The sequence below is a fragment of the Trachemys scripta genome, chromosome 6 (assembly GCF_013100865.1).
Source record: "Trachemys scripta elegans isolate TJP31775 chromosome 6, CAS_Tse_1.0, whole genome shotgun sequence".
NCBI classification, from domain to species: Eukaryota; Metazoa; Chordata; order Testudines; family Emydidae; genus Trachemys; species Trachemys scripta.
The window spans coordinates 114721809-114847791 of NC_048303.1; the positions used below are offsets into that span (position 1 = coordinate 114721809).

The 125983-nt window shown below is 45.5% G+C and overlaps 3 protein-coding genes and 1 long non-coding RNA gene across 5 annotated transcripts in view; 3 read left to right on the top strand and 1 right to left on the bottom strand.

Annotated features, from left to right (window-relative positions):
- Positions 1-15366, top strand: part of LOC117879560 — a 20505-nt gene extending 5139 nt beyond the window's left edge. The window contains exons 2-3 of the long non-coding RNA XR_004646306.1: positions 2326-2462; positions 15315-15366. This is a non-coding gene — a long non-coding RNA (uncharacterized LOC117879560). The remainder of the gene's footprint in view (positions 1-2325; positions 2463-15314) is intronic.
- Positions 15367-41077: 25711 nt separating this feature from the next.
- Positions 41078-52558, top strand: LOC117879527 (thioredoxin-like). Its single transcript, XM_034774777.1, has 4 exons — positions 41078-41535; positions 47065-47124; positions 48962-49027; positions 52448-52558. Exons 1-4 carry the CDS (start codon positions 41389-41391, stop codon positions 52508-52510), a joined length of 336 nt encoding a protein of 111 aa, XP_034630668.1. The 5' UTR covers positions 41078-41388; the 3' UTR covers positions 52511-52558.
- A 19435-nt stretch (positions 52559-71993) lies between these two features.
- Positions 71994-82417, top strand: LOC117879383 (thioredoxin-like). The gene is made up of 5 exons (XM_034774530.1): positions 71994-72149; positions 76218-76322; positions 77922-77981; positions 80390-80455; positions 82204-82417. Exons 1-5 carry the CDS (start codon positions 72126-72128, stop codon positions 82264-82266), a joined length of 318 nt encoding a protein of 105 aa, XP_034630421.1. The 5' UTR covers positions 71994-72125; the 3' UTR covers positions 82267-82417.
- Positions 82418-85478: 3061 nt separating this feature from the next.
- Positions 85479-115528, bottom strand: PTGR1 (prostaglandin reductase 1). 2 transcript variants are annotated; one of them, XM_034773946.1, is made up of 10 exons: positions 115399-115528; positions 101495-101610; positions 96504-96549; positions 95488-95547; positions 93501-93665; positions 92519-92636; positions 90790-90945; positions 88410-88515; positions 87048-87166; positions 85479-86013 (listed from the first exon to the last, which is right to left on the bottom strand). In XM_034773946.1, the coding sequence occupies exons 2-10, from the start codon at positions 101598-101600 to the stop codon at positions 85903-85905; spliced, it is 987 nt and encodes a 328-aa protein (XP_034629837.1). In that variant the 5' UTR covers positions 101601-101610; positions 115399-115528; the 3' UTR covers positions 85479-85902. The 2 variants fall into 2 exon arrangements, with proteins under 2 accessions (XP_034629837.1, XP_034629836.1); XM_034773945.1 differs by lacking the exon at positions 115399-115528 and adding an exon at positions 102529-102753.
- Between the last annotated feature and the right edge of the window lie 10455 nt (positions 115529-125983).

Below are 125983 nucleotides of genomic sequence, written 5' to 3' on the forward strand. Positions count from 1 at the left end.
GCTGGAGAAACCAGTCTTTAAAGTCAGCTGTCTTTCTAGGTTTGTTTTGATAGGTTCTGTGTTGTCTGGAATGACCTATGTCAGAGGTCTTGTGCACTCCTTTTCAGAGAAGATATTCTTGTCAAACTAAACCCACTTCCTCCCACCTAGCCACATGAAGACTCAGATAGTGACAACATTCATTCACAACCACCCTGTGCCAGAAGTCAAAGCAGTGACTGGAGGTGAAAGGCCCTTTTTTCCTCTTACTAATCCCCTGAGACACAGAACACACATTAAGTATCCGAAATACAGGTGACATGGGGCAAAATTTGTACACATGGTTCCCTAAAGCTCAGCACCTCTGACCATTGTCATTTATTTAGGTGTCCAAAATATGGAGTGAGCTGCCTAACTTTAGGCACCCACGTTAGAAGAAGCTGGTCGCATTCTCCCTCCCCCGGCCTCAAGCTTCATTAGATGCCCCCTGGTTTTCCCCACTTAGCAAATGTCCTGCTAAAATGTGCACCAGGTTGTAAGTGGCCAGTGCACAAACACGGAAGGACACCAGGAGTTTTCTTGTGCATCCCCAAGGATGCCAGTCACATCTATAGTCCTCACATTCACCCAAGTGCAAGGAAACTATGAGACCATCGCCCTACCCTGTCTGCACAAGTCTATGGAGCTGGCCATCCAAAGAGCATGCGCCAAGTACTCTGCTACCCCACGCACCGGGGAGTTCAGGGAGAAATAGTGCCTCTGTAGCATGATGACTTTTGGAGCCGTCACTGGGGCAGTCCTGCTCTGCATCCCCTGGGGCACAACCCCTAGTCACACAACACACCTATAATTGCTAGCTAATTACACTGGGCACTGTAGGCTTTCTCTAATATATGGCTGGTGGAAATCTCCCGAGAACAGCTGATCCTGCAGGATTCCCACCATTTGGGGATGAAATCTCCGGAGACAAACTTATGAGATTTCGGAGCCCTGGAATCTGGACCCTAACCCTGACCCCAAACCTAATCCTACTCGGGATCCCAATCCAAACCTGTCTTTCTCCACTCATCTCTAGCTATAATGCTACAGTCCCATGTGACAGCAGGGGGGAGACCACAAGGTGCACAGCATGAGTTGTGCCATTAAACTGGCTGCTGATCCACTGGCTTCCAACAAATATGGGCCCAAATGTGAGCTCATTGAAGTCAGTTTATAGATCAGGACTGACCCCGCTGACGTCAATAGCGTGATTCTGGTGCAAGGTTACATTCAAGCTCTCACGGTGGGTGCAGCTCATTTGTCCTGGTGCAGGGCTGATGGAGCCAATACACCAACCGTGCAGCGGCATGTCCCCCAAATCAGTAGCGTAGTGGGGAGCGGGGGAGCGGCCACTTCCCCACTGAGCACAAGTGGCACCTTTTTAATTTTACTCACCCGGGAGCGGGGGAAAAAAAAGGCGCCACCCACTTCGGCGGCACTTCGGCGGCTGGACCTTCACTCGCTTCAGGTGTCTTCGGTGGCACGGAAGCTTCATCGCTGAAAAGCCGCCGAAGACCTGCAGAGTGAGTGAAGGTCCCGCCGCCGAGGTGCCACCGAAGACCCGGAGTGCTGCCCCGTCAGTAAAAGCACCGCAGCGGGTGGTGCCCTTTTTGCCCTTTTTTTTTTTTTTTTTTTTTTGCTCCCCCTCTTCCCTCCACCTGGCTACGCCCCTGCCCCGAATCCATAGGGCACCAACCTACCCAGGACAGGCTGAAGGGCTGCTGTGAAGTGGAATGCTCATGTGCCTCTCCCACGTGCTTTGGAAGACGAGCTGCTCCACGGTGGCTGAGCTGATACTCAATTGAGCCCCCAAAGAGAATCTAGCTAGTTTCCCATTTATCACCGCCCTGGCGGGGACACATCATATACTTCCTGTTATGGCCCATCTGCCTGCCATTAGACTGGCCTTCCCCATCTAGCATGGAGGACAGCTTGGAGCAAGGAGAGAAGATTGTTCGCTGAATCCCGGGGGGCCTTGCAGCCAGGGCCCTGTCGGATGGCTTTGCATGTGGCCTCATCTCTGGCTGAACCAGCTCTGTGCTTGTGCAGAGGTGGGGACTTGGCTTTGTGCCACAGGCTGGCGGCTTGGTGCTACAGAGGTTCACGTTAGCTGGACACAGGGCTTCGGGGGCTGGCACAGGGAGGACCCCTGCTGGGATCCTTGTTCTCATTTTACAGTGACACTGTATTATTATTATTTGGTTGTTGCTATTTTAACCAAGTCTCCTCTGAGATGCTCAGGTGGAGTTACAGTCTCTTGCATCAACCCCTAGGTCTAAGTCAGTCACCTTCTGTTTAATTCCTCAGCACCTGGGAATCCTGAATCTCCATGGCAGCTGTCTCAAATACCCAGCTCCCCCGGGATGCCTGCGGAGACAGACAAAACACACAGGAGCCTGCCAAGCCGGTCCACCATCGAGCTTTGCTCTCTCTGCAGCAAAGAGGTGAGATTTCAAATTGCCTTCTCACTGTCCTGTGCCAAACGTTCCTTAGAGGCCCTGCTCCTGCACCTTTTGAAGTCAGTGGGAGTTTTGCCTCTGACTTCAGTGGGAGCGGGATCCAGGCCCAAAAGCCCATTGCCCAATTCCTTTCTCCCCCAGGACCTTACCTGCAAAACTTCCATTGTGAGGAAGGAGCGAAAGTCCTTTTGCTTTTTGCAGCAAAACAGTGGGGTTCATATACTGTGATAAAACAAGGGAATTCTGGAACAGCTGGCCTCCTAGCTGGACAAACTAGAATTTAGACAGTAATCCACATACCAGCAACGAGCCGGTCCTGTGACCCAGCCAGCGCTACAACTTTGTAGTAGAGCTGTTCAGGTAGACATCCCAGACTGCATTGCTTTATGTGCTCTGAGCGTTGCCCCATGTGCATGTCTTCTGGACACACTGTCTCCTGCCAAGGCCCTATGGAATAGCTGCCACCACTTCCCAGAATTCATTGCCTACCCACGTCAGTATGGCGTCAGTGTGACAGTGTGAGCACAGACACACCATTCTATTAACAGGAAGGGAAACTAGTGACCACAGCAATTCCTCAACTCCCAAGAACACCTTCCCTCAGAGGGTCTCAGCGTCCCTGAGTTTAGCCCCACAACCAGAGGGACGGGGAAATATTAGTGTGACATTGCACTCAAAATATGTTTATAAGTGTGGATGTGATGTAACTGGAATATGCTTTATGCAAAAGGTCTCTTGTAAGGTATTATTACAAAGCTTATAATCTACTGAGTGTGGTCATCCTATTTGTATGAATGTATCATTCTTGTATCTGAAACTAGGAATATGAAGCATGACTCTGAGGTCCTATTGTAATTATGCAAAGTGTGGCCATTTATGATGCTTTGGAATCTTGATGGCTCCCGTTAACCAGGACAATTGGTTGTAAATAGCTCTGTTTACTTGTAAGACTTCCTGTATACGTGTGTGCCAGCGAGTGGGTAATGAAGTCTCACAGGACATGTGATCATGTCACCTGAACTGGAATCCATCTTTAACCTGGTGCTTTTCCATTTAGAAAGAAGGGGGGAACCCAGAGTGAGACAAAGGATTCCCGCCTTGTGCCAAATCTATAAAAGGGGGTGGAACAGAACAAAGGGGCAGCAGTCATGAGAATCCCCTTTGTTACCACCTGAGCTGGAACAAAGACTGTACCAGGGGAAAGGATTGGGCCCAGACTAAGAAGGAGTCTAGTCTGTGAAAGAAGCTTATTGGAATATCTCTGAGGGTGAGATTTACCTGTATTCAGTTTCTTAATGTTTTAGGCTTAGACTTGCGTGTTTTTGCTTTATTTTACTTGGTGACTTACTTTGTTCTGTCTATTATTACTTGAAACCACTTAAATCTTATGTTTTATACTTAATAAAATCACTTTTGTTTATTATTAAACCCAGAGTAAGTGATTAATACCTGGGGGAGCAAACAGCTGTGCATCTCTCTCTCTCTCAGTGTTATAGCGGGTGAACAATTTATGAGTTTACCCTGTATAAGCTTTATACAGAGTAAAATGGATTTATTTGGGGTTTGGATCCCATTGGGAGCTGGGTATCTGGGTGCTGGAGACGAGTACCTGCTGAGTGGTTTTCAGTTAAAGCCTGCAGCTTTGGGGACGCAGTTCAGGCCCTAGGTCTGTGTTCAGGCTACCACAGAGTAGTATGTTTGGCTCAATAAGGAAGAGTTCTGGAGTCCCAAGCTGGCAGGGAAAACAGGCTCAGAGGTCGTTTCAGCACATCAGGCGACAGTCTCAAGGGGGTCTCTGTGACCGAATCCATCACACCTATGTCATGCAGCAGGTCAGACTAGATGATTTTGGGCTGCAAATCTTTTAATCTATGGACCTGCTCATGGAAAGGAAATGTTAAACTCGTACACATGAGATAATACATTTTACATGGACTGAGATGCATTGTATTATTAGAGAGAGACACCTGGTGAACAAACCCTCTAAGCAGAGCCCTGGCACAGGGACAATTCAGTGAAACAGGCCAGGAACTGATCATGCCTTTCACAGCCAGGTCTGCACATGCTCATGCAATTGCTGCATCAGTGGGTGTGGTGACAGGAATTAAATTACAGAGCAGGAAATACAATTGATGTATATAGGATGAGACACCGCTTATTAACAGAGATGGAGGGCAGGGCCCCTGAAGCCTCACCACTACAACCCTGACCCAAAAGGGAAGAGATTTATCCCCCAAGTTGGGCCCCCGCAAGGCTGCTCCATTGATCTGCAGAAATGGAAGAATGGGACAGGATCCGAAGAAGTCATCATCCAGGTCAGCAGATGGAGAGTTAATCTGTGGGCGCTTCCCACCTCTGTCAGTAGCCAGTCTCCTCACGTCTGAGCACCCTCAGGAATAAGTTGGGCTGGCATGGAATCCCACCCAAAGGAGCAAATGGCAAACGTCTTGCTTGCTTCTGCATTCAAGAAGGAAACGATTGGCCCTGTGGTAAGATGATGTCCCTGGCATTTCTAAAGCAGCGCGTAAAATCATATGACACTTGTACAAATACTCTTTTAATGACCTAACTGCTTTTATCACGGCTTCAGCAATTACATTCATTACATTAAAAAGGTCTGCTGCATTGTACGTACTTGACTGAAATATTTATAACTGCACCCGGGGTTATAGCAGGTGAACAATTTATGAATTTACCCTGCATAAGCTTTATACAGAGTAAACCAGATTTATTTGAGGTTTGGATACCATTGGGAGCTGGGTGTCTGGGTACTGGAGACAGGAGCACTTCTTAAGCTGTTTTCAGTTAAATCTGCAGCTTTAGGGGCGTGGACCAGACCTGGGTCTGTGTTTGTAGCAGGCTAACGTGTCTGGCTCAACAAGACAGGGTTCTGGAGTCCTAAGCTGGCAGGGAAAACGTGCTCAAAGGTAATCTCAGCACATCAGGCAACAGTCCCAAGGGGGTCTCTGTGACCGAACCCATCACAATTAGTATCCCATTTTACAGACGAAGCAGCAAAATGAGCCTGAAGTCTCAGGGCATCTGTGGCAGAGGTAGGTGATACAACTAGCTTGCCTGGGTCCCAGGGCTTTAGCCAACCAACGTCCTTCCTCATCAGACTGTCTAGTGACTTTTGACTCTTCCGAGAACCATGCTCAATCGTTCCCCTATAGCTTAAACGTGCTAAGTCTGACAGCACTGATCAGAGCTCCTGGCTCACCACAGCCTAATTGTTATTACTGCACAAAGCACAGGTGGTTTTTCCTGGGAAAATAGGCGGGGCGGGCGGGTTGAGACAGTGTATGCTCCTCTGCTGGTTTTTGCTGCTGGGTACAAGTAGCATTTTCATTGTGGTTCTATGCGCTGCCTTCTCCCTCCCCTCCAGGCAGTGACACCCATTGATTTGCCTGCCTTTAAAACGCTCCCCCATTGTCTCTCTCCTAGCTTTTTTCTAACTAAGCTTTGTCACCATCACATTCTCACACATCTCTTTAGAAGTCTCATGCAATATTTTCCCTTCTCCTTAGTCTATTTCAATTTTTTTCCCTCTTCCTCCCTACATCCTAGGACAATGCCAGAGAGGGGAGCGGACATTCTCAGACCTGACCTTTCTTTGTTTTGACTTGTTTTGCCCGAGAAAATAAAGAGCAATTTACATCAATAGGCAACAAACTGCTCCCACGCTGTCTGTTGAGGCCATATTAATAGAAGCCCATCTGTTTCTGGAACAGCTCACAAACGGGCAGATGAGAGAAATGTTCAGAGATAAATGGGCACCGGTCTGCGGAATTTTTTACATGGATGAGCATAGACTCTGATGAGCCCTGTTCATCTGTGGCAGTGCTCTCTCTGAGCGGGGGAAGACCAGCATGTTCCATTCGCTGGGGTCATCTCCAAGGCCAGTAGGAAAAGCAGGTCCCCAGACAGCTCCCCTGGTGGCAGTCTCTGCCAAAGAGAGAGGGCCCCAGACTCCCCCATCTCCCCAGGCTGCTCCACTATATTGTTCACCAGCAGTTTTATTTTATTGATGCGCTACTGTTGCCTGAGCCTTGATCACCAGGGGTGGCAAGTAAGATGATGACAGAGGGTCCAATCCTCCTATTGGAATCAATGGGGGGAGGGAAGATTGCAAGTGATTTCAGTGGGCGCACAATTGGATCCAGCTCTGGGGGGAGGGGGCATTTATTTATTTACTTGTTTGCATTAAAAAGCAAGAAACTTTATTTTAAAAGGGTTTTTTCCCCTATCAATACAGTTTCTTAATTGCTCATTAGTCATCTAATGAGTCTTCTGTGTGTTTCTCAGACATACGAGTTCCCATTGAAATGCCAGTGGATGAATTTAGTGCTGTCTATAGCAATAGCTCAAGTGACATCCTGACAATTCAGGGAAACTATTTCTTTTGAATGACTCACACCAAAAGTGGATCTCTCCTTGGCATACAGCTGACCCCTAAATAAAATGGGAAGGACAAAAGAGAACATGCACCAGGCCTGAGGCATTCTATAGCTAATCACTCCCAAAACATGCTGCCTTCTCTTTCTTACGCCTTAAATATACACTGTGGTTGCACAGGGCTCAAGAAAGGCTTGTGAAATGTGTTTGTATAATGGGGCAGTTTCATAGAACCATAGAAATGTCGGGCTGGAAGGGACATCAAAGGACATCTGGTCCAGCTGCCTACACTGAGGCAGCTACATCTAGACCATCCCTAACAGATGTTGTCTAACCTGTTCTTAAAAACCTCTGATGGCGGGGATTACACAACCTGCCTCGGTAACCTATCCAGTGCTTTACTATCCATATAGTTGGAAAGTTTTTCCTAATAACCAGCATAAATCTCCCTTGCTGCAAACTAACCCAGTTACATCTTGTCCTACTGTCGATGGTCATATAGAACAATTGGTCTCCGTCTTTATAATGCCTTTTACATATTTGAAGATGTTGTCATCTCGTCTGTAGACTAAACATGCTCAATTCTTTCAGCCTTTCCTCATAGGTCAGGTTTTCTAAGCCTTTTATCATTTTTGTTGCTCTCATCTGGACTCTCTCCAATTCGTCCACATCTTTCCTAAATTGTGGACACAGTTCTCCAGCTGAGGTCTCACCAGTGCCGAGTAGAGTGGGACAATTTCCTCCTGTCTCTGACATATAATGCTCATGTTAATGCACCCCAGGATCATATTAGCTTTTTTCACATCTACATCACTATGTTGACTTATATTAAATTTGTGATCTGCTATAACCCCCAGACCCTTTTCAGCAGTACTACCAACTAGCCAGTTATTCCCCATTTTATAGTTATGCATTTGATTTTTCCTTCCTAAATGAAGCACTTGCCCTTTTTAAAATTTCATCTTGTTGATTTCAGACCACTTCTCCAGTTTGTCAAGGGCATTTTGAATTCTAATCCCATCCTCCAAAATGCTTGCTGCCTCTCCCAGCATGGTATCATCCATACATTTTATAAGCGTACTTTCCACTGCCTTATCCAAGTCATTAATGAAAATATTGACTAGTAGACTGACCCCTGTGGGACCCCAGTCGCTACACCCTTCCTAGTTTGACAGTGAACCATTGATGGATACTCTTTGAGTACAACCTTTCAACCAGTTTGCACCCACCTTATAGTAATTTAATCTAGACCACACTTCTCTAATTTGGTAATGAGAATGTCATGTGGAAGTATGTCAAAAGCCTTATTAAAATCAAGATATATCCCATCTACTGCTTCTTCTCCCCCTCCCCCATCCATTAGGCCAGTAACCCTGTCAAAGAAGGAAATTAGGTTGGTTTGGCATGATTTGTTTTTGACAACTCCATGCTGGCTATTCGCTTATAACACTATTATCCTATAGATGCTCACAAATTGATTGTTTAATCATTTGTTCCAGTATCTCTCCAGGTATCAAAGTTAAGCTGATTGGTCTATACTTCCCTGGGTCCTCCTTGTTCCCCTTTTTAAAGACAGGCACTATATTTGCCCTTCTCCAGTCTTCTGGAACCTCTCCTGTCCTCCACGAGTTCTGAAAGATAATCACTAATCGGTCTGAAATTGCTTTAGCTAGGTCCTTAAATACTCTAGGATGAATTTCATCAGGCCCTGCCAACTTGAATACATCTAACTTATCTAAATTCTTTAACCTGTTCCTTCCCTCTTGTTGTTAATATTGTGGTGAGTATCTGGTCATCATTGTTAACCTTTTTAGCGAAGACGGTAGCAAAATAGGCATTAAACATCTCACACTTTCTTGAGTTCATCAGACACCAGCTCTCCTTTCCCCCTTGGTAGAGGACCTATGCTTTCCTTAGGCTTTCTCTTGCTGCTAATGTATTTAGAGAACCGCTTCTGATTGCCTTTTATGACTCCTGCCTCTAGCCAGGAATCCCGGCTGGGGAGCTGGGAAACCTCCAGAAGTTAGGCTGAAGGTGGGGGAAATACCAGCAGAGAGTGAGAGCTGGTGAGAACTGATGTGACTACCTATGCACAGCCACTGAGTACTCCTATAAGGAGGGAGCAGAGGTAGAGAGGAACACAGGAGTTCATGGGCATTGTGGGTAGAAAGACAAAAGGGGAGGAAGAGAAAGGAATCAGGAGTAAGAAGGGGATCTGGACCCCAAGTTGCAGGGAATGGGAGGAATATTCCAGACTGTGGGTGTAGCAACACTAATATGTGATTGCTCAGAATAGCTATGGAATGGCTGATAGGATGTTGTGTTCTCTTCCATCTTACCTTTCTCAGCAGTGGAGACAATTCATCCATGATCGCACTGCGCCAGACCCATTGCATTCTCCCTTTTCGCATTGCTCTTTTCCAAGCAATAGTCAATAACTTATTTCCAAGCTACAATCATGTTTCATCCTCAGCTTTGTGACCTGCATTGTCCCAGAGAAGCAGACTGTCAGTGGTCCATAGATTGACTCGCCATCTTTCATGTAGATCCATGAAATTGCTTTGAAGATTAACACTAAGGCCTTAAACTGGTAGCGGAAGCTGACTGGGAGCCAGTGGAGATGTGGGGGCACAAGCTTGATGTGTTCACAGAGACCTGAGCCCTGGTGGGGGTGGAGGGACTACACCAGAGCCTGTGCAGTGTTTGCATTCAGTTTCAGAGACAGAGAACTACGCTCACCCAGCTGGAAGGCAACAAGTGTGTGACTCACTGTGCCCAGCTCCTCGGGGTAAGTGGGGATTGTCTATCCCTGTCTGACAAGGATGCTGTCTGATTTAATTTGTGAATGCCTGTGAAGCACTTCTTGATCCTCGTGTGGAAGAAATCAAAGCCCAAGGACTGCATCAGTGACAATGGGAGGAAATTTGCCCCTGCAGGAGAGACAAAGAAGTGTGCTGAGATTTTCAAAGCCGGCTAGGAGCATTAGATACCAAAACCCAATCATTTAAATGGGAATTGTTAGTCTAAATCCTCTAGGTGAACTGAAAATCTCAGCCCTGTTCTCTTAATATACAAGGAAAAGAGAAAGTTCAATGTTGGGGCCAAACATAAACTGACTAGGGAGAAACCTACCAGCAACAATCATGTTTGAATATAGTTGTTGCTATGACAGTTTCTGGTGCAGCTGAGTGAGTAATTTCTAACAAATCATTTTTTTCAATGAATTTAGCTTCTCTTTCTGCGCTCAGAATATCCAGGAGCAGACTGGGGTTTCCTGAGATTTACTTGTTGGTCAACATTATTCTGTGAATTTTGGGGTGGCCCTGCAGATTGATTATCTGCAAGTATCCACCAGACAAGCTGTGTTGTTTACTTGTGATGGGTCACACAGAGCACATGGCATTTGTTTATATGCTCTGACTGGATGGGAGAGCAAGCAATGCTGGCACAATATGCATTTCCAATTTGATTTCCTCTGGCTACTCATTCACAGGACTCCAAGGTTCACTTTCTGCAAACCTTCATGGCAATAAAACTGGATTGCTCAGAAGTGACCATAAAAGGAGGCATGTGCCTGCCTCAAACCAAATTCGTTAAAAAAAATCAGAAATTCACAGAATGCTTTTGCAGAATTCACCCAACTCTAGTTTCAACCGTATCACTGACAGATTTGTTCTGGGTTTGTGCAGCACCTGGCACCATGGGGCCATAGTCCACAATTGGGGCTCCCAGGCACTACAGTCATACAAATGGTGAGTAATAATAAGAGAGGATGCTTCACCTTTCTGAGCCTGTTTAAATGGAGACAATGTGAAGCAGTTTGAGATCCAGGGATGAAAGGTGCTATTAGATATGCACCAAGTACTTTTCTTAAGTATAAAAATGTGCATAAGTCTAAATAACTGCCAAAGGGAACTAGGAAGAGGAAACACATGATATAGGTTCAACCAGGGGCCTCGTTCTCCACTTGGGTAGCTTGTGTGTTAAATGTGCTAAGTCTGATAGGACTGATCAGAGCTCCTGGATCACCACAGCCTAATTGTTATTACAGCACAAAGCACAGGCGGTTTTTCCTGGGAAAATAGGCGGGGGACGGGGGGCAGATTGAGACATATGCAATCCAATGCAATTTTAGCACAGTCTTGGAAAAATTGTCATGAAAATTTACCCCAGAAATAACTCGCCTGCCCTTCACCACGTTGCTGATGATAATTCCAGACTAATGAGGTTTTATTCACCTGTCAAAATAATTACTTGCCCCTGAGACTTGAAGCTTTATGTGGAACAATTTATGACGCCACCTACTTCCTTAGTGCCCAGAACTGATTGAAGTCCAAAATTCCATTCACCTTCCCACCCTGCCAAATTATACTTAAAATCAACCATTATATTGCCATTCATAAAACAGTGTTAGTCCTTGCAGCCTGCCAGCATAAGCTACAGCTTCCCTAGGGAGGATGTTGCATTAGCCATGTGCATCAGCCTTCTCAGGAGGGCTTTATGCTGGGAATATACAGATTGTATCGGACAGGGTGTCAAACTCATTCTGTGGAAGGGGCTAAATTCTGCTCAACTGTGAACTGTGGGTTGAACTGTACATAGTCCTCTCAGCCCAGAGCAGATCTCCAGTGGGAGATTTGCACAAATTTGTGTAATAATTTAACTTGGAAGGGTCTGATTTTGTGATGCTGAGGACCACAGCTCCAGCCAAAGTCCTCAGGAGCTGCAGGTGCTCAGCTTCTACAAATCCATTTAGGCCCAACGCTGTTATTTGCCGTTGTCTCACCCACTGTCAGTCCGTGGGAAAGCCCTCTCCCCTTGAGGCCCATCACTGCCCTTTCCTTTTCTTCCTTTATTATCCTGCTTTCTCTGTTTCTTCCTCCCTGTCTTTGTGATTTTCCTCCTTTTCTCCCCTCTATATTTCCATTCCTGTAGCAACTCTCAGTTCCCTCCTGTGGCTTTCACTCCCATCCCCTTCGACATCTCACGCTGCTAACATGATCAGCGGTGAAATAAAGTTGCCTTTTAAAACATCTTCATTAGGCTTTAGAATTACAACCAGCAGGGCAGGTCTCTCAGTTATTTTGTTTGCAGACTCGGGGGGACATCACTGCATCGGTTCACATTAGGCCACAACCATGAGGTTTGGAAATGTCGTTTGGCTTTTAAATTAAAGCCTAGATTCTGCAGTTGTGCAATGAGGGTTGAGGGTAGGGCAGGGCCAGCCACAATGTAGCCAGGGGGTGACGACTGTCATTGAGAATACAGACCTATTACAGTGCCTTCATCTGCTCTAGCGATGGGCATGACAGCAATGAGCTCGCTATTGTCAGCTGGAAAAGTCCCAGTTTCCAAGCAGTGTATTTTTGTTCCCTTCGACACCTCTGTGAAACATAGCCTTGCCTTTTACACCATCAGTGGGTGCAGTTATAAATATTTCAGTCAAGTACGTACAATGCAGCAGACCTTTTTAATGTAATGAATGTAATTGCTGAAGCCGTGATAAAAGCAGTTAGGTCATTAAAAGAGTATTTGTACAACTGTCATATGATTTTACGCGCTGCTTTAGAAACGCCAGGGACATCATCTTACCACAGGGCCAATCGTTTCCTTCTTGAATGCAGAAGCAAGCAAGACGTTTGCCATTTGCTCCTTTGGGGGGGGATTCCATGCCAGCCCAACTTAATCCTGAGGGTGCTCAGACGTGAGGAGACTGGCTACTGACAGAGGTGGGAAGCGCCCACAGATTAACTCTCCATCTGCTGACCTGGATGATGACTTCTTCGGATCCTGTCCCATTCTTCCATTTCTGCAGATCAATGGAGCAGCCTTGCGGGGGCCCAACTTGGGGGATAAATCTCTTCCCTTTTGGGTCAGGGTTGTAGTGGTGAGGCTTCAGGGGCCCTGCCCTCCATCTCTGTTAATAAGCGGTGTCTCATCCTATATACATCAATTGTATTTCCTGCTCTGTAATTTAATTCCTGTCACCACACCCACTGATGCAGCAATTGCATGAGCATGTGCAGACCTGGCTGTGAAAGGCATGATCAGTTCCTGGCCTGTTTCTCTGAATTGTCCCTGTGCCAGGGCTCTGCTTAGAGGGTTTGTTCACCAGGTGTCTCTCTCTAATAATACAATGCATTTCAGCCCATGTAAAATGTACTATCTCATGTGTACGAGTTTAACATTTCCTTTCCATGAGCAGGTCCATAGATTAAAAGATTTGCAGCCCAGAATCATCTAGTCTGACCTGCTGCATGAAATAGGTGTGATGGATTCGATCACAGAGACCCCCTTGAGACTGTCGCCTGATGTGCTGAAACGACCTCTGAGCCTGTTTTCCCTGCCAGCTTGGGACTCCAGAACCCTTCCTTATTGAGCCAAACACGCTATTCCGTGGTAGCCTGAACACAGACCCAGGGCCTGAACCGAGTCCCCAAAGCTGCAGGCTTTAACTGAAAACCACTCAGCAGGTACTCCTGTCTCCAGCACCCAGATACCCAGCTCCCAATGGGATCCAAACCCCCAAATAAATCCATTTTACTCTGTATAAAGCTTATACAGGATAAACTCAAAAATTGTTCACCCGCTATAACACTGATAGAGAGATATGCACAGCTGTTTGCTCCCCCAAGTATTAATCACTTACTCTGGGTTTAATAATAAACAAAAGTGATTTTATTAAGTATAAAATATAAGATTTAAGTGGTTTCAAGTAATAACAGACAGAACAAAGTAAGTCACCAAGTAAAATAAAGCAAAAACACGCAAGTCTAAGCCTAATACATTAAGAAACTAAATACAGGTAAATCTCACCCTCAGAGATGTTCCAATAAGCTTCTTTCACAGACTAGACTCCTTCTTAGTCTGGGCCCAATCCTTTCCCCTGGTACAGTCCTTGTTAGTTCCAGCTCAGGTGGTAACAAGGGGGATTTCTCATGACTGCCACCCCTTTGTTCTGTTCCAGCCCCTTTTATAGCTTTGGCACAAGGCGGGAATCCTTTGTCTCCCTCTGGGTTCCCCCCTTCCTTCTAAATGGAAAAGCACCAGGCTAAAGATAGTTTCCAGTTCAGGTGACATGGTCACATGTCACTGTAAGACCTCATTTTTCATTACCCACAGGCTGGCCCCCATGTCCACAAGAAGGCTTGCAGGTAAATAAACCATATACAGCCAATTATCCTAGTTAAAGGGTGCCATGAAGATTCTAAACCACCATTAATGGCCCACACTTTGCATAATTACAATAGGACCTCAGAGTTAACTTCATATTTCTAGTTTTAGATACAAGAATGATACATACATACAAATAGGATGAACAAACGCAGTAGATTATAAGATTTGTATGCATAAAGCATATTCCAGTTACATTATATTCACATTCCAAGCATATTTTCATAAAGCATATGGAGTGCAATGTCATAATAGGTCCCAGAACATCACTCACTAATTTCCAGTAACTTCTATGTGAGCTACAGCAGATCTTTCAGAAGATATCCAGTCTTCATTTAAAGACTCCAAGTGATAGAGAATTTAGCATGTCTCTAGGTTAGTCGTTCCAATGGTTAACTACCCTCATTGTTAAAAAATTGCACCTTATTTGTAGTCTGAATTTGTCTAGCTTCAGTTTCCAACCATTGGATTTCATTGTGTCTTTTTCTGCTATCTAGATTAAAAATCTCTTCCCCATGTAGGTACTTGTAGAACATGATCTAGTCTCCTCTTAACCTACTCTTGGATAAACTAAATGGACTGAGTTTTTAAGTCTCTCACTTTTTCATGTTTTCCAAACCTCAAATCATCCTTCGTAAGTCAGTCATGTTTTCCAGACCTCAAGTCATTCTTGTAGCTCTTTTATGAACCCTTTCCAATGTTTCAACATCGCTTCTGATGTGTGGACATCAAAATTTGACTCAGCATTCCAGTAACGGGCTTAGTGATTGTGATGCTGTGTACCTCTGGGCAACACGCATCACCCTCATGTTCATCCTTGTAAAATGATTGTGTGGTATCCATTGCAAAGTTTGTCATGTTGGGTGTCTTCGGAAGACTCATGATGCATAAGCATTGTTGTTACAGTAAGGTTATAGGTTATAATTTCATGTATACATTTATGAGGCTGAAAATGTATCCTCATGGCTTAAAATAAGCCCAGGCAAAAACTCTCCAAGAGCTGAGAGGCAGTTCACACCTCATCAGGGCATGTATGGGACAAACCCAGCCCAGCCTCACAGGAACAAAGGACACTGGCCTAGACAGCAACAAAAGAATCTGTTGGACTCTCAAGGGAGTCACCCCCTTCCTTTGGTCAATTTGGAACTGCGATGAGGTAATGCTCACCTGACTCTGAAAGTGGGACGGGGAGGGGGGGCAAAGCCAAGAGGGAAGAAAGGACATGATAAAAAGGAGAGACATTTACCATGCTCTTCCTCTCTCTTCCAGCTACATCTACAGACACCACCACCAAGCGACTGAAGCACTGATCAAAGCGGAGAGCCTGGCTGAAGAGCAACCAGCCAGCCTGTGGTGAGAAGCATCTAAGTTTGTAAGGGCATTGAAAGTGTTAAGATCAGCTTAGAATGTGTTTTGCTTTTATTTCATTAGACCAAATCTGACTTGTTATGCTTTGACTTATAATCTCTTAAAATCTAGTTAATAAATCTATTCTACTTGAAGCAGTGCATTTGGTTTGAAGCGTGTCAGAGACTCCCCTGGGGATAACCAGTCTGGTCCATATCAATTTCTTTGTTAAATTGACAAACTCATATAAGCTTGCAGCATCCAGCGAGCATAACTGGACACTGCAAGACAGAGGTTCCTAGGGTTGTATCTGGGACCAGAGATATTGGCTAGTGTCATTCGCTTGCAAGTAGCTGGGAGCAGCTTACATGCCAGAGGCTGTGTGTGAACAGCCCAGGTGTGGGGGTTCTCACAGCAGAGCGGCGTAAGGCTGGCTCCCAGAGTCAAGGATTGGAGTGACCTAACAGATCACCAGTCCAGACAACTCCAGAAGGAAATGTCACACTGATGCTGTAGACAGAGGTAATACCACCTCCGTCTTCTGACTTGATATATCCCTGCTTAACTTCTGTAGTTGCTGTTTAACATCTTCCCATGTTACTGCTGGAATAGAAAATATTTCCTTATCTCTCTAAGATATGAATTACATCATCCAGCTTCTTTCTAAATAGAGAACAGAAGTATGTAGTGAATACTTCGGTCATTTCTAAATCACAATTGGCAATTTTACCATCCTTATCTAGAATCAGACCCATACCATTGTTAGGAATTAATTTGTTCCTGGCATATTTAAATAATTCTTTCTTATTGTCCTTATGCCTACTAGCTATAGATTTTTTTATTAATGTATTTAGCTTCCCTTATCAGTTGTCTGCACTTCCTATCAATGTCCCCATGTTTCCATTTCTTATATATTGTTTTTAATTGCTACTTTCACTTCCCCTCTTAACCAGGATGGCTTTTTAAAATAAAGATCCCTTCTTACATGATTGTGAGTTTGGGGGCAGGAGAGGTGGAATCTAATAAAGCATTTTGAACAATTCCCAATTAGCATCGACTTTTTATGTCTACATATTTCCATTCACTCAGTTTTGTTCATGACTTCTTTTCAGCATGAGGAAACTGGCCTGTTTAAAGTACCAAATATTTATGTTACTGGTCAGGCTGATAAACTGTTTGCACATAACAAATGAAATCAGGTTATGATCACTTGCACCTGGGTAATCATCATATTTTAGGTCAATGATCAATTCATCCTTGTCCATCAAAAGGAAGTTTATTATAGAATTACCCTGAGTTCATTGCAATTTTTCTGTTAGGATGTTATCATCTCTACGTTTTAGAAATTCCACCAGTGGCAGCATGACACCTCCAGCATACATCCCCAGATTAAAATGCCCAGGGTAATGCAATTTCACTTTTTACCCATTAAAGCTAGATGCATAAGGAGCTGCTCATCCTGGTCTTTTGTCTGATTTGGTGGTCTATAGCTGAGTCCCAGCAGTACCCCATCCTGTGATTTATCAGTTAGCACATTAATCCGTAAGCCGTCCAGGTCTTGTCCTTCTGAAGTGTCAGCAATTCTAAGACAGGTAATGGTACCTTAGATGTACAGTGCTACCCTCTCCCCTTCTGCACACTCTGTCTTTCCTAAATAGGGCATATTCTGTGATTTTAACGTTCCAGTCATGTGAAGCATCCTAGAAGATTTTCAGTAATACCAGTTTTATCAAACTTATTTTCATAAATGCATTTCTAATTCCTTTTGTTTACTTCCCAGGCTTCTAGAATTGGTATAAAGGCAATTGAAGAATTTCTTCTCCTTACATACCTTGCCTTGATTCTTTATATTCAAGCTACCTTCTGTCTGAGTTTTATGTTTGAGTATATGTATGCATTTGCCCCCTTAGCAATCTCTCCTTTAGATGCTAGTTTAAAAGTTTAAAGCCCTCCTGACTTCTCTAGCAAGTCTATCACTCAGAAAATTGGTTCCTCTACTACTGAGATGGATGGGGTTGAATTCATAAACCCTCCTTTCCCTATATAAGGTGGCCCAGTGTTCACTGACACCAAAACACTCTACATCACTCTCTGGTTTACCTCCAGTATCTTCTCTATCTTCTGTGACTCATAGGACAGGAAAGATCTTTGAGAAGGTCACCTCAACTTTCCTCTCCTTCAGCTCCTTTCCAAGATCCCTGAAGTCATGGATGAGTTGTGCAATCTCTTCAGAGGCAGTGACATTTGTGCCAATATTTATTGCTAGCAATGGACCCCTCCCTGCAGTCTTTGGAATTCCATCCAGTCTTTCAGTGATGTGTGTTGTCTTCACTCCTGGAGGACAGCACACTGTGTTGCTATCCTTTTGTCCATTGCAGAATGGTTTTGTCCATTCTTCTTAATATCAAGTACCTGATGAAGATTCTCTGTCTTCTCTGGCTGGTCTGTTGCCTCCTTTTAGACATGGTTGACATTTTTCAGGTATGGGCTGATCATCCATCCCCAGGTATGTCTTGTGGAGATCACTATTCCTTCCTTCCAGTTGAATCTCCCAAGACTTCCTCTGCAGGTACTGCACTGAGTCCCTGAAAGCAATTAGGTACTTCTGCATGCATTGCATTTCTCCTGGTCCCCCTTCCTCTGGTCATCACAGACTGTCCCACGTCCTCTGCTTCTGGTGTGTTGAATGTCTCCTGCTTCTCTTTCTTTGCTCTGTCACAGACTGCCAATCCTTCTCTGATTTCTATTCTCTTTTGTTCCCTTGAAATCAATTCCTTCTCTGCCTGGATCTGTGGTGGTGCTGCCCAAATCTGGCTGTCCAAGTACTCTTCAGTCTCTCTGATGCTATGCGGGATCGATAGCTGCCCTGCAAGATCTAAAACCTTTTCTCCAACACAGCTGTCAATTTGCACCTCATTCACGGGAAGTCTATATCTTTGGGCAGGAAATAGATCATGACACATCCCTTGTAGGTTGCAATAACTGGTCTATCACTGCCCATCACAGCTGGGTAAGTAGATCTGTATCTAGGGACTAGCTCCTTCACCTCCTCAGAAACTCCTGTTGGCCTCTTCTGTTTGTGTGAGTAGAACTCTGTTGCCTCAATATTTAGAGAAATTAAATACAAACGGGGCATGAAACCAATTCATTTTAAATTCAAATGAATATTTGTGGAAACTTTGAGGTGGGGGGGCAGCATAGACCCAGCTCTAATATATTATTCTTATATTCATGATCGTATGTATAATTAGATTAAATCTGAACTGAACCTGCAGATCTGAACAGCTCCAAGCTTTGAGAAAGCTCATTTCCACATTTTTCACTAGGCTTATCTCTGGTATATTTCACTGTGTGAATTAATAAATGTGACCAAGAAAGACTGTTACCAAAACCCTGGTAGGCCTGGGCTGTCCCTGCTGGCAGAAATGAAAGTTCCAGGAATTCTACATGGATCCATCTGAGACAGTTTAATTAGTTGGTGATTAAGTTGGCTAGATCCCGAATACATCTGGTACTAATCAAAGCTTCCTGCAGAGAGAGACTGTGTCTTTCCGTTTCAGATTAGCTGAAGTTAGAGAAGTGGTTATTTGGTTTATTGTGGATGTGAGTCAGGGGTGAGGAACCTTTGTGGAGCAAGCTGAATTGCCCAGTGTAAATTCTAAGGGTCAAATTCTTCCCATGGCTGTTTGTGGGTAGCTATCATTGAATTTGTTGGGAACGCATGAAGAGAAGAATTAGCCCAAGAGTTTTCTATGTAAGAGTCCCTCACTCTACTCTCTTTACATTCACCATAGCCCTGAGAATCCAAGAAGTTCTAGCTTTGAAAACAAACACATGGCATTCTCTCTCATTATCTATGTACATGGAGTTGACTTTGCTCTCAGTAAGTCAGGAGTGACTCCACTGAGGTCCGAGGAGTTCCAACCACGTAAAACTGATGTGAGTGAGGGCAAGATCTGGCTTCACATCTCTGCAGTTCAGCTCTGTCCCTGTGACTAATACAGGCTCATTTTTATCATCTAGCATCATTTTTCATCTATTGATACTGATCTATTGTTTGGGTGGAGCGTAAGAAAAGATTTAAATGAAACTAAAGTTTGTCCAGTCAGGGAAAAGGAGATGCCTGGAAGCAAGCAATGCATAGGCTGTTATCCAGATAGCTGATCTTTTAGAAGATTGTATCACTACTGATTAGAAATGATCTCTGGCACTGGCTCAGGTCCCTTTCTGGTTCCATTGAAATGCTTAGTAAAAGGCACCTGTAGCATCAAAACCAAGCTCAGGGCCTGGTATTGCCTCACACATGTAATTAGCACACAAGGCAATAGGAGTTTTATGCACCCCAAGAGCCTGATCTAAATTCCAGTAAAGTAAATGGAAGTTTTTCCATTGACTCAGTGGCCTTTGGAGCAGGTCCAGGGATGCCACGTTTGAGCCATGATTATACTATGCTCAGTAGAGGCCACCCACAAGACTTGTTCTCTCTCCCTGTCCCCCATCCCCATGTGAGTCTAATGTTTTCTTTTTGTCTTGTTACTTATCAAATATTTGTGCTCAGTGGCGTAGCCAGCTTCTCAGTGCAGTGGGAGCAACCATAAAAAAGGCGCCCCCCCCTTGGCTCCTCCTCTGGCCACGCCCCTCCTTGGCTCTTCCTCTGGCCGCTCCGCACCCCCCCCCCCAGCTTTTCCGGCCACGCAGAGGCCATGCTGCGGCCCCCCTCGGAGGGGCTCGGTGGGGGGGGGGGCGGGCGCGGGGGAAGGGGTGGCGGGTGGGCACTGCTCGCTTCTCCCAGGGGCTGGAGGGAGCGGAGCAGTGAGGCAGGCAGCAGCTGGCGGCAGATCCCCTCTCCCCGGCAGCTTCCTGGTTCCCTCGCCCAGGCAGCCCAGCAATTTTTTCAAAAGCTCTAGCTTCACTCCAGCACATGTGAGATCAGAATCAAACCCTATAAGAAAGACATGTTCTCTGCTCCACAGGCCTTCTAGTGTAGACAAGACAAAGATGTGGGTCAACAGGAAAGCAGAGTGAGGAGAATAAGGAAAGAATGAAGGGTTCCTGGCAGAAGAATGCTTTAAAGAGAATCTGAAGGAAACAGAGGAACGGGCCTTGGGGAAGTGGAAAGCTGTTCCCAACACAACAATCAACATGGCAGAAGGCAAACAACGCTCCCTGATGAAACAAGTAATATAAGATCCCTGCTCCTCCCCCTGGGGAAATGAAATAATAAGTTAATAAAAATTGTTCCTAGCTCAGATGACTCATTTCACTATGTCACAAAGCCTCCCTAGCATCATGGCCAGAGCTGCCCAACCTTGTGTGGGGCAGGGAAGGGAGAAGATGCTAGCAGGAACCTGAAGCGTGTTTTCTGTGGTGGTTCCCAGGCACTTCCATGCGTTATGCTGCAGACTATACAAAATAAGGCAAGTACCTAAGGGCTTAAAGAGGAAGGCAAAGTGCTGTAGAAAGCACTTCTTTTTAAAACACTTTGGGCCGGATCCTCAGCTGATGTGAATCAGTGTTGCTCCATTTGCTTCTATGAAGCTATGCCAGTTTCCACCAGCAGTTGGCCTGGCCATTTATTTTTCCCTGGAATAGCACTATCTTGGGTGGGTTAAGTTCAGTTTCTAGTGGACAAGTGTCCACCCCACACAAACCACCACTGGGTGGATAATCTCAAGAAAGGAGAAGAGTAGAAATAACCCTTCAGTCCTGGGAGGAAGGACTCCACCTCTGGGTCAAGGCACATAGCTGAAGTAGCATAAAGGACAAGTACTGCCTGTTCTCTGAAAGCACGGTTATTCTATTCCATTCTATATAGGTTCTTATACCATGCTCTGTAATAACTGAGTGCCTCCCAGTCAGGCATCAAGCATTGTGACTAACAACTCTCACATGTGGTCTGTTGTCTCATCCTCTCCCCAGGGGGAGAATTGTGTGTGCAGTAGAGTGTTTTGTTTTCGTAGGGTTTTTTGGTTTTCTGGTTAATATACATGTTGCTATGAGTTCATGTTAGAGAGGGCAAGTCGAAGAAGTGCTCCTTGCACTTGGAGCGGAAGGTGGTGAGGTTTGTGATGGCCCGTAGTTCCTAGGGGAGTTCGCTCCACAGTCTAGGACCAGCCCCTAAGAAAGCTCAAACTCCTGCATGGATGAACTTTACTCTTATTGTTGTGAGTTCCATTGGGCCAGAGGAACGACTACGGTCTTCACCCTGGAGCTTTAGTTAATCTTTTAGATACACTGGGCCCCAGCCATTGCGTGCCTTGAAGATAAGGACCAAGAACTTGAACTTGATTCTATCTTCTATGGGGAGCCGGTGTAGCAAGCAGAAGACAGGTTTGATGTATATGCATGGTGGTCTGTGTTGCTGAGGAGAAGCATTGTAGTTCTGAACTAGTCGGCATTTCCTAAGCTACTGAAGGCTTCATGCCCAGGTGTATTGCACTGCTATAGTCCTGCTGAAAGGTGACAAAGGCATGGATAACTGAGGTCAGCTCATCATGTGCCATGATGTTACGGAGTCTCCTAGCCAAATGGGGGCAGTAGAAGGCATTACTAGTGGATGCTACTATGTTAGAGCTTAGCATCAGCGTGGAATCCAGCAGTGCCCCTAAACTCAGACTGACTTGACCAATTTTCAGTGTATGCCTTCAACCAGAGGAGACTGAATTGCAGCTGTGAACTCTTCAAAATGCTTTCCCCTGCCCACCAGTGTCTTGCTCAGGTTCAGCTTCAACCCACTGTTCTTCATGCATGGGCTGATCTACTCCAAGCACTGGGCCATCTTGGTGGTAGTGGCATGACCATATGTGGTGAAGAATAAGTAGAGCTGTATGTCCTCTGCACATTGCTGGCACTTGAGTCTATGTCATCTGACCAGTTCATCTAGGGCAGGGCTGGGCAAACTTTTTGGCCCAAGGGCCACATCTGGGAATAGAAATTGTATGGCGGGCCATGAATGCTCACAAAATTGGGGTTGGGGTGCAGGAGGGGGTGAGGGCTCTGGTTGGGGGTGCGGGCTCTGAGGTGGAGCCAGAAATGAAGAGTTCAGGGTGCGTGGGGGGCTCTGGGCTGGGCAGGAGGTTGGGGTGCAGGAAGGTGTGCAGGCTCCAGCTGGAGGTGTGGACTCTGGGGTTGGCTGGGGATGAGGGGTTTGGGGTGCAGGAGGGTGCTCCGGGCTGGGATCGAGGGGTTTGGACGGTGGGAGGGGGATCAGGGGTGGGGCAGGGGTCTGGGACATGGGGAGAGGCTCAGGGGTGCAGGCTCCGAGTGGTGCTTACCTCAAGCGGCTCCCAGAAGCAGCGGCATGTCCCTTCTCCAGCGCCTACGCAGAGGCGCGGCCAGGCGGCTCTGCACGGTGCCCCATCCACAGGCACTGCCCCTGCAGCTCCCATTGGAGCACTGGAGGGGTCCATTGGAGCACGTAGGAACCGGAGCAGGGCCATGCCATGGCTTCTGGGAGCTGCGTGGTGCGGCCCCCGACCCTGCGCCCTGGCTGGAGCACCAGAGCTGGGCTAGCTCCAGACCCCGCTCCCCAGTGGGAGCTCACTGGCTGGCTTAAAACGGCTTGCGGGGTGGATCCGGCCCACGGGCTGTAGTTTGCCCATCCCGATCTAGGGGCTGTGTCTAAATGTTGAATAGGAGTAGAGAGAATTGATCCATGTGGGACAAGTGAGGGGGGGGGTCTAGTGGTGGTCTCAAGGTCAAAATTCTCCAGAGCTTTCATTAGCACTAAAAAAACCCATAACAAATAAAGAAATATCACTACTCAGCCATGGCTTTCAGCAGGCAAAACCTTTCTCCTCAGTGCAACAGGTCAGCCTGATTTTCTGGTCATAGTGTTGGGTGATTATACTGCAAATCTCTGGACTGGTGGGAGAGCATTGCGGGAATTACGGGAAGATACCACTCACAAAACCCATTTCTTTTCTGATCCGTTCTCAGTTTGATCTCCACACCAATGATGTCCCCAATCAATTTGTGTTTGAATTGCTAGGCTGTTGTTTCATCTCTGTTTGTAGCAAATTGGGTACATGAGACATATTCTGCTTTGTTGCACTGATGTAAATCCAGAATAACTCCAATAGGGTTATACTTGTGTAAATCCAGAGTAAATGAGAGCATAATTTGGCCCTATGTCTTTGTCAAACATCATGTACCTTTACACAGCTCCATAATAACATATAATATCTACAGCTAATCTGATAGGTTGCTTATTCCACATCTAACCTGTATGGCTGCAGCTGGTTCATGGAGAGGAGTAGAAGTCCTCCTGAAAAAGAGGAGGACTGAGAAAATAAATATAACAAAAGCCCCCATGCATGTTCATATGGCATCCTTCTAACAAAGCATTGTATAATTCTGCTCCCACTTAGCCCATGGGAGATTTTTAGCCAGTTTCAATGGGAGCTGAAGCGAGCCCTTAAATAAGAAGCAGTGTCTTAATGACTTGAGCCAACTCCCATTTAAGGCACTGGAAAGACTCCCATTCATTTTAATGGTAGCTGGATCAAGCCATTAGTTGCCTATAGGGTCCTTTGTGAGCTCATAGAGGATTAACCAATGGCTTGCAAGTTTATTAGTACATTCCAAAGAGGTGAAATGGAAAGAAACAGCTTAACACCACGTGTTTTTTCTAAACAAAGTTAAATGGACTTCCAATAGAGGTCACAATTTCTTTCAGCCCAAGCAGAATTACAGATCCTTCTTCGAGTGATTGCTCATATCGATTCCAATTAGTTGTGCACGCACCACGTGCAGAGTCGTTGGAAAGTTTTTCCCCTAGCAGAACCCATTGGGTTGGCTGTGGAGCCCCCTGGAGTGGCGCCTTCATGGCACTCAATATATGACCCTGCTGACCCAGCGCCTCCTCAGTTCTTTCTTACCACCAGTGACAGTTGTTGGAACTGTGGCATCTTGCTCTGCAAGTTTTACCACATTTCTCTAGTTTGGTTTGTTTGCATTCTCTGTAGTTAGCAGTTGGGCTGGGGGGGTTATCCTCCATCCCGACCACTTTTTCTTGGGGGGCTCTCATGCCCAAGTCCCAGGGGTTCAAGCCCAGCAAGTCCTGCAGCAAGCCTATGTCAAGACCCCCACGACGCTTGTTTGAAGTGTCTGGGGGAGGCTCACCAAGCCGACCGGTGCAGGATTTGTAAGGGATTTCACCCTAGAACCAAAAAGGAGCAAGACTTTTGCCTCAAGCAGCTCCTTATGGAGGCGGCACTTTAGACCTCAGCCTCCACCGGCATGGCAAGACCCGGCACCAAGTTCATTGGTGCGTAGCACCCCGGCGACAGTGGAGGAAGCAGCACCGACGCTCACCGGCGCAAAAAATGACGCGATCGTCCTGGCACTGCTCCCACTCCCCAGCACAGAAGCAGCACTGGAAGCAAGAGAGGAGCAACTCTCCATCCCAGAGGCCCGCTCCTCTGGAGCCAGCCAATGGGGCGCGTCCTCGTGAGGAGCACCCAGCACCGAAGTCTGCGGAGACGGCACCGTCGACTTCAGCCCCGCAAAGCGGACCATTGAGTCTGGTGCCGTTGGACTCCCCGGCCCAGGTCATCGAGGAGGTGGACCTGCCATCCACCCCGGACACCTTTGAGGCCACGAGGAACCTCATCACCATGACAGTGCCGAGGTCACCCACCCTTCGTACCAAGCCTCTGGGACCACATCGTGTGTCACTGTCTCAAGGCAAACCAGCGATGCTCTGTCCCTCGGCACCGCTTGGAGTCCCGGCACCGCTCGCAATCGTGGCACCAGTCATACTCACAGCACGGCTCCAGGTCGCGCCAGTGCTCCCACTCACAACGCCGATCCGCGCATCGATCCCCGTCGCGCGACAGGTCCCGGTGCCTCTCAGCGAGCCCGCGCAGCTCCAAGTCATGGCACCACTCTCCAGCCTCGCGGCATCGCTTTCCAGTATCACGACAGCGCTCCCCAGCGCGGCAATGCTCGCAAGATCAGCTCCGCTCGGCACCGACCTGGCCTTCGCGGGTACCGATCCCGGTCTTCGGACTCAGAGGCGGGATCTAGATACTCAGAGCGGGGTTGGCACCAGTCAGGCCATGGACGCTCTAAGATGGGAGCAGGGCCGGGGCCTGCGCAGTCGCCATTTTGGACCCCGTGGGCGTACCACCAAGCACAGGGTGCTCAATCTAAAGGCTCCTGATTGGCCACCTCTGAACCCCAGGTGCCGGAGGCTTCTGCCAGTCGCACCAACCCCTCGGGGTGCCAAGGTGGTGCAGTGCCCGTGCCCCCCCACAGAACCAACTCCAACTCCAGTTCCTGAGCAGGACCCTGGTCCACCTGGTCCAGCCACCAAGACAGGACGGGAGGTCCCTGACAAGCAGGAGGGACAGGAGGACCCTGTTGCCCCATTAGCCTCCTCGCCCTCCTCTCCAGACAAGGCTGTTGTGGGCACTTCTGTCTCCGGACTGCCCCCCATAGACAGCCATGCCCACCAGGACCTCCTTCACAGGGTGGCGCGCAACATGAGTCTGCAGGCCAAGGAGGTGGTGGAGTCGGAGGACCCAATGGTCGACATCTTGGTCCCGGAAGGTCCTTTGAGGGTGGCTCTGCCTCTCATTAAGACCATACAGGCCAATGCCAAGACCATCTGGCAGACCCCAGCCTCCATCCCTCACACCGCCAAGGGTGTTGAGAAGAAATACTTCATCCCATCGAAGGGGTACGAATACCTCTTCATGCAGCCGCAGCCTTGTTCATTGGTGGTTGTGGCAGTGAACGAGAAGGAGAGGCAGGGACAGCAAGCCCCAGCGCCTAAGTCCAAGGACACCAAGCGCCTGGATTTGTTTGGGTGTAAGGTGTACTTGACGGTGGGGGGGCTACAACTCAGGAGTGCCAGTCAGCAGGCTACTCTGAGCCAGTATAGCTTCAACTCCTGGAACTCGATGCTCAGATTCAAGGAGCTGGTTCCAACAGAGTCCAGAGAGGAGTTGGAGCGATAGAGGACGAGGGCAAGGTGGTGGCAGAGACCTCTTTACAGGCCTCACTGGATGCTGCAGACTTGGTGGCGCGCACCTTGTCCTCTGGTATCGCCATGGGGCGTAGCTCATGGCTGCAGGCCTCAGGCCTTTCACCCGAGGTTCAACAGACGATGCAGGACCTGCCTTTTGATGGGGCGGGCCTGTTTGCGGAGCAGACTGACTCTTGGCTACATAGCCTAAAAGACTCAAGGGCTACTATGAAAACCTTGGGTATGCGCACCCCAGCAACCCAATGTAAGCATTTCAAGCTCCAACAACAGCAGCAGCACTCCTACCCTCCTCAGCCAAGGCAGGACTTCTACAGGAGAAGGGGCAGGAACGGCAGAAGGAAGCCTTCCAACCCCCCTTCTGGCCAGGGTCAGGGCCCAACTAAACCATCATCAGGTTCCAAGCAGGCCTTTTGAAGGGGCACCCGAGGACGGTGCACCAGCCTCGATTCTGGATCCTTCCTCTTTTTTTTTAATTGTCTGTCCCATTTCTACCGTGCTTGGTTCCAAATAACTTCGGACCACTGGGTCCTCCGCACGGTGGAGGTGGGATATTCTCTTGAGTTCTGCTCCTACCCTCCCACCCCCCTTCCCTCTTCAGGGACCCCTCTCATGAGCAACTCCTTATCCAGGAGGTGCAGGCGCTGCTCGCCATGGGAGCAGTGGACGAGGTTCCTCAGGAGCTAAGGGGCAAGGGATTCTACTCCCGATACTTCCTAATCCCCAAGGTCAAGAGAGGTCTCAGACTCTTTTAGATCTGCGCAGACTCAACAAATTCATGGTAAAGCTGAAGTTCCACATGGTCTCCTTGGTCACCATTATCCTCTCCCTGGATCCGGGAGACTGGTATGCTGCCCTCAACATGAAGGACGCGTACTTCCTTATATCGATTCATCCTGTACACTGGCGCTTCCTACGCTTCGTGGTCAACCACAAGCATTACCAATTCACTGCCCTACCATTCAGCCTCTCAACAGCCCCCCGAGTGTTCACCAAATGCATGTCAGTAGTGGCTCCTTTCCTCCATCGACAGCAGGTGCAAGTATACCCCTACCTCGACGACTGGCTGCTCAGGGGCCTCACCAGGGGGCAGGTGCAGTCCCAAATCTGTTTGGTCAGGTGCACATTCTGCACACCTGGGTCTCCTCCTCAACATGGGGAAGTCAGCCTTGGAACTGACGCAAAGAATAGAATTCATTGAGGCAGTGTTAGACTCGGTTCAGGCACAAGAGACCCGATTCCAAGCCATCACGGATGTAATTCAAAGCCTCCAGCAATTCCCAACCACATCAGAAAGGGGGTGCCTGAGTCCCCTCGGCCACATGGCTGCTTGCACTTACATGACCCAGGACGCCACGCTCCGGCTCAGACCTTTCCAAGCATGGGTCATCTCGGCCTACTGCCCAGGGTGTAACAGCTTGAATTCAGTGGTCACAGTGCCAAGGCAAGTTCTCACATCCCTCCACTGGTGCTCAACTCTCAAGAAGTGTGCGAAGGAGTCCCCTTCCATAACCCTCAACCTTCCTTGTCCCTGGTTACGGATGCATCGGCTCTGGGATGGGGTGCACATCTGGGGGACCTCCAGACACAGGGCCTGTGGTTGCAGGATGAGATCTCCCTACATATCAACATCAAGGAGCTGAAGGTGGTGTGCCTAGCCTGCCAGGCTTTCCAGGCCCAACGACAAGGCCAGTGTGTAGCAGTTCTAATGGACAACACCACCGCCATGTTTTACATCAAAAAGCAGGGTGGAGCCCATTCCTCTCCCCTATGTCGGGAAGCCCTCCGGCTGTGGGAGTTCTGCACAGCCCTCTCCATTTACCTGGAAGCATCCTATCTACCAGGAGTTGAGAACACGCTGGCGACCACCTCAGCAGGTCCTTCTGCACACACAAGTGATCCATTCGGCCGGATGTCATACATCTCGTTTTCCAAAGGTGGGGATTTCCCCAGGTCGACCTAGTTGCCACCCGACGCAACAGGAAGTGCCCAACATTCTGCTCCTTCCAGGGTCACAGTCCGGCTCGCTCACAGACACATTCCTGCTACTCTGGAGAGGTTGTCTGCTCTACGCCTTCCCCCTGTTCCCTCTCGTGCACAAGGTCCTGCTCAAGGTCCGCAGGGAGTGGGCAAAAGTAATTCTGATAGCTCCAGCGTGGCCTCAACAGCACTGGTGCACTACACTACTGGAGCTGTCGGTGGATGCACTGGTCATGTTACCTCTCCTCCCTGACTTACTCACTCAGGACCATGGTCGTCTCCATCACCCCGACCTGCGGTCCCTCCACCTCACAGCTTGGAAGCTTCATGGCTGAACCCCATGGAACTTCTGTGCTCGGAACATGTAAGGGAGGTCCTTCTCGGCCGCTGGAAGCCCTCTACTAGAGCCACGTATCTGGCAAAGTGGAAGAGATTCTCGAGCTGGTGTGACCAGCATCGTACACACCCCCTCCAGGCACCTATACCTCTCATCTTGGAGTACCTCCTACACCTGAAACAGCAAGGCCTGGTGGCGTCCTCTAGGGGGTTCAAACTTGTTGCTATCTTGGCCTTCCACCCAGGAGCATCTGGTTGATCCGTCTTCACCAACCCTATGGTTGGTCACTTCCTCAGAGGTCTGGACTGCCTGCATCCCCAGATCTGACAGCCTGTCCCTGAGTGGGACCTTAACCTGATCCTCTCCGGGCTCATGGGGTCCCCATTTGAACCACTGGCAACCTGTTCCCTCCTGTATCTGTCTTGGAAGGTAGCTTTCCTGGTCATTACTTCTGCAAGGAGGGTGTCTGAGCTAAAGGCCCTCACCTCTGACCCACCTTACACTGTTTTCCGCAAGGATAAGGTACAACTCAGGCTGCACCCAGCCTTTCTCCCCAAGGTGGTGTCACACTTCCACATCAGCCAGGACATTTTCCTGCCCGTCTTTTACCCTAAGTCTCATGCCAGTAACCGGGAGCAGAGGCTGCACTCCCTCCGTGTTCGGCGAGCACTAGCTTTCTACATTGAGCTCACTAAGCCGTTCAGAAAATCGAACCAGTTGTTCATAGCGGTGGCAGACCGGATAAAAGGCCTCCCGGTCTCATTTCAAAGAATATCCTCCTAGATCACTTCATGCGTCCACATATGCTATGAGCTGGCCAAAGTACCAGCCCCGGCTCTTACGGCACACTCCACGAGGGCCCAGGCCTCGTCAGCAGTGTTCTTGGCCCAGGACCCAATCCAAGAAATCTGCAGGGCAGCAACTTGGTCCTCGGTGCATACCTTCACCTCACACTACACTGTCGTCCAGCACTCCCGAGATGATGGGGCTTTCGGCAGAGCAGTGCTCCAATCAGCAATTCCATAACTCCAACCCCACCGCCTAGGTAAGGCTTGGGAGTCACCTAATTGGAATTTATATGAGCAATCACGCGAAGAAGAAGAAAAAACGGTTACTCACCTCTCATAACTGTTGTTCTTTGAGATGTTTTGCTCATGTCCATTCCAAACCCACCCGCCTTCCCCTCTGTCGGAGTAACTGGCAAGAAGGAACTGAGGCGGTGCTGGGCCGGCAGGGTCATATATTGAGCACCATGAAGGCGCCACTCCAGGGGGCTCCACAGCCAACCCGATGAGTGCTGCTAGGGGAAAAACTTTCCAACGACTGTGCCCGCGGCACGCACACACCTAATTGGAATGGACATGACCAACACATCTCAAAGAACAACAGCTCCGAGAGGTGAGTAACTGTTTTTAATTCAGTCCCCCAAAACAACCTTTACTTGCGTATTGCTGTTCAATACCATTTTGTTTGTCCATTTGTAGTCTGCATGGCAAATAACACCAACTTAAATGGGCGTATGACCCAGCCCTTTAATAAATGATCTTTTTGTGACCACTGGTAATTGGGAGGCAGTAAGGTCCAACAGCTTGAGGCCCGGGACAAGGCTCTTCTAGGTTCTCATCCTATTTCTGCCACTGATGTGTTGCATGAACTTCATCAAAGCACTTAAATGTTCTGTCCAAATTTCCAGGGAATAAAAATGCTTGATTCATCTTACTGTGCGAGTGTTGTGGGACTGAATCAGTTGATGTTCCTATAGTGCTTCGGAAATGCAAAATGTAATGCGTCGTTATTCATATTGATTTGGAGTCAAATTCTCTGCCAATGTAAATTGGCACAGCTGAGTTGGAATCTTTGGAAGTGCACCAGTTTGCCCTAGCAGAGAATATGGTTCTTTCCTTGGTTGAGGTTATGGAAACCTATAAAGCCTTTATTGCCATGACATTATGTATACAGGGAAGAACTGTGAATGAGTTACACAGATTTTCCCAGACATGTGGCAATGAAAGCTTGGCAATACCCCAGACTGTTGACCGAAACAGGAGACTAAAGTAAAAGTGGCCCAGATATTTCGGTCCTAGGTTCGTCCCCTACCAGTATCTATCACCGGAGGTTTGTATAAAAGACTTCACAAATCAAGGTACAACGAGGTTTTATTTAAGGGAAGAATATGGCAAGGACCACAAAGGTAAAATAAACATGGCAAAATAACCAACAAGACAGGCTGTAACAGTAGGGAACAGTACAAGTAGACTCACAAGATCACATTACCATCTCTAGCGGCCTTTTCCCTCTTAGTCTGGTGCAGCACAGCAGGTCACCGGATCCCCTGGATGGAAGTGGAGACCCGAAGCAGGGATGATCGAGCTTCTTCAGGTGAACTGATGAGTCCTACCCTCCCTCTACCCTTTACCTGCGTCGTCGTGGGTGTAGTATGTGAATCTCCTAGATGATGTAGTGAGTGTGTGCAAGTGAGAAATTCCCTAATCAGAATAACCCATGTGGGGTGAATGGCCTACCCTTGATTGTCTGCTCTGCACTTTGCCACTTAGACGGGCAGCCCCGATCTGATCAGAACGCCGCCTTATATAGACTTCCAGTCACTGGGCAGATTATATGATTGACAGCTCCCTTATTCCCGCCGAAACCAGGAAAGGGGCGCCAAACTAGGGTGGGGAAGGAGCAAGAAGGCTCACAAAGATGGACGCCTAATTGTCCTTAAGAGGATCCAAGATGGCCACCAGATTATTTTGCTTTTACAATCCCCTCCTTGGCGACGATGGGAAGTAACTATTTACACAACCTGAAGTTGCCTCACTCTTAAGGCATATTAGGATATTTAAACCGATACTCAACCCTTTTCAGCCTGGCCTTGGTCCAAATGCACAACCATACCAACGAGATAAACAGAGCTAACTGTACCAACAATAATTACAAAAAACGGATGTGCCAGGAAGTACCATTTCTCAGAGACACCAGTTGGATCTGAGAAAAAGGAACTCCACCAGTGAGTCATTCCTGCTGTTTTTAGCACTTTGTTTAAAACAGCACCAATTCCATCAGTGGAGTGATGGACTGCCAACATAGTGGCCCTGCCCTGCTTCCACATGTTTTCAATTTGTTGGGCCAAATCCGGGTGATTAGCCAGATTTTTCAAAAGAGAAGCATTGATGCCCAAACTTACAGGCTCCAAATGCTCATATAACCGGTATGCCATTCTGATAGTACGTGATGTTAACTTTTCTGATTTAAAACTAATATTACATCCTTCAATAGTTAGCACGAAACACAAACATAGATTAGGATGAACAGGGTTCGACACATTATAATGATAATTAACAGTAAAATATTTACAAGAACTTCTTATACAAACACAATGGTCATTAACAACTGCTAATTGAGAATACACCCTTGATTATGGACTCAACTCATAATGGCACTTTCCTTCCCTTTGACTTAAACAAATATGAGCCCCAGGTACTACCTCAACCGGGCAATTGTATCCAATAGATTGTCTCCATAGGCAAGAACTCACATCTAGGGCATGATATTCTTCACCCATGAGAGTTACCCATTTTGGAATGTCTGTAGGTAACATGACCGAGTTTGGAGCTACTATCCCCAAGGTTAGCAGGGGGTGTGCCCAAAGGACAGTGGCATTGGTAATTGTTAGGATTCTGGCAGTTATTTGTTGAGTGTCAGGGAGAAAGTAGAAATCAATAAGCTCCCACCAGGCCGAGTATTGTCTTTCAAAAGGGGAGACATTACCCATCACCTTATTTCTAATTTCTATAGGGAGGATCCCCTGAAATCCGGACCTTAACATATCACTTACAACTGATTGTAGCCACCATTGCGCCTGAAAACATGCGAGTGACCAAGCAGTGGAATTTCCCAAAATTTGAAAAGCCTCACCTACCCGGTGCCAGTCATCCAATTGCTTGGTGTACCATGCCTTGATTACGTCAGTGATATCATAAGACAAATCCACCACCTTATTGAGGGCAGACTTCAGTGGCTAGTTTAAAGCTGCTACCTCATGTCCTAACGTTCCCACTTTTGCTGACAGGGATCCTACTCCAAGGGCACTGACAACTCCCAAGCCTGCCCCTGCACCTCCCAGAATTTTAGCAGTTAAATCCTATTTTTCCCTGATAAATCGGGGTTTAATACTTCGGAGCCATGATTCCCAACCTAAAACAGATGGTACTACAAACGGGCTACAGTTGGACATAATACCAGAGATTAAGGCTTGTGCCTTTACTATTACCCTTTTTATAGAATACACTGGATTGGAAATGACCATACGTTTTAAATTTTGATTGATAACCAGAGGGCCAACGTAATTAATATACGGGGGTGGTACCACAATTACCTCTATGGACTGGAGTAACCCGAAAGGACCCGCTAGGTACCAGATTCCAGAGTCCTTGAATGTTATATTGGCCACAAGCTCACCAGTGCATTTAAGCATGTATATTACCCCTGGTTCTTCACTTGAACAAAAACTGTTTTTAACACTAGAGGGATTACAAACTTGGGAAGGGTTACTAACACAATCAACAATAATTCCATATGACTGTACAGCAGTATGTAACCTTATATACATAGATGACTGATGGAACTGAGCACGGATGGCAAACTTAAATCGGGAGACTCCCACTTCTATGGAAGGCTTAATATCAGAGGTTAGACACATACACCATTGGTAGTAACTTGATGTGACAGGACCCCCAAAACATTGCTGTGCTGATAAGGTTAGGTTCCAAGTACAGCTATTAAAAGGCAGTAGAATCTGTCCCAATGGGCCAGTCTCACTCGATTCCACATTACGGGAAATAGGATTTGTGCCATGTACTTTGCCTGCAATATTTTCAGTCTCCATAACCCACATTAAATCACACTGACAGTCATCCTGAATCGTATAAACCATTACAGGAACTATATTGTTAACATGACGTATACTGCGGACAGCTTCCAAAGCTGCAAGAAATTTGGGAGGAGTCCACCTGGTTTTTACATCTCATGATAGTTTTATATTACAAATGTAGTGCTCATTAGGCTGTACATACACATTACTATTTACATAGGTGACCATCCAGAATGTTCGACGAATGAGGTTTTCCTGCAGATGGATAGAAACAATATTTGTTATTGATTTGGGACACCTGTTCAGTCCCCTTCCATGGTTTTAATTGACTTGAGTGGAACCATTTTACATATTTTCTTTTCTTATCAGGAATTTCCACCTGGTACACATTGGGGCTGGCCTTATTGACAATCACAGCTGGGCCTACCCATCTAGGGCTTAGAGTGTGACCCTTGTCAGAATAGTACTTGTACACAATTTTATCTCCTTTGTTCCATTCTATAGTCTTTACATGCCCTAATTTTCTATCCATGACCTTAATTTTGGCTTTTAATTGAGCAGCTACTTGTCGCTGTATGTTACTGATGTCATATAATATACGACTCATGTAGGCATCTATTTTTAATCTAGGCTGATATTCATCTGGGAGCTGCCCTCCTACCCACCAATGCTCGGGAGCTCTCATGGGTCTTCCCATCATGGCCTCGAATGGAGTAAAGCCATGAGAAGCTATAGTTGATCTAATAGCCATTAGAACAAGGGGGAATTTTATATCCCAGTCCTTTCCTTGGAGGGAGATGACTTTCCTCAATGCAGTTTTTAGAGTTCTATTAGTTCTTTCAACTGAACCGGAGCTTTGGGGATGACCCACAATGTGTAATTGTTGCTTTACTCAAGGCTTGGCACAACACTTGAGTAATCTCACCAAAGAAGTGAGGACCTTGATCTGAGTCCATTTCCAAGGGCAACCCAAATCTGGAAAAGGTTTCTTCTAAAAGGACCTTAGCCGTTGTTTTGGAAGTACAATTCCTTGTTGGATAAGCCTCTACCCATTTGGTGAACACGTCAACTACTACTAAACAGTATTTATGGCCCCTGCCAGCGCAGGGAAGGGGACCAATATAGTTGATTTGGATCTTGCACCAAGGACTTTCTGCAAGATGGTGCTGCAAGGGTCCCTTAGCGATTCTCGATGTTGCGTTATTCTCTACACATCTTAGACTGGATTGGATGTGGGTATTAACATCCTTCCAGATTTCTGGCCACCAAGCTACAGACGTCAGTCGCGCCATGGTCTTCTCTGGACAAAAGTGGCCTTGTTGATGGGCTAGTATGACTAGTTCCTTTCTTAGGCTGCTGGGCATCACCAACACCGGGAATGCATTGTTGTCATTCCTTTTACAGGCTAAGATGAGTCCATGCTTGTCTGTGTAGATAGAGTACCCTTTGCTCTCTCCTTTTTCCAATAAACTTTTGAATTGTTGATCTCACTGTTGAAGCTGTTTGATGTCAAGCTGGCTATTTACATCAGGATCCAAAGCTTGAATCTTGGAGATGGGAGATGGTGTATGGCTCCAGAGATGGCTTTCGTCTAATAAAGCGGCCTCCTTGGCTAGACAATCCACTTGGTGGTTTAATTTAGATGCTTCCGTATGGTCCTTACAATGAGCCTTCACCTTACACATATAAGTACGTCCTTTCCTGTCAGATGCTAGATTCCAGGCGTGTTGAAGATGGTTGGAATACTTTATGGGTTTTCCGTCTGATGAGTGCATTTGGTTCTGGATCCATACTGGCATCCAATTGCTCAGAGCCCGAATCACCCAATCTGAGTCCGAACAAATACATACGTCTTCTTCCTGCTTTTCCTCATATAGGACTGCTACCACCACCACTATTTCAGCTGCTTGAGCCGAATACGGTCTCACCGTGCCTTGCAGTACCTTTCCTGAGTTTGGCTGTAAGGCCGTGTATCCGGTGTGTACCTGGCCGTCTTGATGGTAACAACTACCGTCCACCATCCATATGGTTAGTTTCATTTCCTTAATTCTCAGGAAGCTCTTTTCCACTCTAAAGGGAGACTTAATTATCGGAGTCGACGGTGGTAAAGGGCACTCATGGCCCTGTCCTTCTGACAGCAGCGCGTAAGGAAGGATACTAAATTGAAACGACTTGCATACCGTGAGGTCTCGGTTTACCAAGCTTAGAGTCCAATTAGCGAGTCGAGAGGAGGACACTCGTCCCTCGTTGATCTTCCTTGATACGACATATTTGATGGGCGTATGTGATGTTCTCAGGATAACAGGAGCCAATCCCATCAAATACTCCCAATGGCTGAGTGCTCACACCAGTGCGAAGACCTCCTTCTCACAGGGGCTGAATGTCCGTTCCACCTGAGTAAGAACTCTCGACCCGTAGGCAACCGGTCGTAGTCTGCTGCCTTGATCCTGCAACAACACTGCACTAATTCCATCCCCATCTGTGGCCAGCTGTAGATGAAAAGGATCTTCTGGCCTAGGAAAAGCTAGAGCTGGGGCCTTTGCTAGTGCTTGCTGCAGGGTTTGGAATGCGTCTTGGTGAGCGCTTCCCCACTCCCACTCTTGGCTCTTTTGAAGCAGTTTGTAGAGGGGTCTTGCGATGACAGCATAGCTCTCTATAAATTCCCTGGAGAACCCTGTGAGGCCTAGGAATGATCGCAGTGTTGTAATATCCCTGGGTGCCGGGAGCTTCCAGATAAGCTCAACTCTCTGTCTATCTGGCTGTTTCCCATTTGGGGACAGATGGATGCCTAGATAAGTGACCTCAGGCTGCACAAGCTGAGCTTTTGTTGGGTTAACTAGAAATCCGGTGGAATGGATTTTATCCAGGACCACTTCGAGAATTCGTAGATTCTTCTCCCGACTCTCCGTGGCAATCAGGATGTCATCCACGTAACTCAACACTTGGTCTTGGTCTGGCATCCCTCTTCACATCCCAGAGACGTAACGATGGCATATACTCGGGGCGTTGTGTAGGCCCTGTGGAACACAGGTGAAGGTCAGCTGGCGTCCCTCAAAGGTGAAAGCGAACTTGTACTGTGACTCTCGATGCAATGGAATGCTAAAGAAGGCATTGGATAGGTTGAGCACTGAGAAATATCTGGCACCTGCAGTAATGGCGGCCATGATGTCATTGAACTTCGCTACTACTGGGGCTAAGCGCGGGGTTACCCGGTTTAACTCGCTATAATCCACGGTGAGGCGCCATGTTTTCTTGTCCGCCTTCATTACTGGCCAAATGGGCGAGTTGCAAGGACTCTCTACTTTGACTAGCACCTTTTGTTGCATTAGTCATTCTTCCGCTCTACTAGTCATTCTTCTGCTCTACTCTGCTTTGGTTAGGCCTCAGCTGGAGTATTGTGTCCAGTTCTGGGCACTGCATTTTAAAAAAGATGTGGAGAAATTGGAAAGGGTCCAGAGAAGAGCAACAAGAATGATTAAAGGTCTTGAGAACATGACCTATGAAGGAAGGCTGAAAGAATTGGGTTTGTTTAGTTTGGAAAAGAGAAGACTGAGAGGGGACATGATAGCAGTTTTCAGGTATTTAAAAGGGTGTCATAAGGAGGAGGGAGAAAACTTGTTCACCTTAGCCTCTAAAGATAGAACAAGAAGCAATGGGTTTAAACGGCAGCAAGGGAGGTCTAGGTTGGACATTAGGAAAAAGTTCCTAAGTGTCAGGGTGGTTAAACACTGGAATAAATTGCCTAGGGAGGTTGTGGAATCTCCGTCTCTGGAAATATTTAAGAGTAGGTTAGATAAATGTCTATCAGGGATGGTCTAGACAGTATTTGGTCCTGCCATGTGGGCAGGGGACTGGACTCGATGACCTCTCGAGGTCCCTTCCAGTCCTAGAATCTATGAATCTAGTGCCTCAATCGTTGTCTTCAAGCTTTCTGCAGCTTCGGTCGGATATCGGTATTGTTTCAAAGGTCATAGATCAGGTCCATCTGCCCTTACTTCAGCTTGTATTTGTCCACACTGTAGCTTGTTGCTTGCAAAAGCTCCAAGGTGTCTGTGAACCAAATGATCAACGTCAGACTCCAGTTGAGGTATAGCAAGCTCTTCAGGGGCCTTTAATGCTGAAACTCTGTGGGAGTCTAGGATAATGCCATATTGATCATCTCTGTCTCCTATGATTAACTGTTTGTTAGGCAGGTCCACCACTATACTCAGTTTCTTTAGGAGATCCCTCCCTAAAATCCCTTGGCTGTCAGGCAATTTCTGGATACCAAAGGTGGCCTGCGTAGTTACTGCTGCAATTGTACATAGTATGGGTGCTGTAAATGGAACAAGGCACTTTCCTCCACTGTAACCCTCCAGCCTTTTGCTTAACGATATCGGGATGTGGTTGACCTTGGGGTCTCCACGGGAACTTAAAAGGGAAACTGAGGCGCCGGTGTCAACCAACATTTGTTGATGGAAATAACCAAACCTGCCCTTAAACGAAGCCATAGTAATGGGCCGTCCCCACTGATCTAAGTCAATTGGCGCCTTCACATGGGAGTAAGGGCGGGCTCGGCCCCTTCATAAGAGATTTGGAGATGCTGGAGACTGCTGACTCTCATGGGTCTTTCTATGTCCAATCAATCTTTCCAGCAGCTCATTAGTTGACAGTCCATCTATGTCTTCCTTACGTTCAAACTGGAGCAGTTGTTTCCAGATCATGGTCCGAAAGGACCTGGCATCTTCTCTAGAATGGCCTTCCCCGGGAGGTTTAGATGAGCCGTGTCTTTGGGCAGCAGGACTCCTGGGATACTGAAGATTTCCTGCTTTGGTCTTAGAGCTTCTCAGGAACTCCTTTCCCTTTTCGGTGACCACGGCAACCCGTTTTTTGAGAGCAGTGAGGAATGCTTCCCTCTGCAGCTCATACGCTGTTCTCACTCTCTCCTCAAGCTCCTTGAGGAAAAGGTTGGTCGGACTTATAGGTCCTAAAGCGATCCTCATAGTTGATGTTAAACCCTGAAATGCTGTCTCCACAAATTCTGGAGTGTCGCATGACTCTGCGCCTGCTAGCCAGTATAGTAGCTTCTTCCAGCTCAAGTACTTTTCAGGCCGTTCTCCAGCTCGCTGCCGCTCTGAATAGTATCGTCCTATAATACTTTGACCGGGGTGATAAAACTTCCAAATCCCCTCATATAGTTTCATGCAGGATGGGACATCAGCTACTTGTAAATACGTGGGCAGAGCCCCAAATTCTTCCCCAGCCATACACTCCCTAACTAATGCTGCTACCTCCTCCTGGATAATATTGGGGAGGGCACAGACTTTAGCTAGCCAGTCTAACGCTGTTTCTCTTGACAAGGGGCCTAGCGCTTTCCCCATAGCATGGGCCTGATCAGGGGTATATGGTTTTACCTCTTGTCTAGTTTCTATTGGGTGGTCAGTCTCAGGGCCGAAACTGATCACCGAGGTGGTCACAGGGGCTATAGGGAGGCCTTTCCCCTCCTCGCGTGGTTCCTGCGGCGGAGCAGTTGGCAGTGCTGCAGGTTTTCCCGCCTTAAGTGGAGCTCTGACGTACTCCTCCTCCGACATCGGGGAACTGCTATCGTGGCTGTTGTGGGAGGATTCCCCTCTACATATCAGGGTTTTACTAACGGCTCTTAAAAGACCCCGAGTTTTTCCAAGTTTTCTCTTCGGTTTTCTTAATTCATGCTGACATTCTAGGTGATCAGCATGTTTACTTTCTCTGGAGCCCAGCTCTTTGAGGAGCTCCCTAATAGTTGCCTGGGACTCTGTTTGCTGGGTATGAAGGGAGAGAGCTTCCTTCTCCCTCTTTGCCAGAGAGGTTGTTAAGTCCTGTACTTGGAGCTCTAAGCGTCCCTGTTGTGACAGATAGGTAGTGTTTTGTGCCTCTATCCCTTCTAATTTGTACCCCAGCTTTTCTATTTCCTGATCCCGTATTTGTAACTGGGATCTGAGGCTGCTGATTTCAGCATTTCTCCGTTCTTATGGAGCTCCAGGCCAGCCATATACAGCCCATATATCAGAGCCCTCTTCTTTACCTTATGAGAAGGCTTAGGCTTATCATTAGCCATGGCCTCCCATCTATGGGACAGCACATCAAATGCTTCCCGCCCTTTAAACAACCCTTCGGACCACGGGTTTTTACCTTTCCCAAAATAATGCACACCTGCACATAAAGAGTTTTTATTTTGTTCGGCTTCCCAGCCAGTTGCTCCTAAGGTCCGCATACTCATGGTTAACCCGAGTTTTTCCGGCTACCAGGACCTAAAAACCTATTTCGGCTTACTGCTGCCACCTCTGCTTGGTTCAGCAGCTCCGCACTTCAAACCCCTCCTTAAGTGCATCGGGGTATGTGAGCCCCTGGGACAGTGTCCGAAGCTGCCCTCTCCCTTCTCTCCTGGTATGAGACAACCAATGGGTTGTCACCCTTACAGCCGTGTCTAAACAATAACTAAAATAAAAGGGATTTATACAAACCAAATTGGGGTCCTGCCGCGGTCGCCAAAACTGTTGACCGAAACAGGAGACTAAAGTAAAAGTGGCCCAGATATTTCGGTCCTAGGTTCGTCCCCTACCCGTATCTATCACCGGAGGTTTGTATAAAAGACTTCACAAATCAAGGTACAATGAGGCTTTATTTAAGAGAAGAATATGGCAAGGACCCCAAAGATAAAATAAACAGGGCAAAATAACCAACAAGACAGGCTGTAACAATAGGGAACAGTACAAGTAGACTCACAAGATCACATTACCATCTCTAGCGGCCTTTTCCCTCTTAGTCTGGCGCAGCACAGCAGGTCACCGGATCCCCTGGATGGAAGTGGAGACCCGAAGCAGGGATGATAGGGATGGTCTAGGCAGTACTTGGTCCTGCCATGCGGGCAGGGGACTGGACTCGATGACCTCTCGAGGTCCCTTCCAGTCCTATAATCTATGAATCTATGAATCTATGATCGAGCTTCTTCAGGTGAACTGATGAGTCCTACCCTCCCTATACCCTTTACCTGCGTCGTTGTGGGTGTAGTATGCAAATCTGCTAGATGATGTAGTGAGTGTGTGCAAGTGAGAAATTCCCTAATCAGAATAACCCATGTGGGGTGAATGGCCTACCCTTGATTGTCTGCTCTGCACTTTGCCACTTAGACGGGCAGTCCCGATCTGATCAGAATGCCGCCTTATATAGACTTCCAGTCACTGGGCAGATTATATGATTGACAGCTCATATGATTGACAGCTCCCTTATTCCTGCCGAAACCAGGAAAAGGGCGCCAAACTAGGGTGGGGAAGGAGCAAGAAGGCTCACAAAGATGGACGCCTAGTTGTCCTTAAGAGGATCCAAGATGGCCACCAGATTATTTTGCCTTTACAAGACCATCATGTCTTTTTATTTTCATGCTGTATGTGCCTTATTTCATTCATCTTTTTCCTCTTTTGCAGTCTCCCTCTGCTTTTTCCTCTTTGGAGTGTACTAGTTACTATCGGAATGCTGATGTCATTGCTATGAGGGGGACTTTTTAACGTCCAATTTTTATAATGGTTTGCAATCGATATTAGCAGAGCTTGCATCATTGCACCATGGTCTGTGAAAACAAAGGAGTTTCTATGATGATTACCATGACCATCTTATGGAGTGTGTTGTTGTGATGCGTCCCGTATTTATATATTTGTGCTGTTTAATTTAACACAAATGAAAGTTAATCAGGGCTGAAGTGTAGTTCTCTCGTTAAACATTAGAAGAGTCCAGTAGAGCAAATAGTTTGTTTGTCGTGCATTTGCCAACAATCTTCAGGTTGTTAAAACTTTATCCACTGCCTATGCAGCAGCTCTTCCTTTTCACGCAAATGTGTTCATTTCAGAGTGAATTTGATGATTTTTTGAAGGCCGCAGGCTCCAAACTCGTCGTCGTTGACTTTTCGGCAAAATGGTGCGGACCTTGCAAAGCAACCGATCCTGTCATTCGTGTGAGTACAGTATTGCCATCCCATGCCACTCCCAGAATGGGGTGCGGGAATTGACATTGCATGGGAAAAAACCCACAAGCTCAGAGTCTGATGTAAATCCAGAACAACTCTATTGAGGTCAATGGAGTTACTCAAGATTTACACCTGTGTGGCTGAAACTCTAGTCCATAGAGTGTCCCTTTGCAGAAAGGGCCAGTGTTGAATTAGAAAGGAAGGCATTCACCACTCCATTGCATCCTGGATATATGATCTACATCCAGGGGAGGGGACACCTATATTGTCCTTTGGACATAAAACACATGCTCTGAGCCTTCAAGTAATTTTATAGGGAGAAAAGGCACCGCCTTGATTTCTGGAAGTAAAAAGATTGGAGCTCCTTCAAAATATGCCCCGTCACACTTGGGCAGTGTGGCTAGACCTGCTGCTATCCTCACCCTCTTCCCGGGTCCTCTCCATTTCTGAATTTGAACCAGCGTTACCTGTCTCCCACCTGAATTCATGGGGAGTTCTCTTCCTCTGAACACTTAGGGCTAGATTGTGCCTAGTTCTGCATAGATGACACGTGGGGAAAGAGTGCAGAATGAACCTGACTTCCCTTGTGCCCCTGCATGGGGGCAAAGCACAGTCTCAGGCCTTGTGTTCCTGCGGTGCAAGCAAGGACTAGGGGAGTCGAGGGCCTACAGCCATGCTAGAAATCCCGTAAGGGATCGTGGGACAAAGGTAGAACCTCCCACCTGCTGTCCGGACCAGCGGAGCTGGGATGGTGTGAGAAGGTAAAAGAGTGTAGAAGCAGCCGCCATTGCTGTGTGCACCCCCCGAGGAGAGGTACTACGCCTCCTGCAGACACAATGCCGTCAGGAGCGGTGCACCTTTGCACACACCCTTCTGCACGCTGTAGCTTATAGCACTGAATGAGAGAGCAAGAGAGAGAGAGAGAATGAGGCGCAGAGCTGGGAGGCAGGAAGTGGTGGACCTGATGCAGGGTGGAATTGTATGGCCTGTGCTGTGCAGGAGGTCAGACTAGATAATCATTATGGTGCCTTTTGGCCTTAAAATCTATGAACTCCTGAGTTCTACTTCCAGCTGAGACATGGACCCCCTCTCTCTGGCAAACAGGGACAATCATACTTACCTATCTCTCTGTGGTGCTGTGAGGATTCATTAACCAGAGCTTACCAAGAACGCAGAAAATGAAGTCTTAGCCAGTAATATTATTCTAGTGATATTTACATTTCAGTGCTATATAATTGTTCTGATCCTATGCCCTGATTCTGCAAAAGGATCCGCAGAGGCAGACCCGTGCCTGTGCAGAGTCCCACTGAAGTCAACAGACTGGTTCAGAGGTCCTCTCACACAGATTTGATTGCAAGAACTTGGCCCTCACTTGTATCGATCTCTTAGTTTTATCTGTGCAGCGCTCTTATCACTTAGAACAATTGGAAAGTGCATTAAGGACTCCAGGAACCCAAGGGGTCATAATAACCTACAGTGAAAATGTCTAATACCGGAAATCAGCAACAAAGTTAGATGGAGAATGTTTCCATCCATTAGAGACAACAGGCTTTTAGCAAAGCTCTTAAAGTGACACCCTGGCGTGGAAACATCTTAATGAATCAAAATCAGGCCCCATTGGTGGTTTTGCTGCAAGCTGTGGTAATGTTTAAAAAGCAATGATGTAAACAGTTATGAGACTGAGGACTGAGAAGCATAAACTCTTTGAAAAGAAAACCCTTCACTCTTTTGCACCTTGCCCTCCTGTGAGAGATGAAAACAAACAGAGGAATGCAGGTCACCAGTTCAAAACTCAGCCAAGGGATCAGTCACTGATATTTAGTCCCATGTGCTGGTGCCCTACATGAAAGGAGCTGAGAGTCTCAGTCCAGTTCCCAGTGAGCAGGCGGGCACCTTGCAAAACCCTCCCAGATGAGCATGCAGCTGTGATATTAGTTGGGGCTCAGCGGGCAGACAAAGGAGCCTCCAACCCTGCTGCATTTCTGCTGTGTGTCAGGAGTATCGCAACTGGGAAGCACAAAAACATCACTGTGCCAGTGCATGAAAGGGGGCTTGAGCTCTTGTGAATCTGCTTTTTCTGCACTTGGACCAACTTTTCCTTGCCAGCCTTCACAAAGACCATCACTGCATGGCACCGTTGTTGTCTCTCAGAAGACAGGCAACGGACTGATTCAGCACGAAGATGGAACTACACAGGGAATGGACGAGGGATATGTCTACACAGCAGTTGGGAGGTGTGGTTCCAAGCTCACGTAGACATACACATTCCCTCTCTACTCAAGCTAGTGTACTGGGGGTGGCTAGCGGGAGGGGCTAGCTGCCCCAGGTCTGAGCCTGGCGGAGACCCTAGGCAAGTACTCAGGCAGCTAGCCCAAGCTGCTGCTCATGCCGCCATGGCCACACTACTGTGTTTAGGGGCTAGCTTGACGAGAGCTGGTGTCTGCAGGAGTTGAGAATCACACCACTCGGCTGCTGTGTAGACATGCCCAAAGACTGATGGCGCGGGATTAGGGGAAAACTTATATTGAACAACCATGGGACAGTGAGGTCTTTCGAACTGTTGAATAGTCTCCACCAAGGGCAATTATAGAAGCCCCGTCACTTTGGTCTTTTAATACTCGTCTCAACAAAACACTGGGAAATGTACTAGAGTGAACAACTCTTCCTTTACTTCATTTTCTCCAATGATGGCCTCTAAACAATGCATGATGACCATAGTGCGCTGCAGGGCATTACTGTAGGATGTTGCAATACCTCCCTGTAAAGGAGTCCTGCACTGCCAGGGAAATGGACAGGATGATTTAACAGGGCTTCTCCCTCCTCTCTGTTTCTCTGCTCTGCCCTCCAACCCCAGAAGTGATCTCTCAGGCTCAGGGCTGAGGGCCATCGGTGAGTCAGAGTATAGAAGCTGCCACTGCCCGTGCTGTATTTGTTCTGTAGATAAAAGGGGGTGAGGAGAGTCTTTCCACTACTATCCCACTGTGCGCTAGTTACTGATTAGGTTGCCTGTCTGGTCTGTTTCCTGTACTCCACTGCACAGAGATCAGGAACAAAACACGTCTTTTTCAGGCTAAACGTCCATGCCGGGGCTGCTGCTGAGAGACTCGCTGGTGGGACTGTCAGCAATTGTCTAGTATAGCCAGGACTGAGGTCTGCCCAGGGGAGGCCAGGATATTTGTTTGGGGCTCCACTTTTTCAGTATGCACAAGCCTGAGGACAGGATTTGACTGTTCAGTGAATACTCAAGAAAATGGATTCACCCGCACTGCTAGCACAGGGATGATGAAAACAATGGTCTCTGGGGATTTCAACAGGGAATTCTTTGGAGAATGCTTTATCTCATGTCATCCCGTGGAAATTAAAATGCTGATGGATTCTGGTTTGCCAATGGGCCTATTCTGATCCTTATTCTCACTCTACAAATAGCCCCATTAGCTTCACAGGGCCTGCTTGTGATGGGAGGGGCTACTCAACATGACTTGGCGTATCAGAATCTGGCCCAAAATGAGTTGCAAACAGGTGGGAGCAGAATCACCCATCACTTCAGTGATGCAAAGAAGTATAAATCTAGTTTACACAGTCACTGACCCTTTATTAATCAAGATCCCTGACACCCGATCTCCCCTTTCCATGCAGGGTCAGGGATTTCCAGCTTCTCTAGCACTGACGAGGGTAGCTGCAGAATGTATTTTGAAACACTAGGGATTTTCTTGCCATCTTCTGCTTTCACACAGGGGGATGATGTTGCTCCTGATTTCCATACAAGGAAAAGCAAAAGAGACATCTTCACAGCATTATATACAACTGAGCGAGCAAGTGATGTAGGCTTATGTTAAAATCAGTGTCGGGACTTGTTCAGATGATTCAGTGTCTTTCCAGTGAAAAACATACGGACGCTGCCTTGAAAGCTGCTCTCTGTGACCTGTCAGGGAGGATCACTGCCCGTGGGAGGAGGATGAATCTGGTGATGCCTGCTAGGAAGACAGCAGGCTAATGTCACATGATGGAGAATTAAGTATTCCCCCCATACACATACATACACACACACACACAAAACTGTTGTTCTAATTGGCTCCCTGTGGATAGATGCTGTGTTGCAGCCATGCTCATTTGTTGCTCAGCAACTGTTTTAATCAGGCAGAGTCTAATGAGAGGCTTGACCCACCAGCTATTAGCATAGAATGAGTAGCTAATAACATGAGAGAGCCCCCGAAGAGACTCCCTTTCCCTCGAACCTTCTAGTATGTCCTGGGAAATGGAGGGCGTGATTCAGCACGGCCTTACTCCAGCTTTACCCTGGTGTCGCGCTGTTGCTGCCAATGGAGCGAAGCTAGAGCCTCTCACTCCTGTCAGGGGTCTAAAAAGACAGAAGAGGAGGGCGAGTCCGTTGATTGGATGGTGCTCAGGAGATGTAAAGCACCATGCGAATGCTAAGAGGCAAACACTGTCCTTCATCCCACTGTGCCTGGGCTTCATGCCACTGTTCTGGTTCCTCTGCACAGGGGAGAGGCAGGATCCCAGAAGTCTATGCAGCGGATTGCTCCACAGAGGATCCCTGTGTTCCCAGTGCAGGGGTTCGGTTTAGGGTGAGAGGGGGCTGAGCCAGGGAAGGGAGGGGGATGTGACCAATGGCTCTGTGACTTCCTGGTCATACTGGACAGCCCAACAGATGGAATTGGGATTAGAGGGGCACAGCGGAAGCGACTGCAACCCTAATAACGCACTAGTGGCTGAGGAGTGGCTCCAGCGCCAGGAGAAAAGTCCACAGTCCTCCACGGCGCACAGTGCTGGCTGTGTGCTGCTGAGCCAGGACTTCCCCCAATCCTGTCTCTGTGAATCTGCTGGGACAGTGTACATCTCATCTACAGATGGGCTCTTCCTGTGAGCCAGGCAGTGTTTTCCGAACACCAGCACATCTGGGGGTGTTTGGATCTGGCCGCTTGTATGAAATTAGTGGCCAAATGTGACATTTAGATCTGGGAGCAAATCCCTGAAGGCCGGAGGTTTGGTTCTGGTTCCCCTCGAATCTCTTCCAATATTTTCCCAGAATTTCTGGGTAAACAGTGCGCTGCTGACTTGCATCTAGTGCTTGTGAGAGAAGCCAGCACTGGACTCCTGAACTTTCCTACCCCTGTAACAAGTACAGCACCAGCAGCAGCCCAGGAAGCTTCCCAACACGGCCCTGCCAATTTGCTTCAGCAATGACCCGGAGGCATCACATCTGGAGGGAGCTAGGAGTGCAAGCAGAGTTCAGTTCCCAGCCCAAAGCAGAAAATAAAACCAATTAGGGGCACCCAGTGGGAAATCTCAGTGGAATGCTCATTCCATCAGAATGCACCATTTCTGGAGAGAATCCCACAGCCCTTCTCTGGCCGTTACTAGATCTGTGATTTAATACGAAACTCCAACTATTTTTAATAGTGTAGCTTCTGTACTGGAGATATAATGCTAACATATTGCTATGCTTATTAATGGTACTTCAGCAAACAAGTGTATGTATTCCATTTATTCCTAAAGGACCTGGCTGTTCGGTATGACAATGTGATGTTCTGTAGTGTGGATATCGATCTGGCAGAGGTAAGCTATTGAACCCAGGTTAGTTGAAATCATGCTATTGAAATCATGTTCATGGTATAATAATAGTTAATGAATACCTGGCTTTTATCATCAGTAGCTCTCAAAACTCTTCACTGTCTTTAATGTTAGACCTTGATCTGTGCATTCAATAAGTAGCCCCTACTCACCTAAGAAGTCAGTCCCACTGACTGCAAGAGATTGCAAGATCTTACCTTCCGTGTCCCTTTTTTCAAGAAAATCAGATATCAAAATACAACCCCATTTCCACAGAGGACATTAGTAGCTAGTGATTTAATATAGATTAGAAATGGGCCAAAACAGAACACCTGTGTGAAATGGCTGCCTACTCTCCAAATGTTGATCATTCAAATAAAATGGAACCAGATTCAAATCACCTTTGGTTTTGATCTTTGCCAAATCAAAAACCTGACTGATTGTGTTTTGCAAAGCCAGCGCCAAACACAGCTTTGTCAAACCTGGCAGTACAGATAGGTCCTGGTTTTGGAAGGACGTACCAGGCATTGACTTCAATGCAATTGCTCCTGATTTACACAGGTGTCATTTAGAGCAGATTCAGGGCCACGTCCCTGATACAGATACGGTGAGTCACCAATACAGATAGATAGTAACAGATAACAAACTGCCGGCTTTTTGAATTTTCACCAATCTTTGTCCTGAGATTTTTCATTCTCAGTTGTGCTTAAATTTAGAGCATCCCCCTTTATTTGCTCTGGAGGGTGCAGTGCCATATCTTCAACTGCTGTTGTTCAGCATGGTTCCACTGAATTTAACGGTGCCATGCCAGTTTACACCAGCAGCAGATCTGGCACTGAACAGCCGATAGGGTGACCAGACAGCAAGTGTGAAAAATCGGGTGGGGAGGTGGGCAAGGGGGGGAATTGGTGCCTATATAAGACAAAGCCCCAAATATCGGAGACTATCCCTATAAAATCGGGACTGCTGGTCACCCTAACAGCCAAAGCAAACAAAGTCTATAGCATTTTACTAAAAATAGCGAAGGATCTCCAGCTAATAGCAGAGATACCAAGTAGCCATAAAGGATTAGCTGGACATTCCATTGCCCCTTTTTAAAGAGCTGACATTTTATTTACCATGCTGTAGCACAGTGGTTCTCAAATGTTTGTACTGGTGACCCCTTTCACACAGCAAGCCTCTGAGTGCGACCCCCCCTTATAAATTAAAATCACTTTTTTATATATTTAACACCATTATAAATGCTGGCGGCAAAGCGGGGTTTGGGTTGGAGGCTGACAGCTCACGACCCCCATGTAATAACCTCGCGACCCCCTGAGGGGTCCCGACCCCCAGTTTGAGAACCCCTGCAAGCAATTTCTGCCTTCGTCTACAGCTGTGCAATATGGACGTTTTCACATCAGCGTATCAAAGAGCTAGAGAAATCTCAACAGCCCCTTCAAGCTGTTGTGCATATATCAAGTGGCAAGGTAAAACTATGAATAATGAAGTTCTTATAGGGGTTGTACAAGCAGCACAGTAGTGCAAAAGCTCTCACTGACTCAGTTGTCTTCAGCATGAATGACAAGCACCAAAGGCACCTTGCTGAATGCTTTGTAAGGCATTCTTGTGAGTAATCATTCTGTGTACTGTGTGTTATCTTGCCACATAATAGCTCAACGGTACTATGCAAACAGCTTTTCTGTTTTTTTTTTATCTTATAGGTGAATTTCCTGTATTTCTCTTGACTCATTCTTTATTATTATTATAGCTATTTGCCTGAAAGCATGCCCTTGGATTTTAATGAATGGTTCTAGAACTAGTATGACAGATGATTTTACAGGTGTTTTTCTTACTTTTCTAGGACGTGGCTAATTCTTGTAAAATTATCGCCATGCCGACATTCCAGATGTACAAGAAAACGGAAAAGGTATTGTATAGCGACATAAATTATAATTGTGGGTCTTCGTTTTATTAGTATGACAGCAAAGGCTAATAACTGGCTCTATCCCTTCCTAATGACGACTAGACCTGGTTCAGAAGGATTTCTCTGAAACTCCTGCCCACATTGCTGTGACGAAGTGGGAATGTTCTTAATGTTTTTTCTAAATACTGTATGGGTGCCTCGGTTTCCCCTATGCATTTTTTAAGTATATAGGTGGGGGGATAAGGGTGTGTGATTGTTGCATAGCCCTAGAGGACAGGTGTGATGCCGTCTGCACAGAGAATGGCCGACACCCTGTCTCCTGGCAACTGATGGCTTGGGCCCCTCCCCTGCAAGGTGCCAACTGAAGGTGTTGGAAAACAAAGAGATCAGGTAGCCTCCTGGTCTGGAAAATGACAAAAGGCCAGAGGAGGGGCTCGAGGGAGTGCCAGTTTGGAGCTGGCTGGGGAAACGGAGGGAGGCCCAGAACCTGGGTCTGGGCTCCCTACCCCCAAGATAGACCTGGCTGAAGGGTCCTGTTTTCTGTACCTACAGGTTCTGTTTTAGACTGTGTTCCTGTTGTCTAATAAACCTGTTTTACTGGCTGGCTGAGAGTCACGGTGAATCGCAGGAAGTGGGGGGTGCGGAGCCCTGACTCCCCCACACTCCGTGACAATTGCACTGAGTAAAAAGGCCTCTATTTTTTAAATATTTCAGGCTTTTGTGTGAAATGAGTGCCTAAGAAAATAAGTCCTTTTGCAAAAGAAAAAACTCAGCTGTGGGATTTGAGCCACATAGTTTGAGTCTTGATCTGAATTTTCCCCAAAATCTGGGGACCTTGAGTTCCAGAGTTTTGATTCAACCCATTCAAGAGTTTGGATCTAGAACCAAACATCTGCAGATTTCCGAAGCAGGTGGGGGGCGGGGTTTGGGGTCCATCTCTAGGTCAGACAAGTGGGTCATTGTCACAGGGTGACTGGTCCCTGTGAATGAAGCAGGTTCAGTTCCCCTGTGCCAGAATAGGTGCTCCCAGTTTGGCCACTTAATAGAACAGGGCAGCACCTGGGGTCTATAAAGAATCAGGGAGAGATCCAGTAGGAGGGAGTCAGAGGAGTTGGATTCAGTCAGGGGTAGGAAAAAGCTGCCAGATACCAGGAGCACTGGAGGAGGTCCCGGAAGGAAGCCAAAGGTACTTCCTGGGGGAAGGCTGAATGCAAAGAGAGCATCCCTGCACCAGGGCTGGAGAGCTAAGAAGGCAGGGGAGCAGCAGAGGCGCTTATCCTCCGAGATCTCCAGGGCTGGAGAACTGGACCCAGAGGAACCAGAAGAGGGTCAGGGGGAAGTGAAGATGTACCTCAAACAAGAATGCTCCCCAGCAGAGAGGCTGTAGGGGGTTCTTGCGGGGAAGAGCGGGATTTGAATCCACTGGGAAGGGCTGTGGTGGCTGTCCTCGGACAAGGACAGGAGAGGATGGACAGAGACTCCAGGTGTGGATCAGAGATGCCACGGTGTGCTATGTGGGACATCGAGGGATGAAATGCCTTAAGTTTTAATGACTACTTGCAGTGGGGTGAGAAATAGACCATGCCTGGGAACTTGTTTGGGACCATTTGCATAATGGGACTGGTATATTATAAAGCAATCAGGGTATAATTGTGTCACTTTGAGCCTAAAGTGAAGTGACGGGGACTCTGAAAGGATAACCTGAGACCGTGCACATGTCATTTAAGTATGTGCCTATTTCAGGGCCGGCTCTAGGCACCAGCAAAGCAAGCAGTTGCTTGGGGCGGCAGATTTGCAAAGGGCGCAAGAATCCAGCCTGGGAGCTGTAGTTCCTTGGTTAGCTCCCTGCCTATAGAGCCAGCTCTGGAGCATTTAAAGAACTACATTTTCCAGCATTCCCTTGGCCACTAGCAATAGGAAAGGGTGGGGGAAGGAGTATGGAACTGAAATCTGCAGCTTGCTGTGAATGGTAGGAACAGAGCCCGCTCTAGGTTTTTTGCTGCCCGCCCCCGCACCCCTGTATTGCCCCAGCCCTGGACTCTCCCCCCACCCGCACCTCCTGTCGCCCTGGGCTCTCTCCCCCCACCCGCACTTCCTGCCGCCCCAGCCCTGGGCTCTCCCCTGCCCACACCCCCTGCCACCCCAGCTCTGGCCCCCACCTGCACTCCCCTGCTCCCCCAGCCCTGGGCTCTCTCCCCCACCCGCACCTCCTGCTGCCCCAGTCCTGGGCTCTCCCCCAAAGAAGGAATTGGGGGGACTAAATGGATGGTGCACCTCTCTATCTGAAGCCTAGCAAGGGAGGTATGTGGATCCCACTAGAATTTAAAATGAAAAGTAAGGGAGGGGAGGCTCTGGACCTGGGCAGCTTTAGATACAGTACCAGGCACGTAGGAGGATTTCCACTTCTGAGCCATGGAAGCAGAAATTGACTTTTCCTTTCCAGATATAGCTAAGATTCAGAAAGGGAATCTAGCACCTGCCTTCCAGATTTGAACACCCTCAAAATTCAGGAGTGCTCAAGCTCAATTTGGGCAGCTGTTACTTCATTTCCCCCAAATCAAATATACTGATCCACTGTAACTTGCTGTAGAAAAAGTAGAATAAATTGAGCAAGAAATGCTTCCCAGTGGTTATTAGGACTGGAATTGCTATTTTCAACAGCCATTGCTTTTTTTTTTTTTTTTTTTTTTAAGTTTTAGTTTATTTGTTTAAAAGGAAGACCGTGATAGTGCATTCCCCATAGAAACAAAGAATGGAACAAAAGAATAATAAAGGCACCTCAACTTTTTCTCATTTATGTAGGACAGTCTTATAATATGCATCCAGATATCCTCCAGTCACACAAGCTGAAAATTGTTCCACTTTACTGCAGTTCTGTAACCATATGGGAACCAATCCTGTCTGTGTTCTGTGCACATCCAAAATTCCTGCTGAATGACCCCCGGGAGCGAGTTACCAGTGACCCAGGGCTGGGGCAGCAGGAGGATGCAGTTGGGGGGAGGGAGGGGGAGAGCCCAGGGTTGGGGTGGGGGGCAGCCAAAAATGTTTTTGCTTGGGGCAGCAAAAAACCTAGAGCCGGCCCTGGCCTATTTTCCCTCAAAGTAAATGGGACTTACGCATGTGTTTAAAGTTAAGCACATGTTTAAATGCTTTGCTGAATCAGAGCGTAAAAGGAGGAATCCAAAATCTCTGTCTCTGTGTTAGAACAATCCTTGAATATGAATCTCTCCATGTGTAAGGTTATGCAGGTGTGTGAGTGTTTGCAGAATCAGAGCTTTAGTGTGCAATTCTTATGAAATTTTATTGTTTATCCCAAACATTTTTTTAAAAAGGAACTTTCTAAATTGCAATTTACTGCTTTATCAGATCAGACATTTTTGCAAAGTAAACCTTCTTTTGTTTTGTCTGTTTGTTTGTAACTAGATTTGCGAAATTACTGGTACTGACACCGGGAAGTTGGAAGCAAAGATTGAAGAACTAATGTAGTTCCTGCAGAAAACAAAAGCATAAGTTCCATTAAAATCCACCTTCCGCAGTCTCGTATGTGTCTATTTACCTTCAATCCAGTTATTCAGAAATGATGCATCAAAATGTATGAAGATTTTCATCTGTACAGGAAGAAGAATCTTGTGGTTAAGGCACAGGAATGGGACTCAGGAGATCTGGGTTCATTCTTGGCTCTGCCTAGGGTTGTCCGGTGTCCGGTTTTCGACCAGAAGGCCTGGTCGAAAAGGGATCCTGGTGGCTCCAGTCAGCACCTCTGACCGGGCCATTAAAAGTCCGGTTGCAGTGTGGTGGCAAGCTCCCTACCCAACTCCACGCAGCTCCCGGAAATGGCCGGCATGTCCCTCTGGCTCCTAAGTGTAAGGGTGGTGAGGGAGCTCCGTGCACTGCCCCGAGGCCGGTTCCACAACTCCCATTGGCTGGGAACCTGCAGCCAATGGGAGCTGCTGGGACGGCATCTGCGGGCAGGAGCAGCACGTGGCGCAGAGCCCCCTGGCTGCATCTCCACCTAGGAGCCAGACGGACATACTGGCCACTTCCGGGAGCCGCCAGAGGTAAGCACCACCCAGAGCCTGCACCCCTCACCCACTCCTACACCCCAATCCCCTGCCTTATCCCTGAGCCCCCTCCCACACCAAAATTCCCTCCAGGAGCCTGCACCCCCTCCCATGCCCCAACCCCGTGCCTCAGCCCTGAGCCCCCTCCCGCACTCCAAACCTCTTGGCCCAGCCCTGAGCCCCCTCTTGCAGCCCAAACCCTTCATCCCTGGCCCCACCGCAGAGCCCACACCTCCAGCTGGAGCCCTCACCCCAACCCCTGCCTTAGCCCTGAGCTCCCTCTCGCACCCAAACTCCCTCCCAGAGCCTGCATCCTGAACTCCCTCCCGCATCCCAACTCCCTGCCCCAGCCCTGAGCCCCCTCCCGCACTCCGAACCCCGCAGCCCCAGCACAGAGCTCCCTCCTAACCGCAACCCCCTGTCCCAACCCAGAGCAACCGTAGCTCTGCAATAGACTTTTTGGGTGAAATCCTGGCTCCCATTGACTTCAGTGGGGTCAGAATCCACCCTGTATGTAACCTTGGGCATGTCACTTGGAGCCAGATTTTCTAAAAAGCTTGGGGGGCTAATGTTCAGGTGCTCAGCACTCAAAATTGGGGCCAGGTTTGCAAAAAAGCACATTCGGTGCTGGCCCCTTATTAACAGTCTGGCATAAATGGTGCCTAAATGGAAGCTGAGTTCTTTTGAAAACCTGGCCCCAGCTTTGGGTATGGAGCACTACTGTAAAAATCTGGCCCTTAATTCCCCAGTACTGTGAGGGGCCCAGATTTGACAGTGAGAAGCACAAGACAAAAGCCTATACATAAAGTTTATGAATCAGCATGTTTTCTAGATAGGCAGTGTTAGCAAGTCCCAAACAGACCTCCCCTCCCTCTTACTCCCAATTGCCCTGGCTCGTCTAGCAACAGATTCTTTTCAGTCCATTCTCAGCCTTACATCGACCTAACTGTGGAGGTGTACACACCGCCGTGCTCCTCCCGCCGATTTAACTCTCCTGCTTTGCCGACATTATAAAGCCAACCGGAAGAGAGGCACAGAGCTTTTTGTGACCTGGACCATGTCTACACTAGCGAGTTTACAGCAGCACAGCTGTATTGATGCAGCTGCGTTGCTATTAGATTGCTTGTATAGCCACTCTTTGTCGCTGGGAGAGAGCTCTCCCATCGACATAAGTAAACCATCTCCAACGAGCAGCAGTAGCTATGTCGGGGAGAGGCTGTTGAAAAGTGGTGTGAAACGTAGTCGGAAGCCCATGGAATGATGGGATAGAGAAAACTGCATCATGGGACGGTGAGCCCACCCAGAATACCCCATGGCAGAGGGCAAAGAGTTGCACAGTGGGATAGCTACCCACAGTGCACTGCTCTCTCTGTCGATGCAAGAGCACCAACTGTGGACGTGCTCCACCATCACAAGAAGGTATGTGTGGACGTGCAAAAACAGTTTCACTACAGTGGTGGATGATCGGTGACGTAACTTAAGTCGACTTAACTGCGGAGGGTAGACATAGTCAGTCTTGCCACTGCTGATGAGAGACTCCTGCCATCTGGGACAGCTTTTCCGATCTCTCTGCTTCATCAGCTCCCTCTGTTCAAATCTCACTTTAAACCTCACCTTTCCGCCCTTCCTGTGCCGCTCAGTAGTGTTCTCCCTTGGTTATTCTAAGGCTGCCTTATTTCTGTATGCTCTACCTAGGATTACCAACTTTCTAATCACCCAAACCCAAACAGCCTTGCCCCGCCCCTGCCCCAAGGCCCTGCCCCTTTTTGAGGCCCTGCCCCCACTCACTCCATCGCGCCCCTCCTTGTGTCATTTGCTCTCCCCCACCCTCACTCACTTTCACTGGGCTGGAGCAGGGGGTTGAGGTGTGGGAGGGGGTGCAGACTCTGGCTGGAGGTTCAGACTCTGGGGTGGGGCCAGAAATGAGGGTTCAGGATGTGGGAGGGGGCTTCAGGTTGGGGTGCATGAGGGGGTGAGGGTGCCGGCTGGGGGGTGCAGGCTCTGGGATGAGGGGTTTGGGGTGCAGGAGGGGGCTCTGGGCTGGGAGTTAGGGTGAGGGAGGGAATTTGGGGTGCAGGCTCCGGCTAGGTGATGCTTACCTCGGGCAGCTCCTGGAAGTGGCTGGCATGTCCGGCTCCTAGACTCAGGGGCGGCCAGGTGGCTCCGCACACTGCCCCTGCCTGCAGGCACCACTTCCACAGCTCCCACTGGCCGCAGTTCCTGCCCAATGGGAGCGATGGAGTCAGCGCTCTGGGCAGGGACAGTGCGTAGAGACCCCCTGGCTGCCCCGTGTCTAAAAGCCGGACATGCCAGCCGCTTCTGGGAATTGCGCGGAGTCAGGGCAGGTAGGGAGCCTGCCTTAGCCCCACTGCACCACCAACCAGACTTTTAGCGGCCTATTAAAATCTCCCAGCTTGTTTTCAGTAGTCACTGGGAGATTCATGCCGATTCCAGTAGACTCCTGGCCAATCCGCAGCTCCGTGGTAGGGATCCCTCATCAGGCAGGTCCTGCAGCCAGGGGGGTCCATGGCAAGAGGGCTCCCAATGGGGCCATACTGTCAAGAAGTAAAAGCTCAGCAGCAAGGACCAGAGACGCAGAGCACGTGAATGGACAGCCCCCGGCAGTAAGTCATGCTCACTTTCTTCCCAGGGAGTGAGGAGAGACCCTCCCTATCTTCCCCCAGTGGAAGGATGAAGAAGAAACTCCACCGTGAAAACCTTAGAGAGGGCCAGATCCGCAGCGGCTGGTGTACACTGATCAATAGGGTTTTACAAACTGACACCAACTCAGGAACTGACTCAGCGTTTCCTGCCACCTACGTGGATATTTCCACGCAGAGGTATGATTTGGCCCTACCACAACAACCACAACGAGTATCTCAAATATAAAATCATGGGGTCAGATTCTGACACCCTTACTTGTATCAAGTAGCACCTCCATGGTGGGCCTATTCCCAGAGAAAGGTGCTACTCAGCATGAGCAAGGTGAGACAACGTGGCCAACAGAGTATAAGTCATTATGGTCAGAGCTCATCCACTTTACCAAGGAGCTTTACAAATCCAACATAGGTTGGAATTTTTAGGCTGAGATTTTCAAAGCTGCCTAAAGGAATTTTCTTGTTTCCTGTTAAAATTAATGTCTCCATTCCCTAGGCAGCTTTGAAAATGTCAGAATGCCAACTCCCAATAGAGGGATAGAGAGAAGAACATCTTACATTTCTTTCTTTCTGACATATTGGTTGCTGTTGGGTTATTTTTCTTTTTATTGTTCTTATCTGTGTTTTCTCTCTGTTGTATCTCTAAATGTGAATGGTGACAAGAGATCTGATGGATTTACCTAGAGATTTCCGTTTCCAAATTATTTTCCTCCCATCAAATTTTAAATCTGGGATTATCCCAAATGACAGCTTTCTCCTGGCAAAGGGGAATGATATTTCTTTTCCCTCTAGAAGTCCCCTGGAAAGCTTCAAGTTTATAATCCAGCACACAGAGCCGGCACAGAAGTAAGCCAGCTCTTTGTACTTCTAAAACTGACTCCTCCAAACACCAGGTATCAGAAGTGGTTTTATGAAATCTTCCATTATCTCTTTGAGTCAACCACCCAGTGACTATTTTAAGAACAAATCATGGGACGGATGGATGGCAGCCCCAAACTGCCTTCCTCCTCATGCGTAACTTCCTGACACACAAAAAGAAAAGAAAGAAATTGTGTGATATGTGCACATGTGATCTTGATGCCACAGTTTTTTATTTGCAAATTCCCTTGGTTAAAGATGGTATCTTGAGCAGTGAATTGCAAAATGATAGTTTATCTTCTTTTATTTTCTAACTGTTAAAGATTCCAAATCAGAAAGGGAGGTTTTCCATTGACCTTAATGGGCTTTGGATTGGACTTTGAGCAATTTAGAATCTTTCATTCACCTGTCAAGAGGCAGATACGGTCAGGAATCGGATCTTGTGTTTCTCCTGCAATTGTTGTGGATATCACAAGCACCAAAATCAAAGCAGGTAACTAACTGCGCTGCTGACTTTGGATCGTCTCTTTTGGTTGATTTGTTTCACCCGCTTATATTATTTCCTGTATGTATTTATTAGGAATAATGAAAAGTAGAGCATGAATCTTCGCATTTCTATCAGTTCCTATATTTATTGGCCTTCATCTGCTAGGCAAACACCAGGACTGTAAGGAGAACATAGACCCTTTGCTATGTGCAGTTCAACAGTTATCCTTGCAACAGAGCTGCAACCACACCAGAGGAGTTCTGAGGGGTCTACCAGGAGTGAAAATATGTGTTCTGAAGCCATACTGAAAAGGACGTTAACGAGATACTAAAAAGTTGGAGTGGGCTGGCCATGTTCTAATACCTCCCATTGCTGCTGCTGTTGTGCTGATGCTTTGCAACCTAAAAGGTAGAGCAGGGCCTGACACTGAACTCCAGATCCGAGGTTATAGCTTGCTCCTGTCTTGAATGGGCTGAATCTGAGCAGTCTGAAATGTAGAAAGATTTGGATTCAGAGCTGGACTTTGACTCCCTCTTCTCTGATTTGGATTCAGATCTAGATGGCGAGTCCCTCGTCTGTTGTTCTGGTCTGATCATTAGCTTTTCTCCATATTTTGATACTTTCAGTGTCCATCATTGTAAAGATGACCTGAAGACCAAGCATTTCCTGGCAGTTAACAGCAGACTGAAAGGACTAAGGCACAAAGCCAAGGGCTCCCACCCCCATCAGCCAGCTATTTACTGGCTGGAGATGCCCTCCTCCTATGTCATTTATTGTATTAAAACCTGCCTAGGGGTAGAACTTGCAATGGCGAGTGTTTATATAAGAACTATACCATCTCTGACGTGGCAGAAGGTGCATGCAATATTCACTAAGTCAATCACACAACACTGTTACAATAGCAAGCAGTTTGCCTGTGAGCTGGGATGGTTCCAAATGAAGCTGACGATTCCAGCCTCCTGTTAATGAATAACTGCTAAGACACAGGCAATCTTCAGTGGCCATTCGGAAACGGTGGGTAAAATTGTGTAACCATAACTGACCATTTCAGTTAATATTAATTGGGTGCAAAGAATGTAAACATTAACTTTGCTTGTAAATGATTACCTTGTTCAGTCTGTCTCAGGTTTGCACCTTTTTTGAGTCCCTGTTTCTATAACCTGGCTGTCCAGAGAAATGATTTACAGTATTTATAAGGCATTATGACCTTGTGTGTGAGAGAAGTTTAAAGGTGTGACATGACTGTGCACACCACTGAGCCTAATTAGCCATTTGTGCAGACTGTCACCAGTTTGTGTTTACAGCTGCATAAACTGCATGTGCAAATTAGCCAGGGCATTTTGCATGCACATTTACCTGGCTAGCTTGTCTGAAAAGCTGACCTTTGATTGTGTTAAAAACAAGATTTTACAGAGCCTGAGAGCAATAGAAATACTTCAGTGATGGTTTTAGAGGAAAATGGAAACATGTTTTTTTAATAGAGAAACACCCCATGTGGCATTTTCCACCCTATCACTGCAGAACCGAGGGACAGATTTTTAAAGGTATTTATGCACCCAGAGATGCAGACACGTGCCAAGTGGGATTTTCAAAAGCACCTCGGTGGCTAACGCCATTGAAATCCCATTAAATGCTTGATATCACTTTAACAGTAGATTCGATGGACCTGGTGGTAAGGGGAAGATTATGTAAATATGCAAGAGGGTGGACGTGATTGGCACGACATCAGTCATGTAAAAACATACTTATGAGCTCTGCAAAACATAGGTTCTGTACAGCTTTATTTAGGAACGTGTTAAAGGGAAGATTGCGGATGCTGTTCAAAAGCTTTCTTTGTTTTTTTTTTCTTGAGTTTTAAACAACAAAATAAACAAGCAAGGCAGGGGAGAGGTCTAAAAATAATTATGTAGGATTGTGTTAAGTATGACAGGATGGAGAATTAAAAAGAGGGGAAGAGAATAAAGAAAATAGAAAAAAGTAAGAGGCGGCACATGCTACATGGGATTGGTACAGTGCTAGGTGCTATTTATATTTAGTATTCACCCCAGCTTTATTTGGTCAAGAGCTTCAGTCACTATTTAATTCCACAAACGGAGCCAATTTTCTTTTTTAAAACGAGTCTTGCGTTCCATGCACAAATATGTGCAGCTATTTGCATGCTTACATTTGCTTATGTAATTACCACGTTCTAGCATGCAAATTGGGTGACTATGCCTACGAATAGTTAGTTAGGCAGCCAACTAGCCCTGTGTGCGTGGAAGCTTCCATTTCCTGTCTCTTCTAGGATTTTGCATAGTGCTGATGAGGACTATAGTATATGAGGCCTAAATGTTTCAATATGGTTAGTGATCATCAGTTTTTGGGTGCTCAACATGAGACACTTGAAAGGGTTTCCAGGCAGCCGGTGCTCAGTACTTTCTAAAAATCAGGCCCCTTAAAGGCATCTCAACTTGAGCACCCAAAAATTCAGACATCTAATATCACCAGTCACTTTTGAAAATTTCGGCCTGAGCACTTTTGCAATGTATACGTACAGTCTCAATGACTGTGCGCTCAAATGCACGTCTGCAATAGCCTGCACCTTTTTGGGGCATGGATCGTGGGCATGGACCATTTCTGTGCGGCCTTTTGGGGCTGGACTACATATTTGCGACTTAGCCTTTTCCAAAGCATTTGACCGCATGAGCTGCATTTTTAAAACTTTTTAAATTAATTGAGGGTGAGATGCTCACCCCCACTCCTCTTTACACCATGTAAAAGGGCCGAAGCAGCATCAAAGGGCCCCAAAAGTCCTGATTCTGGACATGGTGGGGATGCTCGTGGCATAGGCACTGCAGAGACAGCCATGAGGCTGCCTTTTAAAGGTCTCTTACTAAGCCCTGGCTTGCTGGGGGCCAAGCCACAAGATACAATACTGTAGAGATTCCAGGCAGCAGCATGGCCCATAGGGCAGTGCCAGGAGGTTTTAAATAGGTCTGTCTAAGTTATATTGGAGGGCCCAGAAAAGCCCAGCTTCTGGGCAGCGCAAAGGAACTTAAATCCACTTTAGCCTTCCTTCTTCCTACAAATTCTGAGCCACACCTCTTGGAGGTGAGCACAGAATCCTACCGTGTGTCTTTTTACTATCTGCAAAGCTGCCACTTCATTTAGTGTGCACTTACCATAGTGCTAGCCCTCCACCTCCAGGAATGGCTGCAGCCTCCCAGCATGGCAGAATTCATCATTTTGCTACCACGATGGCACAAAAAATCCACAATTCCAGGAAGAACGGTGTATGAACTCAATCACCATTCTGATAAGATCCAGGGCTACCCGTTCCAGTCTCAAGGTAAGACTTAGGTTGAATATTAAAGTAACACTGCCAAATACGTCACTTCAGAAGGTCACAATCTCTGGACAATCCCATAACATTCAAAAGAGTCCCTGATGCACCAGAATCTGTATCCCTTATCCCCACCTTCATGCAGACAGGTGGGAGCCCACTTTGCAGGCAGGATCATGTGTTATGGTGTTAAGGAGAGGTGCTGAGCTAGAAATAAGTTTTACACATTTTGATCTACAGCGTTCCACGTATTTCCAAGCAAAACAGGGAAGGGAAGTAGAGTGGAAAGGGGGGAAAAAACAAGGAGAAACTGAGGGTGGAACAAAGAGAGAGGAAGAGAAAAAGTGCAAGAAGAGAGTGGCAAAGCCAAAACAGATAATTTTCTGGCATTCAGGGGCGGAACAGTTCATTTTTATGGGTCTATGCTCTGAATGTGATGTCGCACAGAAAGAACAATAGTTAGATCTTCCCTAGACGAGCCCTATCTTTTACAATGCTGCTTCTTAGAAACTCCACAAAGCACTCAATCCCTTGCTGTCAAAAGGGGAATGGCATTCAATTTGAGCAGCATGCCAAAAGGCATTACGCAAATAAGTGTTTGCCATGCAGATCAGATGTTATTAAGCTGTTTGAATGGCATTAGTCACAGAGCACTTTGAAACTGCATGTTGGGTGCTGTATTATTTATGGTATTGGTCAAAAATAATGTCAGCTGCCCAAAATTTTAGTCAGCAGTCAAAAGCAGTGCCACATTTTTGAATGGCAGTGCAGAAGACTTTTATTTGTGGTGTACCATCCTTTCCCCTATAATGACATATATAGTTACCTCTTTTTGTACTAGCGAAAGAACTGGGCCAGAACCCTGTAACAAAAGACCCCAGAACTTTGGAGACATTCCAGTCGGGATCTAGATCTAAATGAATGCAAGTCTCTGGCCCATCTCTAATATGTAAAGCATAATTAGCAGAATTCTGCTCTGTATGCTATTGAGCCCTCCGAGAAGAATGTTTTTATCTAATTGGTGCTTGAAGCTTCCTTATATTTGCTCATAAAGCTACGGGGCATGATTTTAATCTCACACCAGCTTTAATACTGATGTGTTACTCCTGCTTTACACCAAGCTAAGTGAGATTAAAATTCATAGCTCTCGTGCCTTATTATTGAAGGAAATGTAAACTGTCATAAACTTAATAGGGCAGATTCTGCCAGTCTTACTTATATCGAGTGGTACAGGCTCTGAGAATAGCCCTGTTGATTTCAGTGGGAGTCCTTGCTCAGTGTAAGTAAGGGTGGTTGAGTCTAGCCCTAAATATTTTTGTTACTTCCAGGTACTCACTTAGTTTTTGATGAGCGAGCTACATTTTCAATTCATTTACCCAGGGGTAACGCCGCTGAAGTCAGTGGAATTCTTCCAGGTTCACATTCATGGCAATGTGATCAGAATTTGACCCAAAAAGCCAGCTTCCTGCCTGGATGGGAGAACCCCAAGCTTCCAAGCACTGGGAGTGAATGTGTTTTGTATACTTCCTGGAAGAGCACAGTTGAGCATATCTAAAGAAAGCACGACCAAATACAACCTGCTCATATAGACTTAACTGAAGCTATGCTCAGACAGAAACGGTTATGTCTTTCTCCCTGAAAGAGGAGGCTTTTCAGAATGGCAGAACACTGGAGCACATCTTCTCTTAAAATATACAATGGCCTGATAGAACATTTCCTTCATTATCACGTTGCCTTTAGCATGCCTCAAGAAGGAAATCCTCAAGATCTCCTTCACAGAGGAGCAGTGCGCCAAAGCCCTGATGTACCTGCTCTCAGCAAACAAATGCAAACAGAGGCAATATTTAATATTAGTAATGTAATTTACATAGGTCACAAAGCACCCCATGACAATAAACTGTTACTGACTGAGCCTCTTGGCCTCTCTTTTCTGTAGGAAAAATTCTGGAAAAAAGAGATGGCTTTGCTAAGGAAAACATAGACCTAAGTACTAACCCTAATCTTGCCCATCCATCTTACGTTCTTACATGGTCTCCATTACCGTAATATGTTAGCACCTAATTTTTTTTAATGTATTTATCCTCACAACACCCTGAGAGGTAGGGCAGTGCTTTTATCCCCATTTTAACACAAGAGGAACTGAGGAACAGAGAGACTAAATGACTTGCCCAAGGTCACAGAGGAAGTCTGTGGCACAGCAGGGCATTGAACCTGGGTCTCATGTTAGCACCCTAATCATGGAATAACCGGGAATCCAAATCAAAGGCTAGGATACAAAAAACCCTGAAATCACTGGGAGTCTTTCTATGGGGACGAGGGAGTACTTAGGAGGCCCAAAAAACTAGATGCTGGGTGTGTGCCATCAAAGTCCATTCATTAGACAGATTGTGGGAGAAAGAGGAGGCTGGAGTATAATATTAGTAATACTGGACTCTTACATAGCACTTTTCTTCTACACTTTGCAAAGGTGGGTAAGTATCATTAGCCCTCTGTTTACTGATGAGAAAGTGTCAGCCACGATGTTTACATACCTTTGAATGCTCGGAACACTGTATAAAACCTTGTAAGGCAAGAAGAATATTACCTTTAAAAAAATAAGCTTGTTATTCCTGGAGGGCACTCAAGTCATCTAGGCACGTACCACCTGACAACCCGCTTGGCCCCAGTCTATTCCAAGGAGGCTGTCACTTTCCCAGGGCACTTATTTTACAAAATCAGAGCTGATCCACGAGGTATAGTGGAGTTGACTGGCACCTCCTTTTTTCTTGATCTTACGGTCAAGATGCTTGGATAACCAGCTCCCTGTAGGGGAGAGGAGACTATAATTGTAAGGTACCGTCGTCACCTCGTAAAAGAGGCTCTGGTTTATTGTCTATATTATGTGTTTATAGGTCATCATCTGTGGATCTGTCATTAGTCTGTTTCAAAACTGGAGGCCTGATCCTCCCATGCCCTGCAGCTTGTACAGTCATTTATACCTGTGCAAAGTGCTGCCAAATCAGAATTCTCCACACCCACTGGTACTAGATTTTACACCCATTTTGCACAGTGTAAATGAACACAAGAGGCAGCAGAGAATCAGGGCCTGTGTGTTTTGTAAGTGGTAGGGACTCAATTGCTCTTTCTTAACCTCCTCACCATTATTCCAAGTATTACTGCAGACGCCATCCTGGACCTTATGAGCAGTTCATGCTTAACTAGTGATCTATGGGAAGTCCTGTGAGAGAGCATCCCGTTTTCTTTGTGACACATGCTGGCATAACTTTAAGCACAGCTATAAAATTGTTAAATATTTATTGCGATTTTACATGTGCCTTATAAAAACAAAATGTTGAAGAAGAACAGAGAAAAAAGTATCAGAGGGGTAGCCGTGTTAGTCTGGAGCTGTAAAAAGCAACAGAGAGTCCTGTGGCACCTTTAAGACTAACAGATGTATTGGAGCATAAGCTTTTGTGGGTGAATGCCCACTTCGTCGGATGCAAAAGTGTGCAAAAAGAGAAAAAAGAGCAATCACGTAATGCCTTGTTCCAGTATAAAAGAGCTGAATCCAGAACACATCCATCAGGAACGTCCTTAATTACATTTCAGGCACAAGGAAGTACTCTGTCCTTCATTTTATCAGAGCTGGCATGTCTGTTGCTATAACCACAGCCTGTGGCAGTTCCATTGTGGCAAAAAGTGTCCGGGCTATTGCAGAATGCATGAGACACTCCAGCATCTACAATGCAAATGTCAATATTTTTTTCTATTTAGAATCCCATTCACTGCCCCACACATTTGAATATTCAGCTGACAAACTAGCTTTGGATGCACACCCCTGCCTGCTGGTTGTCTTTAATGTAATCATGAAACCAAAGGGGTTGCATTGGTGTAATTAAAGACAGAGGGTCTAGGTCTCCTCTCATTTAGCCTAGTTTGACACTGTTGTAACTCCACTGATTTCAAGAGAAAAAACAACGAGGAGTCCATGTGGCACCTTAGAGACTAACAAATTTATTTGGGCATAAGCTTTCGTGGGCTATAACCCACTTCATCAGATGCATGGAGTGGAAAATATAGTAGGCAGGTATAAATACACAGCACATGAAAAGATGGGAGTTGCCTTACCGAGTTGGGGGTCAGTGCTAACGAGGTCAATTCAATTAGGGTGGATCTGGCCCATTTCCAACAGTTGACAAGAAGGTGTGAGTATCAACAGAGGGAAAATTAATTCCAGTTCTGCAAATTTGACACCATCAAATTAGGCCTGAATAAAGACTGGGCGTGGCTGGGTTACTACAAAAAATAACTTCCCCTCTGTTGATACTCACACCTTGTCAACTGTTGGAAATGGGCCACATCCATCCTAATTGAATTGGCCTCGTTAGCAGGCCCTCCACTCAGTAAGGCAACTTCCATCTTTTCATGTGCTGTGTATTTATACCTGCCTACTGTATTTTCCATTCCATGCATCTGATGAAGTGGGGTTTAGCCCATGAAAGCTTATGCCCAAATAAATTTGTTAGTCTCTAAGATGACAAGGACTCCTCATTGTTTTTGCTGAGACAAACTAACACGGCTACTCCTCTGAAACCTGACTTCAAGAGAGTCAGTCCTGACTCACAACAGCAAAAGTGGGAAGAGAATCAGGCCCAGAATTTGGCCCAATAATAGTTCAGAAATGATAATGAAGATTTAGGGATTCACCCCTTCCCTCCTCCTGCTCCCCCATGTAGAAATTTAAATGTGTAACATAGTGTCACTAGGAGCAAAGCATATAACCCTCTGTTATAAGATCAGAACTATAGATTTTGAGGGTCTATTCTACCCTGGCTTAATAATCTTTAATAAAGAGTCTGTACTGGTGCAGAGATGACTCCTTGGCACTGATCCTGCAATCTCTGTTAGTACAGACCTTTCACCCATGTGGCATGCCATTGCGGGATTGGTGCCTTAGGCACATCAGTTGGTTCAATAAACTAAAAAGAACAGAAGGTTTAGAGAAAAAGCTACAGAAAGGAGGTTCATGAAGCTACAGACAGGAATGACTTCTCTAGAGAAAAAGCATACCGAGAAGGAAGGAAGCTAGATTTCACTGTGGCAAAGTGACTACTACACTGAATCAAGTCAGCATTACTAATACTTTGCACTTCTGTAATGCCTTCCACCCACCGCTCTCACTGCACATTACAAAAAAGAATTCACTTAGTTGCACCACAGGTTTGAACCGACTCCCACTGAAGTCAATGGCATACCTTCCACTGGGTTTAATGGTACAGGATTGAGTCCCAGATCCCTCTAGGTAAGTATCATTATCCCCATTTTATAGATGAGAGAACAAAAAGCGAAAGAGGTAAGAGCCAACATTTTCTAACTTGGATGTCTTAAAGTTAGGCACTGCAATATAGCTGCCCTGATTTTACTAAGTGATGACAACTCCCCAGTGAAGTCTCTGGAAGCTGTGGTTGCTCCTCTCCTGCGGAAATCAGACCCCTTTCAGTTAGGTGCATGAATATGGAATTAAGTGCCTCATTTTAGGCATCAATCTGATAAATGGGTATAATAACGTTTACCTACCTCTAAAGGATCTTGTGAGATTAGATAATAGTTACAAAAACAATTTGAAGATTAATTTCATTATGGGCTAAGCCCTGAGGTCCTCATTCCGTTTTTACTCTGCGCTTACTCTAGCAAAATACCCAGTGACTTGATACATGCTAGGTAACTATTATTATTGAGCAACACAGAGGCATCTTTAAAATTGTACCTTGGTTATCTTCAGTTTTAGAGCTTGCTCCACATCAGTCTCTGATTTGCTAGCAGTTTGGCCATGAGCCCCATTAGACACTCATGCTGCAGAGAGATCTGCTGGAGCAGCACGCATTTTTCATTTCAAACCTTCCCCTGATTGCTTCAATCTACTATTTCCAGCGGATGCTTTCTAATAGCTTAATTTCTGTAGCATTTTCAATAACTTGGGTAAAAACTGCACATTGATTTTTCTGCCTTCTAGAACCCGGGTGTCCTTACAAGAAAGCTGAGACCCAACACATTGCCTGCTCAACTGAGCACGTGCATATACACAGGATTGCTTCAGGATTGTTCTGATGAACAATGAATAGCTCCATAGTTTTAAAAAGAGATGTAAACAAGAAAAAAGCATTTTCTTCCAGCCAGAGGATCCATTTCTCCTCTATAGAACTATAGAATCATAGAAATGTAGGACTGGAAGGGACCTGGAAAAGTCATCAAGTCCACCCCCTGCACTGTGGCAGAACCAAGTAAACCTAAACCATCCCTGATAGGTCTTGTTTTTAAAAGCTTCCAATGCTGAGGACCCCAAACCTCCCTTGGAAATCTATTCCAGAGCTTAACTACCCTAATAATTACAAAAAGTTTTTCCTAATATCTAACTTAAATCTCTCTTGCTGCAGAGTAAGCCTATTACTTGTTCTCCTACCTTCGGTGAACAGGCAGAACAATTGATCACTGTCTTCTTTATAACAGTCCTTAACAAATTTGAAGACTATCCGGTTCCCCCGCAGTACTCTTTTTTCAAGACTAAACATGCCCAGCTTTTTTAACCTTTCCTTATAGGTCAGGTTTTCTCAACTTTTTATCATTTTTGTTGCTCTCCTCTGGATTCTTTCTAATTTGTCCACATCTTTCCTAAATCGTGGTGCCCAGAACCGGATACAGTACTCCAGCTGGGGCCTCACCAGTGCAGAGTAGAGCAGGACAATTATCTCCTGTGTCTTGCATACAACACTTCTCTTAATACACCCCAGAATCATATTAGCCATTTTTGCAGTTGCATCACGTTGACAACTCATATTCAGTTTTGGGTCCACTATAACCCCCAGATCCTGTTCAGCAGTGCTACCACCTAGACAGTCATTCCTCATTTTGTAGTTCTGCTGTTGATTTTTCCTTCCTAAGTGAAGTGCTTTGCCCTTGTCTTTATTGAATTTCATCTTGTTGAATTCAGACCAATTCTCCAATTTGCCAAGGTCACTTTGAACTTTAATACTGTCCTCCAAAGTGTTTGCAACCACTCCCAGCCTGGTATCATCTGCAAATTTTATAAACATACTCTCTACTCCATTATCCAAGTCATTAATGACTAGTACCAGACCCAGGATAGATGTCTGTGGGACCCCACTAGATAGGCCCTCCCAATTTAACAGCAAACTATTGATAACTAGTCTTTGAGTACGATCTTTCTACTGGTTGTGCTCCCACTTTATAATCATTTCATCAAGACCACATTCCCCTAGTTTGCTTATGAGAATCTCATGCAGAACTGTTTCAAAAGTCTTACTAAAATCAAGGTATATCACATATACTGCTTTCCCCCCGTCATTTTGGTCAGTAATACTATCAAAGAAGGAAATTAAGTTGGTTAGGCATGATTTGTTCTTGACAAATCCATGCTGACTATTCCTTTTAACCATATTATCTTCCAGATACTTACAAATTGATTGTTTAATAATTTGCTCCAGTATCTTTCCGGGTCTCAAAGTTAGGCTGATTGGTCTATAATTCCCTGGGTCCTCCTTGTTCCTCTTTTTAAAGATAGGTACTATGTTTGTCCTTCTCCAGTCTTCTGGGACTTCTCCTGTCCTCCAGGAGTTTTCAAAGGTAATTGATAATGGCTCCGAGATTGCGTCAGCTAGTTCCTTAAGTACCCTAGGATGAATTTCATCAGGCCTTGCTGACTTGAATATATATAATTTATCTAAATATTCATTAAATTGTTTTTTCTCTATTTTGGCTTGCATTCCTTTCGCCTGGTTGTTAATATTAATTCTGTTGAGTATCTGGTCATCATTAATCTTTTTAGTGAAGACTGAAGCAAAATAGACATTAAGCTCCTCAGCTTTCTTGATATCATCAGTTGTTAGTGCTCCTTCCCTGCTTAGTAGAGGGCCTACACTTTCCTTCATCTTTCTCTTGCTTCTAATGCATTTAAAGACCCTTTTCTTATTGCCTTTTATGTCCTCTGCCTGGTGTAACTCATTTTGCTCCTTAGCCTTTCTGATTTTGGTCCTACATACTTGTGCTGTTCTTTGTACTCCTCTTTATCAATTTCACTGTGTTTCCACTTTTTGTAAAATTCCTTTTTGATTTTCAGGTCATTAAAGAGCTCCTGGTGGAGCCATATTGGCCTCTTGGTCTTCTTCCTATCTTTCCTTTGCATCGGAATAGTTTGCAGTTGTGCCTTACTACTGTCTCCTTGAGAATCTGCCAGCTCTCCTGAATTCCTTTTTCCTTTAGATTTTCTTCCTATGGGACTGAAATCTACACAGCAGAGAGAGAGAGAGGCTTTATGCCACCTTTGTACTTCTTTGTATTCTGGTCCTCAAGGCTGCTCTAATTTACAGTCAACTGTCCATGGACACAAGGGTATATTCTGGCAGTTGAGAGTAGCAGAACACAGCAGTGCTTTCTTCCTGGCCAAGCCTCCAGCACAACCCTACCCCAGACATTAAGAAGGGACATGTAGCGCCATTATGCCAGTTATGCACCACCCAGAGAATCCCCTTACACAATTACCCACCCTCTGAAGCCTCTGGTTTTATGACCCTTTATGCTGCCAAAGTGGTATAAAGTGGCCCTAGGCGTATCGTTGGCATGTCTGAGAAAGATATTTATCCTCTTTACAAAAGGAGAGGAATAAGAAAAGGGCAATAAAAGCACACTGTAAGGACTGTGCAGCATCTCCCAGGCAGGATAAATCACCTGGGAACTTGGTACCTGGTGAAAATCCTTTAAAGACACAAGGACAGCCTACGGAAATGAAATAATAAACAGACATCTTTTGCCGGAAAAAGGTGTGTAACTAACCAGTACAATAACTGTGAACCCATCTGATAAAGAACCAGGGATTTCCCCTAAAGCCTGGTGAAAGGTGATACCTGCTTGTACAGGAACAAAAAGAAGAGGTCTATTAGAAGTTAGAAATATTTTATCTTTACAGTCAAACATTTATCTGTTTGCCAGTTAAAATTGTTCGCATTTTTCTCATTAACAATCAATTTAACATTTTGTATTCCTTTTGGCTTGGTCTCCACCAACCTCTAAACCATGTATATTTTATAGGGTACAAATATTTGTCATCTGAGTGCAAAGGACCTGGAAATCTATTCATCTTGATAATCTGTCTACAATTATAGGGACACCAATAACCATGGTATCTAGAGTCAAAAGATAATTTGCACAACTACTGAATCACATTTTACAATCACTCTACTTTATTCATTCTAGGATTTTAAAGCATGCAGCAAACACCGAAACACATGCAATGAGCCCCAGCATACACCCCCTTTAAAAAATAAAAAACCTCAGAATACACCAAAACCCAAATACACTATAAAAAGTTCTTTTAAAAGTTCCACACAGTTTGAAAGATTCGAATGGAATTGTCCATTTTAAATATGAGAAATATTTTTTAACCGGGTAGAATCTTTCAAACTGGTGGAACTTTTTTAAGGGTGTTCACTGTATAATTATTAAAAAGAACGAGCAGTACTTGTAACACCTTAGAGACTAACGAATTTATTTGAGTTTATGCTTAAATAAATTTGTTAGTCTCTAAGGTGCCACAAGTATTCCTTGTTCTTTTTGCTGATACAGACTAACACGGCTACCACTCTGAAACCTATATAATTATTATTATTTTAACTGTATAACCAAGGCTAGTTTAATCTAAGTAATACAAGTGACTACTTGAGATTTCATAATTGTAGGAAGCCTGTGGTCCAACACTGACTTGGGAACTCAGTAACCCCACTGATTTCTCCTTCTGAAACCAACAGAAGAGAAAACTTCATGGTAACTTGCGGGCTCTCAAAAAAATCATAAGTCATTCAGAGTCGACTAAAACTATTTAAATAAAGCACACTGGCTGGAGTTTTTCCAGTAATATAAGCTGTAAATAGTACTATGTCACAAGCAGCAACATCAGCAATGAACAGTGAGCAAGGAGTGAGGGAAGGAAATCATATGACTTTTGGCTAGGGCCTATGCATGTGAAATACTTCCTGGTCATTGTTACACAGCAGTTTTTTTCAAAGTCACTGAGCTTTTAGCCATGAGCTATGTAAGGAAACGTAGGCCCGCCCTCAGAATGTTGCTGTGACTAATGCTGCATACAAGCATCTCTCACTATTTGATCAAAAGTTGCTTTAATGCCAAAAATTTCCCTACCTACTGCCCTCTCTTTTTCGCCCATGTGACACAAGAGGCCCAGTTCAATTCCAGAGAAACAAACTCATATAGGAAATATTTCCGTCCATGTAATCATTTTTTTATTTTCCATAATTAAAAGAAGAAAAACAATTTCTTAACATCTGTTTTCAATTTTCCCAAAGACAAAATGCATTTGCATTTTTTTATCCTATTACACTATTCACCCAACCTCAGGGTTCTTTTTTGCTTGTTTATTTTTCCAAGCGCACACCAAAGCACACCACCGTTTTGAATTTGTACATTTTTAATTTGTCTGGTTTGTATTTCTCTGATTTTTTTTATCTGTAGATTTCTGGTGTATTGTCTTTTCATTTATATAAATAAATATGGATACATAAAAACTGCTTTCCTCAGAAAATTTTAATTGAAAAACTGAGTGTCTTTAAACCAAAATATTCCAGGTGAAAACCAAAACTGTTCAGTATTTGAATTTCTACCAACAAATTGAAATTTTCTGTGAAATCCTTGATCCCCCTGACCCTTTTTCTTTTTTACTAGTTTTAGTCTCCTTTGTGGATTTGGAGGCTTTCATCTCACTGGCCATGATTTGGTTTTCAACACATCTCACACATTTTATTCCATTACCTCATTTAATACTTGCCCCTAGGCATCGCTATGATTTCGGGGAAGGGGGACGTGCGTGCATCTAGGTTAGCAATCGAAAGAGCAGCCTGGGGCGTTGAGACCTGGTGTGTGGAGTTCCAGTACCACTCCGATTTGGCCTGGCAGCCCCCCTGGTCTGGCACAAGAGAGGGGCAGCTAGGCCGAATCTGAGCTCCTGGCTGTGACCTAGGGTGACCAGACAGCAAGTGTGAAAAATCGGGATGGGGGTAATAGGAGCCTATATAAGAAAAAGACCCAAATATTGGGACTATCCCTATAAAATCGAGACATCTGGTCACCCTACTGTGACCACACCGTGCCCGGAGGGGGGAGCTGGGGCAGGAGCGGCCACTGTGGGGCGAGGGCAGGCCAGGCTCACTCTCCTGCCCCCCCTCCCGTGGGGCCTCCCCTGGCGCTGCCCTGTGCCCCTCCCAGGCAGAGGCAGGCAGGGACCTGTCTGCTTTGGGGCCGCGGGTGACATCTGCTCTGCGGGGGGAATGAGTGGCCGCCCCGCCCTCTCGCTGGGGGAGGGAGGCGCTGTGGTGACTCCTCGGGAGGATTCCCGCGCCCCCGCCGCCTGACAGCTCAGCGCAGTCCCGCCGCCCAGTCAGGGAGGGGGGTCTTAACCCGCGCCACTCAGCGCGCGCCGAGCCGAGGGGGAGGGGATGGAAACCCGCGAGCACGAGCTCCGCTACGTCAGCCGTTGGTGCGCATCCTCCACTTCTGGGAAAAGGGAGGGGCGGGGCGCGGACCACGCGTGCGCACTGAGGCCTGGGGGAGTTGGCCTCTATATAAGCAGGAGGGCGTCGGCACCGCGCCACAGGCACTAGCGGTCCAAGTATCAGTTAGGCAGCGTCTCGTGAGCGCAACCCGGGCGGCAACGATGGTGAAGACCGTGGGGAACCTGGTGAGCAGCGGTTGGTGGCGGGGCGGCCTCGGCCAGCGTCTCGGGGGCGGCCAGGGCCAGCTCGGGGCGGGGCGGGTCTCGGGGCGGTTCAATGCCCGGGAACGCGCGCGAGCGCAGCCCCGCCTCGTGCCCGCGCCATAAGGCTGAGTGGCCCCGCCGCTGGGGGGGCGCGCCGCGGTTCTTCCTCTGGGGCAGCGGTGTCCTCGGCGCCTGGCCCGCGCTGCACGGCCGCCCCCACCCCACTGCGCCAGGCCTCAGGGAGCTGCTCTCCTGAGGAGCCTCTGGCTGAGCCGGCGGCCGGTCTGCGCTGGGGAGGGGATCCATTCTCCTCCCCTCCCCCACCCCCGGTACTGCGCGTGCCTGGGTAACTGGCCCCTCCCTCCCTCTGTAATTGTTTGGCGGTCTCGGTTCGAGTGGTTCTGCTGCAGGGCCACGGCGTTACCTTGGCCAGCGTGGGGATCAGCTGCAGGGTAAACTGTCAGCAGCTGCAGCGAGGACTGGCGCTGTGGGCACACCGCCCAAGTGGGCCCTGCATCGGGTAACTTAAAAACAAAACTTCAGCAGAAACTGATGTCGGGCACGCCCTGTGCTATCACAGTATCGCTTCTTACTCGCCACTGGCAGAGGTGGCGTTTTGATGATGTCAAGGCACTACTATTTTGTCTACCCTCTAAAAATGAGACCGATGAATACAGGTTCCGTGTCCTCTGTTGATTAGCTTGTGTAGAAGTGTAACAATTATGGAAAGTAGGCAGATTCCCTTCTTGGGGGGAGGAGGGAACATTAGGTCAGGAATGGTTTGTGCTCATCTGTGCAAGTAGTTTACCTTAGGAAGTGTGAGTAAAAGGGGGACCCGATGTTGACAATAACCAAGTCACTTTACTAGTGGTCTTAGCGCTCTAGAAACACTATCTTGTGACAAACCGTCAATGACGCAAAGCTGCTGTGATTGTGTACTCTTAATTTAAAACTTAAGCTGTTAAACAGAATTATTCTAGTAGTGAATTGGGTCCTAGTTTTTTCATGTAACCCCAAACTGGGTTTGCCAAGGTAGTCTTCAGCATAAAACTGAACCAGATTATACCCAAGTGGTCCCAACCTAGTGAATTTCATTGGCTTTATGAATGCAGTGAAGTAGAGAACATGATGATGTCTGAATAGCATGTCAAGGAATAGTTATTGGTAGGTTAATGCTAGGGCCTCTGAACCAGTATTTTAGTGCTCAGTCGTCTTATAGCTTCACCAGATTATCTAAAGTAATATTGGTTCCTTCAAAATCTGAATTGGCTTCTTTGATCCCTTAATTTACAAGAATTTTTACAGTGCACATCTTGTACATGGCCACAAATAGTCAGGAATAAATGAGTTCTATATTCTACAATTTAATTGTTATTAGTGTCACTGCATCTCTAAGGACTACAAATTCATCTAACATGGCTACCTTGAAATTCAGGCTGTAGCAACACAACCAAATCCAATTTGTACAGATGACTGTCTCTGAATTCCACAATACAGCAAATTATATAGCAGAATTTACTTGCGGATAATGTTCAGCCAACAATAAAATGGTACATGTTCCGTTCCTCTATCAGTTTTATTTGTAGCAGCCAAATTGGGCTACTTTTATCAGCCATCTGGCCAAATTTCTGAATTATAACATACTAAAGGAACACAGCAGTCTTTTAAAATACCTTAAAGTGGCTGTATCTAAAGCTAAGCAAACCTAGTGGGCTTTTAATTGCATTCATCTAACTGTGTGGGATTGTACCTTTTGAGTCTTGTGCTCAAATTTAAGCCAGCTGGTTTAAGTGAAATTCAGCTAACACCTCAGTCTTGGTACAAAATATAAATCTGCTTCCCAGAGTCCCTTGGAGTGATGTTGGCTCAACTAGTCCACTTTCACAAATGTAGATGGTTTCACTACAGGAGTCTAACCGCTCTAGCTATATCTGCTGCACATGTAAGCTGCTTAAATAGAAAGAATGGTTCCATCCTTTGCTGAATTTACAGACGACTTGGATGTTGGTGCAGGAACATGAAGAAAATTGTTTTCCTGGTGGAGTCTAAATGATTGTGCAGATTTAAATATATAGTAGGCTCCTTAAAATGTAGCTGGATCACATATTGTTACATCACTTTGGAACATGAGGTGGTGGTGCCCAGTGGATAGGGCATGGACTGCAAATTGATTCACCTGGTTTCCAGTTTTGACACTGACCTTCACACCTCTGCTTTTCCTCTTGGTCAAGGCAGCTTGAGCTACGTAATGTGGAAGGTAGCTTGCAGTGCCAGCCAACAGTGCTCATCAACTATAGACAGGAGGTGTTTGAAACCGAGGTTACATCCAGGTTTCACTTCCGAAACTCTTTTTTTTTTTTTTTCTCTCCTTTGAAAGGAGGAGGCAGGACGCAGATGGGAGAGAAGGGGATCGATTTTTAAAAGTAGTATTCATCGTCCTTTTTTCCTTCAGCTGAGGTGACTTAGACCTCACCTCTCTCCGTGTCCCAGTACTTGGTACCCAGAAACCCTGTCTTTATAAGAACATTTGTCACCTGTTTTCTCCATATCGTCTGACTTGATGCTTTCCTAGGCCTTGGCTACACTTACCCGGTAGTTCGACGGCTGGAAATCGAACTTCTGGGTTCGACTTATCGCGTCTAGTCTGGACGTGATAAGTCGAACCCGGAAGTGCTCGCCGTCGACTGCGGTACTCCAGCTCGCCGAGAGGAGTACCGCGGAGTCGACGGGGGAGCCTGCCTGCCGCGTGTGGACCAAGGTAAGTTCGAACTAATTCGAACTAAGGTACTTCGAACTTCAGCTACGTTATTCACGTAGCTGAAGTTGCGTACCTTAGTTCGAATTAGGGGGGTAGTGTAGACCAAGCCCTAGTCTCCCCAGATACTGTTAGCAGTTCCCTGACAAGTCTCTCAGATGTTTATCATGCTATTTTGGGAATTGAATAAGAAGTCACTTAGCTTGCAATCTAGGTATATAGCCCAAAACAATCTGAACATCTACGTCCTTCCCTCCCAATGGTGTTCTTGCCTAAAGAAAAGGCAAACCGTACATCGGAACTCTTGATATGTCATGCATAGAAGCACTGAACCTTGCAGGAAAGCTTCCTTGCAAAGGATGATCCACTTAAGTATGAAGACTGTATAATTGGTTCTATAGTGCAGTGTGATTAGCTTATACCTTGTTCAGGGACATGTAACTGAAGTGAGAGGTGTAATTCTGATCTATCCATTTTGGATTGGGGGGGGGGGAGATGCTATTGTGCTATGAAAACAAAAGGTAGGGCTTTGGTAGCTATGGGCATGAGTTGCCTGCTTTGCATCAAAACCTACTGCTTTGGTGATATTTAAGAATAAAAGTTCTAAATACAGGATGAAAGAACTGGACAAACTTGACTGAATGCAGTTAAAATGGCATTTTCAGGAACAGTTGACTGGAAACAAATGTTTGTATATAAGGAGAAGTTGGGTTTGTGGTTTCTATCTGATTAGAATAACAATTCTAATAAAAGATTTGTCAGATACCCTCATGTATCAAACATGCCAGAACACTGGCAGTAGGAAGCACCTGCTTCACTAGTTAGAGCAAGTATTTGATTAGAACTCGACAAACTCTCAGTCTCTTGTGTAATCTGCATGCCTAGTTCCTTTTTAATGCAAACTAAAAAGGAAAATCTAGTCTCATGTAGTAGTCTCATGTAGTAGTTCTTTTGTTTGGCTTTGGGCCAGCCAGTACAACAAATCTGCTGCTACAACTTAGTGGGTAATTCCTACATGAGAGAACTTGTTCTATTGCTGAAAAAGTAATAGGTTATTGTAATAGCTCTTGGGTTGTTGTAGGAGAAGTTTTTTGGACTCGCGCTAGTGTATTCAAAATCCACTGATTCTAAAGAAAGTCTTGGTATGCAACACTGGCTATTAGGATTGAGCCACCAGAATATCCAGTCTGTAAACGGAGTATGAACTTCAAAAACAAGTTCTTCATAAAGAAGCGGGACTGATTTGAGCACACTTGCAAAAATAAAACTTGGTGTTGAATCTCTTCTCTCTACAGGAAGAATTTAGGTCTGAATTGAAATCTGCTGGTGATAAGCTTGTAGTTGTTGACTTCTCGGCCACATGGTGTGGACCATGCAAAATGATCAAACCCTTTTTTCATGTAAGTAACAATGCCAAACTCAATACTCTGCTAGCTTTTACAGCTGAGACTTGACTAGTGCAATGCTATTTTACTATAAAACTAGGTCACTATGGATGTCTGAACGGTCTTGTTACTTGACACACATGGGGGAAGACTTGCAAGAAAATCTCACTTGTGACCTCCATGTGACTGTAACCAAAACAATGATATTCCTAATGTTGTCCAAACAATTCTTCACCGCTCTCTTTAAAGCATTCCCTTCCTCCCCCTCCAAAAAAGTGAAATGCTCTTCACAACTTACTGTGAGGATCGTAACAAACTGACAAGGTCAAGAAAATTAAAATAAAATTCAGTCTCTGGTGCCATAAAAGACAGCCTTGTCAAATGATTTTGAAGTCTAAAACTCAAATAACATTCTAACAAAATGACAGAACAGGCTGAAATAATATTAATACTTATGACCCAAACAAGAAAAGTAAAGAACTGTAACCCTGCATGCTAACTCCAAATAGCCATCAGTGAAAACTAGGAATCATGATTCATTAGTGTAATATGTGGCTGTGAACTATTACAAATGTGTAGCTTGGAAGTTGTACCATTTCCTAGTACAGTAGAACTTCAGTTATGAACACTTCGGGAATGGAGGTTCGTAACTCTGAACAAAATGTTATGGTTCTTTCAAAAGTTTAAAACAGAACATTGACTTAATGCAGCTTTGAAACTTTACTATGCAGAAGAAAAATGCTGCTATCCCTTTTTCAGTAGTTTAACACAGTACTGTACTGTATTTGCTTTTTTTGTCTCTGCTGCTGCCTGATTGCATACTTCCAGTTCCAAATGAGGTGTGCTTGACTGGTCAGTTCATAACCCTGGTGCTCATAACACTGAGATTTTACTGTATCTACTTAGTTTATGAAGGGTAAACCTTTTTGATGAATGAAGGTACTTCACATGTGACTCTCCAAAGTTTCAGTGCTATTAAAACTTTGTTCTAATTCTCTTGAGGAATTGAGTCAAACTTTCACAGATTACCAATTTTCTTCTTTCAAAAGAGAAACATTACAATATTTAAAGCTATTAAAAAGGAATACATATTTGAGATCCATCTGAAGGAAGAGGGTACATGTATCACTCTGTAGACCTGTAAATCTTACTCTTCAACTGACTTGCAACTTGCTTAATAGTTTTAAAACTTTTCATTATGTCTTAAGAGCATGCAAATATAATCATCCTAGAGACATATCTGTTACATGACTTCATGGTTGAGGGAAATGCCCTAATAAATTCCTCTCTAACTACTTAGTTTAAAGCTGGGTAGTGGAAGGTTTGCCTTTTACTAAAGATCTTAGTAAAAAGCATTTGAAACTAAAATGTACTACTAAAAATCTTAATGACTTCTGTGGTACATGTAACTGAACTCTTGACGCTCCAGCTAGTGACATAATTGCTCTATGGCAAATGAAACTTGTACTTACCTACTTTTTAGTAAAAGATACTAACTAGTAAGATTTGTTTTTCCCCAAATGGGGCTCCTATATAAGACTCCTAGAGCAGTCTTAAACTAGGTTTATATGAAGTAAAAACTGCAATTTTAACACTTTTGTTTTAAAACTTTAGAGTCTTTGTGAGAAGTTCCCAGACGTAGTGTTTCTTGAAGTTGATGTGGATGATGCTCAGGTAAGGTCCTCAAATAGTGCACCAAAAAGTAATACTGTTTGTGGCCAAACTGGTAGTAAAGGTTAACTTTGCCATGCGATCTAATACTGGGAAACTTGTCTCCTAAAAACTTGGTGTTTTTAGGAGACACCTACAATGGTCTTTGCTCTCAAAATGGTCAGTCGCTGCAACAGTGGTTACCTAGAGCAAGAAACTAGGGATTAATTGTTATTTCTAAAGGGAATATTTTAATCCCCCTGTTAGTAATTCAGCATTTCTCCATCATGTACTTTAATTCCTAACAAACACTAATTGACAAGAGATCGGTCTGATTGCTAAAGTGATCTCGATCCTGTACTCCTTGCATATCCAAAACTCCTGTTATTCACATGCACTGAGGACAACACTTGATGGAAACATTTAAACTAGACTAAAATATCAAGAATTCATTTTAAAGTCCAAATGTTAATAGAGGGATTTCTCTAATATCTGGGATCAAGCCATATTAAAATGTAAACTTGAGTTAGTTTTCAGTTCTTCTAGGGAAACTGAGATCCTCTCAGGAGACTTCTTATGTTCCTAAAAGCTTATGCTTAGGGTTTCAGCTGGCCATCTACAGCAATCAGTTAGGGATTCTCTTGCACTCTTACTCTCAACCACCCATTGTATTATGGGTTTTTTAATAGCCTTCCTCAGAAGCATTGGGGTGACCATTGCTGCAGATGGGACATTGGATGGTGAGGGACAGGTCTCTGAGGTGGCACCACTGTGCAGTCTCAGATGCCTGGCTAGCTGGTTCTTACACCCCAAGCATGTGAGGAACTGATTGCCATGTGTGGAGTTGGGAAGGAATTTTCCCCCAGGTCAGATTGGCTGTGGCTGGCGGAATAGGAGGGGATGAGGGTTGTCTTCCTTTGCAGCATGTGGATATGGGTCAGTTGCCAGAATTATCCGGGTATACTGCACAATCACTTCCATGCCATTGGAGGGGCCTTGGGCACAGGTGCCCCTTGATCCTTGCTTTTGTTGCTTGTGGTACATATGTCTAGTCTCCTGTGGGTTGTAATAATTTGGTCAAATTTCAGTTGTTGGGTGTATTGTGCAGGGGATGGCCTACAAGATACAGGAGGTCAGACTAGGTGATCTGATAGTCCCTTCTGGCCTTAAACTCTGATAACTACTCAAAGCTTCCACTTGGCCCTTATATAAGTGATACAACATTTGTTGCATTCTGAAGTACTTATGCTGTAGTAGGCTTGTCTGTGTATTGGCAGTATTTCTAGCTTGCTAGCAAATCTTGTTTAGAATCTGTGGTCATCTTGCACTCCCCTCCCATAGTTTGCTAATGTTCTAGAGGAAAAACTACCTACTTAGGCTTGGTCTACACTACCCCCCCCAATTCGAACTAAGGTACGCAACTTCAGCTACGTGAATAACGTAGCTGAAGTCGAAGTACCTTAGTTCGAACTTACCTTGGTCCACACGCGGCAGGCAGGCTCCCCCGTCGACTCCGCGGTACTCCTCTCGCCGAGCTGGAGTACCGCAGTCGACGGCAAGCACTTCCGGGTTCGACTTATCGCGTCCAGACTAGACGCGATAAGTCGAACCCAGAACTTCGATTTCCAGCCGTCGAACTAGCTGGTAAGTGTAGACAAGGCCTTATGTATTTGTCTTCCTGTGCCCCTGCTGTGAAGGTACCTTGAATAGTATAGGCACTGCTCCCTGCAGGGGTTGTAGCTAATCTAAATTTCACTCACTTTCTTCCCCTCTCCCGCCCCAAACTTTCAGTTAGGGTGACTTAATCAGTCTTTGGATATGTGATCTATTAAAGCTGATGCTTCTCACCTGAAGCTATTGTGTGCTAGTGATAAACTATTCTTGAGTGGTAATAAACAGCAGGAACACTACTCATTGCTTAAAAGTTTCTGTCCTTTCATAATGAATGATGAACACTTCTAATTGGAATCATAATGAATGATGAACACTTCTAATTGGAATATCTTCATAAGCCTTTCCAATATAGGTTCTTAATAATTGGAACAGATGGAAGTAACATCAGATTGCAAACCTGGCTGACTAGATGCTTGTTTAACAAACTCATTAGGCAGACCTTCAGCTGTGAAATTATCTTACAAATAAGGCATGATATGGAAGAAAGTTAGCTTTCTGTAGTATTGTGCTACTTTCTGCAGAAGTAGTCTTACTTGTTTCCGTCTAAACAAATCCAGCAAAGAGGATGAAACCACTGCTAGTTGTAGGAACAGGAAGACTATAGTATATCCACATAATTAGTGACTGGTCTTAAACTGACCAGAGTAGCAAATAATTACTTGGTTCCCTTTCATTTTCTGTAATCTGTTACAGATCTGATGTCTGGTTAGTTATGTTTAATTTGCCAAGCTAAAATTGCAGTGAAACTTTCTTTTTAGGACGTTGCTTCAGAGTGTGCAGTCCAGTGCATGCCAACATTCCAATTCTACAAGCAAGGCAACAAGGTAGGTTTTCAACATTCTTAGTGAAACCGTATAGGTGCGGGGAGGAGGGATACTGGATGCTAAAACACTAAATATGAATTAAACTAACTACATGTATAGGGCCCAGAAAAAACATTTTAATGAGGTTTAATGCAGCTGCTGGAAGTTATTTTAGGGGAAAATAGACTGGGGCAAGTGACCACACATAATAGCTGTTTCCTGAATAAGTCTCTGGAGAAATGGCACCTTGTGAAGATCTCAATAGCTTGCATCTCAATTTACCTCCTGAGCAATATAGTTCACTTACACATACTCACTTAGAGCACAAATGGCTTTAGAGTAGCCTTGGAAACAAGAAAGTTCATATTGGCACCCTAAAAAAAAAGATAATGCCTAGCCTTCTGCAGTGGGTCACTAATGTTAGAAACAAACTACTTCTAAGTGATTTAACTGCATGTAACAAGTTCTGGCAACATTCTAGGTTTGTATTCCAGGTAAATCCTAATGTGAAGTTTTGACCCAGACTTTGAGCCTCTCTTCAGAACCTAATATGTCTGAAACCTGCTTTATGCACCTATCCCAGCTGCAGGCCAGCTGGACTTAATTTTAATTAGTATTCCTATCTTTTTGTGACCCAATCATAACTAAATAACAATTCATAACTTTTTTCAAAAAACAAGCAAACTAATCTATTAGATGTGTTTAGTCTTCAGCTATATAGAAAGGCTAAGGAAACAAATTCAGTACTTCTGCACAATTCCAAAATTGTAATTACTGTAAATCATGGCAGAGCTGATAAAAGTCTAAACTCCAGGCACTATAATAAAGAACTTGGGCCAAGACTACTTATGCTTTCTCTCAACCTAGAGGTGAGCTTCTGGTTGGGATATCTAATTTAGTAACCTCATTTGGCTGGCTGTTCTCCAAAAGCACTTAGTTATGAAATAATTGGATGGATGGATGGCTGTGCTCTAATATAAAACAAGTCCTTCATACTGACTGTCATCTTCATTGTGGACTAGTGTATAACCAGACTTGCAGGCACACTGCTCAAATTTCCTTCATGTTAGGAAGGCCTTCCGGGGGTGGGAGCTGTGGCTTTCAAAAACTAAATTTGCCCATCAGAAAATATGCCTCAATGTTGGGTGGATTGAATAGGTACTATGTCGAGGGTAGACAAGACTCTATCTTCTAGAATCTCTAGTAACTTTCTCTTTAAAACTAAATATCCTTTTGTTGTTGTCTGTTCCTTTTTGACAAATCTAACTTGGAGAACATGTTCTCCAGCAAAGTATATCCTAAAGTTAATTCATCTGGATGTGAAGTGGTGTCATAACACCTTAATGCAGTAGGTGAAAAGACATTGTCTTGCATCCAGAGTTTAACTGAATAGTTTGACCTCTTGTAGATAACATGCAAGATTTTTGGTAAGAAAAGTAATTCTTTACAACTTTTGAGAGCCAAGATTGACATGGCATATGTGTAGCTGTTTATGAAATCTGTAAGCCTTTGTATGTGTAAGGCTGGAGTCAGTAGGAGGTGCTTGGAGAACAATAAAGCAGAGTCTGGCCCAAAGTGTGTGAAATACTTCGGGCTGCAGAATACAAAATCTGGAAATCAAAACAATACTTCAAACCGCCAACATTGGCCGCCACTTACCCTCTGTTTTATGGGGCTAAAATTGCCAATATCTTTCCAGGAATTATAAAACTATTTGGGCTAAAAATCACTGTTTTAAATGGCTGCTATTAAACAAATTATTGTTACAGGTGCATGAATTCTCTGGAGCAAACCGAGAGAAGCTTGAAGAGAATATTACCAAGCTACGCTGATCGATCAGTGTGAACAGTTAATGTTGACTGTTTATATATAGCCTGTAACTTTTTCTACTTATGGAGTCTAATCAAGTTAGCTAAATATGTATCCAAAATTTTGTCCCTTCAGACTGTAAATGAGTACAATAAAATGTAAATTCTTCACTTACAGAGACTGCTGTCCAGTGTGTGAAACTAGGCAGCTTGCATAAGATATAGCTGTATTACTTCTGGGGGTGGATGGCTAGGTGGTAATGTGGTGGCCTACTGGACCAAATGCTAGCTATGAAGTTAATCCCCCTCAATCCCTCTGAAGTAATCTCCTAAAACTAGATGGCCATTCTCACTAGTATTGACCTGTTTTGTACAGCATGAGATCGCTATTTCCAGCAGTCTGTCCTGTTTAAACAAAGTTCTCAGTGCAAAAGTTCACCATAACCCATCTTAATCCAAAAAGCATGTTTTGCAGTAATAGACACATTACGTGGTACTAATAATCTATTTTACTCTGCTCAGGTTTAGAGGTGCCAGCACACTGTTGTCATGCTAATGTCTAAGGTACCAAAACTATAGTTTTAATGGATTTAGGGGGTCACAGTGTTAGAAAAACATTCCCAGGATTCCATATTCAAGATGTCTCGCTTGCCTGGTTCAGAAGTAATATAGTGAGGAAATATTTGATGCAAAAACTTGAAATAATGAGGGTGGGGAAGAGTGGTCCAAGCAACCTTAGCAAGGTTGGTATGTGTTACGTGCTGTCAATTGGTTTCATTGTCTGGATGACTTCAGGTTAAAGCTTTTTTTCAATTTCTAAGTCTAAAAAAAGTACTTTGGTGCTGTTTGTCACATGATCATGGGTCTGGTCTATTCCCCACCCTGTAACCAGTCCCCTGGGAGTGCCCAAGGACCTACACCATTCCCCAGGGGCAGGCACCTGTTCTCTATGACTGAAATGAGATCTTGGGGCACTAGCAATACCCCATCTGTTAGTTCCCTGTGACAAATCAGACAAGCCAGACTCGTACAGTACAAGGCCCCTGCAGCCCTTCAGGGCATAATGCACTGAGTATTTGCATCTGCCTTCCAGAGTTGTTTGCTGTTAGGTGTCAATTGTTCAGTCATTGGGGTTTGCCTTGTTTCTTTGATTCTCAGTTGATATGGGTTGGTTTCACCAAGTTCTCTAATGACCCATTGGTGACACCTCATGTCTCTTCTTCAACTCCAAGAGCAGTGTTAACCTTTTGCACCTCTTGGGTAGCAATGAAAAGCACCAAGGGAAAGTGAAGCCAACACAAGCTTCATAAATTACAAAAGATTCCCACTCTGTCACACTGAACTCAGCTGACTCAAGCTGAATAGAGCTGGGGACTTCTTATGTGACATCTTGTGCATTAATTCATCACACAGCAACCTTACAATACTACTGATGAGTTAGTGGCTAGGAGGTTTTATTGCATGGATCATCAAACTTAATAGTTTAGTGCTACACTCCCTTGCACAAATCAGAATATAGGTAGAATTTACAGGTCAAGTTAATAAAAAATTAAAAACGTGCAAAACCTGTCATGGCTGACCTATTATAGTAAGATTTTTTTTTTTTTAAAGACGTGTCCTGGTCTCCCATTTTTCAGCAAGAAGGCTGAGCTGTATTTGTGTGAGTGGGCCAGGGCTCGCTTTCAGCCAGAACTACTTGACATCTTTTCAAGAGCAGTGGAGCTGTAGGCAGGAACTCCCATCAACTATCAACAAAGCTGTGCTTGAGTCAATCTTGCTTTTCCTAGCTAACTTAGACTTTCAAGCCTGTATTCCTTGGCAATAGGTTAGTCAACTGCCTGAACCTTCAGGCTGTCTGTTTGAAGTTAAGATAGTTGGACTGACACAACTGGAAGGCTAAAGATGTAGTATTTATACCACATGATAGTTCAGACTCTAGCAAGGATGTTTGCTCTTGCCTTAGCATCAGGCATAGGACACTTCAGGTTTTTTCTTTTTATAAGATGTTGACTTTAGACTCCATTTGGCTTACTTGAGCCCATGCAGAATCTAATCTGTCTTGGCAACAGGGAGTGTTGCCTAATTTTAAGATGCGTTAGCTGCTGTTGCACTTAATACATTCAGCATTCATTTATTGGCATGATAGCCAGTAGAGCTAATATAAGCCCCAACTTGGATGACATGAGCATGCGGTGTGAACCTTTTAGTTGCCAGGTGAAAGGCATCAGTCTGTCTACACCTTATTCATCATTTGTAGGAGTTCTGACCTCCCTGTTGTCTCCATAGAGTTCACTGCTTCTATGTGCATCTGCAGATAGAGCTCTGTTATTCAAGTTATTTACTACTACAAGCTCTCAATTTTAGGCTATTTTCAATATCTTTTGAGTTGAGCACTATTTTGTCTATCTGGGCCTCCCTTACTCTTCCACAACATGAGTCTTAGGGCTTGTCTATACTTACGCGCGGGTTCGGCAGCAGGCAATCGAACTTCTGGGTTTGATTTATCGCGTCTAATCTGGATGCGATAAATCTAACTCAGAAGTGCTCCCCATCGACTCCGGTAATCCTGCTCGCCGTGAGGAGTACGCGGAGTCAACGGGGGAGCCTGCCTGCTGGGTCTGGACCGCGGTAAGTTCGAGCTAAGGTACGTCGACTTCAGCTATGTTATTCACGTAGCTGAAGTTGCGTACCTTAGTTCAATTTGGGGGTTTAGTGTAGACCAAGCCTTAGGTACTCAGCTCACAGGAGGTAAAGGCATATGACCACTAAACTCCTACAGAATTTCCTAGATTTGGATACATACTTGTCCTAGTGAGTGTGAAGAGCTGCCTGAGTTAAAATAAAGAGTTATCCTCAAATTGGCATGGTGGGTGTGGTCTGAGGGAAGGAGATGGTGTGTAAAACCCAGATTTTGGGGGGGGGGGGAGAGATGTCAGTCTTTCCCAAATTAATGTGGAATGCATAGCTGATCAGTCAGGTTATTTGATGCACAAAAACAGAACAAGTCATAAATATTGCCACTCTGTAGTCAGTTTCATGTCAAGGTAAGAACAACTTTCTTTATCAATAAGATTTTAATGGTATATTTTTCTTTGCATAAACATAGCATACAGCTCTAAACTATTTAATTAGATTACTGCTGGGTTATATGTTGTGACTGTGACAAGCATGTTAGCTACAGAATAAAATCCACATTTTAAGGGGATCTAGTACAAATTTATTAATGACTATTTAGCAGATGCTATTTAAAAGATTGCAGTTGACTTCTGTTCTCTGCATGGACCTTAGATGACATCAACCTCTTAAGCAGCTCAGTTAAGGTTCCTAGTTTTTAAAAATAAGGTCAGATCCTCAGTTAGTATAAAGCCATAGAGCTCCACTGACCATTTACCTGGGTTAGAGTATTCGTGTAAGTCTCAGAATCACATGTATCAATGAGGACTGATTATAGCAGCGATAAAGTGGATTAATCACTTAGCTGCGGGAGCAACAATTTGTTGTAGCATTGCGTTATTTGAGGAAGCCTCATTTTCCCCAAACCAGTTGGAGACTTGTCTAATTTGAGTATACTTTAGCCCATTTAAAAGTTGTGGCTGAGCATTTGGCAACAAGACATAAGCTATTGGTATGGCTTTCCTAAAGGAATGAACCACATGCTCTTTACACTTTTATTATTGCTTTTCCAAGGTTTTCTCCCTTTAACAGTCCCATGAAAGCTGCTGGCATTTTTTCAAATCCTTCAGTAACATGTTCTTCACACTTAATTTTCCCCTGTGCAAAGAAAAAAAAAAAACTTTACTCAATTTTATTCTACTGTGCAGGTGGTCTAAACTGTAGCTAGATTCCTTCAACACGTATCACTCCTAGCAGCTGATGTGAACTGTGGTAGTTCTGTTGAAGTCAATGGAGCTGAACCTGTTTACATCAGCTAAAGAGCTCACCCTTAGAGTAAAGGGTAATGTCTGTAGTGTAAGATTTGTTTTAGTGACCTCACTATTCAATACTGCTCAGCAAAAGTGATTTAAACATGGCTGCTGCTTTTGGTGGCCTATCTACCATTGTTCCTCTAACTGATGCCAAATTCCCTATGGAATATCAGTTGTTACTTTTGTAGAAGCTAATTGCAATAGGTCTAACAGAACTAAGTCTTCAGATGTGGAGCATTAAAACTCTCCAGAAACAAGATTTCTCTTCCTCCCCTAGTAAGTGCAGTAGTGCCAACCCAACTGATAAGCCCCACAACAACTGTTGGGTGCTTTGATGCTTAGTGTTGTCTTTAGGTTTCACATTTTCAAGCTTTACTCTGCAACCAAACTGAGGTAATAATAAAAAAAAATTCACAAGAATTGGCCATGCTTTAAGTGGAGGGGTAAGGAATAGAGCAAGTACTTTAAATATTTGGCAGGGGGCAAAAGAGGCAGAGTTAAAAGGTAGTTGGACTCATTTTGAAATGGGTCTTAAGAGATTTGCATTTAAATTTAGGGATATCCCAGGCTCCCTTCTCACTCACTTGTCAGCTGACTGACCTTACAGTAGAGATGAGCTGAGTCTGGTACCTTGCCCCTTCAGTTTTGGCCAAGCATAGTTTTGGCTGCTGCATGCCCTATTCCTCTCCTGTATTGTTCAGCATGGTTTGATGCTGACACACACTACCCACACACCTCCTGCTAGAGGGACATGTTGGGTGTGGAAGAGCAGTGTATGAGAGCAGACTTGGCTCGTGTTCACGTGGACAGGCTTTTGTAAAGAGGGAAGTAGCAGCATAAGTTCACATACTGTAGTTGAGAAATTGCCACACCTCTTACCTCTACAACCCATCTTAACAATATCTTCAGGGCCTCCTCACGCCTGTCATTCCACCGTGAGACGATAAATCCTTCCATGTAAAGTTCCTTGAAGATCATTGGGATCTGAACATAAGGTCCTGTTGGAAATGGTAATAGACAAAACCGTGGTAAAATTACTTTGTTTAAAACCAAACCAATGTGCAGTAAGGAGAAGCTGAGATGCTGATAAAGCCAAGCTAGTCAGCCCAAGGCTGCACTTCTTGACCAGATTGGGCCCTGCACAAAATGGTGACAGTGGTGGTGCAGACCACCTCACCCCCAAATACACATAGCCCAGTGGTTAGAGCACTGACCCTGGAATGTTAGAAATGCCTAACCTGATTTTCACCTACAGTCAATATTGACTACCAATGCAAATCCTACCATAAAAGTAAAAGCATCTAAAACCCTAGGGAAAGAACTTTTCCATCTAGATGACTGAACTGTGTAATCTGCTTTGCCACAGAAATAGCATGCATCAGGCTGTTTTACCATTGCTGTTTGTGTTTACTTAACATTTGTTAGGTAAATAACACCCTAAAGATAAAAAGTTGGAATCCTTGAAACAAACTAGCTCTTCATTTTCTACTGCCCCCTAGTGGTGTGCAAGAGTAACACTCTGCAGTAAAGTCTCATTTAAATCACATATACCAACTGTCACCAGGTCTGTTATATGGTGCATTCTCTGGTTGTACTCTGCAAGGGATTCCTTTCCTGCTGCTATTGGCATTTTAGATGAGAGGTCCAGTCACTGCTTGTGCTGAAAATTAGTAATTTACACTTCTTGGACAATTTATTTCTATGGTTGCCCATCACTACTCTTTCCCATTCCTGTTAAACCAACATTCATCCCCACTCCCCTCCCTTCCTATTGGTAGATGGACAACAGGACAATGTGATTTAACTATCTGGAACTGTTTTAATGTTAAATATCAAAGATCAGTTATAAATTGTTGAAGTGAGGGGTTCTCCCATTTGAGGAGCATCCTTGTTTACTCAGATGAAGCTTTGACTACACTGAGCCTTACTGTTTGTCTGTGAAGCTTTACCATTCCGTGGTGGGAAAGGGCCATGAACTAAATGTGTTTATTTGCTTTTTAATTCTGGGACAATACAGCTTTGTTTTTGAGGCACAGAATACAAGATGATTGTGATTAACTTTGTCCTAAAAATGCAGCATTGGGGATGCGTTTGCTCCACAAAATATATATTTTAATTTTGAGGGTTTGTTTCATAACAAAAACAAGCAACATAAAAACCATTAAAAGAATTCAGAGAGGAAAGTTTTCTTCATTATTTTTTCCACCATAAAAAGTAACTAACTGACAAAAAGACTCCTACCTTTCTGGGGCACTGTGTCATTGTATCCAGAGATGGCTCCGCACACAGCAATCCTCCCAAATTTCTTCATTTGATTCAGAACAATACTTGAAAACTCTCCACCCACCTAAGGTAGTCAGAACATAGATAAAGTTACAGATGAAACCCCTATTGATTATTGAGGGGCTGAACTTGTAAACACTTAAGCATGTAAATAACTTCTCATGTGAGTTATCCCATTGAGCAGTGCAGATCTACTGAGGAGCTAGTCACTAGAGTCAAGTTACTCATAAGCTTAAGTGCTTGTAGGAGCGGGCCCTTATTTGGAAGTGTTTGACTCAGAAGCACTGCTCTGGGCCCATCTCTGCTATATGTTATGTGTCAGTCCCATAATATCAAGACTGAGGGTCAGGGTCGTCTTGGCATGCCGTTTCCTATTTAGATAGCACCAGCTGTACACAGCATTTTAAAAACACATAAGAGGACATAGTGCCTGCCCTGAAATGTTCATCTAAATTAGACAAAGGACAGGGAAGAGATTGAGTTTGAGAGCAGCAAGATGAACACCTTGGATCTAATTTAATATCAACCTGGAAAGGTAAGCAAGGTTAAACAGATAGAGGCATGGTATGAGGAAGGAGGTGGATGGTTAGCAGGTGAAGTCTAACCAGAAGTAGAGTTTTTTTAGGAAGGGGTGTGTGTGTGTGTGTGTGTGGGTGAAGGGGGAAGCAGCTGATCTAGGGAGAATGTGAAAAGGGGAGTGGACAAGATGAAGGCTTTGATGGAGGTATAAGGAGCTGGAAGAGTGCAGGCACAAAGCGGGCTTGGAAGAGAGAGACTGGGCAGAATCTTGAAAATAGCACCAGAATACCAAGCAAGAATTTCTGCTGACAGTATTTATATTTACAGTATATCCCATTAGGACTCCAGCACTGGAATGATCAGATCTTCCAAATGGCCTGCCTGATGCAGGAGTGCTAATTATTTAAATGGGTAGACAAACAGTAGTAAGCTATTGTTCCACAGCTTTCTCATAGGAGTCTGTGCGAGAAGTATTTTGTAACATCCTCTCCTCAGCTTGACAAAGCTTCACTGGCAACTTATTTTTTCCATTTGCTTGGCAAAATATTGAATATTTTTCCCTGTGTTTCTAAGTGGAGATTTTTGTGTTGTTGTTTTATTTGTGCACCAGCTGTGCTGATGTCAGCCCGCTTCTGGGAAAAGGTTGTAAATTCTGCTCAGAGCCAAGCTATTCCCAAAGGGCATGCCTTAGCATTTTAGGAGAGTATTAACACTAAACAACTTCTGTGTTTCTTTCATCCTTACCACCCTCCCCACATATATGCTCTCAGCTATTGACTTTCATTAAAATACTATGTCTATAGGGAGGCTACTTTTCCAAATGCTCACCCCAACATCTGCAGGGCACTGGAGACAGGGATTTAAAGGTGTGATGTGAGATCATGTCAGATGGGAGCCTAGGCTTTAACTTAACCAGTTTGGATCTACTAAAGAACAACTTGCCTTGACCTAGAGCTTTTGAAGGTATTATTACATCGCGTGAAATCAGTCTAGCTCATGCAGTTTAACACCACATCTTTAAATCCTAGATGAGGCTGAATAGCTAGAACTGAAACATGGTTGATGTAGTCATGGTACTGATGGCTATTTTCCTGACCTGCCACCCAAGACAGTGTGTCAAGGGCTCTATCACACCTAGGCAGACAGGTCCTTTGCTGCTGAAAGTCAGTGGAGCACCATTGAATGGAATGCACCTACACCAATTTACATCAGCTGATCATCTAGCCCAGGGTGACTTTTGTAAGTGTCTTCCATGATGAAGCCACACATTATGAATAAGGGGGTGTGCTTGTCAAGAAAACCTACGAAGATCAGAGGGTTGGTTTTTTTTTTTAATCTGTAATTACTGACATTTTGGGACTTTTCCATGTTGGTGGGGCAGGGGAATGCGGGGGGAGGGGGGGAGGCATTGTGATGGTAACAGTTGAACCATTTCCCCTGAAAACGTTGAGGGCTGCCAAATTGGGGCAGGAGGGAAGATTAAAATGAGCAATAACTCTCATCATCAAGGCCAATGGTTTGCCAGGGATTCCTTGACTGCTTTGATCTTTCTGGGGAAAAAGTCGAACCCGCCCGCTGGCTTAAGAATAGCGGTGCTCCTGAACTGGAACTTCAGAATTCCATGAAAACACAGGCCAGCAGTTTTCGCTAGCAAAAGAGGAATTTGAAAGAGAAAACAAAGAGAGCGTAAGCCCGGACATTCTCTCAGGGGGCTATTTCTCACAGGACTAAGCCACAACATTCCAAGTGCACGTGCACAGCAGAAAGAAGTGAACATTTGCAACAAATTGCACTCTTGCCAACCCCAGTTTGAACTCACGTTATCAAAGTAGCAGTCGTAGCCATCGGGTGAGGCCTTCTTCAGCGCTTCTTCCAAGGATCCTACAGTCTTATAGTTAAAGGCTTCATCAAAGCCAATCTGTTTCAGATAAGCAACCTTTTTATCTGAGCCAGCGCAGCCAACCACTTTGCAACCCTGGAGGAAAAGAAAATACGTCTTAACGCAGAGGTGGTTTCAGAATAAAATACAAGATACAAATGAGATGCTACATGCCACCAGGCAGCGGAGCCTACAACTCTCCCTTGCCTTTCCCTGCCCTGCACAGCTTTGGAATGCTGCAGGTTCCCCAGCTCCCACAGCCTTGAGCCGCCCTGTGAAAGCGGATTCCCCTGCTTCTCTTTGCCCCACACAGAAAGTAGTCAACAGGCGACATGAGACTTCGAACTCTACACTAAGGTATTTTATAGGTGTTCAGTTAGCCTCTGGCCTAGATTTTAGTGCTTTAGCTACGGCGACCCAAAAAAGGAAGATACCAAATACAATTTCAAGAGTGTCATTTTCAAGGATCCATCACTGAAGGGATTAAATTTATGACGTATGATACAAACCACTTAATAGTCACATTTCAGACCATTTCTCTTTGTGTTATTGACAGAGACAGAAAAATGTTTCTAAAAGTGTGTACACTCTCCTCCTTTCCCTTCTCACCCCACATTTTAATCTCCTGTAAGGCAGGGGTTCTCAACCTTTTTCTTTCTGAGGCCCCCCCACAAACATGCTATAAAAACTCCATGGCCCACCTGTGCCACAACTGTATTTTTGCATACAAAAGCCAGGGCCAGTGTTATGGGTTAGCAAGCAGGGCAATTGCTGAGAGCTCCACACCCACAGGGGACCCTGCAAAATTAAGTTGCTCAGGCTTTGGCTTCAGGGGGCTCCCAGGCTTCAGCCCTGCATCGTGGGACTTTGGCCTTCTGCCCTGGGCCCCAGTGAGTCTAATACTGGCCCTCTTGGCGGCCCCCTATAACCTATTCGCAGCCACCCCGGGGGCCCCAGCCCCTGGTTGAGAAGTACTGCTGTAAGGTACATATATTGTATGATGCTGACAGGTGAAGACTTGCTTGTGGAGTAGTGGCAATAGGTATGAGGAAAGCACGTGCTGTATCACTGACTAAGGAGAGTGCTGGTTGCAAGGTTTGCACCAGCTGAATGATAAATGCAGGCAGGAATTGGTCATGGCATCTTTTATTTATTCCCTGGGGGCAATACTCTGTTTCTTATCTGGCTGTTCACTACCACACTGCTAGATACGCATAGCTAACTGCATCTGTGATCCTGGTTCTTGCAGTAAGCCGGTGTGCTTTAGCGGATTACGGGGACACTATTGACGGGGAGAACAGATCAGTGACATATACACATTGCAAACTGTTACCTATGCTCCTGGGCTCAATTCCAGGCCTAGCCCTAGTCACATGGAGGCAATGGGGCTTCTCAACTGAGTGAGGCTTCACAGGGTGGGGCTAGCAGTCCCCAGGAGCAATAGTAATTGGAAACAACTGCATCATTTTAATTTAATTCTCCTACTAAAAGTGCCTTGCTAGAGGTTTTTTTTTATTAATTATTATTATTATAGTTAAACAACTGATCTTGGAGCAAGTCCCATCTAAGAGACGCTTTGTCCCCCTTCCTCCTAAGCACTCAAATCCCTCCACTCCTCTCCTTAGCTTGACAGTCTATGGTGTTCATATGAACAATTCAAGCCACTCACTCCGATTTTAGCAATCTGCCCCACCACTGAACCCACAGCTCCAGCTGCTGCAGTAACCAGCACGGTGTCTCCTGCTCTAATCTTGCAGATCTCAAATAGGCCGAAGTATGCAGTGAGGCTGAAAGAGAAAGGAAATGTTCAGTGGAGACATTACAAACACCAAGTCCGGTCATGCTTCATGTAGCTGTCCAGGGGAGGGGATCTCTCATCCCATTAGAGATTCTATATGAAGTGCTCGGAATTATTTATAAGGTGTACAAAATCCATTCAAGCTATTTGAATGTGGAAAGCTAAACATCTTGCCCATTTTTTAAATAAATGTTAAGAAGCTTCTGTTCTGCCCAGATCACAAGTTGCAAGCTTTCCATGTGGCTTGTCCTACAAATATAGAGGTAAGAAAAGAAGCAAGTTAGGAGGAACTAGGCAAGAGAAAGAATAAGTGGAATGGAATTTCTTCTGTATTTAGGGCAGGGTTACCATGAACAGTAGCTCTGTTCAACAGGTATAGATGTGCTTTTGATGCTGCTATAGGACTGCAGAATTCTACAGCTGCATGTTTCCATCTTTGTGCAAACTCTGGAAATACAGAGAAATCGGCAGAGCAAGATCAGTATTTTATGAGCCCTAGCTAGTTACCACTGAAATCAAAAGGAGTCCTTCCATCAACTCTAATGTCTGTTGGACTGGGCCTTTGGTCTGCTTTTTAATTCCAGCACAATACTCTGTCCCCATCCCATATGGCCAAGAAGCAACCGTGCGGTCTCCAAGTAGGAGGAAAAGAGGCTCCAAATGGAGACATAGAGCTATAAGCCTCGCACACGCAGGATGGGTCAAAATTCAGTCCCTCTTCAGTGGCAAGAGCCTCTCAGAGCATGCACTGATTAGGCTCAAGTGTGGCGTGGTAGAGCCTGCACACAGAGGGCTGGAAATCTCAATGCAGCGAAGTTTGGTTAGTCTTTATATAGCCTGTGCTATGACTTACCCTGGCATGCCAATTGTCCCAAGAGCCAAAGATCTGGGGAGCTTTTCTGGCCAAGGAGGAAGCAGCTGTAGATCTTTCCCATCAGAGATGAAGTGAGTTGTCCAGCCTGAATTAGCCACAACATAGGTCCCTACTGGGTAGGTGGGATTCTTGCTTTCCACAGCTCTGAGAAGACAAACAAAAGCCACACTTTACAAACAGCTCCTTCTCCCTAGCTTTGCTAAATATTTACATAGGGCTCGGGGCTGTGTGAGGGTTAGGAGGAAATGCTCCCTTTAGGCAGGTGAACACAAAAAACTAGCTACACTGCACATTTCCTGCACCTTTTTCTGAAACAGCTGGTACATGGCCATAGGAATTACCATACTGGATCAGACTTATGCTCCTAATATGTTAGGGAGGATCCCAAGCCAAAACCCTGACTGAAACACCAGTTCGGTTTGAATCCTGAGTTGATCCCTGCAGCTTGAACAGAAGGAGAGAGGAAGTTTGGGGAAATGGTATCTCACAGGGGCAGAGTAGAAGTGGCAGTTCCCTATTCAGTAAACCAGGTCCCTTTTCAAAAGCTGAAGACATTTCACCTCCTAAAGGCTGCTCCTCTTGTAGGACAGGAAGGGCTCTTTAAGAACAGCTTGAAAACTGTATCGGTTTGGGACTCTAATAATGAAGATAGTCAAACAAAAATAACAAAATTCAGCAGAAGGTGCACACGATCCTTTGGCACCAGACGCAGTGAATTCCTCAGCTCATTTCAAGTGAAGTGTTACAACTATTGATGGTACCCGACCTCTCGCTCAGAGGATTAGGGCTTAAATTTCCTCCCAACCTCTGGTTTCCCACACAGGACCACAAAGAAGTCTGATGATGATGGAGACTCTATAGCATTCCTTGGCAATGGTGAAGTTGCCATACGCCTTATCAGCAAAAGGAGTAAGGTGACTGAAGAGTATTCTCAGCTGGAATAGCTGACTGTACCGTTCCTGGGTGAGCAGTTATTACACAGCACGTCCTGCATACAAGCTGACACCTCAGAATATGATCACTTGTGCAATGTTAGCCTTTCCTGCTCTGTCTTGTAAGAACTCCCTTCAATGGCACTGCTCATGTGAGTAACGCAAGTAAGGGTAGTCTCCAGGCCTCCGAACAAGCTCTAAGTAGTACTAGAAGGCAGTACGGCTTCACGGGATGTTCTTGCTTTCTGATGGGTTACAGACTGATAAAGAAAGTAGTTGCCAGGAAATATGGGGCCTCACAGAGAAGTATTGACTAAAAGATGTAGCCAGTTGTGCTTCGTAATGAAAAATGTTTGAGACTCCAAATAACCAAACTTAGCCAAATTTACAGTCTAAAGTCAAAACAGCACAATACAAAAGGAGAAAAATTCCCAGAAGCAATTCTTACGTCACAGTATGTGTGTGCCTTACACAGAAGGTGTGCCTCAATGATACACCCCCAAAACCACTCATATTTATATCATGGCTGATTACAAGTTAAAAAGCACCTTAAACATCATCCAAGATCTAACCCACCAGTTCCTTAACTTATTTTTCTGAACCTTTCCTTCTCTCTCTTTTGGATAGCACATTCCAAACAAGTTGGACATAGAGATACATCCCAACCTCTGCTTGGACACACCATTTATGTATCTTGTCTGACAGCTTTCCTAATGCCAATTTGCTGACTTCAGAGTCACAGTGTTGTGAGATACTTGGGTGAACAGACATGGGTGAACAGAATCGTGGGGAGACCATAAGGCATACAGTTAACATATGTATTATATAACTTTATGTATATAATGTATGGTATATTAGTATCGTGCACATAATACCTATTAATGTGCTGCATTGGCTAACAGAAAGTAATATAAGCTGCATGCAACCATCTCTTATAAGTGACATTGTACTTTCTCTAGTGCTTTGAGTCTCCTGTATGGAAAGATGATAGTGAGTTAGGAAAAAAGAAATCAAGCAACTAATGAAGACCTTACCTAGCAACTTGGCTGCCTATCATTATGTCTCCCTCTTTCATGTATCTCCTACTATAAGGTCTGAAACACACAAAATGGAGAGAGCCTTAATTAAGTGCAAAACAGTCACTACAGATTACTGTCCATTTTCTGATTAAGACACAGTGCACCAAGGGTCTCGCTGCTGACTATGCCAGATATCTGCAGAGAGACAGAGAGAAAGTTACATTCTCATGTTAACAAAAATAAAATATTGTTCCTAGCCAACCGCTCATGAGTGGAGATGCCCCTTGATCAACTACCGTGCTGGGCTAACTTATTACAAAATGATAGTCCCCTGCCGTTCCGAGGTTACAGTTACTATTAGAGAACACAGCTAGTACCTTCACCATAAGGCCCGGGTCAGGGACTCAGAAGAACTGGGTTTAATTCCTGGCTCTACCATAAACTTCCTTTGTGACTTTAATCTCTCTGTGCCTCAGTTCCCCATCTATAAAATGGAGATAATAACACTTCCATTCTCATGCCCTTCTCTATGTATTTAGACTAAACTCTTCAGGGCAGGGAGTGTTTCTTGCTGAGTGTAGACACAGCACCTAGCAGAGTGGAGCCTTGAGCTCAGCTATTCTGTTGGAATATAAATAGTAATAATAATAATTAGGACTTGCCGCATAGATGAACAGAACTGCGTTTCACCTGAGTTCCCAAATGGTCCAGTAAAGCCCAGTGAAATTCTACGGCTGTAGTATAGTTATTGCACAGTTCAGTCCGGTCTACTCTGCATGACTGAGCTGCGCTGTAGCCGTATGTTGTGGAAGTGGGGAGGATACTGTGCTGTAACCAGCTCCACCAATGTGGTCGTTGCTACAGTGTAGATGTTGGTGAAGACATAGATGGGGCTCTGGTGTTTCTATAGGGCAGGTAGCCCCTGAGAGGACCGTGGAAAGCCAGATGCTCTGAATAAGCACTGCTTTTAGGATTCAAAGTAGCTATTCAAAGTAGTAAACTAAACTAAAAAGGAAGAAAGAAAAGCTTACCTCATGTAAGGATCAACACTGAGAAACACAGATTCAAACAGCACATCTGCAATAAAAAGGATTAGCGGTTACATTAGGACCTACAGTAAGTAGAGCTGCTAAGCAAAAGTGACAGAGATCAAATCAAGTTTCTAGGCTTTGTCTAAGTTACTGCTACACTGTTAGCAGAGAAGGCAAACGGACATAGCTTTCTGTTTTGTTTTTGAGACCGTTGTGGAAGGAAGGTTTCTGGGACACACAGCCTGTCTTCCTTTCCTGTGCCCCAGGGATGGGCAACTGGGGGCCCGGAGGCCGCATACAGCCAGATAGAGCATTTTATTTGGCCCACCATGGGTGTAGCCACAGGTGGGCCCGAGTGGACCATCGCCCACCCAATTAGACTCCAGGCCCATCCAAATCAGAGCCTGAGGGAGGGAAGCAACAAGAGGCTCTGCCAGCCCCGAACAGAGGATGCTGAAAGAGGGAGAGAGGCGGCTCTTCCCACCACCCGGAGTAAGGGCAGGAGGCAGATCCGCAATCACAGCGGGATCCCTCCAGGATGGCCCTGGTGGACAGCGCCTGGGGGTACCAAGCAAGGGCTGTGCATCCCGGGTGGCAGGGACTGAGGCAGGGGTGGTGTCCAGGGGCACAGGCTTGTCCACATTCCTGGAGATCACGGAGCTGAACATTGGTGGGCAAGTGTCTCTGCTGGTGGGCTCTTCTGCAAAGGTCAGTCAGTGAAGGAGATATGTTTAACCTGGGGCTTTGGGGTGGGGGGTTGTAGTTAAAGGTTGTTCTGTAAGGGGCTGTTATATAAAACATTTCTAAGTTATGCAATATGTCGTCTCTAACAAAAAACAAAAAGTAAGGATGGCCTGCCAAAGGGTTTCAGTGGATTCTGCGGCCCACTACCACCTTAGCATTGCCCATCCCTGCTATATCCCGTTCCTTTGTAAGAAGCTCAAAAGTCCAGGCACCCACACAGAGAACTGTTACCTTTTAAGACCCATGCATAAAACCCTTTATTACCATTATTCAACCAACAGAGGGTGCTGACAGACCACATTCACCCACCCGTAGGCCCCAAGGCAGATTATTTTGGACATAAATAAATATTAATACCCGATTTACTTTTTCTCCCTTAAATTTCAAAGAGGGGATGTTGTTTGGTAATTTTGGACCACTTTGGTTTGGTTTGTTTAACATAAGTGGTTTACAAGAACAAATGGTATTAGAAAAGTTATCATTTAAAAGCAATAAATACCGGGGCGTGGGGTGAGAGATTGGGGTTGGAGGTGTCTGTGTTAAACTCTTGCTGTCACTGATTACAACCATTAGAGAACTGTGCAAGTACATGAGAGCCAGAAAGTTAAACGGATTAGACTCTTTGCATTCAAAGCCATTTAAGTAGCAGGGAGGGAAAGCTGCATTTTAAAAATAACATTACAGGCGAGTCTCATCTTACACGGGGGTTCCGTTCCGCGGTTAGTGCGTAAAGCGAAAACCGCGTATAGTCAAAATTACATTGAGTTGAATGGCGGGCGGAATCGCCCGCACTACAGGTACAGTATTATAATTGTTATTTTTCTCTTTTTTGTTGTTGTTGGCTTGTTTTTTGCCGACCGCGTAAAGCTGAAATTGCGCATGTTAAATGCGTGTAAGATGCGACAGACCTGTACTTTAACCTAAAGGTATCCCCACCTCCACTTTAAGGATTTAAAGGGAAGGGAAATAACAAATAAGTTTTCTTAAATACGTGCTGGAATGGAATTGTATTTTTTAAAGAGTCTCTGAAAACTGGCTTCTTCCTTTTTAATGGATGTACATTTCAAACCTGCCATCTGCAACCATATCCAGATGTTTTAACATCATCTCTCTGATACTCTTAATCATGTAACAGATATATTGGGTAATGCTGCATCATACCTTAATGCTCAGATGTGTGGCTAGTGCCAAAGGCAAGAAAACACTTGTTGCAACTATTTATATATTCAGATTGTAAAAAAACAATGCACAATCCCAGGCACATGCAGGTCCGTTCTATGTTGTCTTTCTGGGCAAGCAGCGTATTAAAAATCCTTGGATTTTTGTAAATTCCCCTGGAATGACTGCTGGACATGGCCAGGTAGTATGGAATGGAGAGGGGTGAAATAGTAAGCGTGACACGCATGGATGTTCAGAGACTGAAGAGGCAGGTCCATTTCTCTCCGGACAGTGTTGGGAGCATTGCTTTAAAAACGCAGAAATTCAGGAATATGACCTAGTCAATCGGGGGGGAATTTTCTAATTTTGCCAGGGCCAGCTGATTCAGGCTCCCAGGACTCGGGCTAAATGGCTGTTTAACTGCGGTGCCAACTTACGGGATCAGGCGGAAGCCTGGGCTTTAGGACCTTGTGAGGTTGGAGGACCCAGAGCTTGCCAGCCCAAACATCTACACCGCAATTATACAGCCCCTTAGAGCCTGGGTCAGCTGGCACAGGCCAGCCGCGGGCGTGTAATTACAGTGTAGACATACCCCTAGGGTTTAGAGAGCATGGCCCATGAGGCAGAGGAAGCACTGGTTGTTCCAGAGGAGGGCTGGAAAGAGGGAGAGTGACGGAGGTGAGAATGTCTCCATAGCTCCAGCTCTTGTGAAAGGAACAAACCGGAGCTGGCCCAGTATCACGGCTGCCCAAAGCTGTATGGGGTCGTGAATATGGGGGCTTGTGACCTTGCATTGGGAAAAAGGAGAGAGGCTGTAGCTAGCTACATGGGTAGGTTGTCACTCTGGATGGGTTTGCAGAGAACCTCAGAAGAGGGCACCGGAGGAGTTTGTTGGGGAAAGTTTACTGGTGTCGAAGATGACCGGGAGCAGCCAAGACTTGCTGCCAGACTGGAACTTTGCCCAGGACTCCCAAACTTTTGGCCTAGACGCATTGGTCAGTGTCTGTCCCTTCATACTGGGGTACCATTGAGCACATGGGTCCGTGTGTTGCATGTAACCCTGTTTTACTGCTCCCTCTATCTTTTCCCCCTGTTGTTTTTCTCCATTCATCCCCCTGTAAACAAATATTTCCCTTTCCTAAATTGCTGTTCTATGCAGGGGGGGAAGGGTGCACTTTTTTCCTCCCTCCTCTGCCACACACACTGCAGGGGGTTTGGAGCAGGTGCCCCTGGGAGAGAGTTTCCCGGTTGTGTTCCTGTGCACACCTTTTCTTGGCTGGAGCTGCACTATTTATTTTTTTTTTTAATAAAAATCCAGTCATGAGTTTTCTGTTGAATTAGGCCTGCCTTCTGGTTGGGACCACAGGGCAAGCTTCCAGGTTTGCTGTGTCAATAATAAGGCTTGAAACATCTGGCAGATCCTTACTGGCTGGAGACTTAAACCTGCTAGCCAGAAAAGAGATCAAGGACAGGTTTGAAGTGAGGGCCAAAGGCACCAGTGGGGTCCAGGAGCAATGTCCTGGTGAAAGCCCAGTCCCTCAGCTACTGGTTTAGGGCCTCCATCTTTCATGTCAATCTCTGGCTAGCAAGTGTTTCATGGACTTGACGTTCAAGCACCTTCTCGCTGCTGGAAGGGAAGAGTTTTCTGTATCTTTTCCCCACTCCAGAGATTCCTGGTTAGTGTGAGGACAGGTGTCAACTACTCTAGCTTTTGGGCCCAACTCCCTGGTGAATAACTGGAGCCTATGCAGGGCCGGCTCCAGGCACCAGCCGAGCAAGCTGGTGCTTGGGGCGGCAGCTTGTAGGAGGCGGCATTCCGCCCAATCCTAGTGCAGCACGGCCACTTTTTTGTTTGTTTGTTTTGTTTTGTTTTGTTGTTCCGCTCCAGCCGCCCTGTGGGAGGCGGAGGACGGGAGTGCCCTGCAGCAAGCCCAGCAGGGCAGCCCGCGTCCTTCCCTCCCAGCCAACCAGAGTGGTGTGGAGCCCTCCCGGCAGGGGGCACGGCGGGAGGGGCCGCGTGGCAGCGCCCTGCTGAAGCCCTGGCCGCTCCCCTTCTCTCTCTCCCCCCGCTCCCTCCCCCTCCATCCGCTAGCCGGGGCACATCTGAGTCCCCCTGCACCCTGGCTCCGGCCGCGCCACAGGTTTTTTTTGGTTTTTTTTTTTTTGCTTGGGGCGGCCAGAAAGCCAGAGCCGGCCCGGAGCATACGCACATCTGCCACTGTCCCAAGCAGCAGCACCAGCACGAAAATGACATAATTCTCCATAATTTCTCTGCTGCCCACAGGGTTCTGACTAGAAGCAGTGAAAATGACCAGTCTTGTTCATTTAATTCCCCTTCTGTATGATCAATCTCTGCCTGTCTGCAGACTGAGGAAGAGAACACTATAATCGATTCACGTTCGGAAGGTTATCTTTACAACATGATATGAGATGATGGTGCTGGCGTAATTTAAAAAAATAAATAAAACTTTATATTCCATAGACTTCTGCACCTTAGGCCTCCAGACTCATCAGGTCAGATTTTCTACTTGTCACCGGCTTGTGGCCAAGTGGAATTTTGAAGTCCTGATTAGCAGTATATAGCTCTCAGTACATCTTTGTAGCAGACGCGCACCCCCTCCCCGCCCAGCCCACAAGACATTCTTACTCATTTGCAGTCAACTGGGTGGGTCTGTTACCAGACCCCTAATGGTAAGGATGGGGATTTTCAAAAGCACCCAGCATTGATCTAACTCCCACCAGAGTCAGTGACGGATTGATTTCAGTGGAAGCAGAGACGGGTGAATGCTGAGCACTTTAGAAAATTCCACCCTAAATGTCTGCTCATCCACGTGAACACTGCTGAGCCAGGTATTCGGCACCTGACCCTCAGGGGATTCTTTGTTGAGTCACACGCACCGATTTCAGACACTAAAAGGTACAAGTGTGGGGTTTGTGGTAGATCAATGGAGAAATCCCAGCCTGCTTGTACTTTTGTATAGCTCAGTTCACAGAAATGTATTAATTATTCTAGATTTGCACACTGCGCTATGAGTAGAAAGACAAAATATAGTCCTAACACAATCTACGTGAAGGAACATTCTCCTTACCTCCATCCTTTAGCTTTGGCAACTCCACCTCTTTCAGCTCAAAGTCATTTGTTTTGGGGAAGCCCTCAAAATGCTTTTTCAGCGTCCAAGACTTGGCTCTCACCATCCTGTACCACCTGCATGAGAAGACAGCACAATCAAAATTAAAAGCTGGAATACAAATGGCTGCACAGCCATTCTGACCCCTCCCCGCTGCAAGATTAGATATTGTCAGGCACCCAGGTCAGGCCTGAGCATCTCCATCGCTGTGCTTAACCATTTCAGGCTAAGCACTGACCCCGAAAACATACTAAGAGTTTGTCAAGTCTTTTATATTTGCACTTACCAAAGTTTACTATTTTTTAAAGTACCTTTCCCTGCCTCAGTGAAGGACACCCGAGAGCTGTGTTAGTTACTCCAGGGACCATTCTAGTCCTAGAACAGCCCAGGAACAGGAGGGCATAAAGGTGGCTTAAAGTCATCTCAGCCCCCACTCCACTGGGCTGTGAATTCTGTGCCACAGTTCTTAAAGACACAACACAAAATCTCATCCATATAGTCTAAAAGAAATCTAAAAAGGTGGCAGCCTGATTGGCTATAAATCCTCAATTAAAGGCTTTTCCTTATACCAGTTAAATCTACAAATTCAGACTGGTTAAATGGACTCAGCACTGAAAACCAATTGTTACCAGTTTTAGCCAAAGTTCAAATCACAGCTGCAAAGACAAATGAAGCCTCTACATTTTAACCCTGATACCGTGGCTAACCCTTTCCCACACGTCTGCCAATAGGTGGCACAAAACAGATTGATACACCTGATAAACACAGATTTTAATAACAAAATGTTTCAAACAATGACATTAGAGTTTCTCAAGTTTAGAAGTACAGCACATTAAACTGAGAACACCCTTTAATCAGTGTTTTCCATAAGACAATCTTAGGGAACTTTCCCAGGTGAATCTGACAGGTGTTTATACACACTTGCACAGCCTCTTTCAGACCCTTCAAAAAATTGGATGGACCCTCCCCTCAACAAAAGAAAAGTGGATACTTATAATAAAGATTTGCTTCTCTTCAGCTCCTGCTGGTAAGGAACCAGGTGGTGTTCTCTGGCTGCTTTTTGTCAACAGGCTCAGCGGATCAGAGCAGAAGCCCAGTCAGAGACTGGAATAGCCAATCTCAGGATATTGAGGTTTCTTCTCTGCAAGGTGATCCGTCTTACAGCTTCTGGAACCTCAGTGTTTCCTCAAGTGGGTAGCCAACGGCAAAGATCTCTGCTTTTATCCACAATGGATATGAATTTCCCTTGCTCCGCCCTACAGTGCCTATCTTCAAACCATTAGCAAATCAGGTTCACAAGTGATTTGACTTAGTCCAATTGAATGTCAGTTAGTTCATTTGTAGAAAAAGTTCCAATTCAGCAAACATTAACTCATAAAAGGGTCGCCCCATGACTAAGCAACTTTAAATACATGAAACATTTGCAGGTCACTCTGAGTGCTGATCCTGGAGTCCTCCAAAAAATATATTGCCATTCAGACAAGAGACACTGCTTTTGGGGCAGTTGGCAAGAGTCCACTGGAGATATCATCTCACTAGCTTTTATGGAAAGTCCAATACAAAAATCCAATCATTAAAAATTAACCTCAAAAAAAAAAAAAAAGAACGAAAACCAGTCACTCAATGTCTCTAACCATTAGCAAAACAAAAATGGGTCCAAACATATGACACACACCACTACTACCACTTTCTCCCTGTTATTCTCAAAGCAGGCCTATGTTCTTACTCTTTTTTTTGCAGACAAAGCAATTTCAGCAACTTTTCTGTTTTAGAACTCAGTTCTGTTTTCACAAATTTTATTTTTAACCTATATCTTTTGGTCAAAATTTACTTTAAAGACCATCATAAGAAAAAAACAACCCTATTTATCTTTAAACACATTTTTGTTTCCTGGGGCCCATGAGTAAAGTTTTCTAAAGCACCAAAATGGAGCTAAGTAAATTTCAGTGAGACTTAGGTTCTTGAGGCTTGGATCCTCAAAGGTATTAGTGCCTAACTCCCATTGATTTCATGGAAGTTAGGTACCTAAATAACTGAGGATTTGAGGGTTTATTCCTTTTGAAAATGGGGCTTAGGCTTATAAAGTCATTTAGGCTCTTTGGAAATTTTGACCATATATACCTATACAGACTCGTTATTTCTAATAATAGTTTCAGATTATCCACCTAGTACTGCCACTCTCCTTTAACAGTTAACAAGTTGTTAAATATTAAGCTTTGGCACTTCACCGCATTGTAGTGAATTGTGTGGCGTGAGAGGGCCTCCGAACAGACTTCATTATCTCGGGCTTTACTGAAGGGCCCAATCACTCTTTCCTGTCACAATAACCACACCCACCAAGTTCAAAGTCTACGCAGGATTTAACATGGTGAAAGAATCAGCACAAAGCACCAGGCTTACCTACAAACAAGCCAAGACAGAGTCTTAGGGAATGGTGACTTTGCAGTTAAACACTTTGCACCGATTTCAGATACTAAAAGGCACAAGTGTGGGGTTTGTGGTAGGCCAATGGAGAACATACACAAGGTGTACATTACTTTGGCCCGCTTTAAAAAAAAAAAAAAAAAAAGAACCCCACCACAATCCCAGATGTTCAGCACCCATGCATGTTGCACAAGTGCATTAACTGATTTCACAAATAACCAGCAATACTCATCCACCCACTGTGTCAAAGATTAGAAGCAAGCTCCTTACATGCAGTAAAGAGGTATGACGAAGTGGGGGATTGTCTTGTTTTTTCTTGTTTTCGGTGGGGTTTCAATGGTTTGCATGCGGAAGGGGTGGGACTCAGTTTCCCTGGGTGTTACTGGTTTAACAAGGTGAGGGGAGAGGGAGTTTGTTGTTACAGAGGACCGGAGAGGGAACTTGGGACCCCAGCCAATGGCCTGGAGGATGGATACCCCAGCGACCGGTGACCTGAGACCCCGACCCGGAGACCCAGCTCAGGAATTGCAGCCGGTTCTGGCCAGTAGGAGAATAATGGGCTACAGAGTGAGGACACAGTGACCTAACCAGCCAGTTCCCGCCAGAGGACAGAAGCGAGGAGAGGAGGCCCCAGTTTACGACCCTGTTTACCTGGAGAGAAGACAATGGACAGAGGCGGGGCTTGGGGCCAGGGATCTCAGATGCTGAGCTGGGAAGCAAGGGGGCTCTGGGCTGGAGAGGGAGAGCAGGCAGAGCCCACCTGGATGCAGAGAGACTGGGATGTGCTGGGCTGAGGGAGGCCAGGCCTGAGGCCCTGAGAGTTTCCTGTGCTGTGTTCAACTCTCAATAAACCCTCCTGTTTTACGCTGGCTGAGTGTCACTCCGGTCTAGAGAACAGGGTTGCATCAACCCCTTCGGGGATGGAGGCCCGGGGGGGTCCAGAGCGAGTGGATTCCCTGAGGGGGCCCACGGCGAGAGACAGACGTGCTAAGGCTCTGAGAGGTGTGGCTCCAGGAGGTGGTGGGGCCTGACCCCGAGAGAGAGTGGACCCCCAAGAAGGGCTGTCGCACTGAAAGGGGCACCCCCCCATGGACCGCCCGGGGCCAAGAGTGGGCACGATCTGTGAGTCCGTGACAAGGGGATAAACCTATATGACACCATGAATTCCCATTCACTGTTTGTCTGTACCTGCTTTAGACACCCTAAATCCCAGCAAGAACATTACACCTTTCACTTCAGGTTCTGTGTTTCCCATACAGCCCCTATGCATTTAAGGTTATTAACAGAGCCACCTTAAAAACAGCTCCCCATAATCAATTATTGCATGATCAGGATTAGAGGAAAAGCCAGATAGTATTGTTATCTGTGGCAATAGGCACTCTGAACACAAATAAAAGAGCAGGAACTGACTCTCCCACTCTGATATACACCTGATCTGTAAATACAAAAATGTCAGCCCTCACAGCTGCACCAATATGTCTTAAAGAGTTATTGTACAAATAGAACCTAAGGAAACAAGACTCATTTCACTTGGTGATTTTTTAAAATCCAGTCAGCATGAAAAAACATCATTGGCCAAACTTTGTCCTGACTTACCCCCTGCACTTCATACAAATCGTATGTTTAATATAACTCACAATCCTCGAGATCATTTGCTGTGTCAATTTCTTTTAAAAACACTTCAGCTCACCTATGAGCTGATTCCTTAAGCATGTCTGTAACTCTGTGTCCAGATTATTATGTCCACTTTAGACGGGGAATAAAACCACTCAATCACTGCACTCCATGTCTGCAGTTCACAGATGCATTTGAAGCCCTGGGTTTTGCCTGAGGTTCACAGAACACTGAGTATGACATGCTGTCTTATACTGCTTTATTGTTAAAGAAGCTCTCTTTAAACATATATAATAATTAGAAGTCTCTACTGACTAGCTCTATAGATATTTCTGTAAGATTGCACAACAGATATACAATTAGCAACATTACGTTTAATGGCTATTAAGGCTGGACATACCCCATCCACCAAAAATCTTACAAGAACGGAAATAAGAAGGGGAAAGACTTGTACATTCCTTTCCACCTACATATTGCCTGCAGTGCTATTGATAACGTATTCCAACACTCCATAAGGTTTTTGCTTCCATCTCCAACACATACCCAAAAGCAACGTGTATCCTGATTGCATCTAAATCACACTGTAAAGCAAAGTTTTAAGGGACCAAGTTTGCTTTTATGTCAATTGTCTCAACAGATCAGCACATTTGACTGTCCCACATTCCAGGCATTTGGGAAGTTATTCTGCCTTAACATAGCTGATCTGATCTAAGGTTTCATGTCAGCGTGCAGCTTTGTTTAATTCCTTTGTCAGTTAATACTGTTTCTCCCTGGATTCTTGATTTATTGTAAATTTTGAGTCAGACTCTAGTTTGGTTTTGCTGCCAATCTCAGTTCATTTGGCCGTACTGCTGTGTGTGTTAGACCAAGGTTTGTTTTGTTCATATTCTCTCTGAAACGGCTTAGAAGCTTTCAGAAGTGCATGACTGAAATGAAAATGTTTATTCCTGAGCACAATATATTCACTGTGCAATAATTCAGGGGTGGTTTTGTGTTGTGGGCAGATGCCCAGAGTTAAAAAACTAGAGAAATTATTCAGAGAAACAATATCTTACCCTGTTACCTCTCTTCCTTACCAGGTCTACGCAGTTGTTTGACACTCTAAAAATAATAATAACAACATTTAACATTTTTGAAGCACCCGTCAATGAAAGAACCTGAAGGACTTTATAAATACTAGACTGTACAGGTTATAGTCTGGAGGTGACATCAGGGGACTGGACAGTATCAAACATTATGGGATCTACTCCTGGCTCTGTCAATGATTTGATAAGTGAGCTTGGTTATGTCACTTAAGGATTGATATTTTGAGCAACCGTAAGTCCCACTGAAGCCTATCTGCATGTCATATCCCCCATTGGTAATATGGGGATAATAATGCTTTCCTACCTTCATAAAGCACTTTCAGATCTATGGGGGAAAATGTGCGATATAAGTGCCAAGTATTAATAATGAAATTATTTGCAGGACAAATTCCTGGCACTGCATCATGAAATTGGAATTGCTAAACTGTCATGACAATGCGTTATAGAACAATGACACTGCATTCTCAGTTCCTTCAGCACTGTTATCACAAGCTGACAGGATATCACAGTGCAGAAATGCGAAGTCATCATGTGTCAGTGCTGCACTACAACCTAACATCATGATGTTGCAAGGTCAAAATTCAATAGTCTACCTGCCCTACAGTGTAGACTCACAGGATGGAGGACAAGGCCAGTGAGAACCTGAGAAAACTGAGAACCTCCCATGAATTTTGGAAAGGTGAGCAACTCTACAGTACTAAAAAGCCCATTAAAATCTATGATGTCTGGACATATACAAAACTAAATTGTAAGACTATGGGTATCTTATAGCCCAGACTATTTCAGGAGATTGGTGATTGACAGGATAGACCAGTAGTTTTCAATCTGAGGGTCATGACCTCCAAGGGTCACCAATAGGTTTCAGGGGGCTTTAATTACCAGATCTATATTTTTTTAAATTACGTTTCTAGCCCTTTGGTTCATGGAGAAAACTTCAAAACCATAAGCCGAGAGTCAACTGCTTTAGAATGGGACTGATGCCCTGGCTAAAATCCACAGACAGCCAGAAACAATAGCTGTAAGAGGTATGACTGCTCCATTAGTCACAGCCAAAGCCCAGTGGACTCTAATTCTGTGGCATGGAATGTGTCATTTTTCCAACAAGCCACAGAATTCTCCAATTTGTTGCAGCCAGGAGCCTGGCATTTTGCTTCTTCTCCCTGTCCTAATGGGATCTGTATGCAGATGCCTTACTTTCCAGCTCTCCCCTCAAAGGGAAAGGAATTGGATTACAGTTTATGTGCCCCTGCTCTGTTCCAGGCAGCAGGGCAGTTGGGACCACCCTCCCTTCAGTGCCGGATGAAGGTATAAGCTAACTAAACTACAGCTTAGGGCAGTGCTCTTCACTATTTTTGAAGAGGGGACCACTTCGGCAAAAAACCTTCAATGTGAGAGGCACATCAACCCGAAACAGATGGTTGAACCTTCTGAGTTCTTTGTTGGTTGATATGGTAATATTACCGTTATTGGTAATATTGCTTGGGGTGCAGGATTGGGCATGGGGGGTTGGCTCTAGGATGGGGCTCAGGGCTGGGGCAGGGGCTTGGGGCGCAGGAGGGGGTGAGGAGTGCTGGCTCTGGGAGAGGGCTCAGGGCTGGGGTAGGGGCTTGGGGTGCAGGAGAGGGTATTGGGGGCTGGCTCTGTATCCTGGAATGGAGACAAGATTTCAGTCTTGAACAGCTGAACCAAGAGAGAGCTTCCCCTCCTCAGCCCTAAACCCCATGGTGGAAGTATTTAGGCCCATTACTGGCACCCCTGTGCCGCCGATGGGACCCCCCCCCCGTGATGACACACTCAGGTTATTGGACAGTGGAGACATACAGGTGAGGGTGCCCTGGGCACCTTGGGCCTTCCACTGTTAGAACCAGAGGTACAGGGGCCTATGCCAGTAGCCAAGGGACCCTCAACGGAAACCTCTCCATCCGTCGCTCAAGAAGATGTCTCCCTTACCCCTGCAACAGAGATTCTCAATAGATGGGACAGCATAATAAGATCCGTAAAATGGTTAACTTATGATGCACTAGGGGTGACTAGTGAGGAACCAATAAGTTTAGCACACAGGCTTGTTGAAGCCATAGTGGGCTTCCTGAGGCCCTTTGGAGGGAACCAATGAGTTGGTATAATAGGGAGTGTGATTTGTCGGGATGACAAATTCTCAGCTGGGGGGAGGATGTAAGCAAAGTCAGAATGAGCTCTCCCCTGACATCTGGTGGTGAGCTGTGGAAAAGGGACTTCAGGGGCTGATCTCGTTTGCATGGGCACACCCACCCTGCCTAGCATGATGGGACTGCTTGCCCAAATGGTCACTTTAGCTGCTGTGGGATCCCCAGTCTCTTTGTTATTGGGGCAGGAGTAATAAAGTGTTGTTATCCTGGTGATGTGAAGCAAGGACAGTAGAACTGTACTTGGCATTTTATGACTGAGGAACTCGCCCTCAACTAAGCAGCACTCGCTAAGCAAGGGACATGGGTTCCAAAGCCCAGTGAATTGAGAGAGGTTGGGGATAGGTATCTGTGCCTGGTTGGCTGCAGAACCTTGTGGGAAGGCATAGCAATTGGTTGTCAACCCAAGCAGTGGAACATGTAAGGTAACCCCATATCTCCACCCAGGCTGGTAGGTAAACTCTGCAGATGAACTTCTGAACTCTGGGGCTGCACTGACCAAGGGCAGAAACTGTGGGTGGGGTGACTGTTGGGTTGCTGGACTCAAAAACCAAAGGGAAGGGACATGGCCCAATCTATGTGGGGATGGGTCTTCTGTTGCTCATGGTTTGTGTTATGAATCCTGTTTGTGGTGGTTTCCCCAGCATAATACCGCATTATTTCCCTCCTTTATTAAAAGGCTTTTGCTACACTCAGACTCTGGGCTTGTGAGAGGGGAAGTATTGCCTCATAGAGGGGCCCAGGGAGGTGGTATGTAATTGTCCCAGGTCACTGGGTGGGGGCTCGAGCCGGTTTTGCATTGTGTTATTGAAACGGAACCCCTAGATACTGAACCTGGCCCTTGTTGCTGCTAACTCTGACGGGCAGAAGGGTTCCATACATACGCAGTTAGTTCAAAGAATTTGTCTAAAATTTATTTGTCATGAAGTCATCGTTACCGAGAGGGCTGCTGCAAATGAAAATTATTTTTCTATTTTTAAAACCTCATCTTTCTATATATGCAAATATAAAGCTTTTGTGTTTATATATTCACTGTCCTTTCTGTGAAAATAATAAATTGATTTTTTTAATGGTATGGGGCCTCTTACACTTGACATAGTTTAGGGCCTCAGAATATCTTAATCTGGCCCTGCCTCCCTTTCTTACCATTTTCCCCTCCTTTATGGATCTGCCTCTTGCAGGCTGACTTTCCTCACTTGGGGAACCAGACCCAAGCATGCTTTGCTTCTCAGCTACAGTGATATTTCAAAGGAGTTTTCACAGCAGCCAGCAAAGGATTCTGAGGTTTCCTTATGACTAAGGTTACGTTTTAGTCACAGGTATTTTTAGTAAAAGTCACGGGCAGTAAATAAAAATTCATGGCCCGTGACCTGTCCATGACTTTTACTATGTACCCCTGACTAAAACTTGGGAGGGGGGAACTTGGGGGATGGCCCAGGGGGCACCGTGGGTGCTTGGGGGAGGAGACACAGCCCGGGGGGGCACCGCAGGTGCTCAGCGGGAGCGCGGCCTGGGGGTGCCGTGGGTGGTGGGTGGAGGGTTGGCGGGGCTGGGGCAGGTTCCCTCCCTGGTGCCTCCTGAGCTCCACATGCTGCCTCCGCTCCACTCCAAGTCCCGGTTCTGCAGCTCCCATTGGCTAAGGGAGGGAAGCCCCCCCAGGGAAGCACCAACCCGCACCTCAATCCCCAGTCCTGAGCCCCTCCCCCCCTCAAACTCCTGCTGCTGGGAGGCGGTGGCCTGAGACTGCCCCAGCAGCAGCCAGTGCACCGGGCCCGGGGGATGCCCAAACTGCTCAGGCGGTCCCCAGGCCAGGCACACCAGCCACTGCAGAAGTCACGGAGGTCACAGAAAATCACGGAATCCGTGACTTTCTGTGACTAACACGGAGCCTTACTTATGACCATCAAAAGGAGGGAACACTGAGGCATGTGGAGAGGAAGCGATCATCTTTATGTAAGCAGGGCAGTAGGCCCGCTATTGTGGGCAACTTTCCTGGCTTATACGCTACCCTGGTGAAATAAGCTAGCGAAAGGATCTGAGTCCTCACTCCCACTTCTTTTACCCAGATGCCTGCCTGACCTCCAGGGCTCCCCTTCCACTCTCCTTGTGGCAGAATCCTCATAACCCCGACAAGGCTGGGCCTAGGATTCCTGGGGGGCTTGACCCCCAACCTTGCTGTCATGTAGGACAGGGACTAGGGTGTCCCCACTCCGGGGTGCTCTCTCTGCACTGGATGCTTCCCTGACCCACTGATCATTCCGTACAGTTCAAAGCAAATACAGTTTATTAAACAGCAATCAATTTTTTAAAAAATGAGAACGGTTAAAGAAAAACACATCATCCTGCTCTGTGGCACAGGGACATCACAACCAGTATCTCTGTACTGTAAGGGCAGTTCAGTCTGTTCCTCACAAGTTCCAGGCCCCTTCTCAGGCCCTGGTTGTGCTGCAGGGATGCTGCGGGTCGGACACTTGCTCTGGCGGTGGCCACACGCCCTGATCTCTAGGGTGGCAGGACTCTTCTTCCCAGCGTCACCCCCACCTTGTCGGGATTACGATCTCCCTCCAAGTCTGGCTTGCAAGTTGTCTTGGCTGGGGGGCGTGTTCCTGTACCGGGCCTGCTGCCCAGAGTCCCTCTCACTCTCCCCAGCTGCTCACCGCACCTGGCTCTGGACTGGTCCAGCTCCACTCTGCCTCAGCACTGCTGCTGCTCTGCCTCCAGCCGCCTGGGCTGCTTTTCTGGCCCTCCAACTCTGGTTGTTGCAGTTCTCCTCCCAGCACAGGTCTGCTCCGTGGGCTGCGTCTCTGGTTGGCACGACTCTGCTCCCCAGCTCAGCTCGGGCCCCTACTCTCTCCTTAGCTCGGCCCCACTCTGTCTGACCCAGGCAGGCAATTCCAGCTTACAGGGAGGACGGGCCCTCCCTGGCCTCCTGACTCCCTCATTAGCCTGCCCGCCCTGCCAATCAGGCTAACCTGGAGCATTGGCCTCTCCCCATCCCCCCTGGGGACTCTCAGTCTCAGGGTCCTGATTTCCCATCGACCCTTCCCCTTTCTTTTGTTACTGGGAGCTAGCCAATCAAAAAAAACCCACTGAGTTTTAGTAAGAGGCCAACAGTCCCTTACATTTACTAAAGAAACCCATGATATTCCTTGAGCAACAATGCATGGGTTGACTAAATCAGAAGCCTGTTTTATTAAATGGCATGAAAACCTGCATGCACCAGACTTGGGTTCGCAGTGAATACTAAAAGCTTCCAAGTCTCGTATAATTGTGGAAACAACAATTACATCGTCTCTCTTAGCTGTTGTTAATGTTATGTTGGGATCTGCCAGTCAAGCCAAGCAGTTCCTCTCTCCCATGACATAGTCAGCTGATGAATTCACAATATGGCTTCCAGTGGTCAGCAGCACCTGTTCAGGAGAGCCACAATTTCTCAACACAACCGGGTGAAACTAGAGATGTGTCTTCTGCCCCACATGAGTTCAATACAGGTAGGAAGGATCCATATATGAGGACTCCCTGTATTGCTGTCCACTCAGGGCGCGCTACAGGGCGGAGGTGGGAAATCTTTGAAGCTTTCCACCAATCAATTCTTGCAGCCAGGGCCGGTGCTACCATTTAGGCAAACTAGGCGGTTGCCTAGGGCGCCAAGATTTGGGGGCACCAAAAAGCAGTGCACCCAATTTTTTTTACAGCATTCCTACACCCCCTCCCCGAGCGTGCGGTCGCCGCTCCACTTCTCCTGCCTCCCAGACTTGCAGCACCAATCCGCTGTTTGGCGCCACAAGCCTGAGAGGGGAGGAGAATTAGAGTGGGGGCGGCATGCTCGGGGAGGAGGCGGAGCAGAGGTGAGCTGGGGGGGGGGGCTGCCGCGGGGGGGGGGGCGCCTGAGGGCAGAGGGGGGGAGCTGCCGTGGGAGGGGGTGTCTCAGGGGGGGGGGGGCAGGGAGCTGCTGCAGGGCTGCGGGGCGCAAGGGCTGCTTGCACCGGCCCTGCTTGCAGCCAGGTTGAATTGGCGTTGCTGTGTTAGTATTTGCACTGATGGTGCCCAAGCTACCACAGAAAAAGACACTGAACAGAATCCAATCTATTGCAACCCAAGCCATTTGGGCACATTGTTCAACTCCCTGGGAAGCAACTCCCACAGGATTCCAGTGGAGCTGAAAAGAGGATTTGATGAGGCTGTAAAAGTTCTGGATTTTTTTAATGCATGCCTCTTGGCTATTTTTTGTGAGGAAATGAGCACTCAATACTGGCAGCTCTGGGGTCATTGGCTTTCAAATGACAAAGATCTGAACTGCGTGTCTGAGCACAGAGAATGCATAAGGATTTTCCTGGCTGAATGCAGCTCTGCCGTTGCTAAATAGGTCACTGACCAGCACTGGCTTGCTCAGAGTATGTCTCTCCAGGGGCTGGATAGAAGATAGGTTCTCCACCTCAGGGTTGCAACTCCCAGCACTGTCACCAACAGGTGGCAGACAGTTGCAACTACCCTACCCAGGGCCGCCGGGAGCGGGTTCGGGCCCCGGTGAAAAAAATTTTTTGGGCCCCCCAGCAAGGGCGGACTGGCTAAACAGGGTCAACAAGAGGGCAGGGAAGCCGGGCCCTGGGCCCCCTTCCGGACTGCCGGGCCCTGGTAATTTGTACTAGCTTTCCCCTCCCCCCTTTCCCCCCCCCGTTGGCCCTGACCCTACCCATATTATTAAGTAGAAGGGGGATCCCAGCTAGACAGACAAAGGCCCCCATATCTGTCCTGGTGTGAAGAATGAGGTCCCCACTATGGAAAAGGTTGAGAACAGTGGGACAGACTTGCATTCCTAGTGTTGCTACACAGTAAATCAAATTTCAGGACAAAGGTTCAGCATATATAAAATTATGAAGAAAAAATACAACATATTTCAGAACATTAACTATGATCCCAATAACTATGTCAGATTTTGCTTCCACTAAGATCATTAGCAAAACTCCCACTGATTTACACAGAGCAGAATCCGACTTTTACGTTGTTAACCCAGATTATTAGGAAGCTGTGGCTCTATCTTGCCCACCATCTCTGAAGTAGCTTTATACAAATACCGATTCTTAAAAGGCTGATATCAAAGCATTTTTCAAAATTTTAAAATAAAGGTTACTTGCTTGTTTATCCCAGTCTGTAGGAAGTCTGAAAAACTTTCCGCCAGGTTTCTTTACTGGCATTTCCCCACTTCCAATCCACTTAATTTAAGGCCAGGTTTTCAAGAGTTCAACTCCCATTCAGGCACCAAAATAAAAGGCCATATTTTCATAGGCAGCACCCAATGTGCTGAGTGCTTGTGAAAAAGCTTACCTTAGGAGGGTACGTCTCCACTGAACACCCCTCCGCCCCGTGGCAGCGAGTCTCAGAGCCCGGGTCAACTGACTTGGGCTCGCAGGACTTGCACTATAGAAGCTGAAAATAGCAGTGTAGACATTCCTGCTCTAGCTGGGAGCCCAGACCCAGAGACCCACCCTCCTCACCAGGTCTCAGAACCTGAGTGGGAATGTCTACACTGATTGTTACTACAGGTCTCACTCAGGAGTTCTGAGCTGGAGTAACAGATTGTTTCTTGAATCTGGCAGGTAAATTTTTTGAAAAATCATTCTCAAGTTAAAGCCTAATTTAAAACAAACAAACAAACAAACGAAAAACAAACAAACCACAACTTTCATAATCTGTGTGATACTAATAAACTCTTACATTAATGAAACAAATAATTTTTTAAAACTTCGAGGCCATATACTTCTTTCTTTGCACCTGTATAAACCCAGAATAATTCCATTAACTTTAATATATTGACACTAGTGAAATTAAGGTCAGAATTTGGCTCTTACAACGTTTCTCACCGCTCATGTTTCCTTCCTGCCCTAAGCTCAGTCTAGACCAGGGGTAGACAACGTATGGCACGCGTGCCGAAGACGGCACACGAGCTGATTTTCAGTGGCACTCACACTGCCCGGGTCCTGGCCACCGTTCCAAGGGGCTCTGCATTTTAATTTAATTTTAAATGAAGTTTCTTAAACATTTTAAAAACATTATTTACTTTACATACAATAGTTTAGTTATATATTATAGACTTATAGAAAGAGACCTTTTAAAAATGTTAAAATGTATTACTGGCACGCGAAACCTTAAATTAGAGTGAATAAATGAAGACTCGGCACACCACTTCTGAAAGGTTGCCGACTCCTGGTCTGGACAATGAAAATATACTTAGCTTCCCTTTTTTATAGTCCGTTTCACTCTCTGGTTCTCCTGCACTAGTCTGGCGTTGCAGCGTTTGGCTTACTAACACTGCATGGGACTATCTAAAATACGTTTTCACTTCAATTTATAATTTAAGGAAACATTTCTATTACTCTTAGATTTCTGGAAAATGCTGTTTATTACAAAACCTAAACTTTGGCCTACTCTGAGCAGCAGTTTCTCTTTCAGAATTGGTTTGAGATAAGACACAGAATTGGATTGACTTTGCAAATGTGTAAGAGCCTAGATAATGATGCCTTTTAATTATCATCAACTCAGTCCCAGTTACTACTGTTCATTCCTATCACCCGTTACTAACCTGTGCAACAGTTACCGGATGCAGTTTCTTTGAACACCGAAGTTAGACCCCTCTGTTCCGCTTTACCACTCTTCTGGCTCAAGGAAATAGGGTTCACTCCACTGTAATTATCTCCACTTCCTCTGATGCCACCTGCTGCATCTTTGTAGCACTACAACTAATAGCTCTTTAGCAGTGCTGCGGAAAGGCTGAGTTCCTAGACTGAATGCTTTCTAAAAGGACTTGTATGTTCTCCTGACTTCTGTCTCCCTTTTAAAATGGAAAATCATTCCTGCACCTGGAACACATCTGAGATGCTATCCATTTGCTTGTACTACAGAGAAAAACCTGTTAACATTACAGCACTGCTGGGTTTGGGTGTTGGAGAGACTAAATGAAAGAGCTATATTTGGATGGGGAAGATAGCTAAGGAGGTGGTAAACAAGAAAATGCAACTGGAATGAAGGAAGGGAACAGTGATTTGCACCTGGCACTCTCTGGCTCACGCGTATAGCTTCAGGGTTGCAGAAGGCAAATAATAACAAAAACCAGAAGTTTGTCCTCTCCCACTATAGAAAGTTATTAAACTAGTTCAAAGGTATTTCCTCCTACACAGAGTTTTGTCTACTGCAGTGTTCTGGATCACCACTGTAGAAGATTGTACTGTGACTCCCAGTGCACTCCCACCCAAAAACAAAACAAAACATGGACATTCCTAACCAGGGAAAGACCCTCGGTCAAATTCATCTTTAGTGTAACTCCAACTAATTCAATGGAGTTACAGCAGGGATGAAACCAGCCACCTGGATATAACAGTCTGAAAATTAGAAGTTTTGAAAGAGGTGACCTGAACAAAAACCACGCTGGAATCTGACAGTTTCTGGTGCCTGTAGTACTTCCTTAGCAGTTAATACTACAGTATGTAGATTAACTTTATGACAAGGGAGCCCAAATGTGACCTTGGGACAAATGTGGCCTTGAGACCCTCTCCTTGTAAGGCTGAGGAAAAATTTGATCAACTGGAATAGTGGCTGAATACCTCAATTTTGGGGTAAAAGCCCAAACTAAGACAGCTTAAATGGATCCCTGATTTTTTGAATGGATGAACACCCACCTCTAAAATTCAAGCCCCTTTATTATATGTCATGGTGGGCACCCAAAATTTGAGGCACTCGAAATCACTGGCCACTTTTGAAAAATCTCGGTCCATACATTTTTAATTCTAATCCGTCCACTTAGCTTTCTTACAATAAGGCTGCTCCAACTTTGCAATATTGAGACCTGCAGAGGCAGTTTGTCCGGTGCCTAAGGTCTGCATTTCACCATCTATACATGTTGTAATTCACAGTAAACACACACAACCTAGATATTTCTTTGGCCTTGCAGTTTCTCTGATAGATGAAAAGAAGCTGCCAGTTGGCTGAATTTCCCAACAATAAAATGAAACATTTCACAAATGTTGGCCAACCAGTTGGCTTGGGATCGTCTACTGGGTAAGAATAACAGGGGTAAGGAGCGGGGGAAGCACTCAAATCCAGTTTCTCAGATGTTTATGAAATTGTCTCATCATCACTCAGTCTCCAGCAGAATCCTCCAGGAGCAAGTCAGGTACTGAGTGCTACCAGGTAATGCATACTTCCTTGACAGAGCTGGCGCCAGGCATAAACAGAGTAAGCAATTGCTTAGGGCCCTGAGAAGCTCAAGGGGGCACCACCATTCGTTTTTTATTATGTGTTGGGGGGGCAAAAATATCTCTGCTTAAGGCCCCCAATGGGTTAGCACCACCTCTTTTTCAGAGCCACTCATTTAGAATCATTGACTCTGGCCAGGGGCGGCTCCAAGCACCAGCGCAGCAAGTGCGTGCCTGGGGCGGCAAGCCACGGGGGGTGGCCTGCCGGTTGCTGTGAGGGTGGCCGTCAGGCTGCCTTTGGCGGCATGCCTGCGGGAGGTCTGCCAATCCCGCGGCTTTGGTGGTAATTCGGCGGCGGGGACACTGAAGGCGCGGCACCAGCGGACCTCCTGCAGGCATGCCGCCGAATCTGCATGGCCAGCGGAGTGCCGTGCTTGGGGACCCTGACTCTGGCACCAACTTTGGTACTGTTGAGGCCGACTCCATTGCCAGGGCCATCTACAAAGATGACTTTTCTCTTGCATGCTGCTATCTACCCAAAGTTCTCTGTGCTGACAACACCAGAAGTGTCCACAGTGGCCAAGGACCTCCTCTGCCTTTCAGTGCAAGACTCTCCACTCCTGCCCATATGTCCTGGCATTGTCTTTTTCAATTCAAGCGCCGGGACCCACTACATCCTCGGCATTCCCCCATTCAACACTGACTTCTACAGAGCAGCCCTTGGTACGGATGACTGCTACCAGTCTTCAGAACATCTCCAAATCAGATGCTTGGTACTGTCAGCAGGCAAGTGCCCAATGTTTCACCCACCCCTACTGCTTCGCCTCATCCATCCCACTTGCCAACTCCTTTTACAACACCTGGTACCAGAGCTCCATGGCCATTGGATTGCTCCTACTCTTCTTTGGAGTTGAAGGTAAAATCTTACATATCCAGGTCTGGTTATGGGAGGGTTCAAAATTTGCCCCCACCCTCCTCAGGGAGATCCAGATCTCAACATTGATGCTTTCATAGGAGCAGGTCTAGGGACAGAGCGCCATGGGGTACTTATAACTGGGGCCTGATGTCTTACCAGTAGCTGTTTTGGAACTGATGGGACATGCCTCCAGCTTCACAAACTCCACTGGTACCTCGTGCATCTAAGTCTCCTCCAAGCCAACAAGAAATGCTCAGTGCCAACACTATACCCTGCAGCAGCATGATTGAGAACTACTTTGTGAGATGTTGTGCATTTGCTGGAGTGCTGACAGCTAGTACATCACCCCCAGGGAAGACAGCAGTCTGATAACCTGGTCTTTGCCAGCAATCACCTACACAAATCTTTGGCAAATTTGGTGGCATTCAACCTATGCACCAGTGTGGAGCATGTTTCCATGGAGTTTAGCAGCAGTGGCAACTTGCACTTCAGTTGGATCTAAGTTAGCAGCACTTAGACATGCTTCTCCAAACACAGCACCAAAAACCCATCAGTGCCATACCATTTTCACCTGGCAAGTCAGGAAACTGAGTTCCACCTGTAATATCTGAGACAGAATGCATTGAACATCCACCACCCAGCATCCCAAGTGCAAATACTTGCCATTGAGTGGACTGGCATTCCTTGGAGAACAACCAGCTAGTCAAGTGGGCAGTCCCAGTCTGCCCATTTGCTCTTATGCTCCAGAAGCTTATCTCATTGAGAGTCACATGGTGCACTCCAGGAGCTCTTCCCATTAAGAGGCCATATCCTTCGGTTGGAGGAAATTCCCAACTTTCACCCTGCAGAAGCAGGCCAAAATATAAAGAGCACAGACACAAACACATTTTGGGCAGCATCCACCCTTATCTTACTCAAATTTCTGAAGTGTGTTAGAGCCTTAAATAGCAGATAATCAAACTATGCATACAAACCACTTCGCCCACTACTGAAATACAACCACCTCTGGGGTATAATGCAGCAGCTGCTTAACCCCTACATAGCTATGCAAGTTGCAATTCCCATTAGGACGAGTGAAAAATTCCACAGCTCTATGGAGCTGGAGATGGCAGAGCCCTTATCCTCAACCTCACCACACCTACAGAGTCCCAGCAGCATCAGGGACAGCTCCCATACAGTCTTATGTGACATGATGAGTGTCAGTTTAAGGCTCCGAGTTGCTTTGTGGAGTTGGGAGATTGACTGTTGAGTGAGGAAAGCTAACCCCAGGAGGACCAGGTGATGGGCAGGCCTTGGGGGCACTTTCAGAGCCCAAGGTCACATACTGCTAGCATAGCGCATAGCTGATCTATGATTTTTCTGATTTCTTGCAGGAACCCAAATCTACCCTCTGAACAGTGACAGAATGCCAGGGAGCCTGGTGATATCCCAGACTCATGTGGAGCAGGCACTCACTGTCTCAGTTTTCAGGATAGTTTGTTAAAAAGCAGAACTGATGATGCTAGTTAGAAGGCAGACTGGGGAGCCTATACAGAAAGGGGTGGGAAGAACCACTCAAAGATAGGCAGCAAGCCCAGTCAATTTTTCCGGTGTGTGTGGAAAGAGGAGGCGTAACTGTTAAGGAAGCACAGAGCGTTTTTGCTTTGATAGAGAAGTTTTAAACAACTTTGGAATCATCAAGTTGTGCACCACGTCCTGTCTAATTGAAGCCTATTACTGTCACCCACGTCAACTCTCTTCACTTCCCATACTAGTTACTCACTTGTTTTTAGTGACGTGCTTTGAGAAGGGAGCACCTCCACCTATGTATTTGTCCAATGCCCAGCACAACCACGTCCCAATCCTGACTGGTGTCTTTGTGAAGCTTTATCAGTTTACAGTAGCTCACAATTTCCAAATGAAAGAGAAGGCACTGGCTACTTGTCGAGGATAAGGATTGTTTCTTTAAAGCACATACATGGGCAGTGGCACAAATAAGTTCCTCATAATGAATAGGCCATTTAGCGCCTAACTGTCTAATTTCATTTTTCGTCCCCTTGGCCAGTATAGAATGTATGGTCCCCCTGAGCAACTTTTCAGGAGATCTTAACAAAACCACTACCACAGGCTTCAGTTTTTGCCAATAAAAATCCAGCATCAGATACTATGGTGATGGTACCAATCCAAAACCACTAGCACAAGTTTAACTTTATAGACATATATATGGCATAGCAACCAAAGAGACACTTCTCTGCATCTGAGCGAGTCCAGCTGTGGAGAAGGGACTATATTATGAGATGCTGCTACAGGATAAGTGTTAAGAAGAATTTTATGTGATATCTTAAGGAATGAAGATCAAAAAGAACATAGGCTGCTGTGTGCAGAGAGAGACAGAGACTTGGACTCCTGGATAGAAGCTCCATCCAGACTGCTTGTTTCAGACTTTGTTGAATTTGAAGGATGGTCAGTTGGCTTCTGTCAGTGCTTTAACATGGCTGTGTAGTCGCGGCTCCAGCACTGGGAGAGAGCTCGCGAGGGGAATAGCTCCCAGCACTGTCTACACTGACACTTTACAGCACTGAAACTTGCATTGCTCAGGGGGCATTTTTTCACAGTGTAGACAAGGCCTGAGGAGACAGGGAATGGGATCACAGAGGAGGCCAGAGAGCTAGACTGCAGTCAGGAACACCAGCATGACAGAGCTCTTATAAGATTAGGCTTTCCCTCTTGGAAGAAGAAATAGAAGGGTTAATGAATCCTATTTGTTATGTTTAATCAGGTTAAATAAAAACTTAGAATCAATTGGTCTGACATGTTACAAAGTGGATAGTGCGACAGGGAGCCACAAAGTCTCTGTGAAGTGAGATAACCTGGAAGTGTGTGACTAGGGAGGTGGTTAAATTCATACATAATTAAGGGGGGCTGGAGATTTCTCAGTTTGACATATCTTATTTGGCACCCATGTTATTCAGGGAGGATGGGGTACACATATCCCACAAGGGAGCAGATATATTTTGTCCTTAATATATTATATTAAGGAAGAAATCAGTAAATATCTGGGAACCTGGCAGAGGATGAGGGTGGGGGATGGCAACCAAGTTACGTTGCTGGCATCTCCTTGTGGCAGATATCCAGATATTCCTGAGACCGCTTCTTCTCTCACCACATCACCCACAGACTCTTATATTGGACCTTTCAAACCCTTCAAGGGTCATCCAACGAGGCGAGATGGGCTGACCACCAGATGCTACTGCCTTTAAGGGGCAAACTACTCTATCACAATGATCTTATGCATTTGCTCTACATGTAGGCCTACTTACTTACCCCATTTCAACTTGAAAATATTCTCTTCCCTGCACATGCAGCCCAATATCCCCCACTGACAGCCAGTGACATCAGTCACCTAAGAAAAAATGACCCTTGGTGGTATGCATGGGGTTCTTTATGAAACCATCAAGATTTCAATAAGTCTCTATGGCTGTTTAAAGTTTCAACTGGTTCATTGCTAGTTCTGTACAGAAGTAGTTTGGCTTGCAAGAAAAAAAAATCTTGTATTAAACAAATCAGCCAGTAAATATGTGCCAATATAAATGTGAAATTTTTGTAGCTCTATAATTATGTTAATGATAGATTGTTTAAAATTAGATCAAACAGTTGCAGTTAATAAGCAACCAACAATTCCAGACCTGTGCAATATAGGCCTACTTGTGAAAATAAAGCTACTTTATCACTTCCTTTCATACAAAGTACAAATAGGGCCTCACTATCAGGGGCGGCTCTAGGTTTTTTGCTGCCCCAAGCAAAAAATTATTTGGCTCCCTCCCACCCCAGCCCTGGGCTCTCCCTCTCCCTCCCCCCCAACTGCACCCTCCTGCTGCCCCAGCCCTGGGTCACTGGTAACTCACTCCCAGGGCGGGTCATTCAGCAGGAATTTTGGATGTGCACAGAACACAGACAGGATTGGTTCCCATATGGTTACAGAACTGCAGTAAAGTGGAACAATTTTCAGCTTGTGTGACTGGAAGATAGCTGGATGCATATTATAAGACTGTCCTACATAAATGAGAAAAAGTTGAGGTGCCTTTATTATTCTTTTGTTCCATTCTTTGTTTCTATGGGGAATGCACTATTACGGTCTTCCTTTTAAACAAATAAAACTAAAACTTAAAAAAAAAAAAAAGCAATGGCTGTTGAAAATAGCAATTCCAGTTCTAATAACCACTGGGAAGCATTTCTTGCTCAATTTATTCTACTTTTTTTACAGCAAGTTACAGTGGATCAGTATATTTGATTTGGGGGAATTGAAGTAACAGCTGCCCAAATTGAGCTTGAGCACTCCTTAATTTTGAGGGTATTCAAATCTGGAAGGCAGGGGGTGTGGGGGGGAAGAGCCCAGGGCTGGGGTGGCAGGAGGTGCGGGTGGGGGAAGAGCCCAGGGCTGGGGTGGTAGGAGGTGAGGGTGGGGGGAGAGCCCAGGGCTGGGGCAGCAGGGGAGTGCAGGTGGGGGGCCAGAGCTGGGGCGGCGGGGGGGGGGAGGATGAGCCCAGGGCTGGGGCACCAGGGGAGTGCAGGTGGGGGCCAGAGCTGGGGGAGCAGGGGGTGTGGGCAGGGGAGAGTCCAGGGCTGGGGCAATACAGGAGTGCGGGGGGAGCGGCAAAAAACCTAGAGCTGGCTCTGTTCCTACCATTCACAGCAAGCTGCAGATTTCAGTTCCATACTCCTTCCCCCACCCTTTCCTATTGCTAGTGGCCAAGGGAATGCTGGGAAATGTAGTTCTTTCCCTGCTCCAGAGCTGGCTCTATAGGCAGGGAGCTAACCAAAGAACTACAGCTCCCAGGGCCACCTGTTGGTTCTCAGCTCCCAGGCTGGATTCTTGCGCCCCTTGCAAATCTTCCGCCCCAAGCAACTGCTTGGTTTGCTGGTGCCTAGAGCCGGCCCTGCTCACTATATTCCATTGTAGGGAAAAGGGAAAGTTGAACTATCCATTTTGATTTTAAAAAGCCAATTTAGACTGTAGCATAGAACCTATGAAATAGGGTTCTCTACAAAACCAAAACAACAGCAACAAAAACTATTTGAAATGGTTCCAGCAGTAAAATATTTCATATCTGTATCAAGACCTAAACAGAGCCTTTTTAGCCCCATATTTCTTAGACTGTATGGAAATACTATATAAAGAGGCTATAACTATTCCTATTACTACCAACAACAATAGTAATAATACAAAATGTTTTATTATACAGAAGGTCTCACAATATAAAAAGTGGTTTCAACTGGGTTTTGACAGGTATTATTTTTTTCGGTCATGGCTCTGTGTTATATAGGCCTAAGAATTATTTTTACTCTCCCTTCACTTTGAGAATAAGTGGTTCTGGATATTTTTAATCTATAATACACTGATTTATTGACTGAAATGGGTAATTAAAGTTTTATTGGTAATTGGTTTGATTGGGGTTTTTTGGCAGTATTACATTAGTCTCACTTAGTTGTATTATATGCAATAATTTTGTTCTCTGTGTAGCATCGGAACTGAGTGTTCCAGGTGGCTTTATTAATAATTGACCCCTTTATTGCCTGGAACAGGCAGTTAAAGGTCGTTTTGGCCCATTTTTCCCTAAGTATTACGTTGCTCACACTTAGCTGTATTAGATTTATCAATTGCATCCTGTATGCCACTTTGGAACTGAGTGTTACAGGCTGTTTTGGTAATAAAGCTGTTTATTGCTTTATGTCAGATTAAAGGTCAGTTTAGACATTTTTCTGTAGTATGGCCTTATTCTGTTTTATTATATATATCCTTTTTTCCCCCCATGCCACTTCAGAACTCAGCATTGAGTGGTTTTAGTAGTGAAGCTATTTATTGTCTGGAATGGTCCGTTAAAGGTCGATTTGGACAGGTTTTTCATTAGTATTATGTTATTCCCACCTATTTGTATTATATGTATAATTTTCATCATCTGTGCAACTTTGGAAACAACCATGTGGGTCCTTTTTGAGCCAGAACGGCTAATGACATTGTGCTATTAATTGATCCTCTTGTTCTCAAGGTTGCTGAACTAATTCCACTGTTTTTAAAGCAAGTTTTTTTTTTTTATTAAAATGCCATTATGGGCTATTCCAGATTTTACCCAATTGCAAACTTAACTACATTTTTGTGATTTTTTTTTTTTTTACTTCACGAGAGTTCATCTGCACTTTACTCAGTATTTTGAACCTAAAGCTTGTATATTATATTGCATTTCTTTGTCTGCTCTCTGCTAAAAGATGTTATTTCACATTCATCTGCTGCCATCTTATTATTCATGATTAGGAAAGAATAAAATGACAAGTGGCAAGAGAAATACATAGTAGAATGCAACGTGTCCTGACAGATTGTATACACAGATTTTAATTAGGTGAGCGGTCTGGGAGTTGTGATTTTTAGCAATTTAAAGCCATGGTTACAAGAATTACCCTACAGAAAGTAATGGTAAGACTAGCTGTAGTTTATACTGGCTTCTTTCAAGCATATAGCTGCTGTTGTGACCTGTCAATTATCTGTCATTTGGCCTACAGAATTTTGATAGCTCTGTTCTATTACAAGTATAGTTCCTCTTGCTCACATTTACAATTAAAAGACTACTGGTTCTATATAACTCAGAAGTGTCTTAAGAAGAATGGACTGCACGCACTGCTATATGGATATCCCTCCTCCCCCCAAAGCCACCCGAAGGAATGCACACAGTAAAGAAATACTGCTACAGTGCTAATGTGCAATTGCTGCTTTTTGTGATATGGACTTTGATGACATGATAAAATACCATGGATCAGGCACTAAATAATTTGACCATGACAACAGATGGCATCTTAGTAATTATGATTGGCTAACATATTAAGTATCAGATACTAATGCACAGATTAAAGATTGACATGTTGTTTCAAGATACTGTTTATTTGGAGGAGTATTTAATTAAATGCACATATAGAAGTTTGAAGGTACTGAGCAATTTATTCTTCAAGTGATTTAATTATTTAGTATATATGCAGCTGGCTTGATTAATACATACAGAGAACGAGTCTACCACTCATGGACAAGGAACCACTAACCGTTACAAATGACTTATACATCAAATCTTACAGCTACTACTGATATTGTCCTTTGTCTGCAAGCATGGATGTATCCCTAAAAATTATGCCATGTTCATCAGGAAAGATAAAACCTTTCAGACTCCTCAGTACTGAAACACACGTTTCTCACAGAATTCCAGCCAGCAGGTGTGAAGCTTCTGGTTTACAGTTTAACTCTCTCAGGGGCACCTAGTAGTTGTGAAACAGCCAACACACACACACTTTGTACAGTCTAACATCTTTATGCTCAATATATCTAATCATGTATTGAAGCATGAGCTTTCGTGGGTAAATACCCACTTTGTCAGATGCATGACATGCGTCTGACTAAGTGGGTATTCACCCACGAAAGCTTATGCTTCAATACATCTGTTAGTCTAGAAGGTGCCACAGGACTCTGTCGCTTTTTACAGATCCAGACTAGCGCGGCTACCTCTGATACATATCTAATCATGTAGAGGACAGATCATATAATATAAGACATCCTAATGCAATGTCTCTCACTAGATCACCCTTTCCTGGGAGACCTTGGAGGATCATCTGTGCTCTGTCAGTGAGGCAGGGTCCTTTATGCATCTTGCCTACCCTCCCCCTGCAGCAGCCTCCCCCATCTTAACCTGGTACAAAATGGTTCTCTTCCCCAGTTCACCTGTGACTCCCTTCATAGACTCCTGCTTCTTTTGTTCTGCCTTTCAGTAATTTTCCCCAGCTCTCAAACTCACCCATCCCCTTCAGACAAGAGGAAGTGTCTTCTCTCAGCTAGAGCAAACCCATTGTGCCAGACTGTTTTACTTTGAATAGATGATCTTGAGTGCTGATCACTCATCACTGTAACCCTGCTAACTCATGGGGGATCCATATACATACAGTCTTTCCAAGACATAGTAATGTTGTTATACAATTTCATTAAATTATCCCCAATTCAGAAGCGGTACAGACAGAACCCTCAATTTATCACAGCAACACATTTTGCT

Excerpts from the sequence above, each read along its gene's own strand:
- LOC117879527 (XM_034774777.1), top strand. The coding sequence starts at position 41,389 with ATGCAGCAGCTCTTCCTTTTCACGCAAATGTGTTCATTTCAGAGTGAA. Across the intron at positions 41,536-47,064 it reads CAACCGATCCTGTCATTCGT|GACCTGGCTGTTCGGTATGA; the intron begins GTGAGTACAGTA and ends TTATTCCTAAAG. Across the intron at positions 47,125-48,961 it reads TGGATATCGATCTGGCAGAG|GACGTGGCTAATTCTTGTAA; the intron begins GTAAGCTATTGA and ends TTACTTTTCTAG.
- LOC117879383 (XM_034774530.1), top strand. The coding sequence starts at position 72,126 with ATGGTGAAGACCGTGGGGAACCTG. Across the intron at positions 76,323-77,921 it reads TGATCAAACCCTTTTTTCAT|AGTCTTTGTGAGAAGTTCCC; the intron begins GTAAGTAACAAT and ends TTAAAACTTTAG. Across the intron at positions 77,982-80,389 it reads TTGATGTGGATGATGCTCAG|GACGTTGCTTCAGAGTGTGC; the intron begins GTAAGGTCCTCA and ends CTTTCTTTTTAG.
- PTGR1 (XM_034773946.1), bottom strand. The coding sequence starts at position 101,600 with ATGGTGAGAGCCAAGTCTTGGACGCTGAAAAAGCATTTTGAGGGCTTC. Across the intron at positions 93,666-95,487 it reads ATAGGCAGCCAAGTTGCTAG|AGCTGTGGAAAGCAAGAATC; the intron begins GTAAGGTCTTCA and ends TTGTCTTCTCAG. Across the intron at positions 88,516-90,789 it reads ACGACTGCTACTTTGATAAC|GTGGGTGGAGAGTTTTCAAG; the intron begins GTGAGTTCAAAC and ends TGACTACCTTAG.